The sequence below is a fragment of the Danio rerio genome, chromosome 13, assembly GCF_049306965.1.
Source record: "Danio rerio strain Tuebingen ecotype United States chromosome 13, GRCz12tu, whole genome shotgun sequence".
In the NCBI taxonomy this organism is placed as follows: Eukaryota; Metazoa; Chordata; class Actinopteri; order Cypriniformes; family Danionidae; genus Danio; species Danio rerio.
The window spans coordinates 46,819,421-46,963,599 of NC_133188.1; the positions used below are offsets into that span (position 1 = coordinate 46,819,421).

The 144,179-nt window shown below is 34.9% G+C and overlaps 2 protein-coding genes and 1 long non-coding RNA gene across 7 annotated transcripts; 1 reads left to right on the forward strand and 2 right to left on the reverse strand.

The window, feature by feature from the left end:
• Positions 1-218: 218 nt before the first annotated feature.
• eif3s6ip (eukaryotic translation initiation factor 3, subunit 6 interacting protein) lies at positions 219-15,323 on the reverse strand. The gene is given in 15 exon segments (NM_213128.1): positions 219-487; positions 628-708; positions 1,802-1,991; positions 3,040-3,213; positions 4,536-4,669; positions 6,544-6,714; positions 8,648-8,802; positions 8,882-9,053; positions 9,922-9,995; positions 10,842-10,911; positions 11,063-11,124; positions 13,662-13,741; positions 13,823-14,036; positions 14,980-15,022; positions 15,211-15,323. Coding segments are annotated over 15 exon segments (1,731 nt in total). The 5' UTR covers positions 15,244-15,323; the 3' UTR covers positions 219-409.
• A 7,582-nt stretch (positions 15,324-22,905) lies between these two features.
• On the forward strand, positions 22,906-112,627 carry smoc2 (SPARC related modular calcium binding 2). 3 transcript variants are annotated; one of them, XM_073920286.1, is made up of 13 exons: positions 22,906-23,145; positions 53,100-53,262; positions 64,846-64,952; positions 66,626-66,725; positions 70,996-71,040; positions 75,146-75,229; positions 76,219-76,290; positions 87,613-87,799; positions 93,808-93,890; positions 106,537-106,636; positions 109,726-109,973; positions 110,397-110,434; positions 112,063-112,627. In XM_073920286.1, exons 1-13 carry the CDS (start codon positions 23,074-23,076, stop codon positions 112,084-112,086), a joined length of 1,323 nt encoding a protein of 440 aa, XP_073776387.1. In that variant the 5' UTR covers positions 22,906-23,073; the 3' UTR covers positions 112,087-112,627. The 3 variants fall into 3 exon arrangements, with proteins under 3 accessions (XP_073776387.1, XP_073776388.1, XP_073776389.1); XM_073920287.1 differs by having other exon boundaries at positions 75,179-75,229; XM_073920288.1 differs by lacking the exons at positions 22,906-23,145; positions 53,100-53,262 and adding an exon at positions 63,168-64,025 and having other exon boundaries at positions 64,125-64,952; positions 75,179-75,229.
• On the reverse strand, positions 42,590-87,635 carry LOC141377058 (uncharacterized). Of its 3 annotated transcripts, none has more exons than XR_012388915.1 (8): positions 87,556-87,635; positions 84,694-84,811; positions 77,683-77,823; positions 53,076-53,338; positions 50,470-50,589; positions 47,800-47,836; positions 45,044-45,733; positions 42,590-43,987 (listed from the first exon to the last, which is right to left on the reverse strand). It is a non-coding gene; the product is annotated as an uncharacterized lncRNA (long non-coding RNA). The 3 variants fall into 3 exon arrangements; XR_012388914.1 differs by having other exon boundaries at positions 87,552-87,635; XR_012388916.1 differs by lacking the exons at positions 77,683-77,823; positions 87,556-87,635 and having other exon boundaries at positions 84,694-84,739.
• Positions 112,628-144,179: the final 31,552 nt, after the last annotated feature.

Below are 144,179 nucleotides of genomic sequence, written 5' to 3' on the forward strand. Positions count from 1 at the left end.
GTTAAAAGCAATGAAATGCATCTTGAATAATGCATATACAGCAGTTTCATGGGAAGTAAAAACATGTCTGGACTGAACTCTCTCAAGCCACTGACAGGCCTAAAGTTTGTTAACAGATGCTTACTCTCGTTTATGAAATCTGAGCACGATTCTTTTCCAAACTTTTTCAGGATTACTAGATTTAATTGCAGTCAAAGAGAAACTACTCCACATTACACTTCAGCCACATCTCACTTTATTGACTTAGAAAACAGCTTGAGAGAAAGCTTTGCTCAATTTTGACAAAGAAGAGCAAGCAATATAATATCGTTTCGACTGGTTCAAGACTATGAGTGCTGCCTTGTAATTGGTTGAGAAGTCTGGGCTGGCCTGTAATTGGTGGATCTCAGTTGTTCAGGAGTCACCTTCGTTATGTGGCTCGTGACGTGGAGCTGCTGGAAATAGAGGCGCCTGTGTTCAGAGGCATCTTCTTCAGCGTTCGGTTCAGCTGAAGAAACAAGACGATATAAACGTCCAAGCATTATTTTACATTATTTTTATAAAATTTATAGTTAAACAGTAATAGAACAATATGCTGTATTAAAGTATATGACAAATCATAACTATTAAAAATTCAAGAAGATGTACCTCCTCAAACTTGTGGATCTGTCGGATAAAGAAATCTCCATAGCGACGAGCAACCTTGGTGTCGGCAATATGGATCATATCCTGAGGAAAACAAATCATGTTCTTACTGACTGAACTCACATCTCATCAGTGAAGAAAATCAGAGCACAAGCAGAAACAAAACACACACTTCCGTCCAAAATAATAACATTTGATAATATTTCTGTGTCAGCAGTTTGATATTTACAGGTCATTAGATACAGCAACATGAAACTCAAAAAAAATCGTAACATTTGAAAGTAAGAAATTATGCATTACACTTAATAAATGTTATATATGCATCTATCTTGATTTATTTATTTTTATAAAAAGCAGCATACAAGAGATTTTTTCCATTGATAAAGTAAAAAATACAACAATGTGAACAGAGCTAGAAATAAATATTTTTACAGCATTAATTAATCCATGTTCGTGTTAATAATGTTCATGTTTAGTCGTGCATTAACACAACTCTGGATTTTATTAATGCAGTATTAAATTTTACCATTAAAGGGGACCTTTTATGCAAAAATCACTTTTATAAAGGGTTTCAAAACAGTAGTGTATAAATACAGTCAATGTTCTTTTACATTTTTCTTGATAATTGTATTTCTTATAATGACACTTGATAAAAACAGTCTGCAGAAACACTTTGACATTCTCCCTTTGTACATGTCATTAGAGAGGAAAAGCCCCAAACATTAGTGATGATCTCTCCCTCATTAGCATAGGACGTTAGTCTCGTTTTTGAATCTGCCGCTATGCTGACATGCAAGCATTAGTAGCTCTGTGCTTTTTTTAAAATAGCACAATATTATATGAATTTAAAGCAACAGTCACCAAAACAGTACAATTAGGATTAAAGTCTAAAGTGGCAGTTTCAAATGGATATAAAACATTATTTGTTTGCTAGTTTGAGCTGAAACTTCACATACACACTCTAGGGACATCAACGTTTATTTTACATCTGTAAAAAGGGGCATAATATGTACCCTTTAAATCAAATTAATAAATGCTTGTAAAAACCAGTGCGTTGTTACTAATCACTAATGTTATGAAAGTTTGTTGTGAAGTTATACTGAATGTGGTACTTTTTGTACAAGATTGGCAAGCTAATAGCATTGAGTTTCTCAAATAAAACTGTGAGTCCACAGACCTTGTCGATGTAGAAGTCGACCTCAGATGCGGACTGAAACTCTCCGTCCAGAGCAGAGATGCCGCTGGTCCACACCAGGTTCTTCATCTTGTGCTTGAAGACCAGCAGCTGAATGCGAAACTCCTGCTCTGACATGTCCAGGAATCCGGCCAGTTTGGCCACAGGCATGGTGGTGTAGAGCTTGAGGAAACTGATGGACAGATGGAGAAACAATTCAGAGATGTGCTAATAAACACTGCTGGGGAAATGCTTGTTTCTATGTAAATTCAAAATGCTCTAGAATGACATATTTAAACTTTTAAAAGTTTGACAAGAGTTTTGCATGTAGGAAGTGGGATGTGTAATAAATAGTCAACAATAATAAAACAACTCCTCTATTAGGGCCCCACATTACTGATAAAACTAGACTATTGTGATAGCAATATTATATAATATTTCTCTAGAAAATGCAATTTTTATTAGCTATGTTCTTAAAAAACTTTATTTCATATTAAAATAACCAGCTAGAAAACAAATAACTTCTGATTCAGACTAAAAAAAAACTGTCAAGGTGGAAACATTTAGGCTTTAAATCACTATGAATGAGTGAAAACCTCGGCAGATATCCTGACTCTGATTGGCTGTTGTCTTTACAAGTGTTTATTTTCAGCTCTGGGTTTGGCTTTGGGTCACTCCAGCCAATAGCAGAACAGCAACTACTGAGGCGGGGATAAAGAAAGCAAGGCCCCATCTTTATTGATTAGTAAAATTTAGATAAACAAACAATGCATAATAAAAAAAATATGATTTATTACACATGTCTGCAATACATATACTCAAATACCACAATGATTTTGTCATAACGAGCAATAACGATAATTTTGAGATATATTGTGCAGCCTTAATATCTATCACTAAAAATCAATTGTTTTGCCAACAAAAATAGTAGCGGAAAGAAAAAAGTAGCATAAATTACAGAAGAGAATGTCATTCATTCATCCATAACTGGCCAAAAAATAGTGCAAAAATACTCAAAATTATTACTTTGTTAAATTTAAAAAAATCCCTAAACATAGATTACATTTTTTACCACACAACCAAAAATAGGAAAATATAATTCAATAACATAAGAAAAAACCTAAATTTAACATTCAAGTATTACAATATCCACAGTGTCCTTATGAATATCTGATAATGCCTTGCTGGGAGAAAAACACTGATTAGATTGTTCCTCAGAAGACGTCAGAGAACTGCTGTACCTGCGGATGGTGGAGAGCTGCGCCTGCTGCTGGACCTCCTCTGCAAACACCTTTAGCTGCTGCTGGAATGGCTCTTTGTGGTAATTTGGATGAACGTTTTCATAGTTTGGAACTACCGGCGACAGGAACTTGGGGCAGGCAAAACTGAACAACTCCTCGAACACCTGCAGATCTCTGAGTGACAAAAGAAAAAGAAATCGGAATAATTGCATAATTGCACAAAACACTTGCAAACAATTGCAATGGTTTTAGCAATGTGTCATCTCTCAAAGCAGCAGACCACACAAGAAACAACCACCACTGGCTTTGTTTCCATCAGCCTGTGTTAATACACATTTTGAAGCATCTCATGGTAAACAAGTGATGGAAATGCCAATTTTCATACAGAAATGCCGTAATTCAAAAAAAAAAAAAAAAAAAAAAAAAAAAAAAAAAATTGTATGTTTGCTCTGTTTTAGCCTTGAAAAGTATGAAAACACAATTGTCAAATAAACATACATACTGATGAAAATACAAATAATATACCATTAAAAAATAAAAATAATAATACAGTATTAATAATCAAAACAAAAAAAAAATTACTAAATTAAACAAAAAATAAGTTAAAAAATGAATTAAATTACAATGACACAAACTAATAACCACAAGGAAAGCAGCTAAAATCAAGGATCTTCTTTAAATACATCTGTTTATTTCAGGAATCTTACTTTTTTATTCTTAATAAGATAAGGTAATTTAGGAAGGGAGTTAAATTCTATTCTAAAATGAGCAAAGGATGGGTAATTATTTGCAAATTTCTTTATGCGAATAAAACAGGAGACATTACATTCCATGTAACCAATCAGCTGTCTCCATTATGCTTGCATTGTTTACTGGTTACTAGGTTACCAATAGTACTTTTATTTGTGAACTTTGGAAAGATTTGCTTCACATTAAAATGGAAAGTGAAGTCTTTATGTTTGTTCTTTATGCTTGTGAACACAATTCCAGGAGGAAATTATCCAGGCAAAATCACTTTGGTGATGAACATTTTCTCAGATTTCCCTTAAAGAATCCCTTAAGTCAGGGGTGTCCAAACTCGTTCCTGGAGGGCCAGTGTCCTGCTAAGTTTAGCTCCAACTTGCTGCATCACACCTGCAAGGAAGTTTCTAGTATATCTAATAAGAGCTTGATTAGCTGGTTCAGGTTTGTTTGATCAGGGTTGGAGCTGAACTCTCCAGGACACCGGCCCTCCAGGACTGAGTGTGGACACCCCTGACTTAAAGGATAATGTTATAGTGAAGACTGGAATAATGATGCTAATAAAAAGAGCTTTAAATTAAAGAAATAACATTTTTTAAATATTCACAAAACCATTACTTATTTTAACTTGTAATACAACTTCAAATTATTGCATTCTTCACTGCACTCTACCAAATAAATGCAGGAGAAACATCTATATTCACAGTCACTACTGTGGTGTGTATTGTGTGCGTGCATGTGTGTGTCTCTCTCACCCTTTCTGCATGCGCAGCATCTTGTCGCCGTATTTCTCGCGCAGTTGTGTGTGAATGCTCTCATCGATGCGCATCGGGTACATGGTGAGAGCGATGGCCAGCAGCCCGTGCATCTGTTCATTCTGTTTATTAATCTGAACAGCAGAAACCAGCATTCAGTAAAACACCACAGCACTGAACAACACAATGAAACTTTTTCAATCTTCAGCTACAGCATATGAGGCACAGGATTGTTTGGATGCGTTTAAAGGAATAGTTCACAAAAAAATAAAACATTTAAAATTTTTATTTACTGGCCCTCAAATGATTCCAAACCTTTATAAGTTTATTTATTCTGTTGAACAAAAACATTAAAAGATATTTTGAAGAATGGTGGAAACCTTTAAAACAAATAACATTAAATTTAGTAGTTACAGATTTCCAGCTTTCTTTAGAATATTTACTTGTGTTCAACAGAAGAAATGTCCTTACTATAGACCTTTTTCATGGCTGCTGCATGGAGGGCACCATAGCGACCAGCGTCTTCCTGTAGAATGCTAAAAACTTCCGTTTACAGCATTTACAACTGGTTATTTACACTCCGAAAATGGGTTTCAATAACGTTTGTAATGGATAACAGAGTGTTTTTGTGACACACAACTTAGAAATGTGTCTGTTAAAGCCGTTATAATCTGTCACATGTGGTTCAAGCGCGTCAGAAATACGAGAAAAACGTTCTCCTAGTTCACGTGTCTGCCGTCAGAAATACAGCGTTTATGCTGACAGCCTGTCAGCTGCTAGCTCAGCGGCTCTTTAACATACACACACAAACAGAGAGAGAGAGAAAGAGAGCGAGAGAGAGAGAAAGCAAACCAGAGTACTGGCATGAAACTTAAAAGCTATGAAAGTCGTGCAATTTACAAAAATGACCAATAAAAGTCTGTTATTGATACTCTGCTGGCTGATTTGCTGTTCATTCTAATGGCGAGCCGTTTGTGTTTTATTTCGTGTGTTGTTTTTACCACGGTTTGTGTTTTTTTGTCATTTCGAAATGACACTAGCCTATATTTTCACTTTGTCACAGTTATTAAATCAGTGTGTCAGTGGCACAGTACAGGCTACATGTGTGTGTCAAACATTTTGTTGAATTACATTTGTTTGGGCTGGTTATATATTTGAAATAAAGATAAAATGTTGACTTTAGCGATGACGAGGCTTCATAAAACGCCTCATAGCAGCTGTTTTCCATCCTATTAGATCGCATTTCTTTAAATGATCAGTCCAGGAGATGGTGCTGATGGACAACAGTATTAGTTCAAAGAGGATAAAAGCAGGTAAAATAGATTAAAACTATCGTTTCAAAGCTGTCCAAATGTGACTTTTTACACTCATCAGCTGCCGACCAGAAGTTTTTCGCATTCTCCTTGCGCATACACGCAAAGCATAATGGGTAATTTTGCGTTCCAAGAAAAAGGTCTATAATAATAAAAGAACATTTGACAATTAAAAGCAACTGAATCTAAGCCTCGTCCTAACCCTAACCATGTAGTAAATGCATGTAGGTCATTTATTTTACTCAGTACATTTTACTCAATGCATTTTTACTGTAAAATAAACTGCAACCAAATATTGTTTTTACAGCATCTTTACGGCATTGTAATATATTCATCAGAATGAAAAGCATCTAATGAACGAAAGTTTAGTCTTTAACTGTTTGATCACCCAATGTTCCAAATCTATTTTACCTTCTTTCTTCTGTTGAACACAAAAGAAGATATTTTGTAGAATGCTGGGAAAAAAACAGCCATTGTCTTTCTACAGTATTTGTTTCTACTATGGATGTCAATAGGAGCTTTTTCCAACATTCTTTAAAATATCTTCTTCTGTGTTCAAGCATTTAGAACCTCATGAGTGTGAGGAAATGCAATTCTTATTACTGTAATACATTAGCATATTACGGTGAAAATAAACACAATCAGCACACACAGCATGCTATAACACTAACATCATTCCCTGCCCCCCTACTGACCATCTCATATTTGTATGTGGTTCTCTGGAACATGTTCCTGGTCCTCTGGATGTAGAGAAGGATGTTGGCGAACACACGGATGGCGTCCTGATAGCGTCGCATCATCAGGTACGCAAAACCCACATAGTAGTAAGTGGTGATCTGACACTCGGGCACACGTGAATACATGCTCTGAAAAACACAAACGCATCAGCAATACACTGTTTAGCATGACGATGACACAAAACACAACAATTTGGACCTGTTTCTACCTGGTACTAACATTTTTAGTGATGCTATTAAAGTGGACAGTCTTGGTGCATTATGTTTTAAACTTTTATGGTTTTAAAAGCATAGATACCCCGAAATTGAACATTCTGTCATCATTTACTTGTTACAAACCTGTTTGAGTTGTTTCTTAAGTTTAACCTAAAAGAGGATATTTTGAAAAATGTTGAAAACCTGTAACCATTGACATCCATAGAATTTGTTTTTCCTCCTATAGAAGTCAATGGTTACAGGCTTTTAACATTTTTCTAAATCTCTTCTTTTGTGTACAACAGCAGAAAGAATCAAAAACAGGTTTGTAACAAGCGGAGGGTGAGTAAATGATGGCAGAATTTTTATTTTTGAGTGAAGTGCCCCTTAACAAGCATTCAAATGCATCTGTCAGTGCGACATGTATACTATTAAAAGGGATAGTTCAAATTAAGATTCTGTCATCATTTGATCATCCTCCACTTGTTCAAAACATGATCGAGTTTCCTTTTTTTTTGTTGAATATGAAGATATACTGAATACTGTTGGGGAAAACAGCTATTTATTTCCATAGTATTTTATTTCCCACTATTGATGTCAGTGGCTGTTTCTTCAGAATATCATGTTTTGTGTTGAACAGAAGAAAATAAATTCATAGAAGTTTAGAACTACTTAAATGAGTAAATGGTAAGAAAATTACAATTTATGGATGAACAATTTTTTAAATTTAAAAAATTCATGGTATGCGGTGCTTTTATGGATGAGGAAAAGAAGGCAAATGAAGACAGCATGCATGTTATTCATGATAATGTGTTGATACAATGCAGCAAAGTATGAAAATATCTGTTTTAACACAACATTTCTTATAATCACGTTTTCATTAGTAGGAAATGGTATTAAAAAATTGTCATCATACTGAATTTTCTATATAATTTTTTTGCAACTTACAGCTCATGCAGACTATAAAGTTAACTAAAACATTAAAAGTAAAACCATTTTGGCACTTAAATGTTAACTAAAATTAAATAAAAGTTTATTTATAAATAAATATATATATATATATATATATTCTTATAATCACGGTTTCATTAGTAATGTAAAAATTACTGAAATTACTGAATACACAGTAATTCAGTAATACTGAAATTTTATTTTGCAGGATCTTCCGGTACATTTAGACTTTAAAGTTAACTAAAAGTACAACCATTTTGACACTTAAATGTTACCTGAAATGTAATAAGTACATTTTAAAAAATTTATTCAAAATATATATATTTTTTAAAAACACAAAAGAAAGCTAAAAAAAAATCTGTAAAATTAAATATAAAACACAAAATCAAACTAATTGAACACCAATGAATATAACAATAAAGCATTATAATAAAGCACGAAGCATTACTAGACGAACACTTGAAACATTACTAGTCTTCATTGATTTTTTTATTAGTATTAGTTAAAATATTTTAAAACGTCACTTAATTTTTAATCATGTTTTCATTAGTAGGAAAAAGTTTTTGCAGTAACTTCCAGTTCATGCTGACTTTAATGTTAATTAAACTAATAAAGTTAAAACCAGATGGCTGAAATTTAATATGTACATTTAGAAATAAATATTTTCAAAATAAATAAATTATATATATAATATATATATATATATATATATATATATATATATATATATATATATATATATATATATATATATATAAACCACCATGAAAAACTACAAACAAACAATCTGACCAATTAAAACACAAACGCTACAACTAATTGAAACCAATAAATAAAACTATAGCAGTATTGCAAAGATGCTAAAATAACACTTCTCAAACATTACTAGTCTCCAGCGATTGAGATATTTTCTTACCTTCTTGTTGAGCTCGATGTTCTCCAGGACTTTGATAGCCTGATAGTAATCCCCCAGCAGAGAGTGAAGCCTCAGCAGACCCACCAGACTGAAGTAACCCAACATCTTATAGAGAGAGTGTCGTCCGTATTCTCCAGCCACAGACTCGGGGTCTCCTGTAGACACAAACACAAGCATCACACACTGAGTTCTGCACTGTTCCCGCAGCTCAGGAGTCTGCCTGACACTCTTCACCTCCGCTGGTGTAAACCTCCAGCTGACGATTGATGTTGCTCTTGTCCACCAGAGAGTGAAGGACGTTCAGCACGCTGTGGACATTCCAGATCTTAGGATTATTCCTCAGGAACTCGATCTCCTCTTCTGATTTCTTAGCCGTCTTACAGCGATACTGACTGAATGACTGGAACTGAGAGAGAAAAGGTGATTCAGCGTTTAAGATTTTAATAAAACCGTTCATCTCATTAGATGTGCTACATAAGGGATAAAGTGCATCCAGGCGAGTGTTATCAGATTATTACATGTCTGTCTGGTTGATTGGTCAGTTGTGACATTCCAAGGTATGTTATTTAAAGATAACGACCGCTGATTAACACAGGATCATCCGGGAAACGGATATAAATAGGTAGATAAATAGGTTCACATCCATATACTTACACCCACATTGATGTGTATTTGCTTGTTTGTCACGCTGCTGTTTAGTGCAATCTTGTGAATTAATAATATGTAGGTTATTATATGTAAAAACTAAAAAGGCTGAATAAAGCTGATGGATCATACACCAATCTATGTATGAAGGCTGAATTATATTTATGCAGAGTGATCGCCTGTAAACCACGGTGCATGCCTTGCACATTTATACTTCTGCATTCTGTTTGTGTAGCTCTCCAATAACACTTCCGATACACTAGCTGGCAGGGTTTCAATGTTCCCCTGTGTTGAGTTTCTTCGTGGGTGTTTTGTTTACATCGCTCATTCAGAGGCAGGAACCAGCGGAAGTACAACAACTTTAATCAAAGTAAACAAAACAAAAGTCCCCACCTGGAGCTCCTCAATGGGACTCAACACTTGTTAAACACTCGCTCCAATGGACTCACAGCTCACTTGCTGTGTTATTAGTTTCAGTGGTTGTTATCGGTCAATAACATACCTAGTAATGTTGTGATAGCCCAATCTGAATGAAATATTTCAGACAGCCATACATTAAATACTACAAAAAAACCTGTCCAAATGCCGAAACAAGAGATCTCAATTAAATACAGGCTGGTTGCTCTTACCTGGTAAATAAACTCATCAATGATGTCCCATAACCACTGGTTAGGAAGCTCCAGAGGTGCCGGTCCATCAGCGTCTGAAATAATAAACCATATTAATCGTATATGCACAAATATAACTCATAATCAAACTCAAGGACTGGGTGATATAAACAAAAACTTTACAGTCTTAAACTAGTACTGTTGAAAATTTGGACTCTGGAAGAACTAAACATATTTTAAAGGGTGCCTTTATTAACTCAAGTACAATAATATTGAGATTTCTGTTTTTCTATTTGAATGTGTGTTAAAAAGATTTATTCCTGTGATGCAAAGCTGAAACCAGCCTTTACATTTTACATTTACAAAAAACAACAATCAACAAATCAAGTCCACATCTTCAGATTATCTAAATATAAAAAATAAATGTTGAATATTTGGTAATTAATTATAACTAACATTATTCAGATGGCTTCTGCTAACAGAAAATGAATAGTATTTTATTTAAAAGCATTTTTTCTTGAAGAAATAGTTCACCCAAAATTAAAGGTTAACTCATTTTTTCACCCCTGAGTGTTTCTAAAGCTTTATGACTTTTGTTTCTTAAGCTTTGTTGACCACAAATAAGTATATTTTGAAGAATGCTGGATACTGAAAGCCATTAACATCTATAGTAAGAAAAATCTACAACAGTGGTCAGTGGCTACTGGTCTCTAACTTTCTTCAAAATGTCTTGTGTTCAACAGACAAAAAAAAAAAAAAACAAGTGGATGGTTGGTAAATGAAAGAATTTTTATTTAAGTGAACTATCCATGTAATCATTTTCAATAAATATTCACAATGATGCTTAAATTTAATATCACCACTAAATTAACCCCAAACATTTGAAATATCCCCCCAAAGCATACTTTATTTGATGTGGTTTGTGTGTTAGTGTGACTCACTGAGGATGTAGTTGAAGAGGTTGCAGTAATTATAGTAGGACTCAAACCTCTGGTCGAGAGTTGGGCCTCCCTGCATATGAGAAGCAGGCATTATTAAATATCAAGAAAACAACATGGCTCCTCACATCAGCTGAAACTCAATCTAAGGTTAAGCCTATATTTGCAAAAATAAATATTCACAACTAGAAATCACATTCGGAGATAAATGAGCAAACACTCACGCTGACTTTAGCGTAGATGTGCCTGTAGTACAGCTCCTTATACAGGATCAAGAAAACCGCATCTGTTACATAAAAAATAAAGAAAAAAAGATTAGTGCTGTTCAATGATTAATCAAAAATAAAAATTTGTATTTAAAATATAATTTTGAGCGTATTGTGTACATTTATTATATTTATAAAATATGCATATCCATGTCTACAGATATTTAAAATATTTATATATAATATTTTACATATTATTTAAATGCAAATATTTTATGTATTATTATTTATATAAAGCATAAAATTATTTAAAATATCAATTAAGTATTTTTTAGAACGAATATATTATTTTTATATAGCTTACAATCATATCTGGTATATTACATTTTAAATGTCTATCTATATATAGTGTAAAATTATATTTATATCAAATTTTAAATATTCTTAAAAACAGTATTTATATATAGCTTAAAATCATATCATGTATATACATCAAATTTTAAATGTTAAATAAATGTTGATTATTAATATATAGCGTAAAATCATACATGTACAAAAATGCTAACAATTTTGAGACTAAATTATTTATATATAGCTTACAATCATATCTTATATATTACATTTTTAATATATTTAATATATTAAATTGTCTATATATATATATATATATATATATATATATATATATATATATATATATATATATATATATATATATATAAATATATAAAAGCCAAAATTGCTCACGACATTTTTATATATATATATATATATATATATATATATATATATATATATATATATATATAAATGTCATGAGCGATTTTGGCTTTTAACGATTATGAAAAACCATTAATCGAGATAAACGATTATTCCATCACGTACCGCCCCCTTTCCATTGTACACGTGTGAAAACTCTGCCTCTGCAAAGCTCAGTTCCACATGAAAATGACTAAAAGCATGTGCTGTAATGTAACTTTTGCAGCACGGGATGCGCATCATTCATATTTTTAAATGCGCAAAAGAGCAGGTGCTGTTGTGTGTGTGCGCACCATGCTTTGCCTCTGACAGGTAGCGTGTGTGTGTTTGCGCGAGCGCCGCGCTTAGCCTCGGACAGCAGAGCACACACACATCTAACGCGATCTTAATGCGAGCGCTTTAATGGTCAAAAATACATGCACATTTGTGTCAGAGCGCAGTGTTTAGTGATTATTCACATTAACCCTCATTTGTGTAATAAACAAGTTGAGAATTAAAAGACACGTGAAAGAGAAACCATATCAGAGCCGTACTATTCTTAAAAATACAGCGTGCAGTATTCCTGCTGCTGTCGACCGTTTTTATCATCAATCAATAATAAAATCAAAAATACAGTGAAGATGCTTAAAGCACAGTTTAAACAACAGATTTAATAACTCATTTCTAATAACTGATATCTTTTATCTTTGCTATAATGACAGCACATTATATTTTACTAGATGCTTTTCAAGATACTCAGCTTAAAGTGACATTCAAAGGCTTAATTAGGGTAAATAGACAAGTCATTGTATAACAGTAGTTTCTTCTGCAGACAATCAAACATATATATACTGCTTAAAGGGGCTAATAATATCGAGCTATTAAAATAGGTTTCAAAATATTCAAACCTGCTTTTATTCTAGCTGAAATAAAACAAATAAGCCTTTCTCCAGAAGAAAAAAATATTATAGGAAATACTGTGAAAAAAAAACCCTTTGTTAAAATCATTTGGGAAATATTTATAAATAAAAATTAATTCACAGAAGGGCGAATAATTTTGTCTTCAACTGATAATCGTTTTGAATAATCGTGATTACAATTATGACCAAAATAATCGTGATTATGATTTTTCCCATAATCGAGCAGCCCTTATTAGAAGTAGAGATCTTATTTGTGTAATAGCCTACAGCATGCGAATCTCTTTGCTTGCGGGCTGGTTTCCTCTGCTCGTGCACAAAACTTGCACGCTCCCTCAAATATACTCTGCTCAAGCGCAGATCTTCTTGTGCGCAGTGCGCTCTCAAATAAACGCTGCTGAAGTGCGATTTATGTAATGAGTATATCTCCAACAATTATTTGATTTGCTAGGAATATATATGAATGTCTCCAATAGACAGAGCGGTATTAATGCGCCCTGAAGTAAAGTGAAACGGCTATACGTCGTGTTTGCTGGCCTCAAGCATCACGCACCTGTCTTCCAGACAGCCAGGAAGTCAGTTTGTCAGCACAAGACCTTAAAGAATAAAACAAATGACGCACAGCACTCCTACGGTCGGTTACAGAAAATTTGCGCTGTTATAATTCACTCACCCTTTAATACATTTTGGTGCGATTATTACCAGCTATTAAAAAAATAGAATGTTTTGAATGAGAAGCTGTAATGTATCCGTGGCAGGATGAATTTTGGCGTAGCGCGCCACCATGGAAGAATAAATGTAGCGGAAATCATGTATATATATTTATATTTATAAACACACGATTGTACATGATTAATTGTCCAACAGCACTAAAAAAAATAAAGATCACAGGAACACCTTTCAGCAAACAGATCAATCCACAAACTCCGATTCCTGAATGGAGCAAACAATGATTCCCTCACCGTTTCCAACCAGCGATGCGATGGCTTCTGCTTCCGGCCATGGAGACGTCTTAAAGAAGCGATCTGTAAGCTTGTTCCAGCTATAATTAAAATATGAATATATACATCAAGATTTCCAAACATCAGAATGTAATCAGTGTTATTACTCAACGGTTCCACACCTGTTCTCATAAACATCCTGGATCTCATAGATCTTCTGCTCAATGCTCTCGCTGGACACGCGGTTGGCCTGCAGCTCGTAAACCTTCTGATCGATAAGGTCTGAGATGGTTTTATGGAAATACTGCAGGAAGTTCTTTATGACTTCGGGAATCACGTGGTAAGTCTGCTGGTGCTCATACTGACGTTCATAAGCCAGATCAGCTTTAGGATCACCTGCAAAATATAGTTTATGAGTCAGTGAAGATTTGCGCACACAAAAATAGACAGTGTTTTATTATAGACAGAGCACAGTGAAGCGTCTTATGTTTGTTTTTAAGTAAGAGACTACTTCAAAATGATGACATCTATTAATTGTCAGGACTTATTAGGCATGTGGGATAAAATGCTTATCAATTTCTAAATTTTTTTCTGTCAGAAAATTATGACAAGATATTTTTTTTCACTTGTTGATGTTTGGAAAATATGGCTATTTCACCAAATAATGATTTCTCAACTTAAAATATCGATGTTGTGTTCCATTATATAATAATATTAATAATAATTAACTAAAATGCTCTAAACAGCCCTTTGATTTTAAATTTAGAAGAATCAGCCAGATGTGAAACTGACACTTGTGTGGTTTTGGTAAATCGACTATAATAGTTTAAAAACATAGACAAAGACACTTTTGAGTATTTTTAAAGTACTGTAAAATACTTGCTTACCCAAAACATGTAGAAACCTATTTTTTTCATGGCAAGGTTGACATTTAAATGGAATTGCTCATTTATATATATATATATATATATATATATATATATATATATATATATATATATATATATATATATATATGATGTAATACATTTTTATTTTATAAAAATATAAGCATTTTTTATATTTCTTTATTCTAAATGTTTGGTTAATGTTTTTGGTATATTAAAAAGTTTGATTGTGATGACCATCTGCCAAGCTAATTCAGCTAAAAAACTGAGCCTAAAATGTCACTAAATCTCATAACTACATAGAAAATGAGGAATATAACTGCATAAGGGTCCACTTCTTGAGAAAAAAGAAGTGTAGGCACCAGAAAGGAAAAAAAAAAAAAGTTGTTGGTCTGAGCGAGAACCTCCTTTTTGCAGTAACGTATATAAGACCGTCATGTGTCATAACTCACCGGTGTGATAGTCGTAGTCATTGGGGTAGCTATACGGGTCATACTGTGAACAAAAACACACAGTAAACAAGCATTAGTCAGACGTATTAACCATTTAAATCCAGGACGAGCTTTGTAATTCAATGCACAGAATGAAGCTGTGGACGGATCGAGATGCTCCATTGATAAAGACCAACATGCGTTATACGTTTTAATCTATCACACACGACTTTAAGTATTTAAGACACGTACGTTTACATCTTCTTCTTCTGCCGGGTAAGACATGGTGGATGTTTATCCCTGTTTTTGGAGTTTAATCCGTTAATAAACCTTTCATAAACTCCACAGCAGCCGCAAAGCACGCGCGGAGGAGAGAGAGGAAGTTCACTGCACATACTTCCGGTGACGCAGGGAACGGACAAAGCATTGTGGGCCACTGGCGGAATCGTCCCGAAAGAAAGTGAGTTATACACGAATGTCATAATGTTAACGAATGTAACGAATATAACGAATGTTATAAACGTCTATACTTTAATATTTCTAGAACATTTGGATTGTCAGGCTTTTGTGTACATGATAACGTTTTCATTTGAGCACTTCCACTTTTATTTTGACACATTGCAGTAACGATAATAGTAATGTACAGTAATAGAAATACTTCAAAATGGAAATACTTTGGTCTCCGACCAGTGCTTTAAATCACGTGACACCACAATAATTATTATAATAGTTCTAATAAGTACATTTATTTATTACAATTTTAAGCATATTGCAATTCCCCAGTATATTTCTACCATCAGTTTTTTTTACTATGCATAATTATTGTGTATACCTATATTGAAATTATTATGTATAATTATGTTTACCTTATTTTTTGGCAAATAATATTGCTGTAATTATCTATGTAAATAAACAAACAAGCTGATAAATAAATATACATAGAACATAAAAATGTATTCTATTTATCAGTATATTATTATTATTAGCAGTATTAGTAGAATTCTTATTATTATATAGCCTAATTATCTGTGTAAATAATAAAGTTACATTAAACATAACAAAAGCATTATTATTATTATTATTATTATTATTATTATTATTATTACTACTATTATTACTATATTGCTGAAATACCTCTATGTAAATAAACAAATGAATAAAGTTACATTAAACTTAACAAAAATGTATACTATTTTACAGTATTTTATTATTATTATAATTATTATTTTATAGCTGTAAACAAATAAATAAAGTTACATTAAACATATCAAAACATATATTATTATTATTATACAAGTATATTAATATATTTCGGCAATTCTCTATGTAAATAAACATTTAAACAAAAAAATTTATATGAAACATCAAAAATATATAATATTTAGCAGTACATTATTATTATTATTATTATTGATATTATTATTATTATTATTATTATATTGCTTTAATTCTTTATGTAAGGTAACAAATAAAATAAATACATTTACACATAACATTTAAATTAAACCAAAACGTATACTATTTAGCAGTATATTATTATTATTATTATTGATATTATTATTATTATTATTATTATTATTATTATTATTATTATTATTATATTGCTTTAATTCTTTATGTGAGGTAACAAATAAAATAAATACATTTACACATAACATTTAAATTAAACCAAAACGTATACTATTTAGCAGTATATTATTATTATTATTATTATTATTATTATTATTAGCTGTAATTCTTTATTAAAATAAATAAAATTATATTAACATAACAAAAGCATATTATTTAACAGAATATTATTATATTGCTGAAACTCTCTATGTAAAAACATAGAATTCTCTTGTATAAACAAAGAAATAAATACATTTACATTAAACAACAAAAGTGCATACTATTTAGCAGTATATTATTATTATTATTAATATTAATTATTATATTGCTAAAATTCTCTGTGTAAATAAACAAATAAATAAATACATTTATACATAACATTTACATTAAACAAAAACGTATACTATTTAACAGATTATTACTACTATTAGGCCTATTGTTATTTTGCTGTAATACCTCTATGTAAATAAACAAATAAATCAATTTACATTAAGCATAACAAAAAATGTATAGTAACAGTATATTATCTTTATTATGAATATTATATAGCTGTAATTATCTACGTAAATAAATAAAGTTACACAAAAAACATATATTATTTAACAGTATATTATTATATTGCTGCAATTCTCTATGTAAATAAACAAAAGAATAATTACTTTAAACATAACAAAAACTCATACTATTTAGCAGCATATTACAATTATTATGATTATTATGATGATGATGATGATGATTAGATAGCTGTAATTCTCTTTGTAAATAAACAAATAAATACATTTACACATATCATTTAAATTAAACAAAACAAAAACGTATATATTTAACAGCATAGTAATAATATTACTAATAATAGTTTTTATTATTATTATTATTATTATTATTATTATTATTATTATTATTGCTATTATTATTATTATTATTATTATTATTATTATTATTATTATTAGACATATTTTCCCCAACTGATATAGCGCTGCATTACCACCAGCGTCCTGTGGATGGTGCAGTTGCTCCAGTATTTCAGCGCTCACATCTGCCCGTCAGACGCACTCTTAACACTTTGCAGATGAGTTACTTCATTTTACTGCCTTTCATAATGAGGTATTTCGTCAACTCGTCAACAAGACAAATAATGAAACACAGAGTTATTTCGATCTGGTCTCCAGCAACACACCCAAATCAGTGTCTACTGTAGGCTATAACGAAGATCTAATGATTTCAGCACCGAGTCGAGAGGCAGAAATAGAAAGTGTGCCCTTTGAATTAGCGATAAATAAGCGTGGCTCTCAAATCCCACATGTGTAGTTGTCTCTGCAGTCGTGGGAATGGAGGCTGTTATGAGTTTCAATAACTGCTGCCATATGTCTACTTATTTGGCTTGAAGAGAATAGGAGAAATGCGGTTCAAAGTGTTTGTTTTGAATTACTTTAAGCCACTCTGGCATGTTAGTGCAAACAAGCCAAAGTGTTTCAGATATTAAAAACACACGCACTGTGAGGTACCGGAGGAATTTTTTCCTGATGATGATGACGATGATGATGAGGATGAAGGCGTTACTAATCAAGTTGATCATTTGAAAAGTGTGAATGAAATCGTAGCTACGTAACTAAAATCCGCCAGATTAAATGTTTCTTAATTGTTTATCTGAAGGTATCACATTCGCCTCACAGCAAGAAGGTCGCTGGTTCGAGCCTTGACTGCCAATTCTGTGGATTTTGCATGTTCTTCCTGTGTTGGGGTGGGTTTCCTCCGGGTGCTCCGGTTTCCCCTACAGTCCAAAGGCATGTTGCATAGGTATAGGGGAGTGTGAATGAGTGTGAATATGTGTGTATTGCTGTTTTCCAGTGTTGGGGGCAGCTGGAAGGTTTATCCGCTGTGTAAAATATATGCTGGATAAGTTGGCGGTTCATTCCACTGTGACGACCCCTGATTAATAAATGGACTAAGCTGAAAAGAAAATGAACGAATGAATGAACGAATGAAGTGCACATATTTAGTAGCTTACCAGTCAAAAGTTTGGAATCATTAAGATTTGCAAGTGTTTTGAATGGAACCAAGGCTGCTTTACTTAATCAAATATACAATAAAAACTGTAATACCATGAAAATAATTGTAAAAGATAAATATTTTTTCCATAGAATACTGTTATATCGTTACTTTTTTCCACTGTATTACTGTTTTTATTGTATATTTGATCTTAATTTTTTTATTTCTGGTTCTCGAATCTGATTGTCTGATAGCCGTGCGATATTCCAACCTGATCTGATGAGAAAACGTAAGTATTTTCACGTTTTTGTCAGTTTAGTGGCTAATTCGTATGAATTCGTACATGCGCCAATCGTTTCTTTTATAGAGCAAACTAGGTAAATTTGAGGTGAAAATTCTAGCCTTATTTCACGAGGAAACGTAAGTATTTTATGTTTTGAAGGTTTAGTAGCTAATTCGTACGAATTCGAACGAGTTCAGTCATTTGAAAATGTACAATTTTAAAAAGGAGACGTTGCACCCAACCCCGTCCCTAAACCCAACCTCATCATTAGGTGATAAGCAAATCGTACTAAATTGTATGAACTAAATCGTACAAATTCATACGAATTAGCCACTGAATCAAAAAGTTACGAATTGCTGTGAGATTACGTGGGATATTGCCTTAATAACAGCACTCGCACAACCTCCTTACCCTCCTCACCCTTATTTGAAAAATATTGCTGCTGTTGGACAACATATTGTACTTTTAAGGCTTTTTAGTCGAGAATGTAGTTGTTTAGATTCCAACTATGCCGTTTATTTATAAGGACAGTGCCTATTTTAAATATTTATAATTTTGAACATAGAACGTGTCTGCATCCATCAGCCTGTCATTCTGAGCAAAGCAAAGAGGGTTGACGTTTCACCACAAGATGGTGACAGAAACCACATAAGAAGCCCTTAGAGGAGAAAAACTCTGCATAATTTACAACCACAGCTGAACAAATTAATATTACTAAGGTAAGTGAGGTAAGTCGATCTCTCTTTTGTATGCTGTAGTGCTGCATTTATACCATAGTAATTGTAGTGTATTAAGTGTGAGATGGGACTCATATATCAGGAATCTATGTATTTTGTGTTGGCCACTCTTTGTATATGTGTTACTATTTGGTTGGCCATCTGTTTCTAACGCATCTCCTGTTTTCGTTACTGCAGACTAGTTCAGTAAACAGAAAGAAAGAAGAAATGCCTGCATGTGTTTAGCGTTTTTCCTTATCCCAAACACAACAGTAATCTGCTAGTGTTTGCTTGGGCTTTTTCAGGGTTAATTATTGTGATCTCCTGATTGTATTAGAGAAATACTGGGAAATATCTGTAGACTGATGGCATTCCATGCTGTACAGCCTTATAAATTTTGTCTCCACTTAAGACTTTACGATAGAAAATCATTCAAGTATAGCGCTAAAGTGATGTTTGTGAATGAGCAACGGTTTCTGGTGTTCTGACGTCAGCTGCAGATGTAAATGAACGGCGGAAGAAAATAGTTCCCCTTATCCAAAAGGCTTTTGAGACTCTCCGTGTTTGATTTCCTTTTTTATATACACAATTATGCCGTCGAACTGTTGCATAAACGCAATATCACACGAGTAGCAGTCATATTTCAGCCTCATTAGCCAACTTCAGATTTCAGTGTCACATGATCCGTCAGAAATGTTTATAAAAAGTCTACTTTGATTATCCGCTCTGATATGATCAGTTATTGGCTCTCATTCAACAAAAATGCTTAATATTAAGAACCTGTTGTCTTTTTTCTGCAACTAGATATTTTTGATCGATGGAAAGTTAAAATCACCATTTATTTGAAATAAAATATTTTGTAACATTATAAAACTCACTTAAAACCAATACTGTCAATATTTATTATTGTAATGTGTCCTTAATAAATAAAGGTATTTAAAAAAGAAAAATGTTACCTTGATGGTAATAGATCACTGCTACCACAAAAATATGAAGCAAAATGTTTTTAACATTTCAAAATAATAATAAGAAATTCTTATTGAGCAATACATCAGACTGTTAAAATTCTCAAAGATCACACTACATTGATGACTGAAGATGATTATGGATTAAAGATTCATTCATTTTCCTTCAGCTTAGTCCTTTTTTTTTTTTTTTTACCAAGAGTCGCCACAGCAGAATGAACTGCCAACTTATCAAGCATATATTTTACAAAGCGTTTTAACCCTCCAGCTGCAACCCAGTACTGGGAAGCATCCACAAACTTACACTATGGCCAAATTAATTAAATTCCTCTATAGCTCATGTCTTTGGACTGCGGTGGAAACCTGAGCACCCGGAGGAAACCCACACACTAACACAGGGATCAACATGCAAACTCTGGAGAAACGCCAACTGACCCAGCTGAGGCTCGAACCAGCGATCTTCTTGCTATAAGGTGACAGCGCAAACCATTGAGCCATAATGATTAAAGATAATATAAAACAAACTTTTTAAATTGAATTTATGTCATAATTTTATTGTAGAACAGAGCAGAACAGACCTTCTTCAAAATCAATGTATTGTGCAATTATGGTTACATCCCAGCAGACAGCTTGTTGCCAAAACGACATCAATCATGACATCAAAAAACACATCAAATGCAAATCCATTTGATGTCAAATCCTTGACACTTTTAAAAGTAATGCATTACAGAAATACCTCAAATCCCCCCTTATTTAGATTCTCTGTATTTTTTAGCTCTCTTAAACATATAATATTAACACGATGTTACAACTTTTTTTATTTAAAAGAAAAGACCTATACATATGTAAAATTATAATTTGTACTGATGTAATATATATATATATATATATATATATATATATATATATATATATATATATATATATATATATATATATATATATGTATATATATATATATATATATATATATATATATATATATATATATATATGTGTATATATATATATATATATATATATATATATATATATATATATATATATATATATATATATATAAAGAGAACGTTTAAAAAAATGTAATGTGTAATATTGAGTTATTCCTTAAAAAAGTAACTAGTGGCATTATTTTGTTACTTCCTATGCTAAGTAATGCATTGTTACTTTTGCTATACTTTTTATTACCTGTCTGAGGCTTGATCTCCTTTAGAACTCATTCATTATTGTATTCATTTATTCATTCATTTATTTGTTAATTTATAGTCCCTTTATTTTTCTTTCAGAACTAGTTTATTTATTTATTTATTTATTTATTTTAATAGAGGAGTTCTGCAATTAACAAAGCACTGTATAGTTTACACCTTCATTTATCTTAAAAAAATACATTAAAATATTTTAGGATAATGTTATCTGAGAACGTCCCGACATTTGAAAGTTTAAAGCAATGTGTTTGCTATGTTTGTATTGTTAAGTAAAGTCCATGAAGACAGTAACTTTTTCCTTTTCTTCAATGCATTCAAAATAATGAACACATTCTCTCATTGACAGCGTGATTTATTTAAACTACCTTAATTTTAATTTAGCAATTTATTTTTTTAAAAAGCTCAAGAATTAAACTATAAAGTAACTCAAACATTACTTATTTTTAAGTAATCTGCTACTCGTTACTTAGAAAATTAAGTATTTCGTGTTACTTGTTACTTGGTTTACCCCCAACACTGCGTTAAGCCACCAAAATAACGATACAAAAAGTTTTATAAGCTTCGACTACAAGTTTACACTATATTTTGTATCGCTATAAAGCACCTTGTAAAAGCGACATAAAGGTGACATTTAAAGTAAAATAAAAATAATAATAATAAACACGTCAAAAAACAGTTCCAGGACGTGTTTTTGAGCCAATGTAAGTTTGACGACGTTCTGTCTTGACATCAAATCGATTTGCATTTTTGTCGCTTTTTTACTTCAATGTGCCTCAATTACGCACTAACGTATTATGCCCTAAACCAGTAGGACAGACTATCACTTCTTTCAAAACAGAGAGTGTTGTTGAGAAGAAAGAACAGAGGGAGGGAGACAAAAGTTTTTTTCTCCTTCAGCTACCAGCATCTGTAAGAGTTTCCACCCAAACTCACCTCCCGACTACAGCACGGGCATCCGATAAACACACACACGCCGAGTGAAGGAGAGAGAGAGAGAGAGAGAGAGAGAGAGAGAGAGAGAGAGAGAGAGAGAGAGAGAGAGAGAGAGAGAGAGAGAGAGAGAGAGAGAGAGAGAGAGAGAGAGAGAGAGAGAGAGAGAGAGAGAGAGAGAGAGAGAGAGAGAGAGAGTCTTGAGCACAGGAGAGGGTCTAGAAGAGACAGTCCAAACTGAGCGCTTCACTTCATTACGCGCAGAGAAACCACAGAGCACAGTCTGCGACAGCACAACGGAGAGCACCGCGAAATCTGTAAACGGACAGGATTTAAGGAATTAAGCCCCACTTTGGAGATCTGATCGCCTCTGGAGAGTATTTTGGTGGATTTTCTGCTTCTGGGGAGCTGCGAGGATGCGCGTATCGGTGCTGCTGCTGCTCTGCGCTCTTTACGCAGGAAACGCGCACAAACTCTCCGCGCTCACGGTGGGTCACAACACCTTACTATCACTCTCAGCTAAGATATGAACTGTCTGTGTGTGATCTTAAAGAGATGTTTCAGTGCTGCTGTAAAATGGCCAGATGGAAAGTATAGATTCAATGTTTGAAAATGTGTTTACGCTTTGGTTAATGGTTTATTTTTGGTTGCTGTCAGTTTTTGATGCTTATTAGGGACATACTCAGAAAACAGACCTGCACCATGCAAATTAGAGTTATACATAACAAAAGGGCATTCTTATGCTATATAAAACAACTAATCCTAAACTTTAACACAGATATATGATTAATATGCATTAGGATAAGTATGCACATTGTTCATTTTAACAATAAAACACTAATAGTGATTTTATCATCACAAAGATTTCTAGACTGCATGTTGGTCAAGTGTATTTGGTGCTTTTTATCTAAATGTGGGCATTTGATATTGATTTATTCAAGATTTAGGTTCAGACTCAGAGCATCTTTGTGCTGCTGGTGCGTTTGTTTTGTAAAGCAAGAAGCTCAGATACAACAGTAATGTGAGATGAGAAGCTAATCATGTCAATCCTATTGGTGCTCTGGAAAGTGTTGAGATGTTTGTGCATCAGAGGAAACCAGAGATCCTCAAGTGCTTCTTCAAAACATCTCACAAACTTGGAGCTACAGGTGCTGCATACCCACCTTCTGCTACCTCTAATGTGTGATAGGCTCTCGGTTTTGGCCACTAAGTGCTGGGAACAGGAGGTTTTCTCTCCTTTCTGCGGCTGCTGGCCTCTGCATGGCCCTCTGCCTGTGTACACAGAGTCGGGACTGCTGATTGCGGGAAGCCGCTCCCCATTAACCGAGTGAAAGAGAGCGAGAGCGGCTCATCCCAGTGGGACATGACCACTGGAGAGAGAGACAAACATTCCACATTTACATTTCCCCCCAGAAACCTTATTACAACACAATATTACAGTACAAATCGCTTCATTAAAGCCCCATTCATACAATTAACTTTCAACATCACTCATCATTTTGTAAAATTTAAGATCAGTCCTTGACTTCATCTAGAGAGACAGTGAGAGAAAGTAGGAGAGAGAGAGAGATATTTACTATTAAAGCTTTTTTATTCACAAACAATTAAGTCAACATACAGAATAGCTTACTGTAGATAAAAAAATACGAATGTAATATAAACGTATATACACAAACATTTAAAACATATATATTTTTCTGGTAACACTTTACAATAGCAGTACATGAATAATGATGTGTTAATATGTAAACTAAACATTACTTTATTATGAATTAATGATCGGTAAATGCATGCGCTAATGAACTTTAACTACAACATGAGTCACACGAGTTCATGTGTGAATAACGGCTAGCTTACTTGTGAGTACGTTGTTAATTATTGTATTAATTACCACATTAGTTCATGCTTAATTTAACCATCATGAACTCATGATATGTAAATGTATATTTATATCATGACTTTACTTGGAGGGGCACATCATCATTAACCTGTTCTTAACTACTCCTGAACTCCTTATGCATGTTCGTCTAGTGTGTTGACACTGAATAGAAAAATGTTCTGTCAACATCAACATCAGCAGTTTAATCAGTTCTTGAGCAGTTAAGGATAAGTTAATAGTGATGTGTCCCTCCAAGTAAAGTCATAATTATACATTAACAGCTCATGAGTTCATGTTGGTCACATTTAGCTTAAACTTAAATATTCAATTCAGTTGAATTCATCTTTATTTGTATAGCGCTTGTACATTGTAGATTGTGTCAAAGCAGCTTCACATAGAAGATGTAAATTGAAACAGTGTCAGTTCAGTTTTGTGTCGAAGTTCAGTTTAGCTCAGTCCAGTGTGGTTTAAATTTCACTGCTGAGAGTCCAAACACTGAAGAGCAAATCCATAGATGCACAGCTCTTTGGGTCCCACACCATGCAAACCAGTGGTGGGCAAGAAAAACTCAACAGCGGCTAGGAAAAAACATCACCAATTAAATGTTAATCAATACATTAATTAACAACACATACTATCAAGTAATTAAGGTAGCTGCTATTCACACATGTACTTAGTGCATGCATTAATTCATCATTCATTGATAATAATGTATAGTTTATATATTAACGCATCATTATTCATGTACTGTTATTGTAAAGTGTTACCTTGTTTCTCTTTAAAACATCACATTAAAGCCATTTTCTTTACCAGGTTTACATAAATATTTTTAATACCCCTTAAAAAGAAATAAAAAATAATAGTTTACTAATTTTTAATAATTTCAACACCTATAAAGACCCAGTGCCTCCACTAAGGATTGTTTTTTTTATTCTTTCCTTAACCAAACAGTCATTGTAGCTTTTCCAAAAAAGAAATTTATTATCACTATTTCAATTCACGTTTAAAGCACTATATTTTAGTAAAATTATTAAAGGCTCAATAATTTAGGGCTCAATACTCAATTCCATTTATTTTGTACCACCAAATATGAAAAGCAGCTTCTAAAATACCACAGAAAGAACATTATTTTCTTAACAAAGGATCTGAACATCCTTTAAATCTATTTTATATCTTTAACATACATTGCTATTGTTACAGTATGTGAAGTCCTCCATTGTAAATCCTAAATCCATTTTCAATCCAAGAAGTACCCGATCAATTAAAAGGATAATTCACCTAAAATTTAAAAATCAGCCTACATTTAGAGAAATGATGCCAACCGGACTTTAAGGACAAAGAGATGAAGAGATGATCCCAGCTATTGAGGTCTTCCAGGACAGCACATTCACTTTATACACAAATGCATTTCATTAAACATGTACACATGGACATTACGCATGCAATAAAATTGCAGGTTAACTATGTATATTATAACTTATATTTAATTGTAACTTTAACTTAATCTGATTGTATTGCAAAAACCTTTTTTAAAGCTGCTTTGAAACAGTAATTATTGTAAAAAGCGCTATCCAAATAAACTTGAATTGAATTAATTCATTCTTCAGTTTTCACAAGCCTGACTTTCTTTTTTCGGTGGAACACAAAAGTAATTATTTTGATAAATGTTGGAAACCTGAAACCAATTTCCAACATATACAGTTGAAGTCAGAACTATTAGCCCCTCATTGATTTTTTTTTCTTTTTTAAATATTTCCCAAATGACGTTTAACAGAGCAAGAAAATTTTCACAGTATGTCTGATAATATGTTTTCTTCTCGAGAAAGTTTTATTTGTTTTATTTTGGCTAGAATAAAAGCAGTTTTTAATTTTTAAAAACCCATTTAAAGGTCAAAATTATTAGCCCTATTAAGCTATACAGTTAAAGTCAGAATTATTAACCCCCTTTGAATTTTTTTTCTTTTTAAATATTTCCCAAATGATGTATAACAGAGCATTTGTTTTTATTTTCGACTAGAATAAAAGCTGTTTTAATTAAAAAAAAAAAAATTTAACCAATAACTATTAATATATATACACACATAGTTTGTGTTCAACAGAAAAAGCTGACTCATAAAGGTTTGTATGGAACCACTTGAGGTTGAGTAAATAGTAACTAATTTTTGGCCGAACTATCCCTTTAAATCAGTTCACTTAGTTTCTGGAGAGAGAGAGAGAGAGAGAGAGAGAGAGAGAGACAGAGAGAGAGAGAGAGAGAGAGAGAGAGAGAGAGAGAGACTCATGTATGGTGCACACAGAGCAGCTTTGACGGACCTGGATGAACCAGCATTCATGTAAAGTAGTCTTGCTCCTGCTGAATGCCAGAGAGGGTTTGCACTTTCAATAGTGTGAGGGAGGAAACGGGCCACTTTCTAATCCATAAATGTTGGTAAATGGTCAATATTTGTGTACCTGTCAGGATTTGCAACAAGTGTAGTATATAATCGAATGTGCACTGCAGCTGTTTGGGGCTGAGATATATTTAGTTACATAATTGGTTCCTTACCAAATCCATATTAAATATGCAAAGAATATCTTTGCAAAATGTGATGGAATGCCAAATGTTTGCTGAATGCATTTGCATGAATCACATTAAAGAAAGCAAAAGGAAAAACTAGCCCTACAAACCACAAATTGTTCATTTACTGCCTCTAAGGGAATTTGTAATGCTATTTATTTAGCATTTTTGCTGAAGCACATGCCAAAATAATGTTTTTTAAAGCAAAACAATACTGACTATGAATATAAATGTTTATTGTATTGTGCAATATTTAATGCTATGTTTGTTGCACACGAGGGAATGCATAAATAGAGAAAACGTAAATATTGTAAATTGTTAATTCACAGCATATACTTCTCTGATAATGTGCAAAGAATATATGGTACACTTAAATCTGTTTTTTTTTTTTTTTTTTTGCTGAATGTGTATACAAGAATCACATTAGAGCCATACAAAACTGGCTATGAAAACAAATTAGTGTGTACATTTACATTTTTATTGAACTTTGCTTTAACTTTTCTTTACTTTAAATAATTAATTTAAAGTAAATAAAAATATATAATATAATTTTTATAAACAATAACCTGCGGTCGCCACAGCGGAATGAACCTCCAACTTATCCAGCATATGTTTTACACAGCGGATGCCCTTCCAGCTGCAACCCATCACTGGGAAACATCCATACACACTTCACACACAATTTAGCCTATTCAATTCACCTGTACCGCATGTCTTTGGATTTGTGGGGTGAAACCGGAGCACCCGGAGGAAACCCCATGCGAACTTGGAGAGAACATGCAAACTCCACACAGAAAAGCCAACTGACCCAGCCGAGGCTCCAACCATCTACCTGCTTGCTATGAGGTGAACGTGCTACACACTGTGCCACCATGCAGCCTTATATATTATATTATATTATATTATATTATATTATATTATATTATATTATATTATATTATATTATATTATTTACTTTAACTTAATTTATTCAAGTAAAAGCAAATCTACTTTTTCCCCTATGGTTTAGTTCACCATTGTAACTCAATATGAAATCCCAGGAGTGTTATTTTCTCTCTATGCTGAAACTGACCAGTGTTCGACAGTAATTTCATCCAGACTCCTGGGTGTTTCCCAGTACTGGGTTGTGGCTGGAAGGATGTAAAACATATGCCAGAGTAGTTGGATGTTCATTCTGTGGTGCCCCCTGATAAATTAGGGACAAAGCTGAAGGAAAATGTATAAATAAATGAATAAATGCAACAGATGAATCAAAAACAGGACATAATCTCATTAAAACTGACCCTGAAGAGCACAGAATGCTCAAGCATGGCTGATTCTTCACATAATAATTGTGATGCTCTCTATTACAGTATAGGCATCTCCAAAGTTAAAACAAATCTCCTATGGTTTTAGTTCAGCATAATACCTCAATATGAAATCCCAGGAGTGTTATTTTCTCTCTATGCTGAAACTGACCAGTGTTCGACAGTAATTTCATCCAGACTCCTGGGTGTTTCCCAGTACTGGGTTGTGGCTGGAAGGATGTAAATCATATGCCAGAGTAGTTGGATGTTCATTCTGTGGTGCCCCCTGATAAATTAGGGACTAAGCTGAAGGAAACTGTATAAATGAATGAATAAATGCAACACATGAATCAAAAACAGGACATAATCTCATAAAAACTGACCCTGAAGAGCACAGAATGCTCAAGCATGGCTGATTCTTCACATAATAATCATGATGCTCTCTATTACAGTATAGGCATCTCCAAAGTTAAAACAAATCTCCTATGGTTTTAGTTCAGCATAAAACCTCAATATGAAATCCCAGGAGTGTTATTTTCTCACTCTGCTGAAACTGACCAGCGTTCGGCAGTGATTTCATCCAGTCTTCTCAGGTCTGTGGGTTTGTGGGTTTTTACCTGGCACAGTGTTCATGGTGCTGATGGAGGCTGTTAGCACCAGAACCAGAGATACAGTTGCTGTCAATGTTTCTCTCCTGGCATCTGCTGTTGCTCGGCCTTCTGGGGATGGCAGCTATGTGGCACGGCCATGAATCAGAGCCTGTGATGACGAGCTCTCCTGGGCACCTGATGCAGAAAAAGGAAGATACGCTGTTATATGAGAGAGAGCAAACAGGGGAATTTATTTCACACAAACATCTCTCTCCAGAGTCACCACAGGATTCTGCTTAAGTAAACTAGGCATCCTGAGGTGTCACATTCAGCTGCTCATGAAGAGTTGCCATCTTGACCATGATCCTAAAAAGCTTTAACAAACTGGATTAGATGCAAAATGAGCACTGAATGAGCCCACACTTTCAAACTAAACTTTATTTAGTTTAACATATTCAAATGAAAATATGCTGCATGGAAGAATGTTTCAGATGACTATACTTAACTGTTATCGATAACATCTCGATTATGATTTTAAGATTGAGTATTCTGTACTGAAGAGAGTCACATTTTTTGTTTTTGGTTCATATGCTGCATTATATTTCAGCCAAAAGACCAAAGTTCATTTATAAGGCTCTTTCTTGCCATAGTTTGGATGGCAACATTGCAAAATGTGACCCTAAAACAAAAAAACAGTCAATTTAAAAAAAAGTGTTAATTCTTTTACAAAATCTGAAAGCTGATCAGCTGCAGTATGTAAGATTGACAACCAGTGGTTGAAATAGGTATTGCACTCCTGGTTCAAAACAAACCCAAGCACAGGTTGCCAGATTGAAGACATCAACAGCCTAATAGCCTAATAGCTGATTTAAATTGTGTTCTAAATAAAAGCAACAGCACACAATAGAAGGAATATTTTCTATATTGAAAGGTGTTTTTGTTCTGACCAACCCCTGAAATCTCTATTTTAGAAACAGCTTCTATTTCTTGCAGCTGAACAACAGAAAACTGACAATGATCACCCCAGGTACACCTCATGTGCTTTATTCGGTGTTAAATGCTAATAATGTGAGTTTGAATGCCATTTTCTGTGACATTTACTGCAATACTACACTCTCAAATATAGGTACATGGCGGTACAAATAATGTTCATCAAGTAACAGTTTTGTAACTTTGTAAAAGCTGCACCTTATATGGTACAGAAAAGACCTCCCATGATTAGCTTTTTACTCATCATATCACACATGCTGCTGATGATGAGACAATAAAATGGATTTGATTTGATACTAATCTGTACCCTCTATGGTACAATTGAAATGAAGGTATAATTGTTCTCATAAAAAAGGTACATAAGTGTTGGACAACTTATATTTTATTACAATATAAAAGACAAAGTGATTTAAGAATAATTTCCATATTAAAACAAGAATAATTATTTAAAAGAAACTCATAAACATTCATTATTAAGTTCTATAATAAAAAAACAACTGGCAAAACAAAACTATAGGTATTGCAAATTAAACATTCAAGACATTTTAATAAACATTTGTTAAGCGTTTTCCAATAAATACATTTTCATTGTTGATATCTGCGTTTGCTTGCCACTTGACACATGAGCTGGCAAAATCCTGCATATGCAAAAGTGTTCATGCAGACATTTTAGTATTGTAAAATTAATCAAACATTGTGCATATCTCGGCACAATACTTTTGCATAATTCTATTTCTGTTTTAAAATTAATTAAATTAAATAAACTTTTAAGTTACAAATGCTTTCTGTTGTACATGTTTCTGTAACATTTTAGTGAAAAGTGTGAATTTTTTAGCAAAAAACTGATCTTTTGATTTATTTTAAAGTATTATTTTTGTTCTTTATTGTAAATGGAAAAGGTGCATTTACACAAAATAAACTTTTTAAAATATTGTTTAATAAATGTATTTGATGTTTTATATTTACTGGCGCATTTTGGATATTGAAAAATGCCTTTAAATAGTGATTGAGAGTGCTCTGAAAGCCATACTAGCAGTAGATAGTTCATCCCAGAAAATAAAATAAACCATTTGAAGCTGAACTTTAGAACTAAAATAATACAAACCAACACAAATCAGTGATTCAGCATGCACATTTAATAATGTTAAAGAGATTTAATATGTATTTATTAGATTATAAACCTTATCATTTCATTGTAGTGCAGTAAGTGCACATATATTCTGTCCTTCTGAATGGCTCTATTTAAATTTTTGTCATGTTTTGTCTGGTGCAAACAGCCAAATTGCTAATCAATGCATTTCGTCATGTAGCATGTTGTTAGGACACGTGGTTACAATGTAACTTGCTGACCTATTGTTTACGTTTGTAATATTTATATTATTCGCTATTTAATAACCTCATGTGGAACTCTGAATCTGCGTCTCATTTCAGTAGCTGTTACTGTCCACCTGAGGTCGCATTTCGGTCACGAACACATATTTTGAGAGCCTTTCTGACTGAATGAATGAAATACACTGTTTTCATCAAGGCAACCCGGGGTGCTGAAATATAATTGGCTAAACTGGCATTGGGCGGGTTGAAAAACCAAAACAAAGACATTGTTCTGGCACGGCAAGCACATTTTCAAAGCAGAATATCTGACTTCAGCATTGTTTTTTTCAGATAAACAAGAATGTTCACTTAGAATGTTTCTGAAATATCTGCAAATACATTATGGTATTTTTATGCTTTAGAAGAGTCAAAAACTTACATACAGCACCTTTAAAATGTCCTGCTATTAATATATCAAAAGCAATATTTGATTAGTGATGTGCATTGCTAGAAACTTACTTTAAATGGGGATTATATGGTTTTATATGGGGATTAAACACAGTTGTGTGGCAACAATGTGCAAATATAGCCAGCTTTTAATGGTAAAAATGTATTAATTCTGTTTTTATAATCACATTTAAGAAAAAAAAACTGTGGTCACAGTTCTAAAATTCAATTTCAAATGGTTGATTTTTTTTCAAGATCTAATATGAACTCTTGAATCTGCTTCTGCTTTCAGTAGTATGGCAGTAAATGTCATGTAAAATGGCATTCAAACTCACATTATTAGCATTTAACACTGAATAAAGCTCATGAGGTGTACCTGATTGGATCATTGTCAGTTTTCTGTTGTTCAGCTGCAAGAAAAAGAAGCCATTTCTAAAATATAAATTGGAAAATATTTCTTATATCGTGTGCCATTGCTTTTAGTTAGAGCATGGTTTAAATCAGCCTTTAGGCTCGATAGTCAGGCTCGCTCCTGTTGATGTCATTAATCTTGCGACCTGTGCTTGTTTGTGTTTCGAACCAGGTGTGCAATACACCCCACTGGGTCTCAAACCTACACACTGCACCTAACAGCCTAACAGAAAAATTTATAGTTTTGACCAATAAAATGTATTTTGCACAAAAATATACTTGTGCATTATAAGACTGGTTTTGACGTCTGGGGTCATATATCCAAATGGTAAATGTTCATCACAGTCCATTCTTATTGAAATAACACATTCAGCTGTAAAATGAAGTGAACAGCAGTAAATGCGATCGCACCTTAAATCAATCAATGAAGTGGATTATGAGAAGGAATGCAGAGTTGTCAGGCTCAGAGTGCAGTGATTAACGAACAAACGCTCTGGTCGACGGCCCTCCGCTCATTATTTACAGGTCGAGTTGGGATGCCTCTACATTTAAACGTTAACAAATGGCTGTGGGTAGTTAACCTGGAGGTCGGAGGTCAGCCCATCTCACTCCTCTTACTCAGCCTGGCAGAGCGGAATGTGGGAGGCAGAACAGCGCAAACCCTCATGTGCTTTCTCAAACTCACACGTTTAATAAGCGAGAACACACTGATCTCAGAACTGGCTGATGAGCTGCAAATAATGGCACAGGACAAATGTCACTCAGAAATTCAATTCAAGCGTATTTATATAGTACATTTGACAATAAATATTGTTCCAAAGCAGCTTTACAAACGATGCAGGTTATTATATTACAGTCAAAATCAGCACTGCAAAATATGCTTTATGGTTTTATTTCTAGTTTAAATATTTAAAAAAGTTTTAAATCAAGAAGTGTTTTCTAGACAAGTAAAAAATTATGGCCTGGTTTTTTTGAACTTTTGGCCTATATTTTAACAATCTAGGCGCAAAGCCTAAAACGCATAGGGCAAAAGCTTTAAGGTTGTGCTCGAATCCACTTTTGCTATTTTCAAAACAGAAAAATATGGTTTGCGTCGCGGCGCATGGTCTAACCGGGTTGTGCTTATTCTCTTAAAGAGTTTTGTGTGTGTTTTGAGCATAACGTTCAATATACCAATCAGAGTCTCATCTCCCGTTCCCTTTTAGAGTCAGTTGCGTTGTGCCATGGTGCATTTGCTATTTACATGGCGGATTTTGTAAGTGGAAAAAACTGAATGCTTCACTGGTGAGAAAACAGTTAAACAGACCATCTGCAGCGCAAGGATAAAGAACGAGCCTCCTCCATTCAGCCTCTTTACTTTTTTATTTACTTTACTTTTACTGTTTGCTATTTCCTTTTTTGGATAAGGAAACAGTTTTGTACTCACTCCACTGAATCCGTTGAATGAATTTGTTAAGCTCAAATATTTGTTTCAAAATCTATTTCTAAATTCAGTTCTAATTTCCAGCAAATGAATAAATGAACAATAATAATGAAGTGTGGTCAATAAACTGAGTTATATCCAAACACACATCTTTTTCTTCTCCCCCATATGGTGATGCATACGTCTCTGAAATCCGACAGGATTAAAACAAATATAAATACGCATATAATAAATAACACTACTATCAATAATAGCATTATACAAACGCAAATTGTCAGGAAAAAAAAAACACTTGAGATGAAAAAGACATGGAGGCAGTGCTTTTTATACTTATGTAAAAAATAATATTGTAACATTTTTATCTTTTAATTTCTTTCATATGCAAATATATTTGTGTGTTGCTGTACATCCTGTGTGTATTGAACAATGTGTAAGTTTGGATCTGCATAGGCGCATAACTAACACTTTCAGCTGGTCAGTGGCGCAGTCTATTTCATTTCCCCAAAATAGCAATGCGCCAACAGAGCACCTTAACACACCTTTATTTTAGACCAGCACACCCATAAGTCCACAAAGTGGCGCAAATGGATTTGCTATTTAATCAACGTGACACAAAACGAGAAACTTAGTTGTGCTGGTCTGACAATAGCAACAAATCGCACCATACATGTCTTGCGCCGGGTGTATGATAGGGCCCAATATGTCAAGATAAAGTAAACCTTTCCTTAAAACAAGCAAAATAACCTACCAGTGGGGTAAGCAAAACTTCAGTCTGAAAACAAGACAATATTTTTGTTGTCTAAAAAATGCTTCTTGATTTAAGAATTATATTTGGACTAGAAACAAGACAATAACACTAATAAAGAAAAGCTTTTTTTTTGCAGTGAGAAATGTGTTGTGTATAGTTAACCTGCAGTATTTACAGCAGAGAAAATAAGTATTGAACACATCATGTTTTTTCCTGGGAATAATATTTCGAAAGGAGCTGTTGAAATGTAGTTGAACCAGGTTTTGTTAAAAATCCAAACAATGCAAACATAAAAAAAAATATATATATATATATTTTTTAAATCTGAAAAATGTGTTGTGTGTAATAATGATGAAATGACACAAGGAGAAAGTACTGAACTACTGAAATGTATTTAATGTACAAAAGGCTTTTTTTTTTTTGGTGATTGCAGCTAAAGACGCCTCCCATATTCAAGAATGAAGTCACATGAATTGCTCAGGTGTGAGTTTTTCACAGACTTCAGCAGAGTGAAGTCTTGATGGTTCTGTGGGTCTCGTCTATCAAATCTGATCTTTAATTTGTATTTTATATTGGATTCAAGTCAGGTGATTGGCTGGGCCATTTTACAGCTTGATTTTCTTTCTCTGAAAGCATTTGAGAGTTTCTTGGCTGTGTTTTGGACCATTGTCTTGCTGAGATGTCCATCCTGGTTTCATCTTCATCATCCTGCTAATGTAGATGTTGGACTGATGCAGCTAATACTCATTTACACTGAGGAAGGGTGGCGAAGATCTACTGAGAGATTTCAGCTGCTGTCTGGGCTTTCCATCCCTTTCTACACCTCCCTTTCTTCATGTGTTCATTACCTTTTTCTGGTGTCATTTCATTTAATTACACGTAACTTTTATTTGTAATCTAATTAAATGTGTTTTCCTTGGATACATTGATTTCTTTGGTTGTTACCAACATCAGCTGAAAAGTCAACGGCACCTTTAGAAATAAGTTTTCTGAGAAAAATGTTGACATGCTCAATACATATTTTCCTCGCGATATAGAGTGCTTTAAAATAAAAAAAGTGATATCAAATGCCTAGTAAGTTATACACTACAAAAGCAATGGCTCATTTAGATAAACTGGATTTGTTTTGTGTAGAAATTATAAAACAAAATAGTCTGGTAAGAGATACAACAATAATCCTTGAAAAAAAAAAATTCTTGGCTTCTATATTCAACATTCAGGTTGTGCAAAGAAGCTGTAAATGAAGGATGGATCAAGAACATACAGTAAAATAAAAAAAGTTTCAGGAAAGAAGGTTAAAGTTAAACTGATATTGTAAGTGCAAGATTTAGAGTTTAATAAACAAATACACAGCTTATTTACTGCTGTACAGCTGCTGTATAGGAATATCAGATGCTACATTTACATCAGAGGTGATGCTCAGCTGTGCCAAATTTCTTTGAAAGCCATTAGGAGCAGTTGTGTGTTTCTGCAGAAGTTTCACATGTAGCAGCACATTTTCCACATTTGCTTTCTTGACTGTGACACATTTTATCATGAGGTGAATTACAAGTAAATCATTTGCTTTCGGCTTAGTCCCTTATTTATCATGGGTGGCCACAGCGGAATGAGCCGCCAACTATTCCAGCATATGTTTTACACAGCGGATGCCCTTCCAGCCACAAGCCTGTACAGGGAAACATCCATACACTCTCACATATACACACACATACTTATACACTACGCACAATTTAACTTACCCAATTCACCCATAGTCTATGTCTTTAGACTTGTGTGGGAAATCAGAGCACCCGGAGGAAACCCACGCCAACATTGGGAGAACATGCAAACTCCACACAGAAATGCCAACGGGGCAAGCTGGGACCCGAATCAGTGACCTTCTTGCTGTGAGTGCTAACCACTGAGCCACCATGCCGCCCCTACAAGCAATTCAATTCTGAAAAAAAAAAGAAAATTCTGTCATTTATTCAATTTAATGTTGTTACAAATCTGTAAGATTTTGACAAAAAGAGGAAATGTGGTGTTTAGAGACGTCAGTAGTTAGTTACACGTTCTTAATTGTAGTTTGGTTCTTTGTGGACGTATATGGGACATTCTACCAGAAACGTTTCTGTCCTTGGAATAAAAACATAAATACAGTTAATAAAAAGTATTTAATCCCAAATCATTTCTAAAATGGACTGATAGATTTCTGTGAGTTGCTCTGTAAAGGAGTATGTCATTCAATTGGTTCTCAGATTGTTTTGCTTTATTAAAAACACTTTACAAATGTATAACCCCTGTCATTGTCCTTAGCCCAATTGAACCTACAGTTTTAATAGTTTTTAGCTTAAAGGGGCTAATAATTTTGTCCTCACAATGTTTTTAAAAAAAATTAAAACTGCTTTTAATCTAGCCGAAATAAAACAAATAAGACTTTCTCAAGAAAAAAATAAATAAAATTACGACATACTGTGCAACATTCCTTGTTTTGTTAAACATTATTTGGGAAATATATATATATATAAAAAAAATCCAAAGGGGGCTAATAATTCTGACTTCAACTGTACTTCAGAAATAGCAAGTTTAAGTTGTTATCATTCCCAACAATTGATTAAAAACATCAACTTATAAAGTCTAGAAATAAATACTACTTTACAATTGTCCCCGTGTTTCTGTCAGTCCTTTCACATTTGCATTACATTTTTAAGGCTATGACTCAGAGCAGGTGACATAACTTGTGACATCAAGTATCATTATTTGACGTTCCACATTTTGCCCCAGTGTTTTCATTACAACATCGATACTGTAAAAAGACCCTTATGAAATTGAAAAAAGTCACATAAAACTCTCACCGGAAGTTCATCATTGGCTGTAAAACACTAGCTGTGCATATAGACCATTGTATAGTTTTATGCTTGTTTTTGTATGATTTTTTTTTTTTTTTTGTGGACGACAAGCTTAAAGGTCAGGCCCTGTCACATTTTTTATAAGTGAAAATGAACGTTTCTGGTAGAATGTCTAATATATCTGGTTGATATAAGGGCATTTTCTGATATTTGTTTACTGCATTTTGGAAAAGTCAAGGTTTTAAAAGTGATAACATTTTCTGTTTTACCGTTCCTGTGGTTTATGTACATTTGTTTTATTTACATGTTTTATTTTTATTTTTTTTACAGTGAATTCCTTTAGCTTTTTTTAGGGCAAAAGTATCTCCAGTAGAAAAGGACCCTTTACATTATAAGGCCCAATCTCAATTTACCCCTTAGCCTTTCCCCTTTCACGTGAAGGGGTAGGGGTGTCCCAATTCTCTTTAGCTTGAAGGCATAGGGGTAATGGGTGGGGCTAGATAGCCCTTGAAACTGAGATTTTTCAGAACCACACTCCAACCAAGAGGTAAGAAAATTTCCCAGAATACACCAGCCACAGCTGCAGCATGGCTGCACACGGAGGTTAGGAGATGCAGAAAATAGTATTGTTTGTCATTACTAAGAATTATTACAACAAACAAGCACGATTTAATACACTCATAAATGCGTTCGTGTTTTACCATGAAAAATAAATAAATAAAAACTGCTAAATTTTGCTGTCTATAATCCCTAGTAACAAGTTTTGAATAGTCGTCCTAAAACATTCTGTCACTCGCTGACACTCGAATACTGTCCGAAAAGTCTAGTGGCTGGGAAATAGCTTTTTACAGTGTCTGGTATAATGTTTATGTTGTTTTTTGTGTGTTTACACAGATAAATATGGCCACATTGTAAATGTAGAGTACAGTTTTGATCTTATTGCCACATCATATCATTATGATAACATGATATATGGCCTCAGTGATTTCCTGAAGATAAATACCAAAAAATAACGCAACTGGAATCACTACAGCAGTCGCCATCATCTGATCTCATATGAAGCTAGAGATTGTGATGACATATGATGACGTGTGCAGGTGCTGTAGTGGTGTCCCATTTCTTACGGGCAAATTTTGAAGCCCTTCCCTTTCACACTCAGTTTTAAGGGCCAAGGGGAAGGGGTAGGGTACAAAAATAGAATTTGGATTGGGCTTAAAAACCCGCAATTCAGCAAACATTTAAAAAACAAATCGCTTATAAACCAACATTCAAGCCTGCTGTAGACCTGAACAGTGCAGAGGTTTACTTTATATCCAAAAAAAAAGAAAGATACCTAAAGATGACATTTAAAGGGGTAAAGAAATGTGTTTTTGAATCTAATAAAGAGAGCAGAAGTCAATCATTTATTTTAATAATTTAGCCTGATAGGGTGGCACAGGGTGGTTAGAACTGTAGAAGCTGGTTCGAGTCCAGGCTGGGCCAGTTGGCATTTCTGTGTGGAGTTTGCATGTCTTTACTGCGTTCGCGTGGGTTTCCTCTGGGAGCTCCGATTTCTCCCACAGTCCAAAGACATGCGGTACAGGTGAATTGGGTAGGCTAAATTGTCTGTAGTGCATGAGTGTTGAGAATGGAAGGGCATCCGCTGCCTAAAAACGTGCTGGATAAGTTGGCGGTTCATTACGCTGTGGGGACCCCGGATTAATAAAGGGACTAAGACGAAAATGAACGAATGAATGAAATTGGCCATAGTCTATGATTCTGTGTGTAAGGGTGTATCCCAGTGTTGGGTTGGGACTAAGGGACTAAGCTGAAGGAAAATGAATGAATGAATGAATTTAGCTTTACATGCACTGTTAAAGCTAACAGTGAAAATTACTAAATAAAATAAGTTACTTTGACTTATAATTTTTAAAAAAGGTACTTTGACTTAATGAAAAAGAGTTATGGTAACTCATAGACTGATCATATCAAACATAAATCATACCCAATGAGTTATGAATAAATTCATTACATTTTTTTGTGTTAATTTAACTCTAATGGTAGAAGCAATACCAAAGCAGTTGAGTAGCTAGAGTATATGTGTGTTTAGACAATTCATTCTGTTAACTGAACTCATATGGGTTTTAAAATGTTTGTTACTAATAATACTCTAAATGTTTGACGATATAAACACAAATGATTTAGTGTTTATTACTATATATATATATATATATATATATATATATATATATATATATATATATATATATATATATATATATATATATATATAGTTTTATATACATGCAGGTTTACAGTACTCGAACTATTGAAACCCCTAAAATGGTTGGTCACAATCGGTTTCCTCAAACAGAGGAAATCTTAACTTATCAGTAGGCCCACATGGAACCCCATGTTAACATTAAATATAAGTTAAAAAGGTATTACTTTTTAGTTCATAAAATTAAGGTTTTAGTTCTGATAATCCCAAAATTATTTTGCATACATCTGCAGATTTTTAACAAAATTCTGTGCAGAAAGGCAAAAAATGTCCTCAGATTCTGTCCCACCCTACTTATCGGGTTTTACAGTGTGTTTGCTGTTCCAAAATATTTTAAATGTTACTTAAAATAACATTTATTGTGTTAAATGAGGAAATAAATGTTGTTTTTACCCAGACAATTAAAAATAACCTTTTTTAAAGCAATTCTGTAATACTGTAAAACCGTATTATTTTTATCCAAGGTTATCATACCGTCAGAATCTTATACTGGCCCATGCTTAGTTTTGAATGGGTACTTTTTTGGATGAACTATTCCTGAAAGTGTTGGTTTTTCTGACAGAAACATTTAGTTTGTCATTCCTTTTTTTTCCATTTTTAAGTCTTCCTCTCCCTACTGAAACCCTCGTGTATCAGTCACTTCATAACAGGGGCTGTTCAGATGGTGGTCCGTTATTCATACGCAAAACTATGCACCTGCACAAGAAGAAAAAACATCTTTTTTCCCTCTCATCCTTCACATGACTAGCAGCAGGCTTTCCCCTTTCTTGCAGATTTTTCACAGCAATTAAAGGCTTTTCTCTTTGATTGAGTTAATAGTCTGAATCTAGGCTGTCACTTTCTTCCATTTCCACTATGCTGGAGACTAACGATGCCTAGCCAATCCCAGGAAGCCCCCGTCGGGACCCTTTCACACGTCTGCTGCCCCTCTCTCGCTCTCTGTCGGGCCCCCGTTGACCCTTTGCGGCCAAGGTGTGAGGGGCCTCACTGGGTCTGTGGTTGGGAGGCCCCCGCCGCCCTCTCTGGGGCCCCTCGGCCCCCATGCGGTCCTCTGTGGGACACAATGCACTCTCTGCTGGAGGCTGGCCCCTGGATCACTGCTTTCAATCCCACAATGCTTCACTGCCAAAAGGGGGTAATAGGATTTGTGGTTTGTGCGCTGGTGGGTCTTCTGAAAATATGTCTTTTTTTTCATCTGAATTGATTTTCGTTTGAAGGAGACTGATAAAATGGAGGAAAGCGAAAACAAGAGGGCGGAGCGGCTGTGGAGGAGTGGAGAGGTGTAGACGGAGACAGAGGCTTGTTTTGTCTTCAGTCGGTTACTTAAAGAAGACATTATTAGTCATGTACAAGACATGTTAACGTTACATACATGTAGTTATTAGCCTTCTTGTCAACTCGGGCTCATTGTGGAAACGTAGCCCCGCGGACGTTTCTGCGGACCGCGATTTACGTCCCGGGAGGTACGTATTCGAGCTTTTTTTTGTTTTCGCAGATCCGCGAGAGGAGAGCGCGGCGTTCGCGCCCGCGCCGTTCTCACGCGAAAAGCCGCCGGATCGGGGAAAAAAAAAAAAAGCAAAAGCCCTCGTCTTCGATTTCGACCGCGTTTTCGGATCCCGCCGCGTTCTCGCCCTCATTTTTCGGATTCCGTTTTTCGTCTCACCTGATTTCCAGAACCTGCTGTTCCCCGGACTCGATCCTGGTCGTCGTCCACCGCGGCCGGCTCCTCCTCCTCCTCCTCATCCGGGGCCTCCACTCCGCCAACGCAACGCTGTGAGCTAGGCGGACAAACTGATTGCGTCGGGAAAGCCCTCCACTCGGTGGCGAGCCGTCGGCCGGCGAGCGCGAAGAGGAGGGGCGGAGCGGCGCCACACTGCCCCGCGGCATTCGCTCGAAAAAAACCAAACGCGGCCTTTACGTACCTCCGGCCACGTAAATCGCGGTCTCCAGAAACGTCCGCGGGGCTACGTTTCCAGAATGAGCTTGGGTTGCTTCTTGTATATACCCCCCTCTCCAGTTTCTGTTGAACAGTAAGACGACTCATTTCTTTTACTTTTTTTATTTATTTATTTTTTTTGATTTTTGCCTTTAAAAAGTGGATAGGACAGTATTTCAGACAGAAAGCGAAGTGGGAGAGAGAGGGGTTAGGGATGGGAAATGTCATCGAGCCGGGATTCGAACTCGGGACGCCCTGAAGTACTACAATTCAATTCAATTCAGCTTTATTTGTATAGCGCTTTTACAATGTAGATTTTGTCAGAGCAGCTTCACAAAAATGGTCATAGTAATTGGAACAGAGTACACATATGGTGTACACATATGGCTACAGCACCATATGTCGACGCACTAACCACTAGGCTATTGCGCAGACAGAAGACGCATTTCTAAACATAATAGTTTTAATAACTCATTTTAAATAACTGATTTCTTTTATATTTGTCATGATGACAGTAAAATATTTGACTAGATATTTTTCAAGATTATCATATTCAGCTTAGTGACATTTAAAGGCTTAACTAGGTTAATTTGGCATGTCAGGGTGGATAGGCAAGTCATTGTATAACAGTGGTTTGTTCGACAATCGCAAAAAATCTCATTGCTAAAGAGAGCTAAAAATACTGAGCTTAAAATGGTCATAAAAAATTAAAAACTGCTTTTTTTTCTAGCCGAAATTAAACAAATAAGACTTTCTCCAGAAGAAAAAATATTATAGGAAATACTGTGAAAAATTCCTTGCTCTGTTAAACATCAAATTGACAGGAGGGCGAATCATTTTGACTCACACAAACACTGACAAAGTGTCTAAATCTGGCTGTTAAACGCAGTCTTCAACACTTTACTTTGAGGACATATTCTCATTATTATCTAGTGGCTTACTACCTCTCTATTATTAAGATATTGGATGTTTATTAGTACTTATAAAGTATTTATTCTGCATGATCTTATTCTACATCCCTAATCCTAATACCGACCTTCTAAAACCTACCTAACTACTTCCATAATCAACCTTAATGGCCAGACTTTATTTTAATTGTTTGTTTGTTGAATTTAAGTGACATTGCATCTACATACCAACTAATTCTCATTAGATTATAGTAGACTGTTAGGTTGGTGTCAGGGCTAGTGTAAGTTGACATGTACTTGCTAAGTTCCTTATATGGTTAAATGTCTGTTGAAGGAGCAGAATCAACAGATATTAATTCAGTTCAATTCAATTCAGCTTTATTTGTATAACGCTTTTAAAATGTAGATTGTGTCAAAGCAGCTTCACATAAAAGATCATCATAAATTGGAACAGTGTGGTTCAGTTTTTTAGTGTTTAATTTCATTTTAGCTCAGTTCAGTGTGGTTTGATAATCACTACTGAGGGTCCAAACACTGAAGAGCAAATCCATCCATGTGCAGCTCTACCAATCCTAAACCATGGAAACTAGTGGTGACAGCCGAGAGGGAAAAAAAACTTCACCAATTGGCGAAAATGAAGAAAAAAAACCTTGAGAGAAACCAGGCACGACCATTTAAATTTCTCCGCTGGCCAAACGTCTTGTGCAGAGCTGCAGTCTCAGTGGTGGAGGCTGGAAGCTGGGCCTCAGCGAAGACTCGTCCCTGGAGCGTCCCAAGAATCAGACTTATGCTCTCCACTCCTCCAGGACCACCACAGCAGCTGCTCAGGATACGGCCTGGTCCAGGATATGGAAACCTTGGGATCATCTCGTCCTTGGTCTTGGATCGAATCAGTGACTCTGCATAGTCTGAGGGCCTCGGGATGAATATACCCAGGTGGAAATGGAGAATAAAGAGGATAATTAGCATAGCTGCTGTTCATAGTGTATATAAACAAGATGCAGAAACCTGTGTGGAAACCCGCTTAGTGATGCACTGAGTGTATACTTTACTAAACAGATAGGTCTTTAATCTAGTTTCGAATAGGGAGAGTGTGTCTGAGACTCAGACGTTATTAGGATGGCTATTCCAGAGTTTAGGAGCCATAAATGAGAAGTCTCTACCTCCTTTACTCGACTTTGCTATTCTAGGTATTACCAGAAGCTCTGAGTTTTGAGATCTTAAAGAGCGAGTTGGTATTAAGAAGACAGTCTACTAATACTCAAATGGACCATCAAAATAAAGTGTTACCTCAATAATAAGCAGTAAATTTTTAAAGTTTATTTATTTATAGCCCAAAGAAATAGTAGGCCTACATGCAGTTAACTGATACTAGAACAACCCCAAATAATTCATATTTCACAAATGATTTGTTGTCATAAAGATTTTCAGAAAAACAGATTAACTGACTTGTACTTGAAGAACTAAACTGGTAGAAAAAAAAAACAGTTTTTTGGGGACAACTTAATTGTTTTATGTTCAATCCAGCTAAATTTGTAAAAACTAAAAAGTTGACTTATTTTCCTCATTTTGTCCCAATACAAATCTTTTATGTGGAACCCAGCATTATTTACAGTGTAAATCAAAATGAATATGAAACATTACTCATTCATTTTCCTTTAGCTTAATCCCTTATGCCTCATTCACACTAGCAGCGACTTTGTAGCCGTCTGTTGTTCTGGGTGGCGACCTGCTGCAAATGCAGGTCTGTGTAGATCTAAAGCAGAAGAAAGAAGATCACGTGAGCTCTACTAGGTGCTCCTATTTGCTGTTGCTTAAGAAAGTCACTCTTTATTTGAATAAAGTTGAAGGATTCTCAACTTTGTCGTGTCGCTCGACACGCCCACCTGGTCAGCAATGGTCGATGTCGCTACCGTAGACGGAGACCGCCGGAAGTCGCTCACTCTAATGAATGAGGCTTTATTTATTAGGGGTGGCCACAGCGGAACAAACCGCCAACTATTTCGACATATGTTTTACGCAGCAGATGCCCTTCTAGCTGAAATCCAGTACTGGGAAAAACGTAACTCATACTTAAGGTTAATGTTTTTATTATAACATAATTAATAATTATAACAAAATAATAATAAAGTATAATATATTACATGTGTTGTTTAAAATAAAATTATTCAAATTTAAACAATAACATTTATATTAAAGCTGAAATAATAATAAAAATGTTATTATAAATCATTCAATGTCTTCCAGTTATATTTACAATATAATATAACATAGAGTTTTTCTAAATATTTTAACCTAGGCTCATTGATATGTACCCCTATATTCATCCCAGGAGGTACGTTTTTGTTTTCGCCAATCCACCAGAGGCCACTGTTTACACTTTGTCAGATCTCAGGTTTCTCTCACAAGTGCCACTTGCCCTTGCTGTTTTCATGTAAATCCACCAGAGGCCGCTATATTCACTTTTTCAGATCTCAGATTTATCTCACAAGTGGCATTTGAGCTTGCTGTTCTCACATAAATCCACCGGAGGCCGCTGTCGACTGACTGATGGACCGACCATTACCCCCACCCATCCCTTTCCCTAAACCCAACCGACAGTGTTTTGAAAAGCAATCCAGAAAAAGAAAAGCCCATGTGGCCTCTTGATTTTACCACCTTTCAGATCTTACCACATTCTCACCCTATGGTTTATTTTTTTCCTTGTTTTTGTCTTACCTGCTTTCTGGAAAAGCCTAAACTAAAATCAGTGACAACAATGATTTTTTAAAACTTATTTTAAAAATAATAAAATATTGAAATTGAACAATACCGTTAAAATAATAGCTGTGAAACAGCATGAGTGTTGCTGGGATGGGTCTCTCTGAGCAGCTGTTGATGCAGTTGTGGGTGGCTTCAGATCCCCCTGCTGATGCTCAATGCTCCGGGTGTCTTGGCTTGGCTGTGGCTGAATTGATGGCTGATTATTTGTGTTTTGTGGGGTCTCGTTTGGATCAATCTCAGCTGACGAATTTCCAAATGTGTCTCCATGGTGGTCGTGTTGGTTCTGTCCATGTCTCACCGCCAGCTGTGACCCAGTTGAACTGCGTTGGCTGTGGTGTCCTGGCCTGGGTTGAAGACTGTAAACTCCGTCTTGGCCTGAAAATGCTAGGATGACCATCGTGGATGATTGTGAATCTGTTTCCTGACATCTCTGTCGGGCCTCCTGCAAACTCCTGACAGCAGACGGGGAATGACGGAGCGGAAGGGCCACAGGGTCACAGCTGCACCCAGAAACACAAAGAAAAACGCAAGAGAGAGCCAACAGAAAGACTGCGCGCTTGTCCAGAGGGGAAGAAAGAGATTTTGTGGAGTGTTTGGAGGGGGTTCGGTGTCAGCCATGAGCTCAGACAGCGAGGGTCTGTCAGTCACAAACACAGACCCCCAAACAGCTAACTCCAGACTTATTCTGAGGGAAGAGTGAAAAGCGGCCCGTCCAGGATGATGAAGAGGACTGTTGTCCCTTTATAACGCAGACAGACAAACAGGATGTACAGCAGCCAATCAGAGATGATTCGAAATCACAGTTGATGGAGTAAAATGAATAAACACTATAAAAGAGTATGATTTGATCAAATAAATACTGTATATTACTGTAATACACTCAAAAACTATATTTGAAGAGTTCAGATGCAAAAGCCAACAAACGCCACTTTCGCCAAAAATGAACTAATGATATTGAGTGAATGTTTCAGGCACAATAGTACATGTTCAACAAATAATTTTGCTTAAAATCATCTAAATCGCAGCGTCAGCGCATTCAGAAATAACAGTTTGTTGTCAAAAGCCTCTAAACGCCACTTGCCTTAGACAGCAAAAGCCGATATATCCCGAGAACGAATCACAAGGCGCAAATCGAAGCATATGTTTTTAATGTAGCAGCGCGCTGATACGCCGGCTTTAATGAGGAGACTGTTTTATTCCACTTCAGAAGTAGATTTTAAAAGATGAAGTTTGATGAACTGCATAAGCCTGTCCGACTGTCAGTAAATGAGAAATGAAAACGTCCCTTACCTCAAAACTCTCTAGATTATAAGGAAAAGAAAACACACTGTACAGTCGGATGTGTAGCATGCATTCATAACGTTTTTTGAGCAAAGCTACTTTGAATAAGTCTGATTTACTATACATTAAACGGCAACTGTGTTTCACGAAGGATGAAGTTAGGATATCATTCTTTTTCCCCACATGGATGCTATGAGGATAAACAAGAGACGAAAAAGAGACCAAGACCTTGAGTATAGTGAGAATGAATAAATTACAGCTTCTAAAAGTGTCCGAGTAACAGCGTTTTTTTGCACAGTAGGCCTACATTGCTTTTTATTTGCTTATGTAAGCTATTTTAAATATATATATATATATATATATATATATATATATATATATATATATATATATATATATATATATATATATATATATTTAAAATAGCTTACATAAGCAAATAAAAAGCAATGTAGGCCTACTGTGCAAAAAAACGCTGTTACTCGGACACTTTTATATATACTATATATATATATATATATATATATATATATATATATATATATATATATATATATATATATATATATATAGTATAAAACTATGTATTATTCATATTACTTTAATAAATTACATTACTTTTTATTAATGGACAATGCACAGATATTGATGTTTCACAATGTTCTTACACTACAACTAATTTTGCATTAATTAGCAATGTTTACATTGCTTTACTTGCATTAATTCCAAATCCCAAATATCAGAAATGACAACAGATTGTTAAGATTTAATAAAAGTCAGTCTTAATGTTATTCATTACTGCACTTGACAGATTTCATTCATTCTCTTTCCTTCTACTTTTTTCCTGGTTTATCAGGGGTTACCACAGTGGAATGAACCGCCATTTACATGGCAGATGTATTTTTAATTTCAGGTGGTTTGTGTAGGTGTTTTATGTTCGGTAAAACAATCTCTATCTTGCATCTTAAGTGATTTTTTAACTAATTACACTGTCTTGTCCCAGTAGGTGGATTTATATGTTTTTGCAAAAAAAAAAAAAAAAAAAAAAACACAAGTGGATTTAGCTGGTTTTGACGCCAAATAAAATTTACCTTGTTAAAACCAAGAATCTAAAGTGACATTTATGAAAAAAAAGTATGAAAAAGTTATTTTAATTATTTTTTCATTATTTTGCAACTTAATTTAACATTCAATCAGCTCAAAAAATGCAGTTAACTTAATAAAGTTAATAAAGTTAATTTATTGATTTGTGTTTGAGACAACATGGAGGAATTGTGTGGAACCCAGCATTTTTTACAGTGTATAACTAAAAGGTGAAAGCAATAGCTCACACTAGTTGCTTTCTACACTATGCTTTCTAATTATACACATACTGCAAGTAGTTCAAATGATCTGCTATCCACACAATGCTTTACTATGATTGCATGTCAACAATTGACTCATTTGTAGTTATTTTGTTATTCCTGCGAACAAGTTTTACAAGAAACATCTGAGACAAAGGTCATACCCCAACAAAACACTTACATCTCTGTTTAGTGCCCTTAGCCATAAAAAGCAGCCTCTGCACAACACACACACACACACACACACACACACACACACACACACACACACACACACACACACACACACACACACACACACGCACACACACGCACACACAAGGTTTAAACAACCAATAGCTCAACGCACAAAAACACACACTCACAACCCTCTTACAATATCCATGAACAAGATTATTTTTTAATGTTTTATAGGGACTTCCTATAGACATAATAATTTTTACACTCCACAGACTGTATATTCTGTATGTTGCACTGCACAGGTCGAGCCTTTTCTTTGCATGTGCCATCAAAACTAGTTCTTAATGATCAAAACAAGTGCCTAACCTCAATCTTTACTCTAACCTTGACCCTAAACCCAAGTCAAGACCCTAAAGAGTCCTTTAAAAGTAAGCCAGAAAGTAAAGTATTTTATACTGTAAAAACCGCATATACCCCATACCCTAACCCCAACCCCAGGAAACCTGTTGCAATTTAAGTTGTGGGCCATTGAAGCTGATTTAATCATTTAAGTTGATTTTATATGATTTTTAAGCATGTTGGATTATGAGGACACAAGAATGTCCCTATTAATCACTTCTATATTTGTAATATCAAGGTCATACCCAAACCTCAATCTAAACACTAATCTCTAACCTTGACCCTTAAACCAAGTCAAGAGCCTCAAGAGTCCTTTAAAAGTGAGCCAGAAAGTAAAGTATTTTTTACTGTAAAAACCGCATATACCCCATACCCTAACCCCAACCCCAGGAAACCTGTTGCAATTTAAGTTGTGGGCCATTGATACACTAATCTCTAACCTTGACCCTAAAACCAAGTCAAGAGCCTCAAGAGTCTTTTAAAAGTGAGCCAGAAAGTAAAGTATTTTTCACTGTAAAGACCGCATATACCCCATACCCTAACCCCAACCCCCAACACAAATTGAGTAAGTTAACATAATTGTTTTTACAAATTTAAGTGAATTGAACTTAAACCAATTAAATCAACCCAAAAAATCAAGAACTGTGTTGATTCAGCTCATTTAAAGTAAGTAGTTTGAACAAGCAGCAAAAATCAGTATTTTGAGTGTAAGGAATACAAGGTACACACCAGTGGTGTAGTCTTTGCTATACACACGTATACTCTGCCTATTTTTTTCCACAAACTGTTGGGTGATGCGACTTCTGAGGATCAATAATTGCATATACCCTCAGTATACTCACTTGTTTTGGTAATTAGACTCCCCTAATTCATGTGTATTCGTGTAACTGTATACCAAATGTTTTTTTAACCCGCATCTTAATTTGTTGCAATTGCTGGACTTTTGTTTCATTTGCGCTATTCCCCGCACCTGACGACCGCAGCAGCTCTGAGAACATTTCGTGAGAGTTTTTCGTAGATCACAAATTACTGAATGATATCAATCATTGTCGTTGCTTTAGCCCTCCTATATTTCCGTTCAGCCCCCTAAAATTTTTGCAATTACCTCATGAACTGTACACTACTAAATGATCGCCTCAGAGACCTATAAATTTGATATAAAAATGGCGGCAGACTTTCGATCCTCTGTTTTAAACTCGTTATTCATTTAGTCAGCAAACCACAGCTGTGCAGACCGTGAGCACAAGGTGTGTTTATCGATAGATTATTAGAATATCTGCATATTTTTAGTTCTTTGCTGTAGAAATAATTGTTTCCTCTGCGCTCCCCTCATCAGCATAACTGTTTCCTCCAGCGAAAATAACTCTTAATAGACATGTTGCTATTTATTTCACAATTAACAATGAAAACAAAAAACCCGGTACATGTGCATTAACTATATCATGCATTCATGCGCAGGATTAAACACAGTGTACTCATTTTAACTGCATAGCTGAGTGACATCAGAGTGAAATATCATGTGTTCGATCATATTAAAATGATTTAGTTTTATGACTGCTGGGGTCACTATTAGCTAAGTATAAATCATTAAATTGGAATTAAAATGAATACATTTGTTTAAATATTTTTCTTTTTAAATGGATAGTTCACCAAAAAAAAAAAGAAAATTGTCATCATTTACTCATACATTACTTGTTCCAGACCGATATTTTGACAGCTGGACACCTGTAACCATTGACTTCCATAGTATTTGTTTTCTCTCCTGTGGACGTTAATAGTTACAGGTAAGTAATATAATATATATATATATATATATATATATATATATATATATATATATATATATATATATATATATATATATAATATATATAGACTTTCGTCGTTTCTTTGCCTACTTTAAAAATTTGGATTGGGTGGGTAATAGTACACCTCCTTATTTTTTAGGACTACACCGCTGGTACATACACATGTACATACACACATACAAAATAAGGTAAAATGATTAAATAACCAATAACTACAAAATAAAAAAATAAAAAATAAAAAAAACAATATATATATAAGATCAGTTAAGTCTTAGTCTATTTGCAATCCTCTTCCTATATGCCTGAACCAGATTCTTTGCTTTATATTTATCACAAACACTCTCTCTCACACACATACACTCACACACACACACACACACACACACACACACACACACACACACACACACACACACACACACACACACACACACACACACACACACACACACACACACAGTCACTTTGGTAGAATTCATCAGCTGTAGATTTACGATCAGAGATGACAGCAGAACTGTCTTCCATCGCCAGGGGCAAAGGGTTGCTCCGCAAACCCCCTCCGAAAGCATCTTCCAGGTGCAGAGCTGCTCACACACACACACAGACACACACAATACACTCGCTCACTTACTCACACTCACACACAGATAGAAAGTCATTTGTAGTTTGTCAGCCAGTGCTAATTTCGGAGCGGGTAATGATCTACCCCTCAGCTTTATATGAAGAATCGGTTTGCTTTCAACACTGCTTTTATTCACTGCTGTCCTGCGGCTGATTTATAGGCCACAGGTGAGTGTGTTTGTGCTTGTGTAGCTTTTCAAGTCTTTTTTTGTGTGTATTCTCCTGCTAAATGATTATAACAAACATTAAACACACAATTAAACACACACCTGTGCAGATAATGTCCCGATACACAGACCATTCATGTTCCATCTTGAATCTATGGGTCGGTGTGATGCTGTTTGCAGTGCTGAGTTAGAAGACACAGTTTTCAGTTAGCATATGTATATGTGTGTGTGTGTGTGTGTGTGTGTGTGTGTGTGTGTGTGTGTGTGTGTGTGTGTGTGTGTGTGTGTGTGTGTGTGTGTCTGTGTGTCTCTGTGTGTGTTTGTGCTGGTACCCGTGCAGGTGTGAGAGTGACTGACAGATAAAAGTGCTACAGAGAGGCCGTCAGCACCTCTGCCTTTCTCCCACAATCCCTCATTCACAAACAAGACATGACACGGGACGGCAGACGCAGAGGAGTGTGTGAACACTGTCTATATACTGTACGCATCTCTTTGTGTTTTATGCAGTGGTTCAGGAGATCAAAAAATAGCAAACAAAGCCGTTCACTGCAGACTTCACTAAAACAAGTGTAATAACAAACGTAATTCTTTTTGTTTATTTGCAATTAAAATTATGTTGTTGTGCACAAAATGCAGTTATGCTCTTGAGTATTTATTTAGCCATCAGATAATAAATAATTCATTTCTTTCATTATATAGTAAATCTATTAACACACCAAAAATATTAATTTTTAGGGAATTTTTCAAAATGTATTTTAAAAACAAATATATATAATTTAAATAAACACTATATATATATATATATATATATATATATATATATATATATATATATATATATATATATACACACACACACAACAGTTCTGTCTGGTTCTCAAATCTGATTGGCTGATTGCCGTGCGATATTCTGCAATATCAGAACTCCTACAGCCTCTTTACCCTTTGTGTATTACTCCGCCCACCTACAGCCAGCAAGAAGCAAACACTACAGATCTAAAGTTTAAAAGATGCACACTCAACTGTTTAACTGTCAGCTTATGATTTGAATCCGGAAGAAAGTAGTTCCGCATACAAAAGGGTTTTTGAGACTCCAATTGATATTGTTTTTATATACACAATTATGCCGTTAAACTGTTGTATAAACGCAATATCACACTCGTAGCTGTGCGATATGGCTGTATATCGGCACTGGTGGGGGCACTAAGGCACTCGGCCTGAGGCCTCGCCTTCCACCAGTGCCGATATACAGCCATATTACACTGCTACGAGTGTGATATTGCTCATATAGCTATATATATTTACATATACAAACATACATACATATATAGTCAAAGTCAGAATTATTAGCCCCCTTTAAATTTTTTTCTTCCTTTTAAAATACTTATCAAATGATGTTTAACAGAGCAAGGAAATTTTCACAGCAGTATGTCTGATAATATTTTATCTTCTGGAGGAAGTCTTATTATCTAACTTGCCTAATTACCCTAACCTGCCTACTTAACCTAATTAACCTAGTTAAGCCTTTAAATGCCACTTTAAGCTGTATAGAAGTGTCTTGAAAAACATCTAGTAAAATATTATCTACTGTCATCATGACAAAGATAAAATAAATCTATTATTAGAAATGAGTTATTAAAACTATTATGTTTAGAAATGTGTTGAAAATATCTTCTCTCCGTTAAAAACAGAAATCGGGGAAAAAATAAACAAGCGGCATAATCATTCAGGGGGGCTAATAGTTCTCACACTCAATATACTACAATTACTATGGTATAAATACAGCACTACAACATACAAAACTGAGAGAGATCGATTTAGAATGCCATTTAACTGTTTAATAATGATTTAATCAGCTGTAGTAAAAATTACGCTAAGTTTATCTCCTCTAAGGGCTTATTGTGCGGTCTCTGTTGTCATCTTGTGGATGGACAACATCAACCGTCTTTGCTCTACTCAGTACAGGCTGATGGATGATGACGCACTGAATCTACAAAATTATAAATATATAAAAATAGACACTGTCTTTATAAATAAACTGTATAGTTGCAATCTAAACAATTTCATTCTCGACTAATAAGCCTCAAAAGTACATTAAGTTGTACAACAGCTGCAATATTTGTCAAATTGTAGTGAGTTTATTGATCCGCTTTCACTCTATGAGGGCGGAGTACTACACAACAGTGAAGAGGCTGTACAAGTGCTGTTATTACAGGAATATCATACTGCTATGAGCCAATCAGATTCAAGAACTAGACAGAACTGTGGTATAAAGATCAAACATCTCTCTTTGTCTGTTCTTCCAGTTTCTGCGTGTGGAGCAGGATAAAGAATGCAACACAGACTGCTCTGGAGCTCCTCGAAAGCCTCTGTGCGCATCAGACGGACGGACCTTCAGTTCCCGCTGCGAGTTTCTCCGTGCAAAGTGCCGTGACCCTCAGCTGGCGGTCAGTCGAGGGCAATGCAAAGGTCAGAGTTCAGCAGCCATGAACAGGCCTGATGCCCTGTGAGGGTCTGGGTTCAACACGTCCTCTGAGAAATGATTCTTTGACAGACAGACAGAGCACAGTACAGCTCATTATCATCTTGATGTTTTGAGTAGTGCTTAAATTAAGAATGAATTCAAACTAAGAGCAATTTAAAAATCACAAACTGACCTGAAGTGTGTTGATGATTTGAGGGGACACCAATGATTTACTGACATATTTTTAGCAATTGTTTAGCACTTTATTATTTGTTACTGTCAAAATTTATTCAGACACCTTCAACATTTCTCAATTTTATTCAGTATAGCTTTTGAAAATGGTAACAAATATAACAAGAACTCAGGGTATTTACTTTATTTAGCTGTCCTTACTGTAGTGTCCCAAAAATATCAAAAATTATATTTGGTGTCTCAATAATATTTAGTTTTGGCTGTATGTTATTTAATATATTATAGAAATAAACATAACTTATTAAAGAAATAAAATGGCTAAATATCTTGTATTTGATAAATAACTTTGAATTATTATAAGTGAAGAAAAATTAAGTGGCAGTGGCGCAGTGGGTAGTTCTGTCGTCTCACAGCAAGAAGGTTGCTGGTTCGAGCCATCGGCTGGGTCAGTTGGCGTTTTTGTGTGGAGTTTGCATGTTTTCCCTGCGTTTGCGTGGGTTTCCTCTGGGTGCTCTGGTTTCCCCCACTATGGGTCCAAAGACATGCGGTACAGGTAAATTGGGTGAGCCAAAGTGTCCAGTGTATGAGTGTGTGTGGATGTTTCCCAGAGATGGAAGGACATCTGCTGCTTAAAACATATGCTGGATAAGTTGGTGGTTCATTCCACTGTGGGGACCCCATACTAATAAAGGGACTAAGCCGAAAATGAATGAATTATATATGCATACGGCGCAGCAGGGTGGGTAGCACAATTGCCTCAAAAGGTTGCTGGTTCGAGCCCCGGCTGGGTCAGTTTCTGTGTGGAGTTTGCATATTCTCATCATGCTCCCGTTTCCCCCATAGTCCAAAGAGATGTGGTGCAGGTGAATTGAGTAAGCTAAATTGTCCATAGTGTATGAGTGTGAATGAGTGTTTAGGGATGTTTCCCAGTGATGGGTTGCAGCTGGAAGGGCATTTGCCTCGTAAAACATATGATGGATAAGTTGGCAGTTCACTCCGCTGTGGCGACCCCTGATAAATGAAAGGACTAAGCCGAAAAGAAAACTCCAGTTAAATATATTATATGGATTTATTTTTAAATTAACATTTATTTATAGTCTTAATAAAAGTGTTTGTAATATTAATAATTTTTTATTTGACAATTACTTATTATATGATTTTCAATCAAAATCACCCTCCCTCTTTAACAACAGCTCTTCTCAGATGAGAAGCCATGAGGGCGGGATCAACTTGTCGATTTCACCAATGACAAATCACAACCATCCAGTCTATTCAATCAATTTTGAAGCTGTTTTATTCTAATATACACTCTCCGGCCACTTTATTAGGTACACCTTACTAGTACCGGGTTGGACCCCGTTTTGCCTTCAGAACTGCCTTAATCCTTAAAATTATGGCATAGATTCAACAAGGTACTGAAAATATTCCTCAGAGATTTTAGTCCATTTGACATGATAGCATGCTGAAGGCTTTAGATTTGTCAGCTGCACATCCATGATGTAAATCTCCCGTTCCACCACATCCCAAAGGTGCTCTATTGGATTGAGAACTGGTGACTGTGGAGGCCATATGAGTACAGTGAACTCATTGTCATGTTCAAGAAACCAGTCTGAGATGATTTATGCTTTATGACATGTGAGTTATGCTGCTGGAAATAGCCATCAGAAGTTGGGTACACTGTAAAGGGTCATAAAGGTATGGACATGGCGAACAACAATACTCACTATTGCCATTCTGTTAGCTGGAACTAGTCTGGCTTTTCTCCTCTGACCTCTGGCATCAACAAGGCATTTACTCCCACAGAACTGCGGCTCACTGGATATTTTCTCTTTTTCCGACCATTCTCTGTAAACCCTAGAGATGGTTGTGCATGACAATCCCAGTAAATCAGCAATTTTTGAGATATGCAGACCAGCTCATCTGACACCAACAACCATGCCATGTTCAAAGTCACTTAAATCAGCTTTCGTCACCATTCTGTTGCTCGATATGAACTGCAGCAGATCGTCTTGAACATGTCTACATGGCTAAATGCATTGAGTTGCTGCCATGTGATTGGCTGATTAGAAATTTATGTTAACGAGCAGTTGGACAGGTGTACCTGCAAATAACAACAGGAATTCCACACTTGTGAATCACAAAATATGGAAACTGTTCATTAACGCGTTTGTTTTTACACTGTATCACTGACTAATAATAATAAAAAGAAAAGTAGTTACAAGTAGTTTGTGTAATTAGTTTAACATCTTTTCAAAAAACTTAACGGGACCCTGTCCATGTAAAAATAAAAATACAGTAGTGCATTGATATGTGAAGAAAGGAGTAAAAAGCCGTCAGTGCTCGTAGAGGTCAAAAGTCAATCGACTCACAAACCCTCTCATTGTACTGCAGGAAGACTCTTGTGCCCTGAACTCTTTCACTCCTTTCTGTTTCTTTCTGTCTGCCGTTCACTCCTTCTTTCTCCAATCAGCACAATGTGTCATTATTACTCTCTTTTTTTTATAAGAAAGCGGTACAAAAAGGATGAATTATGCTAAAAAGAGAGCGAAAGAAACGGAAAGATTTGACTGGAAAGCTGCTTATATCATTGTTGTTAATGACCGGTCTCCCCACAAAGAGGGACAGAATTTATTAAGTGTTAAATAAATAAATAACCAATGTTGCTAAGCAGAAAAAACACAAACTTTTCATCTGCTCTGAACTATTTTTACATTTTTTTTCCACTCTGGAAACACTCAGCGCTCAGCGTCATGCCTTTTATATTTAGAAAACTTTTCCAGCATTTATCCATTATTATAAGTCACGCTGCTGAGAAAATGTGACCATGGTTAGAAGATATTTATTATTTAGTAATAATTCAATTCAATTAATGGGAAACATCCATACGCTGTCATTCACACACATACACTACGGCCAATTTAATTTATTAAAGTATGTCATGCTTTTATAAATGTACCAAAAAGGTAACGCTTTAAAAGCACTGAAATGTATATATTTATTACAAAGCTTTGATTAAGATCTGTATCATATAATGTGGTATACAGATGAAGTCTGAGAAAGATAGGAAAATATTAGCCCCCTTTGAAGTTTTTTTTTCTTTTTTAAATATTTCCCAAATTATGTTATAGAGCAAGGAAATTTTCTCAGTATGTCGGATAATATTTTGTCCTCTGGAGAAAGTCTTATTTGTTTTATTTCCGTTAGAATAAAAGCAGTTTTCAATTTTTTAGGAACCATTTTATGGACAAAATTATTAGCCCTTTTAAGCTATATTTGTTTTCAATGGTCTACAGAGCAAACCATCAATATACAATAACTTGCCTAATTACCCTAACCTGCCTAATTAACCTAATTCACTAGCCTTTAAATGTAACTTTAAGCTGTATACCAGTGTCTTGAAAAATATCTAGTCAAATATTATTTACTGTCATGGCAAAGATAAAATAAATCAGTTTTTAGAGATGAGTTATTGAAACTATTATGTTTAGAAATGTGTTGAAGAATTATTCTCTTTGTTAAACAGAAATTGGGGAAAAAATAAACAGGGGGCTAATAATTCTGACTTCAACTGTACAGTATATGTGAATTAACTTGATCCTTCAATAAGAATAACTAAATAATTCATAAACTAAACTAGACTAAACTTATATTCCAGTGTTTTTTCTCATCATGCATGTTATAGAATTTGCTTATGTTTTTTCGTTCTCTCATGCCATCACACACTGAGCATGTTTTAATGATTTAAGCAGTGGAAAAAGTGAGTTTATGTCTCCACTGAAATGAAATTTCGAGATCAGTAGGATATTTTTTGCTCAGTGCCATCATCCACGCACACACATGATTATAGGCAATTTATTTTATTTTTTTTCAGAATATTGTTTAACACAGTGAGGACATTTCCTATATATATATATATATATATATATATATATATATATATATATATATATATATATATATATATATATATATATGCATATATATATATTTTTTTCTCAGTTTTTGTTTATCGGAGAGCAGATTTTTCTAGTAATGCAATATAAAAATTTCATAATGAACAGAATATTAATTAGATATTTTTCAAGACACTTACATTTACAAGCTTACAAGCTTAACTAGGTTATTTAGGGTAATTAGGCAGGTTAGGGAAATTAGGCAAGGCATTAGATAACAGTGGTTTGTTCTTTGGACTATTGGTATAAAAATAGCTTTAAAAAAATGTAAAACTGTTTTCATTCTAGCCAAAGTGAAAACCAATAAGTAAAAAAATATTATTATTTTTTTCTATCTCCAGTAGAAAAAAATATTATCAGACATACTGTAAAAAATTCCTTGCTCTGTTAAACATCATTTGGGAAACAAAAAATAAAGTAAGGCTAACAATTCTGACTTTAACTGTATATAAATAAATCACTGTTGTTTAATGACTTGCCTAATTAACTTAATTAATCTTTAAGTCTTTAAAATATTGTTCAGACAAAAATGAAAATTCTGTCATCATTTACTCACTCTTGTTTCAGATCTGTATAAGTTAGTTAATATAAATAAATAAACAGAAGAGAATATATTTTGAAGAAAGCTGGAAACCTGTAACCATTGACTTCTTTATTTGTTTTTATTTTATGGAGGTCAATGATTACAGGATTTCAGTATTTTTCAAAATATCTTCGTCTGTGTTCAAGAGAAGAAAGAAACTCATAAAGGTTTGGAACCACTTGAGGGTGTAAATAGTAAGTTAATGTTCACTTCTGGGTGAAATATCCCTTTAAGTTTCACCTGAAGCTGAATACTTAAAAAAAAGCAAGTAACACATTATGTTGTGTCATCAAAGACAAAAGAAATTAGTGATTAGTACACTGAAAATGAAAAATTACATTTGCTGTTTGCTCAAACTTACTTAAAATGAGTCGAATCAACACAATTCTTGAGGTGTTTTGTGACAGCTCCAAATGTCATGATCAATCCATTAAAAAAACTAAGGTCATGCTTTATTTTGATGGTTTATTTGTTGAATTTAAGTTGCATTGCATCTACATACCAACTAATTCTCATTCGATTATAATTAGACCAGGGGTGTCCAAAGTCTGTCCTGGAGGGCCGCTGTCCTGCTGACTTTAGCTCCAACTTGCTTCAACACACCTGCCTGGAGATCTTCTAGTATACCTAGTAAGAGCTTGATTAACTGGTTCAGGTGTGCTTGATTAGGGTTGGAGCTAAGGACACCGGCCCTCCAGGACCGAGTGTGGACACCCCTGAATTAGACTGTTGGTTGGGGTTAGGGTTAGTGTGAGTTGACATACTTGCAAAGTTTCTTATAATCAGTTAAATGTCTGTTTAAGGAGCAAGATCAACAGATATTAAGCAGACCACCTACTAATACTCAAATGGACCAGCAAAATAAAGTGTTACCAAAACTAACAAGTTAACTTAATTCTTTCATGTTCCCCCTCAAAAATCGGTTGCATAGAACCCAGTATTTTTTTTTACAGTGTGTCATGTTTAAAAATGTTACAATTTTTAAAAAGAATTAAAATTTCACAGGAGGGCTACTAATTTTGCCTAAAACTTTACACATTACTAAAAATGTGCACATTACACCCTGTTAGACACCATCGGCTCACACAGACTTGACACGAAACAACATCTGATCTGTAATTGTTTAGTGCTAGTGATGACTCCAATGAGACTGTTGGTCCAGTTCCCAACCACACACAAGTATCCACCACTTCCGAAACATCTTGAATTATTCTGTGTCTAAGAGGTCACATGTCGCTGCAAAAGAAACCAAGTCTTATTTCCTTTCGCCATTACCATTCTTTCCTTTCCCCTGAAAAATAAAAAATGAAAAAACACCAGTGCCACATCAGTCAGAGAGAGAGAGAACGCCAGAGGACTTGCCTGTCGGTTTGAATTTAATGCACTCGCTCCCTGTGGACTTTCTGTTTTCTATATTACACTGACACGATGAGCAGAAATAGTGACTGTGTGTATAAAGTGGAATGATGGGAAATGAAGGTTAGGGTTATATATAGAAAAGAGGAATGGCAGAGTTTGTGAACGAATGAATCATCAAGTTTGTAGTACTTTTCAAGATCTCCAAAAAGCAGAGGCATCGTGTACTTATTTTTAAGGGGTAATCCGGTGGTGCTGATGAATCACTTTGGATGAGGTATAGGATAAAAAGCATAAAGAAGAAGGATATATACAAGGAAGAATAAACTATTAAATGACTGAACATATTCACAGATGTGACAATGCAATCTCACGGCAATTCGTAACTTTTTGATTTAGTGGGTAAGTCGTATGAATTCGTACAATCTAATTCGTACAATTTAGTACTTTTTGCTCATCCTTCAATGACAGTTGGGGTTTGGGGTGGTGTTGGGTGCCATGCCTCTCTTTTAAAATCGTACATTTTCGTACGACTAAACCACTAAACTGACAAAACGTAAAATACTTAAATTTCCTCGTGAGATCAGGCTGTATGTGAACACTCCCAGCAGACACATAAGACGTTAATATTAGGTTAGATTTAGGTCACCAGCATCTAAGGACCAGTGGTGTAAAGTAACAAATTACAAATACTCAAACTACTATAATTGAGTAGTTTTTTCTCAGAAAACGTAATTCGTTAAGTTGTTTTAAAAATGTGTACTTTTACTTTCCCTTGAGTACATTTTAGTGTTGTATCTGTACTTTTACTCAACAACTTTCCTTTAACTTGCAGTCACTATTTGTTCTTGTAAATGAGAAATAAAAAATCAGTCCTTCCTGTTCAATCAAATCACATATAGAAGGTAAATCGCATCATAATGAACTACCTCAAGACATGGGCGAGTTATAATTGCAGCAAACTGTTTTGAAGCATTAAAAGGGTCCAAGAAGATGTCCAACATCTTTACATGCATTGTAAACATGCACAACAGTTAAAACTTGACGTTGTGTCGACAATACTACTATGGCATCTTTCAGATGTTGGTTGCCATACCTGACGAATAAATGTCAGTTTTTGACAGTAATATGGCATTGGTTTAAGATGTTGGCTCGTCGTTGGATTTTGGTCACTTTCTAACACAACTTAAAATCAACCAAATATCAACGTCTAATGATCTTACAGCTTGACGCTGTGTGGATGTTACCACTATGACCACTATGACCACTATCACTATTGGTTGTCATACCTAATGAATAAATGTCAGTATTTGACGTCAATATGACGTTGGTTTAAAATGTTGGCTTGTATTGTCTAAATACAACAAACATCAATATCAACGTCATTTGACATCGTTATTGGTTATCAATATAACAATGTCCTTAGATGCTGGTTAGACCTTGAAATTCGGTCACGTGTCATCACAACCTAAATCTAACCTAATATCAACATCTTAAGACATTGTGTGCCTGCTGGGCAATAACTAAATGCACTACATAATATTACGTTTACACACATCCACATCGACAAATGTAAATGCATCAGCTTTTACATTTCTATTCTTGAGTACTTTTGAAAGGTCTACTTTTTACTCATATTTTTAGTAATATTTACAACAGATACTTTAACTCGCACTACATTTTTAGGCAAGTAATGGTATTTTAACTTTAGTATGAATTTTTCAGTACTCTTTCCACCACTGATAATGACAATGTTATTTTGACGTACCCATTAATGACGTGAAATGACATTGATATATTGTTGATTTTAGGTTGTGTTGGAAAGTGACTCCAAAGTTGAGTCAACATCTTCGTTGGGTTCTGACGTCAACCTGATTTTCAATTCCACCCAAAATGGATTCAAATTTCAAACAGGGAAAATAGATCAACAGTGGATGCCATAGCTAAGGCCCTTCACACTACCCTGACCCATCTGGAACACAAAGACAGCTAAGCCAGGCTTATCTTCCTTAATTTTAGCTCTGCATTTAATACAATAATTCCAAAAACACTGGTTTCTAAACTAAACTATCTTGGCTTCCCTCTCTCCATCCGCCTCTGGATTCAAGATTTCCTCAGTAACTGTTCACAGAGAGTCCTGAGGGTGCTAAAAAACAAGACATGGCCCAAGAACTGCTAGTGTCTCTTTACAGATGCACCATTGAAAATGTGCTGTCGTACTGGTGGTGTGCCAGCTGCACTGCCCAGGAAAAAGCTGCTCTCGAAAGGGTTATTAACACTGCACATAAAATCATCAGCTGCGCTCTTCCCTCCTTAGAGAAGTTGTCCAAAGCCAAGTGCTACAGCAAAGCACGCAGCATCCTGAAGGACTCAACGCATCCAGCACAACATGTATTTCAGTTGTTACCTTCAGGAAGGCGGTACAGGACCATAAAAGTCAAAACAACCAGTCTGAAAAATAGTACATATCCCAGGACCATTGCAATAATGAACAGACACTAAATTATGTGCGTTTCTGGCCAATATTTTACTCACTTTTTAACTTACAAGCTGCTAAAAATTACACTATACGCACTTCTAACATTGAATTAGTATTATTTTTTATTATTTTTGTTGCCTTTCTATCTCTTCTTGTTATTATTGTTGTTGTTTTAGACAATTAGAACAGCACTAAAGGGAAGGGCAAATGTAAATTTTGTTGTATTTGTACAATGACAACAAAGATTCTGATGCTGAAAATTGGGCGAGGCAGTGGGGCAGTAGGTAGTGCTGTCGCCTTACAGCAAAAAGGTCGCTGGGTCGCTGGTTCGAACCTCGGCTCAGTCGGCTTTTCTGTGTGGAGTTTGCATGTTCTCCCTGCGGGTTCTTTCCTCCGAGTGCTCCGGTTTCCCCCACAGTCCAAAGACATGCAGTACAGGTGAATTGGTAGGCTAATTTGTCCGTAGTGTATGAGTGTGTGTGTGAATGTCTGTGTGGATGTTTCCCAGAGATGGGTTGCGGCTGGAAGGGCATCCGCTGTGTAAAAACTTGCTGGATAAGTTGGCGGTTCATTCCGCTGTGGCAACCCCGGAATAATAAAGGGACTAAGCCGACAAGAAAATGAATGAATGAAGGAATGCTGAAAATTGGGGTACAACGTCATGTTGACGTCCTGCGCCTGCTCGGCTGTATGTCAGTTTAGACAAACCCATTTTTTATTACAATAATTTTACAGATACATAATTTTGGTCACACTTTTTAATTTTAAGTTACAATTCTCACTATTAATCATAAGTTTTAGCTCATTAAACTGCTACTTGGTGCTTTTTAATTGTTATTATGGTAGTATAGTATTTGGGTTTGGGTCTAAGGATGTAGAATCAGATTATACTTTAACTCTTGTGTATTACTTTAAGAGTTCACACTTAGATATTGTTTGATAATATTAGCAGGTTTGGCATGCTGTCCTGGTAGAGAACCCTTAGCCCGGAGATAATTGAGCCCAGGGCTCCCACCTGGTCGAAAAGCATGTAAGGGGGTACGAGATCAGGTAGTTCTCGGGAGCTCCCCCTGGTAAAGGAGGAAAAATAGGGTGGATGTGAGATGCAGAAAACAAAGATAATGGAGTAATTCTAGACGGGCTATTCATAGTGAGTTTGGAATAATCCGATTAGCTTACTAATAATTACAAAAACTAGACCAGCCATAATCAATCATATTACGAGCTCCTCTCGAAATTGGTTTGTGAAACTTCACTTACCCTTACACTTACCCTTGACTACCCTTTTGTTATGTTAGTGGCTGTTTTTGCCCCATTGACTTTCATTATAACAACATTTTATTTTTTGACGACACCAAACGATACCAAATATTCATGAATTCTTGATTGTTGAGTTGTTTTCCCTGTTAGCAGGGAAAACAAACTTACTGCTTTTTTATATATTTATTATCTTTTTTTGTCCTGTCTCTGTAATTCTGTTGCACTGTAGAAGCTCTGTCACAAAAACAAATTCCTCAGATGTGCGAACATACCTGGCAATAAAGCTATTTCTGATTCTGATTCTGATTATGAAGAGGTAATATTGCAACTGATAGACAGCAACAATTAAAAATTGTATCTTTCTGTTTTTTATATTACACTAACACAATGAGCAGAATGGTGACTGTGTGTTTAAAGTGGAATGATGGGAAATGAAGGTTAGGGTTATATATAGAAAGAAGGAATGGCAGAGTTTGTGAACGAATGTATCATCAAGTTTGTAGTACTTTTCAAGATCTCCATTAGCAGAGGCATCGTGTATTTATTTCTATCGGGGAATCCGGTGGCACTGATGAATAACTTTGGATGAGGTATAGGATAAACAGTATAAAGAAGATGAATATATAAATAGAAGAATTAGCTATTAAATATACTGAACATATTCACAGATAAGAACACTAGGTAATTTTTTTGTCACAGTTTACAAACCTATTTGATTTCTATTAAATAATAATTTTCAGATAAATAATCTGGTCACACTTTATTTTAAGTTACAATTCTCACAATTAATATACTATTAAGTATTATTTTAGCTCAACCATCCACTTATTTGCTGTCTGTTAATAGTTATTAAGGTAGTATAGTAGTTGGGTTTGGGTATAGGAATGTAGAATAAGATCATACTTTAACTCTTGTGTATTGCTTAAATTGACTACCTTTTCATTAGTAAGTGACTGTTTTTGCCCTATTGACTTCCATTATAACCCCATTTTCTGATAGCACAGCCATGACACTAAATAATAATGAATTCTTGATTGTTGGCAGTTTTCCCTGTTGGGAAGAGGTAAAACTTGTCATTTATACTGTTAATCATCAGTTGGCACGATTAACCCTTTAGAAAGACCTGTGCAAAAAAGTTTCTGACATCTATATGGAGTTCTATGGAGTAAAACAGCAAATTAAAGTGTGTGTGCAGGTTTCTTTTGCACTCCAACTAACAGCAAAAATTACAAATTGTAAATCTTCCCAATAGGTAAAACCACCAACAATAAAGAATGCATAATAATATGTTGTCATGGCTTTGCAATCAAAAAATGTCATTATAATGGAAGTCAATGGGGCAAAAACAGCTACTAACATAACAAAAGAGTAATATACATTTTCATTTGAGTGTTTTAAGTTTTTCAAAAATTGTCAAGCATTTTATCAAAATATGTGTCAAAATAAGATTTGTCACCAAAAATCAATCCATTTGCTGAAATATTTAGGTCTCAAAATCACCACAGAGTGCATGAAAACACCGCCAATGCCACACAAGTGTTAAGTACTAACAAGCAGCCAATATCTTAATAGTAATAGCCACTATTTAATAGTAGGAATTGGTAATTAATCAACAGTGTTATCATGATTTATTATATGCAAATGTTACACTGGACATGCTGTGTTTCTCTAATCACCACATTCTGTGTCTACACAACAGTATGACGGACGGTAGCTGTTTAGTAGTTTATCTAACTTGCTGGATTTTCCCGTGTTGTGTCTCTAGATACGCCCAAGTGTGTTGCAGAGAAGAAATACACAGAGCAGCAAGCCAAGAAACTCTTCCCACAGGTTTTTGTGCCTGTCTGCAATCCTGATGGAACCTACAGTGAGGTAAGAGGATGGCTGGAATGGCAGAATGATGGCTGGATGGGTAGAACTGATGAAAGGATGGATGAATAGATATAACTATAGAACTCTGGATGGATGGATTAATTATTGGATATAATATAGAACTATGGATGGATAGAATGTGATGATGATGATGGATGGATGGATGGATGGATGGATGGACAAACTGTATGTCAGTTTAAATGTCAGTTTAAATCAGTTAAAAAAAAGTTTTCGCTTTGGATAAAAGCGTCTGCTAAATGACTAAATGTAATGTAAATGTAATGGATGGATGGATGGATGGATGGATGGATGGATAGATAAATTAATTATTGGATATAATTTCAAATTATGGATGAATAGAACATGATGATGATGGATAGGAAGATGGACAGAGCAATGGATGAATGGATAAAATTATGACAGAGAAAGGAAGGAAGGATGGATTGATGGATGGATTAATTATTGGATATAATATAGATCTATGGATGGATAGAACATGATGATGATGGATGGATGGATAGATGGATGAATGGATAAATGGACAGAGCAATGGATGAATGGACAGAATTATGACAGGAAGGAAGGAAGGCTGGATGGATGAATGGATTAATTATTGGATATAATATAGATCTATGGACGGATAGAACATGATGATGGATGGATGGATGGATGGATGGACAGAGCAATGGATAAATAGATAAAATTATGACAGAGGAAGGAAGGAAGTATGGATGGATGGATGGATGGAGAAAATAATGACTAAATGGATAGAACTATGTCAGATGGATGAAAAAAAATAAATGGTTACGGATACAGGAAGGAAGGAAGGAAGGAAGAATAGAATAAAGATCGATGGGGAAGGATGGATAGAATGATTTATGGTTGTATAGAATGATGCCTTGATGTATACAAAAATACAATAATGATGGATGGGGACAGATGGTAATGATGGATGAAGGGATGACTAGATAGAACTACAGACTAATGGGTGGATGGATGGATGGATGAATGAATGGACGGATGAATAGATGATGTGATATGGGTGGAATGAGGGACTGAATGATGACTGGATAAAACTATATAGCTATGGATGGATGAAATGTGTATCAGCAGAACTATAGAACTATGGATGTATGGATGTATGGATGGATGGTAATATGGATGATGCATGGGTGGACAGAAAAATGGATGGATGGAATAAAGACTAGATAAAAATATAGAACCATGGATGAATGGATGGAATAATGGATGGATGGATGGATGGATGGACAAACACAACAATTGATGGATAAAACGTTGGATGGATGGATGGATAGATAGATAGATGGATGGATGGAAAGTGATGGATAAATGATGGAATGATGAATAGAAGAACAGAACTAAAAATGGATAGCATGATGGATGGATGGATGGATGGGTGAACAGCATGATGCTAGATGGATAAAACACTAAGACAATAGAATGATGGATAGATGTATACAACAACTGATGCTAGATTTATTAACTACTGAAGCAACATGGATGGATAGACGGAATAATAGACCAGTGCATGGAACAATAGATGAATGGATATATTTGAAGAGCTATTAAATTAAGAGCTCTTGAAAGCATTTAAAGGATTTAACTGACAAGTTTCATTTTTTGTCCATATTTTTGCTGAATGTGTATAACAGGTTCAGTGCCACAGCTACACTGGTTACTGCTGGTGTGTGATGCCCAATGGCAGACCAATCAGCGGCTCTGCAGTAGCCAATAAGAAACCCCAGTGCCAAGGTACCACTTTATCTGCCACTGCTGTGTGTTAATGCATTTATTCCACTGTGCTTCAATCACATCTTCTGTCTTTGTTTGCAAAATAATTTTTTGAACTCATAAATAATATTCTGAAGCGTTTCCAGACTGTAATCTCATTACTGATGACATAGGGCTCTATTTTAACCTTCTGAGCACAAAGTATTCTAATGCGCATGGTGCAAAAAACATTAATGGCGTGTCTGAATTCACTATATTAAGGATGGAAAAATACGGTTTTGCTTATTCTCTTAATAAGTTATATGTGTGTTTTTAGCATAACCTGCATTAAACCAATCAGGGTCTCATCTCCCGTTCCCTTTAAGAGTCAGTTGCGTTGCACCATGGTGCATTTGCTGTTCACATGGTGGACTTTGTATCTTGAAAAACTTGAATGCTTACTAGCAAGAAAACAGTTAAACAGACCATCTGCAGCACAAGGATGAAGAACGAACCTCCTCCATTCGGCCTCTTTACTTTATTTTCACTCTTTACTCCTTCACTGTGGTTGAGTAAGGAAACTGTGCTGTACGCACTCCACTGAAGACACTCATTAGCCTACATATTTAATTTTGTTTGTTAAGAGCAAAGATTTGTTTCTAAACTATTTCTAAATTCATTTCTAATTTCTAGCAAACCAATCAATGAACAATAATTTGAGTTACGTCCTATTCTTCTGCCCTATATGGTGATGCATGCCTCTCAAAAACCCGACAGGTGGACAAATCTAAACTTGTTTTTAATAAAACAAATACAAAAATGCAGATACTAAATAATACTGCTATTAATAATAACATACAGATGCAAACTGTCATGAATGAACTGAAAAAAGCAGTGCATTTGCTTTTTAAACAACGTGGTGCAAAACATGAAAATTACAGTTGCGCTCGTCGGAAAACAACAACAAATCACACCATACACGTCTTGCGCCTTATTGCGCTGAGTGTATGATAGGGCCCAGAGTCTCAATCGTCTGGCATAAGATAGAGTTCAGGAATACAAATCATTTGAAAAACTTAGAAATGCAGCACCTAAGCCAGCAATAGAACAGAACAAAGCTAATCCTAATCTACAGAAACATTCCAGCATAACAATACCACATAACTGAAGCCACATGCAGTAAACCAACACACATACACACAAAAGCGAAACTCTATCACTGCAGGCCATGGGTTCCTGGATCATAACATTGTTGGCTTGGCTTTGTACAACAACCACAACTTCACTCGAAAAGGACCAATTAGATTTAATTGCACATGCAACAGCTTAATCAGTTAGGTCTGGGGGAGCATCACAACACAAATGTGCGTTTGGCAGGCGAAGCGGTACAGCTCAAACATTCTTACTCTTTTACTCCAAGATAGTGTCATATGGCTTTTACCCCCTGCAGCCTCCATAACATTACCATGTTCCCCCGTAGAGGCTTAAAACATAATTAAAAGCGTAAGTTACTTTTCAAAAATAAAATCAACCACTGCTGGAAAAGAAGACTCGGATTCTTGAGATATAGTTGCCATTTCGGTCACACTTTACGATAAGATTTCATTAGTTAATGTATTTATTTGTACAGCATTTATTTACCATTTACTAATGCTTTATTAAAATCCAAATTCATTTTTTTTAACATTAGCCAATTGAAATCAGAATTATTCGCCCCCTGTTTATTTTTTCCTCCAATTTCTGTTTAACGGAGAGAAGATTGTTTCAACACATTTCTAAACATAATAGTTTTAGTAACTCATTTCTAATAACTGATTTATTTTATCTTTGCCATGATGACAGTACATAATATTTGACTAGATATTTTTCAAGATACTTCTATACAGCTTAAAGTGACATTTAAAGGCTTAACTAGGTTAATTAGGTTAACTAGGCAAGTTAGCATAATTAGGCAAGTTATTGTATAAAGATAATTTGTTCTGTAGACTATCAGAAAAATAAATAATAATTTACCTTAAAATGGTTGTTAAAAAATTAAAAACCTCTTTTATTCTAGCCAAATTAAAACCAATAAGAAAAAATTCCAGAAGTAAAAATATTATCAGACATACTGTGAAAAATTTCTTGCTCCGTTAAACATAATTTGGGAAATATTTAAAAAAGAAAAAAAAAAAATCAAAGGGGGGCTAATAATTTTGACTTCAACTGTATGTTAATGTGTCTTGTTAACATATGTGGGTCAACATGAACAACAAACAACTTTATTTTCATTAAGTAACTTTATATAAGATTAATAGATACTGTAATTAATTTACTGTTCATTGTTTGTTCATGTTAGTATATTCATTATCTAATAGTTACAAATACAGCCTTATTGTGTCACCGAATTTTCAAATTCACTGTTAACATTCAAAAAAAAAAAAAAATGAAATTACTTTTTTTTTTGTCAAAAATCAGTAAGAATGTCTGTACAGCTACATTTAACACGTTTACTTAACCTAAATCAAAATTTTCCTTATTAAGTTAAAAAGATTAGTTTTGTGAGCAAAACCTTGCAAATTCACCTAAAAGCTTCTACCATCATGTTACTTTGAGTTAATCTCAGACCTACTCTCTTGAAAAAATAAAGGTTGCAGTATTTCTAATGCTAACACTGACAATATAATAGGAACACCAATAATAACATTAATGTCATTATTGTTATTATTAACAACAACAACAAACATCTTTTGATGTATCCTAAAACAACAGCTAACATCATTTGAAATGATTATTCAAATGGGGTGAGGGGGTGGGGCGTCAGCTGCAGCAAGACTTTTAATGTGAATTTTCCAACACAATCTCATGGCAATTCGTAACTTTTTGATTTAGTGGCTAATTCGTATGAATTTGTACGATTTAATTCGTACAATTTAGTACGATTTGCTCATCACTCAATGACGGTTGGGGTTAAGGGTGGGGTTGGGTGGCACGCCTCCTTTTAAAATCTTACATTTTCGTACAACTAAACTCGTATGAATTCGTCTGAATTAGCTACTAAACCTTCCAAACGTAAAATACTTATGTTTCCTCGTGAAATCAGGCTGGAATTTTCACCTCAAATTTACCTAGTTCGCTCTATAAAAGAAACACTTAAAGCATGTGGGCTGTTAATTTGTATTTAACTGTTTAAGTTTTTTCCGAACAAAATGAAAATGAAAATTCAAATGCCTAAAAGATCCAAAAAAAAAAAAATCGAACTTTCAAAACAACTGCCCAAATGATAAATCAAATGCTCAAACGATCAAATAATAAATCAAAATGCTTTCAAATGAGAAATCTAATGTATTTTATATTTAATTTTCATGAACAACTCAGTAAAATCCTGTAATAATTAAAACCAGTTTCTGGTTGCTCCTGATTACACACACTCAGCTGGAAGCTCACGATGGACTGATTACTAGGACTTTAAAGACACCTCATTCACACAGACTCTTTGCTGAGTCCTGTTTTTCCCTGTGAAGCATTACAAAGCATTTTCCCTGTTTTGATCCTTGTCTTGTTTTACCTCCTGTCCTGTTTCTAATTCTGAGTCTAATAAATGTTTTGTTAACATTTGTCTATGTTTTATTTATTTTTAAATATTTTTATTGAACTGCTTGTTTGTTTTGATAATGTATTATTTCTTAGTACCAATTTCCAAGAGTTTTTTGTTCACTCAACTTCAGACATTTTAGGTCAGTGCAACTGATATTCTCAAAAGTTGAGTACGGATTATGTTTGTTTGTTTGTTTGTTTGTTTGTTTGTTTGTTTTTTCACCCAACTTCAGGCATTTCAGTTTTGCAGACAAAAAATATTCAGTCGGCACAACTTCAAAAATTTTGTTACAAAGTAGTTCACCTCTCCAGAAAACTAATTATCTTATGTTATTTTATATTACTTATGTAACAAATTTTCTCAGAGATGGGTTGCAGCTGGAAGGGCATCCGCTGCATAAAACATATGCTGGATAAGTTGGCGGTTCATTCCGCTGTGGCGACCCCAGATTATTAAAGGGACTAAGCCAAAAAGAAAATGAATGAATGAATAACCCAACTAAATGTTTTTTGTATTAATGACAGATAATTTTAGGTCAGTGCAACTGATGTTTGAAAAGTTGAGTGAACAAGAAAATGCAAAAGGAAATATGGGTTGTGTTTTTCTTATGTACTGGCTTGCATTTTTTTTACAGTGTGCAAAGTCCTTTTAGAATGTGTATAATTTTAATTATCAGTTTGTTTAGATTCAATATACAAACTTTTAGTAATCTGTGATTGTTTTGTTCAATTTCAGGGTCTAAGAACAGTAAAGTAAATCCGAAGGAACCAGGAAAATCAGGTAAATGCACTAAATGATTAATTTTTCATTTGTTTTTTTGATATGGTTAAAGGCTTTCATGAGGGACAGTCTGTACTGACAGCTTCGTTTAATGTTTGTGTGTGTGCGTGTGTGTGTGTACAGCAAGTTATGGCTTGCCTGTCTAATATTTTGTGAAGTGCGAGTGCTGAAGTTGCTTCAGGGCTGAAAGTAAATGGTCGTATGCTGGAGTCGTTAAACAGAGAGACGCCATAATAACAGCCTTTGCCTTTCACAGTCGTTAAAACCAAATCGAAGGGCTCACGGTTTTGTCACAGAAGCGCAGTGAACATTAAACACTTCACCTGGACATCATTCTCTTCTTTCCAGATGAAGACTCTGCTCATGCACTGCTAATGACTCTGATTTCCTTCTTTTCTCTAGATCATCTCTTGACTTTTTGGACTTTTCTATCTGTTTCAAGGGGAATGTCTTTTTTTTTTCAGAGTAAATTTGTCTAGAGAAGTTTCTTCCTTACATGTCTTACCTATTCTGAAGAGGTTTTTGATTAAAAAAAAAATAAAGTAAATGAATATACAAATAAATAATAATAATACCGCACAAGCGGTAATTTGCTCTTTGTAATTTGAAATAAAGATGATATAATACATACATAAATACATAAAAATGTTCATACATTAAAAAAAATCTAAATATTAAAAACTTTTAAGAATTTAAGATACTGATGACCATTAATTGTTTCACAATAGGCTTATGAAAAGGGTCCATTACTTGAGATCAAAATGATGTCAAGTAACAAGTGGGAAAATGATTAAAGCAGAATATGTACTTTATAATACTAATAAACAGGCAATATTTTCATAATTGGCAGGTATAAAAAATTAATAGTAATATTTGGTATTTAAACTAATGTTTGTACAAAGAAAAAATATGTAATTTAAAGTATCAGCACCAGTAGATTACATACAATTCAATGCAAACTTTGAAATAAAGCAGATTTCCCAGCAATGCCACTAAATAAATGAATGTGCTTGCCACAAACACGCAGAATTTGCCTTAATCACATATTACACGCAAGTTCAAAAGAAGGAAATTTGATTCCACATAACTTATTTGTGTTGGGCCAACATGAAGGAATTAATTAAACTTATTAGTTTTTACAAATTTAAGTGGAATGAATTTAAAACAATTAAGTTGTCCTCCTAAAAACTAAAGAATTGTGCTGTATCAGCTCATTTTAAATAAGGAGTTCGAGCAAACATAATTTTTGAGAGCTGTTTACATTTATTTCATTCATTTTTTTTATTTTCCTTTCGTTTAGTCCCTTATTTATCAGGGACCGCCACAGCAGAATGAACCGCCAACTATTTCAGTATATGTTTTACGCAGCGGATGCCCTTCCAGCCACAACTTAGTATTGGGAAACAACCATACACTCCAACATTAACACACACTCTCATACACTACAGCCAATTTTAGTTTATTCAATTCACCTATAGTGCATGTCTTTGGACATGGAGGAAATCCACGCGAACATGGGGAGAACATGCAAACTCCACACAGAAACGCCAACTAGTCCAGTCGGGACTCGAACCAGCAAGCTTCTTACTTTGAGGCCACAGTGCCAAGCACTGAGCCACCATGTCATCCTGTTATTTCTCAATCCTACGTCTTCTCCATCTCATTTATGTTCAATCCACTTAAATTACTAAAATCTTAACTAGTTAACTTAATTAATTGTATTGGGAAAACATGAAGGAATTGAGTGGAACCCAGCCTTTTAACTGTGTACTTTTTTCTGTCGGTGCTATCAAATAAAAAGCAAAAGCATAGATGTGTTAAGCTTGACTGAAACTGTAGAGTCATATAAATAACATGGTGTGATCCCGCAATGCTTTATCACTTCATCAGAGTGCTGACAGTGGTTTTCCCCAATCGTTTCCCAAAGATGCTGGTAGAAAAACACATACCGAAAAAAAAAAAGAGAGAGAAGGGGCAGTTTGTCTCCTGCCCTCTAATGAGTTAACCCTGCTGAGGTTAACCACACCTCTCAGCATTTCAGATTCCTGTGGCCAAAGCATCTACAGGGTAAAGTCTAGAGGGGATACAGCTGTGGATAAAGTAAGAAAAATCGGCACACTGCCATTTTAGCTCTCAAAAGGCCTCGTAGGTCCAAACGTTGTCCAATTTAATTGCCTTTCAAGAGCTAAAGTGGCAGTGTGCTGATTATTTTTATTTTTTTTTCATTGCATTTGACTTGATCGAGCACCTGCCTTTAAGATTTTCTTAGATGCACACTGTTTTCCTTGTAGCTGTGGATACTCACATCAGTATAGAAAACTTTTATTGTGATAGTGTACAACAACGATTAATATTTTTAAATTACAGTGATGGTTGGGTTTAGAACTGGGGTAGGGGTGGATGATAATAAAATACAATTTATTTGGTAATTTAATTATTAATATGAATAATACTTTGATTATTGACTGTTTTTACATTAGTCTGATAGTTGGGTTTAGGTTTGGGGTAGGGCTAGACGTTAATAAAGTACAATTTAATGGATAATTTGATAACTAGTATGAATAATACTCTGTATACTGCTTTTACTTTTACATTAGTGTGATGGTGGGGTTTAGGGTTGTGGAAGGGGTAGATGTTAATAAAATACAATTGAATGGGTAATTTAATGAATAATATTAGTTTTACACAGTATAATTACTGCTTCTACATTAGTCTGATGGTTTGGTGTAGGGTTGGTGTAGGGGTAGATGTTAATAAAACAAAATTTAATGGGTAATTTAATAAATAATATAAATAAAAACAGTAAATTTACTGTTTTTACATTACAGTGATGTTTGGGTTTAGCGTTGGGGCAGGGGTAGTGGTTACTAAAATACAATTTAATGGGTAATTTAATAAATAATATAAATAATTCTCATTAACTTCAAGACGCAGAAGTATCCCTTCTAGCAACAACCCATCTAGAGATCTTCCTTTATCCCCATCTGCACACATAAACATCATACAAACACTCTGTTTGTGTGTGTGTGTTTGCATGTATTCTATTACGAATATTACAATTAAATATTACAATTAAATTAAATTAAATATTACAATTAAATTAAATTAAATTAAATTAAATTAAATTAAATTAAATTAAATTAAATTTAATTTAATTTATTAGGGCTTAAATTTAAGAATATATTTTTGTTAAACATTACAATTTGATTTATTTAAGTTAAATTTAATTATTAAATTTAATTAATTAGGGCTTAAATTTAAGAATGCATTGCCATTAAAAATTTTGATTTAATTTAATTATTGAAGGCTGAATATATTGCCATAAATATTATAACTGAATTGAATTGAATTAATATAATTTATTTTAATTTAATTTAATTTAATTTAATTTAATTTAATTTAATTTAATTTAATTTAATTTATTATTGAATTTAATTATTAAAGGCCTAAATTTACGAATAAATTTCAATCAAATAATTAACTTAATTTAATTTAATTTAATGTATGTTTAATTTAATTTAATGCATTGTCACAGAAAAGGGAAAATAAAATCTGTAAGTTTGATATTTATATTTCTGTTTTAAAGCTAATATTTTTATAAAAGGAGAAACATCTAACTATAAGCATAATTCTGTAATAAATAAATAATTTGTAAATAAAACAAACATTAGTGTGTTGTCTAAGTTTCTGCTTTTTTGCTTCAAATTTTATTTCAGCACACATTTGCCATTTATTTGCAAACTCAAAACAATCTTTACTTTACCTCTGCATTATGTTGCTGATTTATTTAATTTTTACTTACTCAATCTTAACTTTTTACAGCCATTTTTACTCCATCCATTTGCAGAAATCAATATTTGACCACACTCTGTATAACGACAAAGATATTGACTGTTTAAACTGTATTTTTCTTTCAGCGAGTCGATTATAACCACTTAACCTCCTTTCCCATCTTCTCTGCCTGATTGTGTTCTTGAGTTTATCCTCTTTCTTCTCTGTTTTGTCTGTCTGTTTGTCTACACCTTTAACCTGTCCTGGCCGGGCAATGTGCAAACGCGTCAAGGCTCATGAGATGTGACTGTTTAGCTGACACTTGTAATTGTAGTTTCCTTGCAAATCTTCTCCATTCTAAACGCAGATCCGTCGACGGTTTTAGTAGTGGAGTCGCAGCCGTCGGTTGACGAGGAAGGTGAGTGTTTTCTCACATTAAAAAACATACCATGGTAATTGATAGTAAATAGTGTTTTTGAACAATACTATAGTAAAATACTTGAATTTATCAGTTGCAGTAATTTGATTGATTCCATTACAGAAGTGTGCTTGTATTTTTCAATTGTCTCAGAGCTTTTGATTCAGTTGCCTATGAGAGAAATGTACAGTGGCCGAGCGAGCAATTTAAGAAAACACATGCTACAAAAAAAAAATAATAATAATAATAAAAAAATGCCAGCAAATTAAGATCCTCATTAATTATAATAATAATAATATAACTAATAATAATATACAGTACAATACACTTTACTATAGTATGGTTCAAAAGCTACAGTTCAAGAATTATTAGACCCCCTGAATTATTCGCCCCATTTTTTCCCCCAATTTCTGTTTAACAGAGAAGATTTTTTTCAACACATTTCTAAACATGATAGTTTTAATAACTCATTTCTAATAACTGATTTCTTTTATCTTTGCCATGATAACAGTGAATAACATTTGACTAGATATTTTTCAAGACACTTCTATACAGATTAAAGTAACATTTAAAGGCTTAACTAGGTTAATTAAGGTTAACTAGGCAGGTTAGGGTAATTAGACAAGTTATTTTATAACGACGGTTTGTTTTGTACACTTTCGAGAAAAAAAAAATTGCTGAAAGTGACCTTAAAATGAGTTTTTAATAAATTAAAAACTGCTTTTATTCTAGCCAAAATAAAACAAATCAGACTTTTCTCAGAAATAAAACTATTATCAGACATACTGTGAAAATTTCCTTGCTCTGTTAAAGATCATTTGGGCAATACTTAAAAAAGAAAAAAAATCATAGGGGGGCTAATAATTCTGACTTCAACTGTATATAATTTGCAATAAACTACTATAGTATTTTTTATAAGGGTTTAAATGCATTTCTCAGTAGGGTTTGGAGCAGAACTAATGTTTTGTACATTTGTGTGTGTGTTTTAGACATCATCTCTCAGTATCCTACACTCTGGTCAGAGCAGGTCCGCAGTCGACAAAACAGGACCAGAACACAATGTGAGTTACCAACAAACATCTGTTAATGCCTTTTAAATGCTAACCCAGCTGCACTGGATTTGGTACAGAAAAACATAATGTGTGAAACATTCTCAGTTTTGGTATTAAAGCAACACATACTGAGATTAGTAGAGCTTACTTCTAGCTAAATACTAAGCGCTAAGCTAAATTCACACCAGAAAATGGCATACCAGTAAACCTTGCGATGTGAAAATAAGGGATATGCCCACTATAATAAGGGATATCCCCTCCTTAAAAAAATTTCTAAATTACTAATTATGTTCTTCTGGAGCTGTTTCATTGTTAATAACATTCAGTAATATGTTTTATTATTATTCACAAACGAAAAAAAATAAATAGTATACATTAGCAGCAATTAAATTAGCAAACAGTTTAGCTTATAAAAATGAATAGCTATTATAAAGAAATAGAATCAAGTTATCAAATCTCATGGATCTTTTCTTCACTGTATAACGTACATATTCTGCTTAAAGAGCAATGAATGAATCTCATTTGGGTTTTCCGTTTGATTACATTAAATATTAGGTGTCACTTTAATAATGCACATATCTGAAGTTATAATGAAAGCATTCGATTGCTTGTCTAACTTTTTATGCTCATTCAGGACAAAATTAGTTGTGTTTAAAAAAACAAAAACAAAACAAGATCGACATTTTTAGATCAGGGCTTAATTTGTGCTGTAACACGCCAGATCTGGCACCTCTGAAATCTTTTCCGGCACCTTATTTTACCGATCCCCATCCTCAACCGCCCTCTCCTCCCCCATCCGATGTTCACTTTCACTTTCTTTTTTGCGACTCCCCAACCCTCTTCACTTTTGTCTGCAACAACCCTCCACTCTTCACTTTCGTCTTTCTCCACGACAACCCTCCGCCATCCAACAACCCCTCTCCATTTTCAGGTAACATGCCGGATCCGTTACCCCGATCTGTTCCAGGACTTTGCAATTCACAAAATTAAGCACTGCTTTAGATGTTATTATCATTAATTATGTGTATTCGACTGTTCAACCATGCACCCAAAACCCAGACTTTTGCTCTGCTTCAAATCCCATGTACAGAATCCATTTGAAAAACAGTGTCGATTTATCACTATGGAGCTTGTCAGCTGACAGTCACGCACTGCTATATGAGTGTTTTGAAGATTGCATAGGAGGGGTGATGGCTGCTGTCATAAAAAGGAAAGGGCCGTTTTTATATTTATTTTAAAGGCTGCGTCCGAAACCGCCTACTACTCAGTAGGTACTGCATTTGAATTTTAAAGTACTAATTTTTCGTTAGAAAAGTATGTTCTATACAGTATGAATGTAAGAAGCATGAATGGAATTCAGACGTACTACATCCGCCATTTTGTCATGGTCACGTGACCTACCTGCGTTAGTTGCGTCACTTCACTCCCATTCATGAATTCTCTCACAGGGCATGGGATGCGCACTTCCTCTGCTTGCATACTGGATTTAGCGTACTGTATAGTATGGAAGAATACGGCTTCAGACGCAAAGTGTTTTTAGGCCTAAATAAAATTAAAGCACAGAACAGACTCACATTTAAGAGCAAGGGTTTCCTCTGGTGGTTCGGCGGTATGGGTATAGGGAGGATCGGCTCTTTAATGTTAATGTGTATTCCCACAGAGAAAGATAAATACAGAAAAATACCTTTACGGGATGATAGCGGGAAAAAACTAAAATAGTGGAGAATCCAGGGAAAAACGGGAGGGTTGACAGGTTTGGTTATTGGTACTATGTACGGCACTATTACTTGTTAGTATTAAAGTCGGTGTGTACTGGAAATTTATTGGACTATTGAGTAAGAGGCAGGGTTTTATGTGTGTGCTCCTCCTCTCATATTTAACTCGCAGCAAACGGTTGGAGAGGCGTGGCTATTTAAATTACCAAAACAAACTGTTTTTTTTCAGTGGAGTAACTTGCACTGATTAATTGCTAGCAAAATCGGCATTATTAATTTTGATTTCATGTGGATTTTAACTGTTTTTTGGATGTTTCTGCTAAGAAAACAAAGATAGATGAATAAAAATTCTGTTGGGAACAGAAACTAGCATAGATCAGATTAAGCTGAGTTCATATTGAGATCTATAACCTGAGCCGAGTCCATTTTGATAAGCTGTTGTTCGGTGTCAGCAAAAGGATTTCCCTTCGAGACACCAACTACAGGCGCTACTTCATAATCACGCCCTTACAAGAGCAAGCTCCTGATTGGTTAATGTGCTAAAGTTCAGATTTTACAACTCAATCGGTTTGCGTTTCGCAAGTCAAATGCACAAAATGCTCAACTCGTGCCACTTCATTCGCGCATATCACATGACTTGCACTGCATTATTCATGTGAATAGCGATGCAGGATGTCTATTCGCACCTCTGCATTGAACTTTTAGGAAACAGAAAGAGAAAGCAAAACACATGAAAACAGATTTGTATCTTTCAGTATGCTGTGTTCATATCAGATGCGGCATGTGCGAATTAATTGCGCTATTCGCTCATAAATAGACACAAACATTTTGAGTTTACTCACTATTCGCGTCTCTGTGCTTGATGCTTCATCCGTATCTGGTGTGAACGCACAGTTATAAATTAAACAAACTTCTAACTGCCCACTATATACTGACTGTAGCTTTGTTCCTAAATAGCTAACATGGATTTTATTGAAGGAGTAGCTGTGCTTTATGTGCTTGAAGGAAGCTGTAAAACAGCGTATATTAATTCGGTGCCGAGTCCACTAGATCCTTTCAGAGATGCAACAAGATCTGTAAGTTAATCAACTCCTTCAGAAACTATACCTGGATGGTGGAAGCTTTCAGAGGTGCTTCTGACTGAGCCGAGCCCAATTTGATGAACTGTTGTTTGGTGTCGGCTGGCGGATTTCCCTTCGGGACAGCAACAACAGGTGCTACATCATAATCACACCCCTACAAGAGATTATGGGTGCTTTCACACCTGCCTTATTTAGTTTGACTGAATCGCACTAGAGTTCGTTTCCCCTTTTGGTATGGTTCTTTTGGGCAGGTGAGAATGCAGCAATCGTACTCGAGTGCGCACCGAAAGCGGACCAAATAAGCGTACCAAGACCTGCTTGAAGAGGTGGTCTCGGTACGCTTTCAAACGAAACCTGGAGCGGTTCGTTTGTGTTGAGAATATGATTCGTACTAAAACAGGTCCAACCGCAAAAAGTACTGCGCCTTTTGGACCAATTAAGCTGCCGTAGGCCGATGTGCTGTGCATTATAGGATATTGAGGAAAAATATTTGTTGACAGCGCTTTACCAACAGATAGAGAGGGAGAGGGGAAAACATTAGCTGATGGATCGTTGGTAATATTTCCGCAAGATGACCATGTCGCAGTTTAGCTAAATTAATTCACACCTCCTCCTGAAGTGACGACTGATGCATTAAAACACTGTTTTCCAGCTTTATTCTCGAAATGTATAGTTTGTCTAAAGCAGGCATACAATCAGTCAGCGCAGTCGTCCCTCCATAATATAAATCGACATTTTGTGTCTGCTGGTTTTGTTTACTTGCGGGAGTTCATTGGCATTTTCCCGCACATGAATTCTGACCAATCAATAAGCAGTTTAGGAAATATGTTCAACAACATCTGGCCAATGAGAGATGTGGATTTTGTCAGATGACCGCATTTTGGTTCATTTCAACTGGTTCAGACCAAAGCCAGCAGTGTGGTGTGAAAACGACCCAAAGACGGCAGAAGATGCAACAATGCATCATTTATTGCCCTTGGTGCAGACCGAATGAAGCGAACTACAGATGTGAAAGCACCCTTAGTCTGCTAAAGTTCAGATTTTCCAACTCAAGTGATCTTTACATTTCGCAAGTCAAACGCACAAAAACACTGTCATTTGTGGCGCCGCAGGATGTCTATTCGCACCTCTGCATTGACAACTTGTAAATCACTCACTTTACAAACTTGATGTTTCATCCACGTCTGACTTGAACACACAATTATAAAACTGTTGCTATAGTTGCTCGACTGCACACTTGAGCAGCTCTCTGTGAAGATCCAGCTCACTGTGGCTCTCAGCAATTGCCTGACATGTTGATTTAATGAAAGAATCAACAGAGATGTCATTAAATCCCATCTGGGAAAAAATGACGACATGACCCTGGTAACAGATCTAATTCTGATGACATTATTAGAGAATTTGTGAGTTTCTTAATAGAGCCATATGTGTTTGTGTGTCGATGTGTGTGCATGAATAGCTGGATTGTAAAGCTCTCTTGATTTACAATCAATAAAATATCAGTGCAGTGCGGTGAACGCTGATGGTTTTGATTATCGCTGATTTGCTGAGGTCTAAAGGCTGATTGTCACTATTCAGAGGAGCTCAGAATAAAGCTATAAGACTGGCAGAGAGAAAGAGAAGATGTCTCTTGGTTAAACAAGGACAAGAAAAAACCCATAGTAACATTTTCTAAAACAACGCTCACAGGAAGCCAAAGACCTGACAACACTAGAAAGAGAATGGAGATAACTATAAAAGGATGTGGGAAAAACAGTACCATGGCAATGCACTAAACCGCCCAAAACTGCAAAGGTATGTATCTAAAACCAGCGGACTAGAAATACCCAGAAAATGCCATAGAAGCCCTAGAAACACTGCAGAAGTCGCTCAAAACACCCTAGCAACTGCATAGCAATACATCAAAGTCACTTAAGCAAAAACAACATAGCAACACCCTGATAATCACCAGAACACCCTTGAAACCACATAAATATTAAAAATCACTAGGTTCAAAAATAGTCGAGCAACACCCTGATAACCACAAGAATACTTAATCAAACACCAACATACACACTAACAGTCACTCCAAGCACCCTAGCAACTGCATAGCAACACATGAATAATCACTAAGGATGGTAGAACAACAATACAATACCCTGGTAACAACCAGAAAATCAAATCACTCAGGATGGTAGAACAGCACAGCAACACCCTGGCAACCACAAGATCTCTCCATCAAACACCAGCATACACTCTACACTCTCAGAAATAAAGGCACGCAAACTGTCACTGAAGTGGTACCTTTTCACATTTGTACTTAAAGGGGCCATATTGGTACCGCAAAATTCTATATTAGTGCCTAAAAATGTTAAGAGGAACACTTTTGTACTTATATGTATTTACATATGTACCCTTAAGGCAGGGGTTTTCAAACTGTGGGGCAGCACCAATTGAGGGGGGGGGGGGGGGGGGCGAGACATTGAGGCGTGCACTCGAGTAAATTATGATGACGATTTTTATGCATTCACTAGAGGGAATATGATTAATGTCAGCTCCACAGCTAACTATCAGGCACCTGTAGAGTTTATGTGTTCCAGTGAAATATACACAAATAAAATGGACCGGGTGCTTTTTAAAACGAATGACGGTGAATGAATGAAAGTCAAACCGGTTAGCGTCTGACAAAAAAAGTGCCCTTCTGAATCAAATCAGCAGGATGCCCTTCTGGATCTTTTACTTACTTTAAAGACATACTGACTATATTTGCATGAACATAAGTTATTTTCCTTAATAAGACAATAAAATTATGAAGGTGTTACGTGAAGTGCTTTTTGAATGTTACGCCACCAGGCTATTCACGATTTACGGTTAGTCGTGTCAGGAATCCAACCACAGATTAGCATGTTGTCCTCAAAGAAAAAGGCTCAGCCATCACACTGAATCAGGTAAGCTGTGTATTTATGTTTCAATGTGATTAATGCTACGCACTTCAAACGAAACAAGTAATATGTGAATGATGTTTGCATATGCATTATAATTTTGCTTGGAGTGAGGGGTGCCTGGGGGGTGGTGGTTAGGGGTGCGAGTGAAATTGGACAAACTTGGGGGGGCGAGTGTCCTAAAAGTTTAAAAGCCCCTGCCTTAAGGTATTAATATGGACCTTTTAGGTACAAATTTGTCCCTTTTATAAAAGGTACCACCCCAGTGATAGTTTGCGTGCCTTTATTTCTGAGAGTGTAGCAGTCACTCCAAGCACCCTAATGCATAGCAACACCTTGACAACTACCCTGGTAACACCAAGGACACTCAAAACCCTTCACAATCATGAAGGAGGTTTCTCCACACCACAACTAGTGTGCAGCATCCATTTGGATGATGCAACGGCAGCCACAGGACAACGGCACCAGTGCGCTGACCACAAACCAGCTATTGGGGGATTGGAGAGACAGTGATAGAGCCGATTAGGTGGATGGGGATGATTGGGAGGCCATGATGGTTAAGGGCTGAGAGGGATTTTGGTCAGAACACCGGGAGTTACACCCCTACTCTACGAGAACTTTTATGGCATTTTAAATGATCACAGAGAGTCAGGACAAGACAGCGCTCACTAAGCAGTATAGAGTCCCCTTCACTATACTGGGGCATTAGGACCCACACAGACGGCAGGTTGAGCGCCTCCTGCTGGCTTCACTAACACCACTTCCAACAGCAACCTAGCTTTCCCATGTGGTCTCCCATCCAGGTATAGACCAGGCTCAGCCCTGCTTAGCTTCAGTGAGTAACCAGTCTTGGGCTGCAGGGTGATATGGCTGCGGCTAGCAACTGCATATCATTGCATTGAAATAATTAAGAACAAAAACAAAATAGCAACACCCTGGTAACCAGCAGAAAACCCTAGCAACACACTAAAAACACCACACTTTAGAAACCTTAAAGAAATATTAAAGCTTTTGCAAACAACCCCGGTCAACTTTAACACTAAAAATGGTGCTTTCTCTCCATTAAAAAAAAAAAAAAAACTTTCATAATCTTGCTTGCATTAGATGAGGTGGCTCAAAGCAGTGCTGGAGAGCTGTGTTGTGGTTCATGAGATGATTGTTTCCTGATGCCAAGAAATCTCACTGCTCAAAGGTTGTGCTCTATATGCATCATTCATGTGTTTTGAGCGGTCGTTGTATGCATATACCCAATAACCTCGTAAGTAGGGCTAATCTTACTCTCTCTGTACTGAAATGAATCAAACCGATGTGTTTTATTTAGTGATTCTCTGCCAAAAATCTTTATTCAAACACAGGCGCAGAGAGACAATGAGTCTGGACAGACTGATATGATGATGGATGGATGGATGGATGGATGGATGGATGGATGGATGGATAGCCAGAATGATATAACGATGAATGGATGGATAGATGGATGGATGGATGGATGGACGGACGGACGGACGGACATATAGATAGATAGATAGATAGATAGATAGATAGATAGATAGATAGATAGATAGATAGATAGATAGATAGATAGATAGATAGATAGATAGATAGATAGATAGATAGATAGATACTATGAATGGATGAATGAAAGGATGGATGGATGGATGGATGGATGGATGGATATACAGACAGACAGACAGACTGATATAACAATGAATGGATGGATGGATAGATAGAAAGATAGATAGACAGAACAGACAGAATGATATAATGATATATAATGATATAATGATGGATGGATAGATGGATGAATAGATAGATAGACAGACAGAATCATATAACGATGGATGGATGGATGGATGGATGGATGGATGGATGGATGGATGGATGGATAGATGGACAAAATTATATAACAATGGATGGATGGATGGATGGATGGATAGAGACAGACAGAATGATATAACGATGGATGGATAGATGGATGGATGGATGGATGGATGGATGGATGGACGGATGGATGGATGGATAGACAGACAGAATGATATAGTATAATAGATGGATAATGGGTGGATACTGTAGATAGACAGATAGACAGACAGACAAAATGATATAACGATGAATGGATGGATGGATGGATGGATGGATAGATAGAAAGATAGATCGACACATAGACAGACAGACAGAATGATATAACGATGGATGGATGGACAGAATGATATGATGATGGATAGATGGATGAATAGATAGACAGACAGACAGACAGAATCATATAACGATGGATAGATGGATGGATGGATGGATGGATGGATAGACAGACAGAATGATATAGTATAATGGATGGATGATGGGTGGATACTGTAGATAGACAGACAGACAGACAGACAGACAAACATTGTGCTCCATATGCATCATTCAAGTATTGAGCAGTTGTTGTTTGCATATTCCTGAGCCTCATAAGTAGGGATAAGCTTACTCTCTCAGGACTGAAATGAAGCATTAACATGCCACCGTTTTCTCAAACCGATGTGTTTTATTCAGCGATTCCCTGCCCAAGGTCTTCATTCAAACACAGGCGCAGAGAGACAATGAGTAAATATTTATGCTGGTCGAGCAGCAGAAGCCCAGTGCAGTCATTAACTTCTTAATGTCATAAACATTCCCGCAGGCCACAGATAAACCACTTTCACTATTTTCTTTTCTTACCTCCTCCAACATGCCGTCCATCCATCTCCCTGTGCCTGTGTCCAATGCCTCAAACTCCAGTCAGACACTTCTAAACCAATGCTCTTGAAAAAACGGCACCATGACGTTATGTTATGAGCTGAAACAGATTCAAAATATTTTTTTGTGATAATTTTTTTTCTTTGCACTCAAAAGGTATAATTTTTACTATGATTGTCAATTAAATCTTTTTATATCAAACATTTAGATTAAGTTGAAAAAAGGATATTTATGCATTTATTGGAAAAACAAATATATACAATTTTTCTATAATAACTTTTTATTAGTTTTAGAATTAACATTGTAGTGCTGGGCAAAAATTAATTGCCATAAATCACATTCAAAATAAGAGTTTGTTTTGACATAATTTAATTGTGTACTGTGTATGTTTATTATGCATATATAAATACACACAGGGGAAGCACGGTGGCGCAGTGGGTAGCACAATCGCCTCACAAGAAGGCTGCTGGTTCAAGTTTCTGTGTGGAGTTTGCATGTTCTCCCCATGTTGGCATGAGTGTCCTCTAGGTGCTCCGGTTTCCCCCACAGTCCAAAGACATGCGCTATACAGTAGGTGAATTGAATAAGCTGAATTGGCTGTAGTGTATGCGAGTGTGTGCAAGAATGTGTAGGTGTTTCCCAGTGTTGGGTTGCGACTAGAAGGGCATCCGCTGCGTAAAACATGTGCTGGATAAGTTGGCGGTTCATTTCTCTGTGGCAACCCCTGATTTATACCCCCTGACATGACATGTTCTACATCAACAGTCTTTTCTGATCCTTCCTTTAACAAACGGCCGATGAATTCTCCAGAATTTCAGAAGCACTCGAACAGCACAAGGCTGGGCTATAATGCTGAGGTATTTAAGCAAAAATAAACTTCAACCACTGACTCTCCACAGTTTCATCTTTGGGTAGAGAAGCACTAACTTTCCCCTCATACATCCAATAATATCCAGCTGAGCACAGCGTTGATTTAACCGGCGTCTGCTACAGTGTTTGTCTAGCCTCTTTTTATCATTGTTTACTGTACTTGTGGGCGGGACCGCAGGTTTCAATTTTCCCAGGTTTGCACGTGCAACAACTGGGCGGGGCTTAAGTTTCATATCTGCGTCACGCCGAAACGGCTAAAGACTTGTTATCAAGACGGTTCATTTGAAGTACTAGGAGTTGACTCTTTGATAAATGAATCAATAGTTTTAAACGCTGTCCACTTTCAGATTCAAACCTTAGCTGGATATTTCACTTCACTTAGAGCTGTGTTACACACTACATGGAAGGTCATTCTCAAAACCCATTGTAGGGGCTCCTGAAACTATTTATAAATTGTCATTTAGAATTAATTACATGTATTTACCTGCGCATTTTTGCACATTATATTTCATGCAATGAATAATAGGGATGTAACAATATTGTAAATACCGTCATACCGCAATAGTAATTTTTTTCAATATTACCGTAGGCGAATGACTCAATAAAACTATATTTCTAAGAAAAGTTTGCTTAGGCGAATGAAGCGAACGGGAGGTAGCGGGAACTACAATTCCCATCATCCTTTGCGGTCTGTTGGGACCACAGATCCAGTAATGCGGAAATGGAGTGTGTTGCTAGTAGCGGGGAAGAAAAAGAGCTGGAAATAATCGAACCTAAAGCGGGTTTTAAATTAGATGTGTGGAAGCATTTCGGTTTCTTTCTAAAAAGATATGAAAAAGGAGAAAAGGTGACAGACAAAGAAAAAAAAAACAATGTGCAGGCACTGCCAGACTGTGGTGAAATATAAGTCGGGGAATACGACTAAAAACAGTCATGGGGACTGCAGAACACAGCACACTTGTTAGATTGATGCAGACATTGACTTGTACCGCAAAGAGACCTCTATCTCACTCATGGCTTGTCCTCTCAAGTGGTGAAAAGACAATGCACAGCGTTACCCAATGCTGTCAACCTTGGCTAAATCATATCTCTCTGTCCCAGAAACCTCAGTCCCAAATGAGAGGGTTTTTTTCTGTTGCAGGGGACATGCCCAGAGATCCCAGCTTTTACCAGATTATAGTTATATGATCATTTTCCTTAAAAAAGCCATCTCTATCTAAGTGAGTGAGTGATTAAATGTTGAACGTGATGAGTTTTTAACAATACTAAATTGAAACTTTATTTTTTTTTATATGGTTTTATAGTTTTTTGCTATTAAAATTGAAAAATTGAAGTTCCTGTTTCGAAACTTACAGATAGATGGCTAATTTTTATGTCATCAATATGTTCATTGTTAAGGTAAATAAACACTTTTGGCAATTTTTTTCGAGTCTTTTCATTATTTTGTTTTTCCTGTAAATTATTTAATAAATACCATACCGTGCCATTCATATCGAGGTATTATCGTACTGTGAAATTCTGATACCGTTACATCCCTAGTGAATAATACATCTACACTATGAAAATGATATGCTCAATTAGTCATGACAACATGTGTTTTAGTTCATTTTAACTTATTAAACTAACTTAATCATGGTCTAACTTAATTTCATAAGTAACGCAAGCTGTTTTAAGTCAGTTTGAGTTCAATAGACTGATAAGGTTAATTTAATTCATCTTAAATTTTAAGGTAACCAGGGTTTTTTTTATATAGTGTATGTAGCCTTCTAAAATCATTGAGATATAGACATCTCAGCAGACAAAGACTGTATTCAGACAAGCACTGGTCCCCTGTGTAAATATGTGCTACTTTTATAGAAATTTTTAAAGGTGCTTTTCATAGCCTGACAGCTCCTGGTCACTGTCTGCTTTCATTGTACAGAAACACAGATGCTTGGCTTCTCTTCACCACAGAGAAAACTGACACTTACTCACTCATAGTGTGTCTCCTGCAGTTTTTCACCTCGTTCCTCTGTCTGACTTTTACCTCAGCGACCTCGTGTGATCAGGAGCAGCTGTCGGCACAGGAAGAAGCAAGACAGCATAAAAACGAAGCGGTTTTTGTGCCTGACTGCGCCAGTGGTGGCCTTTATAAACCCGTCCAGTGCCATCCCTCCACTGGGTACTGCTGGTGTGTCCTGGTGGACACTGGGCGGCCCATACCCGGCACATCCACAAGGTAATGGACATTTCTCTAAAGTTCTGGATGTACTCTGGCAAGTGTTTTATTTTTACATTTTCAACAATTTTAAATAAATAATTAAATGAAGATTTACTTTAGAATATATATATATATATATATATATATATATATATATATATATATATATATATATATATATATATATATATATGTGTGTGTATACAGTTGAAGTCACAATTATTAGCCCCTCTGAATTATTAGCGCCCCTGTTTATTTTTTTTCCCCAATTTGTTTAATGGAGGGAAGATTGTTTCAGCACATTTCTAAGCAAAATAGTTTTAAAAGCTTATTTCTAATAACGGATTTATTTTGTCTTTGACATGATGTCTGTAAATAATATTTTACTTGTTATTTTTCAAGACACTTCTATACAGCTTAAAGTGACATTTATAGGCTTAACTAGGTTAATAAGATAAACTAGGCAGGTTAGGGTAATTAGGCAAGTTATTGTATAACGATGGTTTGTTCTGTAGATTATCGAAAAAAAAATTAGCTTAAAGGGGCTAATAATTTTGTCCCAAAAATGGTTTTTAAAAAATTATTAACTGCTTTTATTCTAGCCTAAGTAGAACAAATAAAACTTTCTCCAGAAGAAAAAATATTATCAGACATACTGTGAAAATTTCCTTGCTCTGTTAAAAATCATTTGTGAAATAATTAAAAAAACTAAATAAAATCAAAAGGGGGATAATAATTCTGACTTCAACTGTATGTATGTATATATATATATATATATATATATATATATATATATATATATATATATATATATATATATATATATATATATATATATATATATATATATATATATATATTTATATATATACATACATACAGTTGAAGTCAGAATTATTATCCCCCTTTTGATTTTATTTAGTTTTTTTAATTATTTCCCAAATGATTTTTAACAGAGCAAGGAAATTTTCACAGTATGTCTGATAATATTTTTTCTTCTGGAGAAAGTTTTATTTGTTCTACTATATAAACCACTATATATATATATAGTGGTTTTGGAAAGTATTCAAACCCCCATAAACACTTATGTTATAATGTTATATTGCAGCCATTTACTAAAATCAGTTTTTTTTTCTCTCATTTATGTACACACAGCACCACATGTTGACGGAAAAACACAAAACTGACAACATTGTTTCAGATTTATCAAAAGAAAAACCTGAAATATGACATGGTCCTAAGTATCCATATCCTTTGCTCAGTATTTAGTAGAAGCGCCATTTTGATCTAATACAGCCATGAGTCTTTTTGGGATACACACCTGGATTTAGGGATCCTCTGCCAGTCCACCTTGCAAATGCTCTCCAGTTCTGTCGGGTTGGATGGTAAGCGTTGGTGGTCCATCCATTTTTAGGTCCCTCCAGAGATGCTCAATTGGGTTTAGGTCAGGGCTCTTTCTGGGCTATTCAAGAACAGTCACAGATGTGTTGTGAAGTCACTCCTTTGTTATTTAAGCTCTGTATATATATTAGGAAAACAATAGTATGATTTTTTTACATATGTAAATTTGTATTAACTTGATTTTTATATGCCAACTGGCAGATATTTCATAAAAACATGATAATAATTTATTTGATGCAACTAAAACACTGCAAAAATAAGAGTTCTTACTTGGTCATTTAGTGTTGTTTTCCATTACAATCATTTACTAAAGTAAAAAAAAAAATCTAACACAATTTAGACTTTATGTACTATATATGAGCATAAGTTATTATGCAAGATAGAGAGTTTATCCTTAAAAAATAAGAAAATATCTGATATTTGTTCTTGATTTAAGTATAAACCTTTATAGAGTGTAAGTCAGAATTATTAGCCCCCTTTTTTTCTTTTTTAAATATTTCCCAAATGGTGTTTAACAGAGCAAGGAAATTTTCACTGTATGTCTGATAATATGTTTTCTTCTGAAGAAAGTCTTATTTGTTTTATTTCAGCTAGAAAAAAAAGCAGTTTTTCATTTTTAACAACCATTTTAAGGTCAAAATTATTAGCCTCTTTAAGCAATGTATTTTCTTGATTGTCTACGGAACAAACCATCATTATATAATAACTTGCCTAATTACCCTAACCTGTTAATCTAAATAACATAGTTAAGCCTTTAAATGTCACTTTAAGCTGTATAGAAGTGTCTTGAAAAATATCTAGTCAAATATTATGTACTGTCATCATGGCAAAGATAAAATAAATCAGTTATTAGAGATGAGCTATTAAAACTATTATGTTTAGAAATGAGTTGTAAGAAATCTTCTCTCCATTAAACAGAAAATGGGGAAAAAATAAACAGGGAGGCTAATAATTCAGGGGTCTAATAATTCTGACTTCATCTGTATCTTCAGAATAAAGTAAAAGTCCTGTGTCCTTAAGTTTTTAATTTTAAATTTATAAGGAAAAACAAAAGTATATTAATTATAGAATCAAATGTAACACAATTTGTACTTTATGTACTATTTATAATATATTAAGATGTAAATCATATTTAAAATGTAATACAATTAAATGGGTTTAACCTTAAAAAATAATAAAATATCTGCCAAAGATATTTGTCCTTGATATAAGTATAAACTTACACTACAAAAGTCTTGTTATCGATCTCAGTTTTAAGAGCAGAAAATAATAACCTGACATGTAGTTGATCATTTGGAAAATCATCTGTTGAACTGCATCCCAATCATCTCAAATACTGCAGAGGACCTATTGGAACCTGCATGGACTCATGATTCTCATAGAAATCAGTCAAGTTTGGTCAAGGAAAAATCATAGTTTGGGGTTGCATTCAGCATAAATTGAATTGAATTCATGGGGGTGTGCGAGAGATCTGCAGAATGGATGGCAACATCAACAGCCTGAGGTATCAAGACATTTGTGCTGCCCATTACATTACAAACCACAGGAGAGGGCAAATTCTTCAGCAGGATAGCACTCCTTACCCTTCAGCCTCCACATCAAAGTTCCTGAAAGCAAAGAAGGTCAAGGTGCTCCAGGATTGGCCTGCCCAGTCACCAGACACGAACATTATTGAGCATGTCTGATGTAAGATGGAGGAGGCTTTGAAGATGAATCCAAAGAATCTTGATGAACTCCGGGAGTCCTGCATGAACGCTTTCTTTGCCATTCCAGATGACTTTATTAATAAGTCATTTGAGTCATTGCAGAGATGTATGGATGCAGTCCTCCAAGCTCATGAAGTCATCCACAATATTCATTCTTTTTCCACTGCACCATGACTTTATATTTTATATTGCATATAATTTCTGTTAAGTATCAAGACTTTTGTCTAAGCAAATTCAGACCTTACTGTCCTAATTAAATAATTAAAAATCAAGGCATGATCATATTTTATTTTGGCAAAATAAGCATAATCTAGGGTTTTTTGTCTTTCATATAAGCCACTTATGATACCAAATGATCAACTAGAAGTCAAGTTATTATTTGTTGTCCCTAAAACTTAGACAGATGAAAGGACTTTTGTCAGGTAGTGTATATATCTTGTCAAAATCTTGTATTCTTATTTAAGTTGATCATTTTCACATATTTTGCAGTCCATTTTTTCAGCTTTAACAACATGTTACTTTAAAAAAAAATAGCTCTGGCGCCTGAAAGAAACAAATCCGTCATTATTTACTTGCCAAAATACAACTTAAGCAGTTTGTCCCTATTGAAAGGAAAAACCCACCACTTGGCTTTTAAAATGGTAAGTGCCAGTCGACCTGCTCTTACAGTACATCTAATATACACCCGGGGCAGGTCTCATTATTCACCTCACTATAGGGTACAAAACTGAGCTCAGGAGTCTCTCGGGGGCCAAATCCCATTCAGCCTCTTTTAACATTTCCAGAGCAGCTTTCTGTCCCGCAGTCAAATGAGAAAAGCATCTCATCATACCATCAAACAATTTTAACCCAATGCTTATCTGTGAAACCAGCTCAAATCTGATTAAGAATCCTGATAGAGCAGCAAAACAACAAAATGGATTGTGTTTGCCAAGGGTCAGCGGCACTCTCTGCATTCAGGGGCACAGTTAATGAGCTTTATTGAGCAATGCTGTGGATTTCTGACCATCGGCGAATGTGGTGTTGAATTAACAAAGCCTTAGGCATTGTGCCAGACGGCGCATTAGAGCATGCACAGAAAGTGCTGCCTTCCCATCAGCCTCCTTTCTCTTGTTCTTTGCAATTTGGGCAAGTCGTCTGGCACTGATTGCAGCTAATTTACCCTCCTAAAGGGCTCATGAATGTTTCTTCACGTTTTCTTTTTGTACGCTCACTTCCTTCCTCAGGTTTGGGCATCTGTGAACGGTCCTTCTGGGCACCGTGTGTTCTCTATGGAAAGATAAAGGGATCAAATAGTCTTTAAAAGTGGCATAGTCATTTAGATGCGCTGAATGATGATATAGGTCAACAAGCAATATTTAATTATCTCTAAATGATGTTAAAATAATAATGAAAATTCTTTATTCACTCTTGACTTGAAGTTTTCGTGAAAACATAACACCCAATAGTGTACATCATGTATATATGTTTACAAAAGTATCTCAGAGTTATTACCTGATAACAGCTAGAACATGCACCAAAACTCTAGCAAACAACACAGCCATTATAGAGCACCATCAGAAGAATCTCATCCAGACTAATGAAATGAAATAAGAAACAAATTAAATTGACATGTATGACAAACGGGCAGACAGACAGACAGACACTATGGATGGATCAATGGAAGGATAGATGGATGGATGGATGGATAGTATAGATTTTTGGACGGACGGATAGATAGATAGATTCTATGGATGAATGGATGGATACTGTAGATTTACGGACAGACTGATGGACGGACGGACAGACAGACAGATACTATGGATGGATACTGTAGATTTATGGACAGACAGACAGACAGACAGACAGACAGACAGACAGACAGACAGACAGACAGACAGACAGACAGGATGGATGGATGGATGGATACTGTAGATTGATGGATGGATACTGTAGATTTTCGGACAGATAAATAAACAGAAACTGTAGATGCATGGATACTGTAGATTGATGGATAGATAATGTAGATTTTCATATGGACTGACGGATAGATACTATGGATGGATGGATGGATGGATCTATGAATGGATACTGCAGATTGATGGACAGACAGACAGACAGACAGACAGACAGACAGACAGACAGACAGACAGACAGACAGACAGACAGACAGACAGACAGACAGACAGACAGACAGACAGATAGATAGATAGATAGATAGATAGATAGATAGATAGATAGATAGATAGATAGATAGATAGATAGATAGATACTATGAATGGATGAATGAAAGGATGGATGGATGGATGGATGGATGGATGGATGGATGGATGGATGGATGCTGTATATTTAAGGATGGATACTGTAGATTTACGGACGGACGGACAGACAGACAGACAGATAGATAAATAGATAGATTGAAAAATGGATGGATGGATGGATGGATGAATGGATGGATAGATAGACAGAAACTGTAGATACATGGATACTGTAGATGATGGATGGATGGATACTTAACCATCAACCATAATAGATGGTTGGATGGAGGGATGGATACTGTGAATGGATGGATGGATCTTACTTTATCTCTTCACTAACTCATTGTTTTTAGACTCTATTTTACTTTAAAAAATCTTAGATATAGTTAATCTAAAAATGAAGCGTCTGCCAGCATTTACTCTTTGAGGTTTTTTTTTTCTTTTTTTTTTCTGTTGAACACACAAGAAGATATTTCTTAAACGTTGAACGCCTGTGACAAATACTTTGGAAGGGAATAGTTACAGGTTCCAAACATTCTTCAAAATATCAGACTATCCCTTTAGCTTTTTTTCCCAGCATTGGTGGAATGTTTGAGCTGTTTGACTCATCTTTGTGTAAACAATAATGCTTTGTATTCACTGTCATTCCCTTTTTTCTATTTTTTTCTCTCTGACTGTGTAGACATGAACAACCAAAATGTGATGGAAACGCCAGAGCTCATCCAAACAAACCCAAGGACCATTACAGGAGCCGACACCTGCAGGGTGAGCTTAACTGTGTACTTCTGGCATGGGGAAATATTGTGCAAGCTTTGCAACAAGAGTGAAACTTTACAGACATTTTATAGAAACAAAGCTACAGTATTAAACAGCTTCACTAGTAAAAGGGATCTCCAGTAAACAAAACATTTATTATGCCTTTTTGAAAAGCTTTTGTAATGTAGCTTGTACAGTCTGAAATAAATACAGTCACTTGCATTTCCTACACAAACACATGTAGGTTTGTAAAATATTTGCACAATGCAGCTATGGTCTTCAAGGGCTGCCAACAATAAATGTTTACTTTGAGCCTCAAACACACTAGTGCCCTGGATTTTTTATTATTATTTTTTTTTACAAAAAAAAAATTACACATTTTTTAAGGAAAGTGGTTGCAAACAATTTATATGAGCTAAATTTAAACAAACAATTTAAGTTGAACATTACAACATTTAATTTGTGTGTTTAAATTTACCCCAAATAAATTGTTTGCAACCACTTACCTTAAAAAAGTGTAAATCCAATGAATAATTTTTTTCATTGAGGTGTGGGACCTGGGAGAGTTTAGTTTGTGCAACTAACATTTTGCGAACATGCTGCTTTTGAACTGTGAAAGTAAATCCATCTTGCATGCACTTCTAAAGGGTAATAAACTTGGGTTTGAATTGATACGATTAAACAAAAACTGAACTCTTTACACATATGAATGCATCATCAGATGCAGAAATTCTGGTTTCCAATACATGCTGTAAGCAGTCGACCAATCACTACAGTCTCGGACATGAACTTGCCAATCAGAGTAGAACAGACTCTTGGGAAGGCAGAGTTTAGAAAGACAAGATCCTTTTCAGACACTGCATGGTAAAAAAAACAACCATATACATTTCTGGAGATCACGAATTATGACGTCGCTGACGGCTTCTGTGTCTTTTCGCGCTACTATCTGACCGCTTACCTCCATGTGGACGGCTTTTCCGCTGTTACCAGTTTACTCAGTAGCTCACCATGTCGGCAGACTTGAGACACAGAGAGGAGTTCCCTGCAACAACAGGGTTCGAGTCTGGTAAAAAAAAGTTTCCAGAAAGCAGGTAAAACTAAAACAAAAGGCAAAAAAATAAACAAGTAAATAACAGGGTGAGAATGTGGTAGGATCTGAAAACATGGTAAAAGTCAGGGGAGGGCTTTTCTTTTTCTGGATTGAAAACACTGTCGGTTGGGTTTAGGGAAATTGGTAATCGGGTCAATTGGTGCTTTTAAACACTGTTAGTTGGGATTAGGGGAGGGAGTGAGCGGGGGTTATCTGTCGGTCAGTCAGATAGTCGACAGCGGCCTCTAGTGGATTTACGCAAGAACAGAAGGTGTGAATGGCACTCGCAAGAGAAATGTGAGATTTGAAAAAAACGTACACAGTGGCCTCAGCGGTTGACAAATGGTTTATGTGTTTCCTTAATTTGTTTTGTAAAGTTAATCAGGTTTCAGCTTTTTTTGTCATAAAAGTTCTTTTTTAGTTATACTTTTTAAAAAAATGTTTAGTTATAAGGTTAACCTTATATTTTTAGTCAATCTGACGTAAGTTTAGATGACTACAACTAAATTAAAAAATGTTAGGAATCAAGAAATTTTTATAGGGTGTTAAAAAAAGAGCAGCAGTCATGATAAAATTTGTGTTTATTTTGACTTCGCCACTGCCTCGCATGGTTCAGGATTGATAGAGCTACGCATCGATGAATTTGCTCTTCAGTGTTTGAACTCTCAGTAATGATTAAATCACACTGAACTGAGCTAAACTGAACTGAACTTAAACACTAAAACCTGAACCACACTGTTCCAGTTACTGAACCACACTGTTCCAGTTACTATGACCATTTATGTGAAGCTGCTTTGACACAATCTACATTGTAAAAGCGCTATACAAATAAAGCTGAATTGAATTGAATTGAATTGAATTGACTTCGGATGGATTTAAAACGATCATATAGAAAATTCTAAAAAAAAAAAAAAAAAAAACATTCAAAATAGAATAAGGGGCACTTTAAGGTCTGTTAGAACCAGAAGTTGCTGAGACTTTTATTTCAGTATGTTGATGTACTTCAAATTTAAGCAAAATATTGTGTAGGGGGTGGGGCTTTTTTTTTGCGCATCATTTCCTCATAGCAATCTAATGGTTAGAGGGGCGTGGCTAAGAATATTAACAACAAACTGATGTCAACAGCCACAGCTATATCACGCTGTAGCCCAAGACCGATTACTCACTGAAGTTAAGCAGGGCTGAGCCTGGTCAGTACTTGGATGGAAGGCCATATGGGAAAACTAGGTTACTGTTGGAAGTGGTGTTGGTGAGACCAGCAGAGGGCGCTCTTTGTGACTCTTTGTGGTCATTTAATCCACTTCTCGTAAAAGTGTCCTATTCAAATTCTCTCTGTAGGCCCTTACCTATCATGGCCTTCCAATCCACCGAACTGGCTCTATCACTGTCTCTCCACTCAAGTGGATGCTGCACACTGGTGGTGGTGTGGAGAGACCGCCCTCATGACCATGAAGGGCTTAGGGTGTATGGCCATAAATATAAATACACACATCACATTACATTACATTACAATAGAGAAGGACCTTAACCTTTTTTAGAATGAACTAGCACAGGTTAATTGTTCACCTATACGACTAACAATGTACGCTAGCAAAATAAACAGTCAATCTCGATTTCAATCAAACAATGAATACGTTCTGTGACTGCAGCACCTACTTGTTTGATTCATTATGCTAATTTGTTTTTTGACATCAACTAATCAGAGCGAAACGCAAACAAAGTCAACTGAACGAAAAGTGTTAGCACTTTTCAATAAGATTGTATAAGTTAATGTTAGCTAACACATTTCACGAATGTTGAACTATGATGCATGAGTGTTATTTCATGTTAATAAATACACTACCTAATGAAGCATTCTTGTAATGTGTGACCCGACAAGTCAATATAAAGAACAAAGATGTCTGTTTTGGCACGTGAGCTCAAGTATGCACAGGTATGTGTGTGTGTGTGTGTGTGTGTGTGTGTGTGTGTGTGTGTGTGTGTGTGTGTGTGTGTGTGTGTGTGCGTCATCTACAGTCTAAAACCGTCTCCAGGTTTCCCACGACCCTTGGGTCTGCATAGACGACAGATGTTAACAGATCATCTCACTGAGGAAAGGGGAGGTTGCAAAGATAGATTACAATAGATAGCACGAGTCTAGGAGGATGACAAGGAGGGATGAGTGTGGGGGAGTGGCTGTGATGAAGAGCAGAGGAAGAAGGAGTGGAGGGCAAAGGTAAAAAAAAAACTGCAAAAAGGAAATGAGGGACTTATTGAAGCTGCCGATTAGACTAAAGTGAGCAGCTGATTAATGTGGATTGGGTGATATATTGATCTTTTACATCCTGTATTTTGTATTTTTAATGGTGATATACAGTTGAAGTCAGAATTATTCGCCCCCCTCTTTATTTTTTCCCCAATTTCTGTTTAACGGAGGGAAGATTTTTTCCAACACATTTCTAATCATAATAGTTTTAATACCTATTCTCTAATAATTGATTTATTTTATCTTTGCCATGATGACAGAAAATAATATTTGACTAGATATTCTTCAAGACACTTCTATACAGCTTAAAGTGACATTTAAAGGCTTAACTAGGTTAATTAGGTTAACTAGGCAAATTAGGGTAATTAGGCAAGTTATTGTATGACGATGGTTTGTTCTGTAGACTATCAAAAAATATATAGCTTAAAGGGGCTAATAATTTGACCCTAAAATGGTTAATAAAAAATTAAAAACTCATTTTATTATAGTCAAAATAAAACAAATAAGACTTTCTCAAGAAGAAAATATATTATCAGACATACTGTGAAAATTTCCTTGCACAGTAAAAAACATTTTTTGGGAAATATTTTAAAAGGAAAAAGAAATTCAAAAGGGGACCTATAAATCTGACTTCAACTGTTTATATACACTGTAAAAAATACTGCAGTCAAAAAAATTATTACTGCTGCTTGTTCAAACTACCTGTTTAAAATGAGTTGAAACAACACAATTCTTGTAATTTCTTTGGTCAATGTATTTAAGTCCACTTAAATTTGTAATTTAAAAAAAAAATTTTTAACTTAAGCATTTTGTGTTGGGACAACATAAAGGAATTGTGCTCGTCCAATTACCTGGTTAGGGAATTTGTAGTTCCCAGCATGCTTTAAGTAAGATTGAATTAAGAGAGGGAAATGTTGACAAGAAAAGTAAGAGACGTTAAAAGATAATACACTGAAAAAAAAGTTGTCTGCAGAACTGTTGCAAACAATTTATTTGTGTTGAATTTAAACAAACAAATTCAATTTAATAACGTTCAACCTAATTTATTTGTTTAATTTCAGCCCATATAAATACAAACACTTAACGTAAAAAAAAAAAGTGAGTAAATCCAAGGAATCATCTGTGAATATTTTTTTTCAGTGTATAAAAGACTTGTTAGAGTTTAATCTTCACTTTAGTTTGAAGATTTAGAAGAGTAAATGCTTTGAGTTTTGAGTCTACCGCCTTGCAGAAGCATCCATGCTTTGAGTATGTAGAAATGCAGGTTGTTGCTTTGCTCAGTGAGCAATAACTGTCCTAAAATGAGATCTGAGATCAGTCTCAATCAACTGTATATGTAACCTATGAAATATGCTTAAAATGACTCTTTTAGTTCATTTAGGATAACTTCAAATAAAAAAAAGACTTTGAAATTATATTATCAGGACTTTGAGTTTAGGTTCAATAAAAATACAAATGTATTTAAACTTTTGAAAATACTTTTGCATTTATAAATTCTCAATTGCATAAACAAGTTTGTTGGATGGAAATCCTGCCCTCAATTATATTCAATTCATCCAATGAGTTTTTTTTTTTTTTTTTTTTTTTTGAGAGTGGGTTCCACACAATACCTTATGTTGTCCCAACCAAATTGATTATTATTATTGATTAACCTAAGTTAATAGTTTTTACAAATGGATAAGTGGACTGAACATAACACATTTAAGTTGTCGCAACAAAACTTGTTGTCAACTCATTTTAACCAAGTAGTTTGAACAAGCAGCAAAGGTCATTTTTTGAGTGTACTATTGTTCAGAAGTTTGTAAATTATTATTATTTATTAAAATAAATAATAGTTTATTCTGAAACATTTGTCAAACGCGATCAGTAATAAGGAAGATATTATTAATGATTTCAATATAACGTTGTTTTTTTTTTTTCAATTTTCTAAGGGTTTCCACAATAATATGATAATGGTGTTTCTTAAGCAGCAAATCAGCTTGAATGATTTCTGTAATATAAAGTGATACTAAAGACTGAAGTAATGATGCTGAAAAATTCTCATTTGGAACTCAAAAATAAATACATTCTTTTTAAAATAGCATTAATATATAACATTTCATACATTTAAATCATAAATAACATTTTAAATACACATTTAAATTCAAATATGGTTATTATATTTCACAGTATTATTGTTTTATTCTAATTTTTAGTTCCGATAAATGCAGCCTTGGTGAGGGCTATAAAAAAACAAAGCGTATGAACCACAAACTTTTGAAGTGTAGTATTAAACTGAACACACATCAAGTTGATAAAAATGAATGTATTAATGTTAATATGAATATTAATCTTAAATAAATGTAATCACAAAATGCATTTTATTAAATACACTGTAAAATGAATAAACATTAAACAGCTTTTTTTTATCGTATGAACTACAAACTTTTGAAGGATACTATTAAAATTAATACCCATCAAGTTAATATTAATGAACATGTTCATTAATATTAATATGAATATTAATCTAACATTTTATTACAAAATAAATTTTATTAAATACACTGTAAAACTAATAAACATCAAAACCATCTTTTAATAGTATGAGCCACAGAATCAATGGTTTCATTAAAATGAACGCACAGGAAGTTAATATTAATGAACGTGTTAATTATTATTAATATTGATAATAATGTTAAATAAATGTAATTACAAAATGTGTTTTATAAAATACACTGTAAAACGAATAAACAACAAAAAGCTTTTTTTAAATCGTATGAACTTTTGAAGGGTACTATTAAAATTAATACTCATCTAGTTAATATTAATGAAGGTATTAATTAATATTTTAATGACTATCAATCCTACATAAAATAAAAAATATTACAAAATGCATATTATTAAATACGTTATACAACGAATAAACATCAACAAGCTTTTTTTCATATGAACCACAAACTTTCGAAGGAGATTATAAAATTAAGACAAAGTTAAAATTAATTAACTTATTAATTAATATCATATAATATAATATGAATATCAACCTTAAATAACATTAAGAATATTACAAAATGCAAATTATTAAATAAAACAAATAAACATCATAAAGCTTTTTTTAATAGAATGAACCACAAACTTGTGAATGACATTGTAAAATTAATACACATGAAGTTAATATTAATGAACTTATTAATTAATATTAATATGAAGATCAGCCTAAAATAAAATTAAGAATGATAAACATTAAGAATGTTAATCAGAAATTAAAGAGCATTATAGTAACAACATTTAGCATTGCTCATTTCAGGAACAGACAGCACTAAATAAGAATTTATACAAAACAAAATGCATGCATGCAGAAATAAATATCTTGACAGGCCTAATATGCACACTTAAACAATTGTACTATTGGGCAACACATTGCGTGGAGGGGGGGATGGAAATCCGGGAGTTTTCCGGGAGATAGACCAAAACGGGAGATGGGTCTGAAATACGGGAGACTCCCGGGAAAAACAGGAGTGTTGGCAGGTATGTTGGGCAATGAAACAATACTGTGCCATTTACCATGATGCTGTTGTAATGCACCATGGTATTTATTTACAGTAAATGATGGAATACTATGGAAATTTTGTGGTACCTTTTAGTTAGTGTAAGTACATGAGAAATGCTTTTGTGCTTTGTCTCAGTCCCAGATAGCAGCGTTTGGAGTAACCCTGGCCAGACTCAGACTAATAGGATTATCTACATACTTTAATTAAGATTAAGTGGTGCAATGGGCTTTTCAAACAGTATGAGGTGTGAGAATGTGTGTGCTTGTCTAATCTGTTGTGGAATCTGTAGGTTCCTCCATTTGGAAATGTATTCGCAAGATTTATAGATTTTTATTTAAATGCTCGGTTGGATTAAAACGCCAATTCTTTTACCTTATTATAATGATTTATGTGCTTTTATTAAACAGGATGGCACAGTAAATGAACACATAACTCATCGAATGCATTGATTTTACTCACTTTTGTTTGTGCTGTTGATTGATGGATGTCCAATTCGATGTCACTTCCTGGATGATGATGTCATCAAGGAAGTCACTCTTGTTATTTACTAACAGAAAGTAAAGGTTGATGTAAACACAGATTAAAATAAGATTACATGCAGATTAATTGCAAAGTTGATTTTGAAGTTGAATAGTAATTTAAATGGTAAAAATGAATTACAGTGAAACGACCACTGGCCACTTTATTAGGTACACCTGTCCAACTGATGGTTAATGCAAATTTCTAATGAGCCAATCACATGGCAGCAACTAAATGCATTTAGGCATGTAGACATGGTCAAGACAATCTGCTGCAGTTCAAACCAAGCATCAGAATGCGGAAGAAAGGTGATTTAAGTAACTTTGAACGTGGCTTGTTTGTTGATGCCAGACGGACTAGTCAGAGTATTCCAGAAACTGCTGATCTACTGGGATTTTCACGCACAACCATCTCTAGGGTTTACAGAGAATGGCCAAAAACAGAGAAAATATCCTGTGAGCGACAGTTCTGTGGGCGCAAATGCTTTGTTGATGCCAGAGGTCAGAAAAGAATGACCAGACTGGTTCAAGCTGATAGACAGACAACAGTAACTCAAATAACCACTTGTTTCAACCGAGGTATACAGAAGAGCATCTCTAAATGCACAACATGTCCAACCTTGAGGCGGATGGGCTACAGCATCAGAAGACCACACGGGTGCCACTCCTGTCCACTAAGAACAGGAAACTGAGGCTATAAATTGCACAGGCTCACCAAAATTGGACATTAGGAAATTGGAAAAACGTTGCCTGGTCTGATGAGTCTCAATTTCTGCTGCCACATGCTTATAGGGTGACAATTTGGCATCAATAACATGAAAGCATGAATCCATACTGCCTTATATCAAAGGTTAAGGCTAATGGTGGTGGTGTAATGGTGTGGATATTTTCTTGGCTCACTTTGTGCCCATTAGTACCAATTGAGCATCGAGTCAACGCCACAGTCTACCTGAGTATTGTTGCTGACCATGTCCATCCCTTTATGACCACAGTGTACCCATCTTCTGATGGCTACTTCCAGCAGGACAACACGCCATGTCATAAAGTGCGAATCATCTGAGACTGGTTTCTTGAACATGAAAATGAGTTCACTGTACTCAAACGGCCTCCACAATCACCAGATCTTAATCCAATAGGGCACCTTTAGGATGTGGTGGGACGGGAGATTCACATCATGGATGTGCAACCCAAAAATCAGCAGCAACTCCTTTAATTAATCAATTAATCCTGACAGCATTTGTTTTTAGGTCATTGTAACCTATTAACCTAAGTTAATCATGTGCTAACTTAATTTTAACGCAAGTAACGCAGGGTTTTATAAGTCAGTTTAACATAATATAAGTTCAATGGACTCATAAGGTTAATTTGATTCAGCTTACAAATTTAAGGCAACCAGGATTTTTTACAGTGTAGAAATTAGTTTCCAACATAAAAGTTATTTGCAACTGAAAAACTATCAATTATATATTTATTTGAATTTGAATTAAGATTTATATAAATGTACTTTTAGATTAAGAAATACCCCTTTTTTTAAAATTTGACATGTTATAAGTTCATTTGCAGAACTAAATGTGTGAAATGTCATTTATGAACAAAGCGGATTCAACTATAAAGCAGCAAATTTGTCAGTAGTATGTGCGTATGTATTAGTTAATTGCACTTTTTGATGCACATCAAATGCCCAAGAAAGTTTAACACACTCCTACACTTTCCTCAAATTCATCTGTCTGTCCAACATAAAGCATGCAAAAGAAAGGGAAAGTCTGTGTGTTTGCAAGGAAGAGTCTTCACATGCTGTGTTGTTTATGGGCAGGCCCAGAGGCAACAGATTCTCCGCTGTAAGAGCTAAAGCATGTGAAAGTCCTTGTGAGCAGGTGTGTGTGTGTGTGAGAAAGTAAACAGATGTCCTCACACAAGAGTGAAAAAATGACATTTAAAAGCGTGAGCAGGTTTACAAGATGAGCGCAGAATGCTGGTGTGTGTTGTGTTGAAGATCTGCGCGAGTTTCTTCTCCAGACACAATAAAATATCCGTCCCAGCTGTTCATATGAGCTTCTGCATTCTTCTCAGTTTTTCAATAAATATATGGCATGAAGTTTAGTGGAGTCTAGATGTTCAATAACAACATCATGAGAAGTACAATGTGTCGTCTTTTGAAAGATTGTTTTCTTTCAAAATAATGGACTTTGGATTGCTTGTGTTATGAATGAGCAATATCACACGAGTAGCATTGCGATATGGCTGTATAACGGCACTGGTGGGAGGCATGGGTTGTGTCATGCCTTAGTGCTGATATACAGCCATATCGCACTGCTACTCGTGTGATATTGCGTTTATACAACAGTTTGACGGCATAATTGTGAATATAAAAACAAAATCAAACTTGGAGTCTCAAAAACCCTTTTGTATGAGGAACTACTTTCTTCCGCGTTGGATTCAAATCATAAGCTGACAGTTAAACAGCTGAGCAAGCATCTTTTAAACTTTAGATCTGTAGTGTCTGCTTTTTGCTGGCTGTATGTCATAGATATATACACTAGATGTCGCCTGGCCTATTGTTGTCTATTGGACGGAATGCGTCAATAGCGCCGCCATCTTGCTACAGGGTAGCGCTCCTTTGAAATGAATGCGGGACCAAGGTACAGTGGAGGACTGTGGCCATCCAAAGCCAGAGATATACACATATATCTATGATCGGGAGTTTTCCTGGATGTTAGTATGTAATTTTTTTTTTTCTAATTACGAAAATTATAATTTTACATCACTTTTCTACATTGATGGATCAGTGATCGCACGGGCATTCCTGACAAAAAGCTTGTGTTTGTGTGTACAGAAATGTACTATCCACCTTCTCTGTTAAATTTGATCTAATCCATGTTCTGAAACACACCTCCTCTCCTGCTTTCACTTCTCATACTGACGGAGGGAGCGATTCGTTTGTGAATGAATCCCCCGAACGACTCTTTCACTAACGTTAGCCGACAATAATACAAGTTTCTGGCAGCGCAGCATCTCGTTGTCATATTTCTTTTGCATTGTTTGTTGATTTTATTCAACAAAACTAGCATAAGCCGAGTGTTTAGTGCGAGTTGGAGTTGCTTTGCCGTATGGTGAATGCATAGAATGTGGACTGTTATCCTCAATAACGTTACCTGATTAGCACAAAAGTTCAGAACATACAAAAACAGAAAAAAACTTAATCTTATCTATGAAATTTTCTGCCTTTGTGCTTTGTTTTCTTTGTTTGCTCATTACTACACCCGTAGACAGCGCTAAAGTCCCGCATCTTCACGTAATAACACTGTCTTGACTAGTGCGGTTGAATAACATTTGTCCTAGGAGCACTGTACCAATGTGACGGCACTATTGACGCATGCTTAGGGTCCCTATGCGATATCTAGTGTATATATCTATGGCTGTATGTGGGCGGAGTAATACACAAAAGGTAAAGAGGCTGTACGGGTGCTGATATTACATAAATATATCACGGCTATCAGACAATCAGATTCGAGAATTAGACAGAACTGTTGTATAAAAGAAAATAGGCGACACGGTGGCTCAGTGGTTAGCACTGTCGCCTGACACCAAGAAAGTTTCTGGTTCGCTGATTCCCAGCTGGGTCAGTTGGCAGTTCTGTGTCAGTTTGCATGTTCTGCCTGTGCTCACAAGGGTTTCCTCCGGGTGCTCCAGTTTTACCCACAATCCAAAGACATGCGCTATTGGAGAATTGAATAAACTGAATTGGCTGTAATGTATGAGCGTGTGTGTGTGTGTGTGTTTGTGTGTGTGTGAATGTTAGAGTGTATGGGTGTTTCCCAGTACTGGGTTGCTGCTGGATGGGCATCCGCTGCGTGAAACATGCTGGAATAGTTTGCGGTTCATTCAGCTGTGGCGACCTCTGATAAATAGGAGTGAATGAATGATATCATATGAATGAATGATATCATAACCCAAAAATCATCATGCAGTGTCAATTTTAGTGGTAAATTCTGAACTGGACATGTTTTTGACTGGTTTTGTGGGTTTTAGTTCCCGCACACTTCAGTCTGAGAGCGTAAAGCACAGGACTTGTGCTTGATTGGCAGCTGTCACAATGTTCCTCAGACAGGATAACGGAGGTCGGATTTTACAACAGGGTGGAGAAGAATCTCTGAAGCAATAACATAGTTTAACTCTCCTGCTCTCCGCAATCTTTAAGTGCTGTTGGTGTAAAAACAGAGAAACGTCTGTCAGCTTTACATATCCCAGCGTTTATTGGGCCACCTATGGCGAAGCATGCATTTACCATGTACCACACACACACAGACACACACACACACAATAATAATAATAATAATAATAATTTTCCTAGAGATGGGTTGCGGCTGGAAGGGCATCCGCTGCGTAAAAATGTACTGGATAAGTTGGTTCATTCTGCTGTGGCGACCTCAGATTAATAAAGGGACTAATCCGAAAGGAAAAGGAATGAATGAATTCATTCATTCATTTTCTTGTCGGCTTAGTCCCTTTATTAATCTGGGGTCGCCACAGCGAAATGAACCGGCAACTTATCCAGCAGGTTTTTACACAGCGGATGCCCTTCCAGCCGCAACCCATCTCTGGGAAACATCCTAACACACATTAACACACACACACTCATACATTACGGACAATTTAGCCTACCCAATTCACCTGTACCGCATGTCTTTGGACTGTGGGGGAAACCGGAGCACCTGGAGGAAAACTATGCGAACGTAGGGAGAACATGCAAACTCCACACAGAAACGCCAACTGAGTCGAGGCTCGAACCAGCGACCTTCTTGCTGTGAGGCGACAGCACAACCTACTGCGCCACTGCTTCGCCCACATGAATAAATGAATAATAATAATATTATTAATAATATTTGTAGTAATAATAATAATAATAATATATTTTTGTGGATTATTTAATTATTACGAATTCAAATTAATCCAATACATTTATTTAAAATGGCACTTGTTTGTGATAGTAAAAAAATACTATAATCCCATTAAATTAACATATAATTCTATTTTTTTTTGTAATTTCATGCAAAGATGATATAATACAACACAGTTTTATAAATGTACATATGTTTTTTTTTTTTTTAATCTAAACTTTCAAGAATTTAAGATGCTGATGAGTGCTGAACAAACCATCCCCTTCTTGTAACAAGAATCCATTTGAAGGATTACTTAAACTAAAATGACTGAAGAACCATGTTAATCCATACTTAAACGCAGCTACTTGAACTCTTTTATTCCTCTTTTTCAGGATGTCCAGGAGAGAAAAAAACTGAATTTCTGACCAGTGTGTTGGACGCATTATCCACAGACATGGTCCATGCAGTAACTGACCCAGCAGCTGGCGGGAGGTAAACAACACACTGACAACTGACTATTGCACATGTAACGGACCAGTTCATGAATTTAACCAACCCTGTGTGGTGTAAAAATATTTTCTTAGATCATAAGATGACCAACTGACTGACTGAACTCACTGATTCAGGCCGCTCTAAAAAGAAAGCTAAAACTAAAGATTCACCCTCCGGGGTCTGGGGGTGTTTTGGAGGGCCTGGAGAAGTTAAGATATGTACTTTTTAGATGTTTATAAACATTTAAATGGCAAAAGTCAAATACCACTGTAAACAGCAAAACAATATGTTAGCAACATTTATGTTTTAGCACTGCTACCTCACAGGAAGAAAGTTGCTGGATTGAGTCTCATCTGGACCAGTTGGCATTTCTGTGTGGAGTTTGCATGTTCTTCCCATGTTGGTGTGGGTTTCCTCTGGGTGCTCTGGTTTCCCTCACAGTACAAAGACATGTGCTGTATAGGTGAATTGAATAAACTAAATTGGCCGTAGTGTATGAGTGTATGGGTATTTCCCAGTACTGGGTTGTGACTGAAAGGGCATCCACTGCATAGAACATATGACAAAACATTCAGCGGTTCATTCCATTGTGGCCACCCCTGAAAAATAAGGGACTAGGCCGAAGAGAAATGAATGAATGAATGAATGACCTTTTCGGAATTAGGTCTTGTAGCTTAGAGTCTTTGGTTCAAAATGATGTGAAAATCATCTTGTTTACTTGCTTACAGAACAGTATATTGATTTCCACTTTCTAAGACACTGAAAAGCTCAATGGCTCATTTGTGAGGAGGCATGAACTAACATTACTGATGCAGTGATTCACACCTGAGAGGACAAAGGCCTACATAATGAAATATTCAGCTGTTTTTTTCCGATGCGTCATGTTGACAGAAGAGAAAGCTCTCCCTGTCTCTTTTACTAATTTCACAAAAACATAGCGCTTTACTCTAAATTACTATAGTATTTTAAATGTGTAACACCTGGTTTTATTGGATTTTTTGTTTTTGCTGTTATTTTCTATAATTTGTTTCTGTTAGTACAGCATATTATTTACAGTAAATAACTGAACTGAACAATTATGCCTCATATCGTTCATTGAGATATAATAGACTTGTGTTTAAGTGGCTTCGATTTAAAAAATTTTAATTGCAAAAATAGCTTAGATGTATTTTTTTATTGCAAATGCCACAAAAATCACCCTGCACAAGTAACTCAAATTTTGATTTTGTAACAACAGTAAACATATTTTGTTATAAGGTCTGGTTTTGTGGTGGCTGTACTTTTAAACCAAAATAATATAATCTTAATTGAAGTGATGAAAGATTTTGAATTCTAACAGTAAACAAAGCTACTGTAAGTTCACACCTGCTTAGTATAAATGCTTGAATATGATTTAGTTAAAAATATCTATTAGAAACTTAAAAGTAATCAAAAGGTAACCAGATATACTTTACTTTCATAAAGGTACATTACTTATTACATATTAAATAGGGTAATTTGTAATCTATAATCTATTACATTTCCAAAGTAACCTCCCCAACACTGATTATGAATATGTACAAATAAAAATAAATCCTTTACAGTTTTCAAATCTGTGTTTGCCTTATCAATACGACCAAAAATGTATTTTAAGCTCATTTCATGGCGCACTTTTCTTTGTACGTTTACTGACCCCAGGGGGTTAAAGTAAAACTTTTTTTGGTAATAGGCTCGTTTTACAACTCTAGAGTTAAACAGAAACAAATATGTTAAAACTAACATATTAATGTCTAGTAGTTACATACGGTTTCAATACAATGCAGTTGACAAGCCAAACATGAAAGCGCAATTAGCAGCGATCGCCGGTTTTCCCAATCTAATCGGAGCAATCGACTGCACGCACATTGCTATAAAGGCGCCATCTGAAGATGAATTTCCATACGAGAATTAGAAACATTTCCATTCAATAAATGTGCAAATAATATGTGATGATCAAATGCGCTTAACATAATTCACACACTTATTAATGATTCATACTTGTCTTCCTCGGGATGTAGAGTAGGCAACAGAGTAGAGTTGAAGAGTTCATGATTGAAGCTGTTAAAACATGTTGCCATTCGCTTTACAAGCTTTCACACTGCTATACACTACAAAATTTTACACCTTTAGACCGGACCATTTCTTTTTTAATTCACTCTCAGTGCGATGTTCAGACCCAACTGTGTTAACCGCGTCAGCTAAACTTTCCCACTGTATTTTTTTTCTTTTGTTATTTATTCCAAAGGACAAACTTGCAAATAACACCATTTTTCTCTGGTCTACCTCTGAAAGGAGCACCTCCAATTCACATTCTGTTCAAAGTTTCTCTTTTTGCTAGCTTTTGCCATTGCTTTTTCGTTTGGTTTTGCCAAAGTGGAGTCATTACCATATTCATATGGGGGAGGAGGCAGGGAGGGGTTTTGCGGCTCATGCACGTGCGCTCAGTTTTACGTTAATTCCGATGTACAAAGAGAATATGCGTGGGATTCGGTGTACGCAGTGTTTTATACATCTGAATTTTTTGCGTACACACATTTACAGCTTTGAGTGTACGCAATGTTTTAGTATGATTTTAACGCAAGTCTTCGTACATGAGGACCCTGATCTCTGGGTTCGACGGAAGCACTTTTAGCTTAGCTTAGCATGGATTATTGAACCAGATTAGACTATTAGCATCTCACTCAAAAAAAAAAAAAAAAAAAAAGAGTTTTGATTTGTATTTAAAGCTTGACTCTTCTGTAGTTTTATCATTTAATAAGACTGAAGGAATATAAAAAGTTGATATTTTCTAGGCCAACATATCTAGGAACTATATTCTCTTAAAATTTTGGAACGAGATGTTAATGGTCTAGTCTTATCCAATGATTTATGCTAAGCTAAGGTAAAAGTGCTCTCGTCAGATCCAGAAATCAGCTCAATTGATTAAAAAAATTGTAAAACTCAACTGTAACTCTAAGGGAGTTGTAAAATGAGTATATTTACAAAACAAAGTGTTCTTTTAATGCATGACAAGTTTGACTAAAATCCTGTGCATTGAAAACATGATCAAACTATTGTGAATTCTTCCCCAGGATGTTGGAGCCAGACCCCAGCCACACTCTGGAAGAGCGAGTTGTTCACTGGTATTTCAGCCAGCTTGACAAGAATTCCAGTGGGGATATCGGAAAGAAAGAAATCAAACCATTCAAGCGTTTACTCCGCAAGAAATCCAAGCCCAAGAAGTGCGTAAAGAAGTTTGTGGAGTACTGCGACATCAGCAACGATAAAGCCCTGTCTCTGCAGGAACTGATGGGCTGTCTGGGTGTCACTAAGGAAGAGGGTGAGTCTCACTGTTTCCTGAGATGTACGAGCAAGAAATCAAGGCATTTACACACTAGACTTAAAGTGATCACCAAAAACTGAAAATTCTGTTCTCATTTACTCACCTTTTACTTGTTAAAGGAAATCTTAGCTCTTTACATATCCATTACTGATACAACCGTAAGTGGATTCAACCAAAATAGACTAATGTTGAAGAGGGTGCAAGTGTTTCATCAATTTTTTTTTTTGACTAAAAATACAGAGAAAGATACTGATTGTATTAACTGTAGTGTTCTTGGTTTAGTCTTGTTCGAAGACTGTGTGGTCGTTTTAATAACCATGAACACTTGCGTTTGTTTAATAACTTTCTCAGAAACAAGCTGTATTGCTGTCATGTAATGAAGAACAGGCTTGTAAAACGTTCTCATTGCTTTTTCCTCAGGGGCAAAAACAGGTGATGGCACAACATCTAGTAAACTGGTGAGTTAATGTCAGTGGCTGTTAACATTCACAACATGCATTCCAGCTTTCTCTTTTACTGAGCAGTAGACTGAAATTACTAATATAGAAGAATACTGTTGCATTTATAATTAGGGTGACCAGATTTTTCAGAGTGGAATGAAACAGTTAGAATCAATGTTTTTGCATCAAAACTAGCCCAAAATTAGATCGGCTGTCAGTAAAAAAAAATAGCCAAATGGCCAGTCAAAACTTGCCCAATGGTTAGATAAAATTAGCCCAAAACTAGCACAAATGGCCTTCACTTGTCCACATGGGCAGTTAAAACTAGCCCAAATGACCAGCAAAACTGGCTCAAAACTAGCTTACAATTACCAGTCAAACCTAACCCAATGTCTAGTCAAAACTGGCCTGATGGACAGTTAAAACCATATCCAAAAAACTTGACCAAATCTAGCCAGAAAGTCAGTTAAAACTAGATCAAATGGAGAGTTAAAACTTGCCCAATGGCTGGTCAAATCTACCCCAAATAGACAGTTATAATTGGCTCATAACTAACCTACAATTACCAGTCAAAACTATTCCAATGGCCAGCCAAAACCAGCCCAAAACTAAACCAAAGGGTTGGTGAAAATTTGCCTAAACACCAGATAAATCTAATCCAATGGCCAGTCAAAACTAGCACAAAATTAGCCCAATGGCCAGTCAAAATTTGCTCAAAACTAGCCAAAATGGCTAGTCAAACTTGTCAAATAACCAGATAAAACTAGGCCAAAACTAGTCCAAAAGGTTAGTCAAAACAAGCCCAATGGTCAGCTAAAACTAGCCCAAAACTAGCCCAAATGGCCAGTCAAAAGTAGCCCAATGGCCAGTTAAAACTAGCCTAAAATTAGCCCAATAGCCAGATAAAACTAGCCCAAATGGCCGGTCAAAATCAGCCCAAAACTAGCCCAATGGCCAGTACACATTTTACAATACTTTGTGAAATATCCACGGTTTCTTTTTTGAAAATAGCTGTTTTAGTCATTTTAAATATTCTGTTATTATAAAAACCCATCTTGAAACTCCTAGAAACAAAAAAGGTCACATACACAGTCTCTCCTCTAGAGCTCCTACACGTCACAGAAGCATGATTACACTGTTATATCACCTTGGAGACAGCGGCATGGTGGCTCAGTGGTTAGCACTGTCACAGCAAGAAGGTCGGTGCCTGGAATGGCACCCGATGCATAAACATATGCTGAAATAGTTGACGGTTCATTCTGCTGTGGCAACCTCTCATAAATCAGAGACTAAGTAGTAGTAAAATGAATAAACCCTGGAGCAGTTCATTGGTAGAATATATATATGGTAGAGTAAAATATTTCAATGCAACCATATAAATCTAATTAATGCAATATGTCAAACCTTTAACAAGAGGACAACCAGTAGCAAGTGATTAAAAGGAATGCTGCTTGGAATGGATATATATATATTTTTTTTTTAATTAGGAAACCTTAAGTACAAAACAAAACAAAACATAATTGTTTTATATAATAAGCAGGAACACTAAAACAAGAGATGAAATCACATCTGATCACCTTATTTATAACTGATGACAAACATTTGCTCATTCTCAGATTTAATTTTCATCATCTGACTATTTACAGAACCTGTCAAAGAAACAAGGCTAAAGTGGGAGCTATAATTGTTCCCGCTCCTGTCCCGCAGATCCCGACCCCACCAAAACGACGACGGAAACCATAGTCTTTGCACTTTGTACTTTAAAAACATTGTAAATTCACTTTTGTAGAAAAATAAGGTATTTAAACAGACTGCTGAATATGTGAATGATGTAGTTAGCATTTGTATGTCTTTACAACAACATCAAAAAGAATAATAATTTAACACATACAATGTATGTGTCCTTTTGTGAGTCTAAAATAAGTAAACTTTTCTAAGTTGTACGAGTTGTATTACATGTTGCATTTGTCAAGGCCATCTTTTATTGTTAAGTATTTTTTATTTGTCATTTCTTCTGCTAATTTCTGGATAGTTTGTAATGCGTCTAAACTGTTTTTTAGAAACCTCGACTTATGTTAGTTTTTATACCAACTACTGCCTGTGCTTGGAATTATTACAGATTATAGTCCTGTACCACACATGGAACGGGAAACAGATCATTTTGTTGAAAGTTCTTCATGATGATTAGAAATAAAGAAGTCTTTTATAATATTTTGCAGTCTTGTTATTGACCAAGTTATGGTGTGTTCACATTTGGCAGGTTTGTTTCATTTACACTACACTATCTGATAAAAGTCTTGTCGCCTATTCAAGTTTTAAGAACAACAAATAATAAGTCTGGCGACACAGTGGTGCAGTAGGTAGTGCTGTAGCCTCACAGCAAGAAGGTCGCTGCTTCTAGCCTTGGCTGGGCCAGTTAGCGTTTCTGTGTGGAGTTTGCATGTTCTCCCTGCGTTTGAGTGGGTTATCTCCACGTGTTCCGGTTTCCCCGACAGTCTAAACACATGCGGTACAGGTGAATTGGGTAGGCTAAACTGTCTGTAGCGTGTGTGTGTGAATAAGTGTTTATGGGTGTTTCCCAGAGATGGGTTGCAGCTGGAAGGGTATCCGCTGCGCAAAAAATATGCTGGGTAAGTTGGCGGTTCATTTCTGCTGTGGCACAAAAGCTTTGTACGTACGCAGATTTCAGTTTGGATTTACTAATGATGAAATAAACGTGAGAATGTGCGTTGGTCCACGCCAACTTCATGCCTGGCGTGCGTGCATTTCTTGTCTGTGTTTGTTTTATTTCCATTGGCGACTCCCAGAGGCAATTATGTTAAATTGCACACTACAAAGTATGTTTGAGCCGGGCAATGGCAGCTGTATGGGACGGGATCATCTGCATGTCTGGTATATAAGGTTTCCATACCAGGCAGTTGACAAGCCAAACATGAAAGCGCAATTTGCAGCGATCGCCGGTTTTCCCAATCTAATCCGAGCGATTAACTGTACGCACATTGCTATAAAGGCGCCATCTGAAGATGAATTTGCATACGTGTATCAGAAACATTTCCATTCAATAAATGTGCAAATAATATGTGATGCTCAAATGCGCTTAACATAATACACACACTTATTAATGATTCCTACTTGTCTTCCTCGAGATGAAGAGTAGGCAAAATCTGATATGTAGCGGGGGGAAAAAAGAAGAATGAGTTCATCAGATGCTGGATTCGAACTGAGTTCATGATTGAATGTGTCAAAACATGTTGCCATGCGCTTTACAAGCTACGCCACTCATGCTGCTGTTTGCTGCTCTCTTTAGTTATGTTGCTTCTGTCAATCATACGGTGATGGGCGGGAATCACTCAACTAGCTCATTCTAACGAGGTGTGCTATTTGCACTTAGCCTTAATGGACACTACAAAATTTTACACCTTTAGATCGGACCATTTCTTTTTTAATTCTCTCACAGTGCGATGTTCAGACCCAACTGTGTTAACTGCGTCAGCTAAACTCTCCCACTATTTTATTTTATTTTGTTATTGATTCCGGAGGACAAACCAGCAAATAGCACCGTTTTTCTCCGGTCTACCTCTGATAGTAGCACCTCTAATTCACATTCTGTTCAAAGTTTCTCTTTTTGCTTGCGTTTGCCATTGCTTTTTCATTTGGTTTTGCCAAAGTGGAGTCATTACCATATTTATTAGGGGGAGGAGGCAGGGACGGGGTTTGCGCTTGTGCACGTGTGTTCAGTTTCCAGCTGGATGTACAAAGAGACTATGCGTGGGATTCCACGTACGTTTCATACATCTGAATTTTTTTAAACATCTGAATTTTTTCATACATCTGCATTTTTTCCTGCGTACGCACATTTACAGCTTTGTGCATACGCAATGTTTTAGTATGAATTCAATGCAAGTCTTCGTACATGAGGCCCCTGGAATGGCAAAAAAAGCTTTCTTGCAGGACTCCCAGAGCTCATCAAGATTCTTTGGATTCATCTTCAATGCCTCCTCTTTCATCTTACCACAGACATGCTCAATAATGTTCATGTCTGGTGACAGGGCTGGCCAATCCTGGAGCACCTTGACCCTCTTTGCTTTTAGGAACTTTGATGTGGAGGATAAACTATGAGAAAGAGCGCTATCCAACCATGATTTTTCCTTCACCAAAATTGACTGATTTCTATGAGAAACTTGAGTCCAGTAGGTCTTCTGCAGTATTTGTGATGATTGGGGCGCAGTTCGACAGATGATTAATCTGAAAAATGGACCTTCTGACACTTTTCCAAATGATCAACTAGAAGTCAAGTTATTATTTGTTGCTCTTACAACTGGGATAGACGACAAAACTTTTGTCAGGTAGTGTATTAAGCCCTGTTCACACCTGGTGTTAAGATGCGTAGTCGTCGATCCGATCACAAGTGGACATTGCTAAGTGCTGGTGCAAATAGGATGTGAAACTTATTGAGCTTGTTCACATTCAACCACTTTGAGATGTGGTTAAAAACATATTCCAGCATGATTGCTCAAACAGTGCAAAACAAAATTGTGGTTTAATTCAGACCTCTAAACTATCCAAAAACGTGAATATTAAAAGGACAGGAAGCTCAAGCAGATTTGGATATAATCTTAAAAATGACAGTGTGAAGTCAACCAAGACTACGGCCCAATCCCAATTCTACCCCTTAGCCCAGGGGTGTCAAACTCAATTCCTGGAGGGCCGAAGCCCTGCAAAGTTTAGTTCCAACCCTGCTCCAACATACTTACCTGTAGGTTTCAAACAAGCCTGAAGGACTCAATTAGTTTGATCAGGTGTGTTTAAATAGGGTTGGAACTAAACTGTGCAGAACTGCGGCCCTTTTGGAACTGAGTTTGACTCCTGTGCCTTAGCCCTTCCCCTTACGTTTTGTGCGTTCACATGAAGGGGTATGGCTAAGGAGAAAGGTTACCTCTCGAAACGAAGATTTTTCAGGACCACACTCGAAAGGGGTAAGAAAATTTCCCAGAATACACCAGCCACAGCTGCACCCGGTAAGTAAGGAGATCCACAAATGAGTATTTTTTGTCATTATTACGAATTTTTACAACAAACAAGCATGTTTACCGTCATAAAAAAAGCTAAAACAAAAAAAATTCGCTATCTATAACCCCTAATAATAACTCCTGTATAGTAGTCCTTAGGGATGTAACGGTATTGTAAATACCGTCATACCGCAATATTAATTTTTTTCGATATTACCGAAGTCGCATGCCTCGGTAAAACTATAGGTCTTCTGAGAAAATTTGCTCAGGCGAATGAAGCGAACGGGAGATAGCGAAAACTACAATTGCCATCAGCCTATGCTTGACCATCATCCCTTGCGGTCTGTTGTCGCTACAGATCCAGTAATGCGGAAATGGAGTGTGCTGCTAGAAGCGGGGATGAAAAGAGCTGGAAAACTCTAAGGCCCTGTTTACACGAATGCGTTTTAGTTTGAAAACGCATAAGTTTTGCTACGGTTACGCCAACCGTCCACACTACGCCGGAGTTCTCGAGCGCCGAAAACTGCTGCTCCGTCTCAGTGTGGATGATGGAAAACGGAGACATCTGAAAACCGAAGCGGGGCTGCAGACATTCGCCTCTCTGATTGGGGCTTTTCCTGAATATTAAGTAGCCTAACACGCACAGTTCAGTCCTGCATTATCTCCGTGTTCAGACTTCGCAAGTTTGATCAAGGCTGCATCTCTTCTTCTCAGTTTGATATGGAAAAGCAGATTATACCGAGGACACGGGTAAATCTTCAAAGGGAACAGTGTACTTTATAACTTCATTCACATCACCCTGGCTTGTTTCACTTTCTCAACAATAAAATGTAAACATGATTTAAGGAACTGCCTATTTTCATTTTAATATTAGCAACTTAGACAGCAGACATGTTGAGGCGTCGTGCTGCATATATGAGCGTCATCTTCACTGTGTGGATATTTATAACAAAACGGAGCCGATAACAACTGCCTCCTTTCAATTTCAGTGAAAATACGAAACACAGCCTCTCTTTTGCCAAAACACGTTACCTGAGAACAAGTAATAGATTCCAATGCCCAAAGTCAGGGAATATGTCGTTAGATAAAGACAACAAGATAAATGAAATATCCCGTTTAATAAATATAGTGAGATTAGATCCAGCGGGAGATGCTTGATGAGAAGTCCGACTAGCAGAGCTCTGATCTGGGTAGATGGGCTGAGTGTGATTAAATGTTGAATGTGATAAGTTTTCAACAATACTAAATTGAAACTTTATTTTTTTTACATGGTTTAATAATTTTTTGTTATTAAAATTGAAGTTCCTGTTTCAAAGCTTACAGATAGATGGCTAATTTGTATGTCATTGACACTTTTGGCACTTTTTTGGAGTATTTTCATAAGTTTTGTTTTTTCCTGTAAATGATTCAATAAATACCGTACCGTGACATTCATACCGAGGTATTACCGTACCGTGAAATTCTGATACCGTTACATCCCTAGTAGTCCTACAACATTCTGTCACTTGATGACCTGAACGATGACACTCGAATGCCCTGTCAGAAAAGTCTAGTGGCTGGGGATGGGTTTTTACAGTGTCTAGTATAATGTTAATGTTGTTTTTGTGTGTTTACATAGATGAATATGACCACGGTGTAAATACACAGTACGGTTACTAGCTTATTGCCACATTAGATTGTTATGGTAACATGATACCATTGCCTTCGGTGGTTTCCTGAATTTAAATACCAAAAAATAACGCAACTGGAATATTTACAGCAGTCACCAGAGATCACGATGAAGCCCTTCCCCTTCACACTCTGTTTCAAGGCCCAAGGGGAAGGGGAACAAACATAGAATTGGGATTTGGCCTAAAAAAACATTCATTTCTTCTTATTTTGTCTGTTTTTTTTTTTTGTTTTTTTTGTTTTTTCGACTGCATGGGCCAAAAAAACCAGGATAACTAAATTAGAAGTGTGAACACAGCATATATCTTCAAACACTGGACTGCCATGCATAAACAATATTCATGTAATACATATTCTAACCATTTTAATTTGAGATGCACTATTATTTCGATCATTGTCCTGGGATGAAGTTGTACTTTCCATCAGTGACCTCAAACTGACCTCATTTCTTTAGCTCCGGGTGTCGTTTATGGTAAGCAGATCTGGCTCTGTGAGATTAGATGGTGGGTACTGGTTTAACCCTGCAGGGAACGTAAAGAAAGGAATCAGTTCAGTTCAGGATTTTAAAACGGCCCAGCCATGAACAGATAAGACTAGCAGTCTGAACGTGCAAGGTTTTTTAAATAGCCTTCAACATAAATACTTGTATTACTGTAATTAAATATGCTAAAATAAGTGGTAAGTCTGTCAGCTTCACATCTACCAGTGGTGCATCTCAATGACAAATAAATAAATTGCAATGTTTGCAGAAGTGAAAATTTTCTATTCTCTATGAGGCTGGATTTACTACATCAAAAAAACACTAACATTGATATATATACTGTAAAACCCGACAGTCAGCTTTATCAAATGAAATGAGTGTAGTTAACTTAAAATTAACTGAAAGTTAATTCTACTCATTTAAAAAAAAGAGCTTTGAACTCAGTGACGAAGGTAATGAGTTTTTTAACTTAAATGGTTTGTAGCAATCGGTTTAGTTATACAAGTTAGGATAATTAGGCAAGTCCATGTATAAGGATGGTTTGCTCAGTAGACATTGGAAAATAAATATTGCTTAAGGGCTAATAATGTTGACCTTAAAATTGCTTTGAAAATATAAAAAAAAAAAACTGCTTTTATTCTAGGTCAAATAAAACAAATAAGAGTTTCTCAGTAAAAACAAAAAACATAATAAAAAACACTGTGAGAAATTACTTGCTCTGTTGAACATCATTTGGGAAATATTTGAAAAAGAAATTCACAGGAGGGCTAATAATTTTGACTTCAAATGTTTATACATCATTAACAGATATATGTTTTTGAATAAAAGGTTAAATTGAGGTTTAATTTATAGACTACTGATAAAGTGAGTTTAAATTGCTAAATTTAACCATTATCTTTTAACACAATTATAAAATATTCTATTATTATTAAAATATCCCATTGCTATAATTTAATGTATACTATATACTATACATATACAGTTGAAGTCAGAATTATTAGCCCACCTTTGAAGTTTTTGTTCTTTTTTAAATATTTCCCAAATGATGTTCAACAGAGCAAGGAAATTTTTCCAGTGTGTCTGATAATATTTTATCTTCTGGAGTAAGTCTTATTTGTTTTATTTCGGCTAGATTAAAAGCAGCTTTAAAAATTTTTGAAAACCATTTTAAGGTAAATGTCACTTTAAGCCATATAGAAATGTCTTGAAAAATATCTAGTAAAATATTATTCACTGTCATAAAGGCAAACATAAAATAAATTGATTATTAGAAATGAATTATTAAACTATTATGTTTAGAAATGTGTTGAAAAAAATCTCTCTGTTAAACAGAAATTGGGGAAAAAATAAACAGGGGGGCTAATAATTCAGGGGGGTTGGGGGGGTTTGTTCTGACTTTATCAGTATATAAAGAAAATCCATAACATGGAAAATCCTAAAACATCAAGTATTAAACAACATATTAAAACATATTTAAATAAATAAAATGAAAAATGTGTGATCACTCACCACAATCTTTTTTTTAACATTTACACCAACTGGACAATGATATACAGTACTAAGAATAAGCAGAATCCAAACATTTTTATGAATATTATATATTGCAAACAAACACACACAGAATTCAGGTGAAAAATAAAACTAAATGAAAATGGAGTTTATTTTACCAAGTTGTTAGTCAAATCTGGTGTTGTGTCCAAGTGCTCGTGTGTTTTTCATTACAGCAGCACCTGTGCTAGACTCAAATCACCCATCCTGCAGATAATCTTACAACAACAAACTACAAAGTCTAAACAAATCACTACAGCTGCCATAGCAAGTTCACTTTCCTGTTCAAACATGACTTCATAAAGACGAAAACCATCTATCTATCTATCTATCTATCTATCTATCTATCTATCTATCTATCTATCTATCTATCTATCTATCTATCTATCTATCTATCTATCTATCTATCTATCTATCTATCTATCTATCTATCTATCTATCTATCTATCTATCTATCTATCTATCTATCTATCAGTCTGTCTGTAATTAGTGCGAGATGTAGGTGGGCTCTGTGTGTGTGTGTGTGTGTGTGCGTGTGTGTGTGTGTGTGTGTATGTATGAATGAGCAGGTTTAAGGTCAGATGACCCCTGCAAACACACCTGTGGTTGTTGTAAAGGCCCACGGTGTGTTGTGACATATGCTGTGTCTCTTTCAACATGACCAGCATCCCTCAATCCCACACACTCATCAGCATGACTCTCTCCTGCGCAGATATCAGGTTACTGTCAGGTGCGTCACACACTCTCTCACAGACTCACACTCCCAGTGAACAGTTCCTAGGTCATTTCATGCTGCTGCAAATCACATCTTACAGTTTTTCTCAGTCGCTTTGGTGCATTTCTCACTACACTATTTACATTTGCACAACAGGTAATGCATTTCTCAAAACAATTAGTCATTTGTGCACATCCTAGTAGCAGTTTATCATTCCTTCCAATAAATTCCAAATGCTTTTGGACAAGCATCAATTGCTTTCATACAACTCTCTGCTATTTATAACATTATCATTTGCTTATGTCATGTCAGTCAAAATTAACTAAACTTGTAAATGCTTATTCCATATAAAACTAATAGTCCTCATTTCATTACTTGAGTCATTACATACAAAAATGATGAACTAGTTGTAAAAAATCTGTCTAGCAAATTTTATTAAAAATATTTTAATCTTTATTTTCCTGAAAATGTCTTAAAAATTGAACAATTTCATGAATGATTTACAGACCTGGGTATGTTGTAGGCTCAGTTCCAATATGTTCTGCAATATTGTGTACAGTTGTGCACAGCTCTACCCAAAGAAAGTTTGTGCTTGTTGTGAATTAGGGTATGTTTATTCTTTTGCACAATGCTGTGAGTAAATTAGAATTGTAAAGAGCATGTGCAGTAAAAATGTGAAACATACATATTCAGTGTCTTGTACTTAGATACCGCACTAAATGCAGTGATGTCTAACTTTACTGTAGCTTTCAAATGGCTGTGTAAATAGTATATACAGTAGTTCTGTCTTGAACATTTTCAGGAAGTGTCACCAACATCTGACTTTTTTGCATTGAAAAAAATGTCCAGAGTAAACTGTCATAATGAAAACATGACTAAGCCATTTGACTATCTTGTTCATAAACAATGGTGTCAGGACTTTTTATTTTGATGATACTGACACTTTGATTGACATGAATACTTGCTTTTGAGGAATGAACTATCCATTTTGAGCATGTGACGCGCTTTTGCAGGTTATCAGCTAGGTTTTGCAGTTTGTACTAATTGTTTTGAGAAATGCATTAACTGTTGTGCAGAAATGCACTAGTGTTGTGAGAAACACACCAAAGCGTTTGAGAAAAATTGTAAATCAAAAAGTCAAAATGATTAACTCTGCTGTGAATTTTTTTTTAAATTTTCAAATATTTCCCATGTGCTGTTTAACAGACAAAGGACTTTTCGCAATATTTGCTAAAATAAGTTTTCTTCAGGAAAAAGCCATATTAAAGTCAATATTATTATTTATATTTTAGATTTCTTTTTCTCCGATAGTCTACAGAACAAACTTTTGTGTTTAGAAATGTGTTGAAAAAAAATCTTCTTTCCGTTAAACAGAAAATTTTAAGGAAAATATGCAGGGAGGCCAATATAAATTAAATTTGTAATGTTTTATAAATATAAGTTATATATAACATAATTTAATTCACGAAGAAAAAATTAAAGACAAGGCAATCAGTGTTAAAAAATTCTAAAAATCAGTCAATACTCAAGTCATTTAAAAACAATTGCATATGATAGAAGCAATTACAAGATTGTATTATTTTTTTAAGTTATGCAATAATTTAAACATACAACAGCTTAAAACATTTTAAATGTTAAATAAAATAAAAAAATAATAGGAAATTTTTTTAAGAAAAAGAATAAACACATTTCAGAAAATAAATAAATAATTAAATATAAAAATACATTTTAAGAAATAAGTAAAATAAAGAATAAACACATAAAAAATAAATAAATAAACAATTTTAGAAAATAAATACATTTATAAAGGCCTTTTAGTAAATAACTAAATTAAAGAATACATCAAAAATAAAATTTGGAAAATAAATCAATATAAAATACATTTTACTTAAAAAAAAGAATAAATACATTTAAAAAATAAATAAACAATTTTAGAAAATAAATAAATTAATAAATATAAAAATACAGTTTATTATATAAGTAAAATAATGAATAAATACATAAGAAATAAAACATTTTTGAAAAAAAATATTGCATTTTAATAAATAACTAAAGTAAAGAATAAACACATTTTAGAAAATAAATAAATAATAAATTGAAAAATAAATAAAAAAAATTTAGAAAATATTGGTTTCCCCCAATAACCTTTTTACTAAGCAATATTAAGTATAGTGCTCAGTTTTACTAAATACCCCCCATTTTGAACATGGATTCAAACAGATCTATGCATTAAAATAATATTTTAATCACCAAACATATTTAGACATGGAAATATAATACAATTAAATTCAAGCAAAATATTGCAAAAAATTACAATTAACAAAATTTCAACTCAATTCAACTCAATGTTTCAAATTTTTGTTTTGTTTCTCATCATTCTTCCTCTTTTTTAAATTTGTATTTAATATTTTCTAGAACAGAAATTTGGTTGTACTAGTTTTTGGAAGCTATCGTAACTCATTTTTTTTTTAGATAAGCTCTAGATTTGGCTTCAGTGCTGACTAATCTAAATTTTATGTACAACCATAATAATAATAAAAAAATAATAGCTAATAAGATAATATAAGATAGCTTCCTATAAAAAACATTAATTTAAAAGATCAATTTGTGAGGGGTGTACTCCTATACGTATATGCTGAGCACTGTAACAGCACCCTTTATTAGTGTGTGAAAAGCATCCTAAAAACATTTTTCCACTTTAAAGGAGCTTTTGTTGAACAGAATATTGAATATTCTTCACAGAACCACTGATGCCCATAAAGAACCATTCTCTCTCTTTTTTTTTGAGTGATTTCCAATTCCTTATGGTTTTTGACAGCTACAGAATCACCCCTCCTAACCATCTTGTTTTATTCCCACCCATCTCTGTCTGTGTGTGTGTGTGTGTGTCAGTACAACTCAGGCCTGCTGCCCAGCTCTTGTCCAGCGGTTCCTTTGTGAGCGTGTTGGATCGGGTCAGTTCTCCCGACACACACGGCGGGCCTTTGTGTCTGCCCCGCTGCTCCTCATTCCCACACTTTCCACATTCTTCTTTTTCATTTAAAGCTTTTTTTTTCTCCCCCTCTCTCTTCTCACCAACTTGAAGCCATGCTAAGACTTTGATAGGACTAGGAGTGGCTGATGTGGAGATGAAGGACGAGTGTTTTGTTGTTTGAGCGCATGGCAGCTTTCAAAGGTCGTCACCAAAAATCTGCTGCAAAAACACCAAATGATCTAAATTAATTTAAAATCTGTTATTTATTCAATTTTAATCTAACAAAAAAGCTCTGTCATATCGTTGAAGCCCTCCTGAATTATTAGCCCCCCAACCCCCCCCCCCCCCCCCCCCCCCCCCGCCCCTGTTTATTTTTTCCCCAATTTCTGTTTAATGGAGAGATTTTTTCAACACTTTTCTAAACATAATAGTTTTAATAACTCATTTCTAATAACTGATTTATTTGATCTTTGCCATGAAAACAGTACGTAATATTTAATTAGATAATATTCAAGATACTAGTATTCAGCTTAATGTACCATTTAAAGGCTTAACTTAGGTTATTAGGCAAGTGATTGTATAATGATGGTTTGCTCTGTGGACAATAAAAAAAAAAATACTTAAGGGTGCTAATAATATTGACCATAAATGTTTTTTTTTTTTATTCATAACTGCTTTTATTCTAGCTGAAATAACACAAATAAGACTTTCTCCAGAATAAAAAATATTATCAGACATACTGTGAAAATTTCCTTGCTCTGTTAAACATCATGTTAAAAATATTTAAAAAAGAAAAAACTATTTACAGGAGGGTGCACACACACAGACACACACACAGCCATAGAAGGCCCTTTGAGAGAGAAAGTGTGGAGATTACTGCTGTCTGTGCTGCCTCTAATGCTGTACGATTACTGCAGTTTGCTGCAAATCATTCTTCAGCTCACCTTATTTACCATCGGAAGAAAGAAAGCGAGATCTGAGGAGCTTGAGAATGAAGCGGTTTGAAAAGCAGCAGAGAAAAGCAGCTTCTCTAAAGCCTGTGAATTAGAGAATATCATGTAAAGAAATTCTGTTGCTATGTGGTTACCATATAGTTGCTTGCCGACGCAATAATAAAAAAGTCCCAATATAGATTTTTCACAGCAATGCCATTAAAGAACCATTTTTTGGTTACTCTAAGAAGCAAAAAGGGAAAAAAAGGTAAATTGAGATTTTTTTAATATTCTCAAGAAGACTTTTAAAATTTGAATCTTTTGTGAATTTATCCGCTTGTTAAGTCGTGACGTATGAAATACTGTTTCCGGGTTCAGGCCACTGCTCATTTGAATTGAGAAATTATTTGTTTATGATCACTTTTTAGTCATATCACACATTAAAGTGAATTTTATGTAAAATTCTGATGTACACAACAGTCTTTAGACTTGCTGCATCACAGGCACCAATATTTTAACAATTAATAAACAATAAATCACTTTCTGGCTACATGGATATACAGTATATATATATATATATATATATATATATATATATATATATATATATATATATATATATATATATATATATATATATATATATATATATGTGTGTGTGGATTGTGATCTTTGAAAGTATTACAGCACTTTGTAAAAGTTTATTATTTCCATTTGTTGAGTCACTTCACGTGACATCACACTTAACAAGTGAATAAAGGTTTAAAATAGTATTTGTGATGATTGGGATGCAGTTCGACAGATAATTCATCTGAAAAATCGACCTTCTGCCACTTTTCTAAATGATCAACTAGAAGTTAAGTTATTATTTTTTTGCTGTTACAACTGGGATTGACAACAAGAAATATGTCAGGTAGTGTATAAATATGCAGGGAGGCCAATATAAATTAAACTATAATGTTATATAAATATAAGTTATATATAATATCATTTAAGTCACGAAAAATATTTAAAGACAAGGCAATCAGTGTTAAAAAAATGTAAAACATACACAGCAACTCAAGTCATTTAAAAACAATTGCATATGATAGAAGCAATTACGAGATTGTATTATTTTTTTTTAACTTATGCAATAGTTCAAACATACAACAGCTTAAAACTTTTAAATGTTAAATAAAATAAATAAATATTAGGAAATAATTTTGAAAATGAATGAACACGTTTCAGAAAATAAATAAATAAATAAATATAAAAATACATTTTAATAAATAACTAAAATAAAGAATAAACACATAAAAATAAGTAAATAAACAATTTTAGAAAATATATACATTTGTAAATGCCTTTTAGTAAATAACTAAATTAAAGAATACATCAAAAATAAATTTTAGAAAATAAATAAATATAAAATACATTTTACTAAAAAAAAGAATAAATACATTTAAAAAAAGAAATAAACATCTTTAGAAAATAAATAAATATAAAAATACAGTTTATTATATAAGTAAATTAAAGAATAAATGCATAAGAAATATATATTTTTAGAAAACAAATAAATATATTGCATTTTAATAAATAACCAAAATAAAGAATAAACACATTTTAGAAAATAAATAAATAATAAATTGAAAAATAAATACAATTTTTTTGAAAATATTGGTTTCCCCCAATAACCTTTTTACTAAGCAGTATTAAGTATTGTTAAGCAGGGGTGCCCGAACTCGGTCCTGGAGGGCCGGTGTCCTGGCTCCAACTTGCCTCAACACACCTGCATGGATGTTTCTAGAAAGCCTTGCAAGAGCTTGATTAGCTAGAGCAGATGTGTCTGATTGGGATTGGAACTAAACTTTGCAGGACACCGGCCCTTCAGGTTTGAGTGTGGGCAACCCTGGTATAAAGCAAGTTGCTCCAAGTTGCTTATATAATGATTCTTTGAGAATTTTATTAAGGAGACCTAGATGGTATAGTGCAAGTGAAATGTTTGTAAGTGAGGGAGTGATCACCGTTACGAAATGTTATGTATGAATTTTTCTCCTGAATTAAAGCGTCCAACAACAAGATTATTATTATGGGTGTATCAGACATAGAGGTCAGTAGTACACACTACCAATCAAAGCTGTGGAGACATTGGTATTTCTGTATTTTGTGAATCATTCTCTTTATTTTTTTATGGAATATGTTTTGGTTTTGTTTTAATTGGACTATGAGCCGTAATAAAGTTTGAATGAAAATAAACCTTTGAAATAAAAATCCTCCTCAATAATTCACACGGACTGAAGGAGCTCTGTTTATAGACAACAGTCACTCCTGTGGCCGTATCTGTTGATAAAGTGTGGCGGTGCTCTAATTAAAAGAGAAAGACTTTGAGTCGGTTTGCTTTCCCAGAGGAAGAACAAAGTGTTTCTTGGTGGTCCTGAGGCACAGCGACTGATCCCGAGTGCATGGCGGTAAAAACACACCTACCTGTAGTTTACTGCAGCTGTGTGAAGAGATGTGTGGGAAGAGATTTCTTTGGGTCGACCTTCACGCTGAGAGCCATTTCGGTTCTCCGTCACTTCTCCAAAACACCTTTTGATGTGAGGAAAAAGAGAGCTTTTATGAATGTTGAATAATACTGTGATGTGTGCTTTTTTTTTTACAGATCCTTCTACAAAGATTTATTACTAATTTAACTAAGGAAGCCATTTTTGACCATAGCAATGTAATAATAATATAATTGTAGTACCCTTAATAATCCTAAAAATGTAGTAGCCTAAATGTTCCTAAAATATTCCTAAAATCCAAAATCTTTTTGAACTACAATACATCTTTTGGAAAATTAAAAAAGATTTCCATTGAACGTTTAAGCTTTAAAAAAAATAAACACAAACATATAAATAAATTAATTAAATTGAAACAAGTTATTTATATATTTGTTATTATTTTTCAGGTAACTTTTTATGTCAGCAACAAAAAAATTTAACTATGTGGTTTTAGTCAACTACAATAACACTTATTTAATATCGTTATTTATCATTAAAAACGTATACAGTGCATCCGGAAAATATTCATAGCGCTTCACTTTTTCCACATTTTAAAAATATTTTACAGCCTTATTCCAAAAATAATGTTGGTTTGTTTTGTAGACAATTGAAAAAAAAAAAAAAAAAACTTAAGGCGGCTAATAATATTGACCATAAAATGTTTTTTTTTTTTTTTAACTGCTTTTATTCTAGCTGAAATAAAACTCCAGAAGAAAAAATATTATCAGATTTACTATGAAAATTTACTTGCTCTGTTAAACATCATTTGGGAAATATTTAAAAAAAAAGAAAGAAAAAACTAATTCAGAGGGGCGCTAATAATTCTGACTTCAGGTCTATGTACATGTGATTTTTTTTCTGTTTTTTTATTTTTAATAAATTTGCAACATTTTCAAAAACCTTTTTTTCCCACATTGTGATTATGGGGTATTATGTGTAGAATTTTAAGGAAATAAATTAATTTAAACCATTTTGGAATAAGGCTGTAACAAAAAATGTGGAAAATGTGACTCGCTAGAAATACTTTCTAGATGCACTGTATATATTGTAATGTTTTTTTAAAGCTCTTTGACTAAGGAAGCCATTCTGACCATATTAATGTAATAATAATACCAATATAATTGTAGTACCCTAAATGTTTGCAAAATCTAAAATCTTTTTTAACTGTAATAAATATTTTGAAATTAAAAAGTTTCCACATTTAAGCTTTAAAAATAAAATAAAATAAAATAAAACAAAATAAAATAAAATAAAATAAAATAAAATAAAATAAAATTGCAACCAGTTAAGTTATTTATATATTTATAATTATTTTTCAAGTAACTTTTTCATTTCAGCAACAAAACCTATTTTATTTTCAAAAAGCAAAATGATCAGTCAATGGGGTAAATTATTTTACTTATCTCATGGGCAGATTATTTAGCTTGCTTAAAGAAAAAATTTACTTAATTTCACTTTATTGACATTATAGTTCTAAAAATAACACAATGATTTTGTACTTCTCTAAAAAATGTTTTTTGATTTAAGAATTTGGTGATTTTTAGACTAGAATCACGACCAAAACTCTAAGTAAAGCATTTTTTCCTATGTTCAAATGTAAAAATTGACCTGAAAAAAATTTCTTTATATAATGACTACATGGCCAATCTAGTAGTTACAGTAGTTCTGGAGTTAAGATAAACTGCACATAACCTGAGGGCTTTGACTCCTTCAGCGGACATTAAAGTTGATCCTGGGGTCAGAGGGAAAACTATTTGGGCCAATCAAGATATGTCACACCGCGACTGATAAGAGCCTTTGGACCAAAGAAAGTGTTGATGGATTTCAAGACGGATCTGCAGCCACTTCAACCTGAGGATATTTGTGCATCTTCTCCGCCATCTTTAATCTGATATCAAATCAGCAGACAGTAATTACACCATCAACACTATCTGATAGCAATGAGATTAAATTCAGACCGAGCCCTAAAAAAACAGCTGGACTATTCACACAAAGAGAGCTGAAGAGTCCCATTTCACAGGCTTCTTATCAAGAAAACACTCCCCCAAAACAATACGCTATCTTCCCAAAATACAAAGCTCCCTAAAACTAAAAAGAAAGCAATTCTGTGAGAGAAAAATAAATACAAAATGGGAAAACAGCAATGAGATTTTGTTTTCATCAGCATAATTCCAAAGACATCTGTGAAAATGTTGTCTGTCTGCAAGGTCACGACTGCGGCTTAATTTATCTCCTATTTGTTTGCAATGTAATGCTTGAAATTTAGCACAAGCACAGGCAAGCCACGGCATTCCCAGCCTTAAATTATGAGCAGAGATATGTCTTCTTCTCTCTGCACTTGTTACCATAATAACTATGTGTCCTTTTGATTGTATTAAGACATTGCGGATCATATAGAGTTCAGTGGAGATGATATATGAAGCGGGACTAATGCTGATCATGATGTTGTTATTAAAGGGGTTTCATACTTTGTCCGCTGGTTTGGAGCAAGGGGAATGCATACGCATTGCCCATGCATCTCTTTGAGTTACTCAAATGATCGGTTAGACATTTCTATATATGTTAAATATACCATCTTCACTGACAAAAATGATTTAAGTCAATAACCTGAGCTGAGAAATACTGTGTCATCTGCCTGGAGCTGCAAGATATCATCGTAATGCTGATAGATGGAGCCAAGGAAAGTGGTTGCAAACAATTTACAGTATATGGGCTGAATTTTAACAAACAAATTAGGTTGAACATTATTAAACTTAATTTATTTGTGTAATTTTAGCTCCTATAAATTGTTTGCAACCACTTACTTCTGAATTTATTTAGTAAACTAATAAAAAAAATTTGTCAGCGTATTTTGGTACATCCTCAAATAAATTAAATTATATCACACATCATATAACTACAATGATTTAAAGGCATTGGATTAACATGGATATTCCAGTGCGGCTATATAAATTAATTATAAGATGTTTTTACATAAAAAAAATAAATAAAAGAAATCATTTTGAGTCTACATTAAGTAACAAAATGCATACATATGACTATTATTCTTCTACTATTACTGTTTATTAACATTTTTAACTGCTTTTTTTATTGTTTATTTTTGACATTTTATGGTGTATTATTTTAGTTTTATTTGTAGTAATGCTGTATATGTAAACTGTATTTAATGCTGTATATAAATACTTTTTGTCTATGATCATATCTAGATATCTGCAAATTTTTTAAGGTGCCTCTATTGACCCCGTGAGTACTAAAGCTTGTTATTGTGTTGTTCATGCAAGCACACACACACACACACACACACACACACACACACACACACACACACACACACACACACACACACACACACACACACACACACACACACACACACACATATATATATATATATATATATATATATATATATATATATATATATATATGTCTGATCATTTTTTTCTTCAAGAGAAATCATCTTTGTTTTATTTCGGATAGAATAAAAGCAGTTTAAAAAATTTTTAAAAACCATTTTAAGGTTAATATTATTAGCCCTTTAAGCTATTTTTTTCGATAGTCTACAGAACAAAAAAATCAATATTCAATAACTTGCCTAATTACCCTAACCAGTGTTGCGTTTCCAAAAACCATCAATAGCCAACTAAGGTCGCAAGTTCCGTCGTTACAAACATTGTTGATTTGGCCTTTTCCAAATTTACCGTTCCAACAAATATTCGCAAACTGCATCACAAACTTGTATGCTTGCAACATTTATTTAAATGTTAGAATTATTTTTTTAAAGCAGCATTAAAGTCATCTCTCTTAGGTGTAATTTGCTTTTAAGGTATTTTCCAGTTCAGTTTCAGAGACCTCATGTTTACAATTGCGCTTCCTTAGTAGTGCATTTTGAAAACATTGATGTCATTTTGAACACAGCTGTGGCTCATGACAAAAGCTATAGGTGACCTATTATTTGAAAGCCGAATTTACAATACGTCTCCAAAGCTTGTGAAAACAAAAAACACAGATTACGTTAATGCTTTTAATTTATAGTAGGTTATTTATTGAGTATGTGTCTGGGCCTGGGCCTGTTGACATGAGCCTGTTGGTTAGTCCATTTCTGCAGTGGTTTTGCATGTGTCAAATAGTAAAAATAGACCTTAAAAATAAATAAACAATATCCTACTTAATAATAATAATCATCATCATCATTATCATCATTAATATTATTATTAAAGTGGGCTTTTTTTCTAATAAATCATAAATATTAAATTAAATTTCTTAATAAATAACCTCATTATTTATTTATTTATATGATTTATATATGAGATTAGAATACATGTTTTTGTAAGTGATTTTATGTTTTAGAATAGAATATGTAATGTTCTCAATAACATTGGTAAAGGAGACACAGGATCTATATGTGCTGATTACAGATCTTTTAATTAATATGGAAAGCTAGTGCATGTTTTTACCAAAACTAATATTGGATTTTTTTAAATTTTTTTATTTACGTGTCAAACTATATAATTTGCACAAAAAAATCATGTGGTTCTTCGCCAAAGAAGAACCGTTTTTACCACCTCATTTAGAGCATTATGGGCGTTTTACATTATAACTAACTTGATTCAAACGATGGATCTGCGAAAGATTACAACTACAGGTTTTGGGAAACACTCGTCACTACATCGTTCTTTTCCCAAACGATGCATCGTACTGTAATAGTTCAGCTGCTAGTTATGTTGTTGTTTAAGAAACGCACCCCTGCCTAGTTAACCTAATTAACCTAGTTAAGCCTTTAAATGTCACTTTGAGCTGTATAGAAGTGTCTTGAAAAATATCAAGTTAAATTTTATTTACTGTCATCATGGCAAAGATAAAATAAATCAGTTATTAGTAATGAGTTATTAAAACTATTATGTTTAAAAATGTGTTGAAAAATGTTTTCTCTCCGTTAAACACAAATTGGGGAAAAAATAAACAGGGGGGCGAATAATTCGGACTTCAACTATATATATATATATATATATATATATATATATATATATATATATATATATATATATATATATATATATATATATATATATATATATACATACAGTTGAAGTCAGAATTATTAGCCCCCTTTTGATTTTTTTCTTCTTTTTTAATATTTCCCAAATGGTTTTTAACAGAGCAAGGAAATTTTCACAGTATGTCTGATAATATTTTTTCTTCTGGAGAAAGTCTTATATTTTGTATTTCGGCTAGAATAAAAGCAGTTTTTAATTATTTAAAAAACATTTTTGGGACCAAATTATTAGCCCCTTTAAGCAATTTTTTTTTTCAATAGTCTACAGAACAAACCATCGTTATACAATAACTTGCCTAATTACCCTAACCTGCCTAGTTCACCTTATTAACCTAGTTAAGCCTTTAAATGTCACTTTAAGCTGTATAAATGTGTCCTGAAAAATATCAAGTAAAATATTATTTACTGTCATCATGGCAAAGATAAAATAAATCAGTTATTAAAAATAATTTTTTAAAATTATTATAATTAGAAATGTGCTCAAACAATCTTCCCTCCATTAAACAGAAATTGGGAAAACAAATTAACAGGGGTGATAATAATTCAGAGGGGCTAATAATTCTGACTTTATCTGTATATATATATATATATATATATATATATATATATATATATATATATATATATATATATATATATACACATTTGATACATTTTTTTACTCACTCTATATCTGTTCCAGTTTGTTCTGTTGAATATAAAAGAAGAAGAGTTGAAAAAAGTTGTAAAAAAACATTGACTGTCATACTATAGATATTTTTTCATAACTAAATGCTTGTCAATGGCTCATGGTTTCTAACTTTCTTCAGATTATCTCATTTTGTGTTCAACAGAAGGAAGAAACTTGTTGAGGTTTAGAAAAATTGGAGTGTGAGTGAATAATTGGGAATTGTTTATTTTTTGAGTGAACTATCCCTTTAAGTATGTACAATAAGATTGTGTTTCAAACCTTCGACATGCTATTAAGGGTCGTAAAAACTGAACAAACATAGCTTTATAGTTTCTGGCACTGTATGCATCCAAAAGATGACAACCAGATGATTTGTTGGGTAATTACAAGCAGAACGCTCCACTTACAGTAGGTACTTTCTCACAGCATATAATCAAATCCTTTTGACCTATAATGACATTTGTTAGATTATACTGGCCCCATTTTTAGTATTGTGGCAATGACAGATTAAAGCTGATTTGCTGTCCATTTCTATTTATATTAATAAAAGTATTTAACTGTATTTAAAAGCTGCGTTTGGCTCAAAAACAAAAAGGTCAAAAACAACTGAGAGATACTGAAAAATAAGTGGGTAACACTTTAGAATAATGGTCTATAAGTTAATGTTAGTTAATGTATTTACTAACATTAAGTTTGAATAATCTTGTAAAGCATTTAATAATCATAGTTAAACATTAACAAATGTGCTATTAAAATCCAAAGTTGAGCTTGTTAACATTACTAGCATTTGCATTACTAATTGTTTATTATACAGTAATAAATACAGTAATTATTGTATTACCAATCGTTTATACATGTTAGTAAGAACATTAACTAACATTAACTAAGGGACTATTATTATGAAGTGTTACAAATAAGTGTTTAGTGAAGCACTCATGAATGCTTAACGTTATTTACCCTGTTTGAGTTTCTTCCTTCAATCGGATCACTTTTTTGGGTCTGTGGTGCACCTGTCTGACAGAGAGGGAGGGTCTTGGCTGTCGGCTGAACATTCCAGAAGAGAAGTCACCCCGTTAATCCTCAAAGCATCAGCCCGGGACGCCCTACACCCCTTTACACCACCCCTCGGGCCATTTTTCTGTCCTCTCCTTCTTTCTTCCCTCCATCTATCCATCTATCCATCCATTGACCCGCAGCCCTCTTCACTCAGACCTGGCTCAAACAGGCCAGCATTGCACCAAAGGTAGAGGCTGTGTGAACCAGATTAAGGGAGCCCCTTTCACCCCTCCTAGGAAAAAAAAAAAGTCCTAGAGGTTTTAATCCTCACAAAAATTCTTCAGTGAAAGCAAATATTGTTCATTCAATGTCCGATGAGGACCTAAAAGAAAACACAGCAATGTAATAATAAAGAGAGAAAGAGAAAGTCTACTTATACAGGCAGCTATTGGGTTTTAAAGCAACAGTTCACAAAAAAGTAAATTCAGTTTTTTAAAATCTAATATAGTTTAAGGAAAATGGACGAATTTAAAGAATTAAAGAACAGGTGCATGGTTCATAGGAAATACATGCCTCAGCCTACATTTTAGCATGTAAAATAAGTTGCTTCGGTTACATTTTGTTGCACATTTTAGATGACAAATCCACTAGAAGGCGCTGTTTACATTTTTTTTTTACATTTTTACATTTTTGCCATTTGTCTGAAATAAGTTCCTTATGATATGTTTTGTTGTATATTTCAGATACATGTCCTTCTTGTACACATCCATGAGAAGCTGGCACTTGTACAGATCACCCAGTGAACCACCTACCTAAACCATTCGCGAAACCCATGCAATAGTGTTTTCAAATGCAAACATGTGAGAAAAGTGCATTGCAGCAATGTAGTTTCACCTTGATTTTACATTGCTTTCATCTCTTTTGTGGAATGCTTTGCCAGACTCTAGCCTGGCACTCGGCATCACAGGTCCAACACTGTACAAGGTGAGCTATGGATCAAATTGACACATCAGAAGTTAGATAGGTAAGTTAAATGTATTAAATAACATATTGTAGACAGTTGTGTGGTATTTATTTGGTGTTCAGCAAAGAACTTTAAAAAAAAAAATTATTAGTCATTAGTGAAAAAAGGAAGTCATTGCCGTTGTACTGCCCCCTAGGATTAATTTATCCTAGAAACTGCAGACAAGCATACATTAAGGAACGATTTTTGCGGTTTCATAAAAATGTAGACTGAATCACATATTTCCAATGAGATTGTTGCATCAATTCCAACGAAATCCTGCCAAAGTTAACTTTGTTTGGAAAAAGTTTGAGGAAGTTGAAACCACTCAATGGGACTTTTTGTTCCAGCTTTTAGATGCCTTTGAAATGCCATTGGTCCATGGTAATGATGTAATAGATGGGTGTGGCTCTGAAGCTGCATTTACACCAGATGCGGATGAAGCGTCAAGCATGAGTGATTTACATGTTAAGTTAATGCAAAGACGTGAATAAACATCCTGTGGCGCATGAATCAAGATTCGCGAACTTGATTCACACGAATGAAGCTGAACGTGGAAAATCTGAACTTCAGCAAACATTTGCACCGTGTTAACCAATGATGAGTTTTCTCTTTTAGGGGCTTGATTATGATGTAGCACCTATTGTTGGTGTCCCAGAAGAAAATCCTGATACCGACACCGGACAACCATTCATCAAACTGGGATTGGCACATTCAGAAGCACCGCTGAAAGCTTCCATCATCCAACTATAGTTTCTGGAGGAGTTTATGAACTCACAGAGCTGGGTGCACCTCTGAATGGATCTAGTGAACTAGCAAGGAAGCTAGAATCACCGGGCAGACAGAAGCCCTACCAATGATGTGAATCCGCATCTATTGTGAAGTGAATTTGATGTGCGAATGAAGCAAGTAAACTCAAAGTGTTCACGTATCTGTTCACGTGCGACATAAAGGCTCCACCTTCTTCGATGAGAAAATTTTGTCCAGTTAATTTGCTCTATTACGTTATGTACGGAAAGACCAATCTCATGGCAATTCGTAACTTACTGATTTAGTGGCTGAAATTGAATTTGTACGATACAATTTAATATGATTTGCTAATTCTCCAAAGATGGTTAGATTTAGGGTGAGTCAGGGGTGCAGTAGGTAGTGATGTCGCCTCACAGCAAGAAGGTCGCTAGGTCGCTGGTTCGAACCTTGGCTCAGTTGGCGTTTCTGTGTGGAGTTTGCATGTTCTCCCTGCCTTCGCGTGGGTTTCCTCTGGGTGCTCCGGTTTCCCCCACAGTCCAAAGACATGTGGAACAGGTGAATTGGGTAGGCTAAATTGTCCGTAATTTATGATGTATCCCAGAGATGGGTTGCGGCTGGAAGGGCATCCACTGTATAAAAACTTGCTGGATAAGTTGGCGGTTCATTCCGCTGTGACGACCCCGGATTAATAATGGGACTAAGCTGACAAGAAAATGAATAAATGAAAAAATGAATGGTTAGATTGAAGGTGAGCCACTAGACTGACATAACGATAAATAGCTGTTTCATCATGAGATAGAAACCAGTGGCTCAGTGGTTAGCACTGTCACCTCACAGCAGGAATGTCACTGGTTCGAGTTCCAGCTGGACTATGTTGGCATCTCAGTGTGGAGTTTGCATGTTCTCTCCATGTTGGAGTGGGTTTGATCATGACATGAAAAATGACATGAGACTGAAAAAAGGTGAGTTTTAATATATATGACAATCTCAAATAGAGCTGGACGCAGGCCATAAAAGTTAGACTCGATAGAGTTCGGCCCAGCCCGACAAGTACATTTTGATTGACAGCATTTTAAAAACCGAACTCGTTAACAGCACATTATTCAAATGTGCACATGCACACAGCTCTTTTGCCTTTTTTTCAAGAGTCGTTTATATGTTTTTTAACATAATTTATTAATAACAAATTCAGGCCACTTAGAATTTGGAACAAAAAAATAAATAAGTCTTAGTATCGTAACATCTCAGCACTCTAAATAGTCATAGGTACATATACAATAAAAATAAGACTTTCTTAACAAATTAAATTAAAATATATCATAAATTATGACGAGTATTTGTCAATAACAGAATTAAGATAAAGGCTCTGCGGGACTTGTTTTGCCACTTTTCTGCCTTAAGACGACGGTGAAGCTGAATAATAAAAGATTAATGCCAACATTAACCTATATACTCTGTCTACATTATGCATTTATGATTTAATTAATATTTAGTTATGATTTGAATCCTTTAGTCACCAAGATTAGGCTTTGTAAACGTGTTTTTGTGGAGGAACATTATTAAATCCACTGTAGATAGCCTTAGCGTGGTCCTGCACTCACTGATGGTGCATCCAGCAACACTGAACACCCTTTCACTGCTGCTGCTACTAGCCGGGATGCATAGTACTGATCTGGCTAATTTAGCAAGTTTTGGGTAGGATTGTTTGTTCATCGGTGACACAGTGGCAGTGCTGTCGCCTCACTGCAAGAAGGTTGCTGGTTCAAGCCTCAGCTGGCTCAGTTGGCGTTTCTGTATAGAGTTTGCATGTTTCCCCTGCATTTGCGTTGGTTTCCTCCGGGTGCTCCAGTTTCCCCCACAGCCCTAAAACATGCGGTACAGATCAATTGTGTAGGCTATATTGGCTGTAGTGTATAAGTGTGAATGGGTGTGTGTGGATGTTTTCCAAAGATGGGTTGCAGCTAGAAGGGCATCCGTAGCGTAAAAACGTGCTGGATAAGTTGGCAGTTGATTCCGCTGTGGCAACCCTGGATTTATAAAGGGACTAAGCCGAAAAGAAAATGAATGTTTATTCATCTTCCACCAGCCAAGAACAACCATTTCATTAACCGAAGTTTCAATGAAATGAGTGACCTCGTAATCTTCCCTGTCAGCTTGCTGTACATTTTCATCTTCAGCTTCAATCTCAAATCTTTTTCACAGGTTGTTTTTAATCTAAATCTCTAAAAGAGATTCTGGTTTTAGTCTCGACCAAAACAATGTCTATGATTCTTTGCTTCAAAATCAAAGTTTGTAATGCTGCAATGCATCTCATAGTTGGTTAGGTTGGCTCACTATAAAATCTATGGGGGGAGAAAAAAAATGAAAGAATTGGACAGGTAATAATGCACCATATGGTCACACTGGCTCTGTTTCAAAACCTAATGAATGTCCTACATAGGTAACATCAACAAATATACCAGTACCTTAAACAAAAAGCAAATAGCCAAAAATTAAGCAAGTCTTTCATTGATATATTTATAGGCTGAAACACACTCATTTCTGCTCCTCACTTGTTCAGACATGCTTTGTAAATCTCTGCAAGCTTCATCCACCCTTAACGGTCCACAATAAAGTGATTACCAGTGAGTAACTCTGGTTTTGGCAGGGGTTTGTTTGTTTCGGACTGACCTTTACAATCAAATACCCCTTGCTATCTCAAATCAGCACAGATGAATGAAACTGATATCACATCAATGTTGAATGAAAGACATCAAGCCTAGTAATAAGAGTCTCCACCTGATCAACACGGTTACATAAAAGCCAGTGAAGTGTGTGGGATGAGCTGCGGTTTTCGTTTTCTAAAGACCATTGTTTCATCTCACAGATACAATCAGGAACACTTCAGGAACCTCAGGAATTTGCTTGGAGGCCACAAAATAAATCCTATGGAAGTGTTGTTATCTTATAAATGTGTTTGTAGGCTAAAGGTTAGCATGCAATAATAAGAAATTGCATGATTTGAGTACAAGAATATTCATGTACACTGTTGGACTTTGATGCACTTTTTTGCAGTTATTTACTGCAAAATCAGCCAGTAAAATACCACATACATTCTTTACAGTTAACTACTGTGATGTGTACTGCATTGTGGGTTATTTTAAAACTTTTACAGTAACTTACCGCATATAAGAAATTTTCGGTATTCTACTGTAATCAGAGTAATCAAGTACTGTAGTTGAAGACAAAAGACAGTAAAATTTATTAAATTCAGTAGTAAATATGAAAAATAAAGGTTTTGTACTGCTAGTGTAAAATATAATAAATGAATTACAGTAAAAGGACTGTAAAAATGTTGTTCTATAAAATTAAAATGTAGTAAATGGCATTTTGCCATAAAAAGAAACTGCCGTAAGGTTATTGTAGTGTAAAATGAAATTGTGGTAGGATCCTGCTGCTGTAAAACACATTTACAGGTTTAGTCACTGTAAAAGGGAAGTTGCGGTAATAGTGCTGCTAGTAAGTTACCGCAAAAATACAATTACTTGTCTAACAGTCTATTTAAATTCAGAAATAATAACACAAACAATCATATAGTAACAAGACAGGTAACATCTGTGCTAAAGAAAATGTGGTTCAGAAAATTTCTAGCAAACAGGTAACCTCAGCAGAGGAGGCTGGGTATTGGGTAATCATGGTGTTTGCTCACCTATTAGGTCTCTCATCAGATTTGCGAGAGTCTTTCACCAGGAGAGAGAAAGAGAGATCAATGAAAAACATTCTTCACTATGAGATAAAACATGAAAGTGTTACAAATAGTTTACAAAAAATAAAAAATTAAATAAAAAAATCGTGAAATTATTTATTATAAAATCCAAACTTTAAGAACACAAAATGAGATGATCTGCAAAGCATGAAAGGATTAGTTCACTTAAAAATTAGAATTCTGTCAACAATTACTAACACTCATGTCCTTCCAAACCTCCTTTGTTGACTACTGTAATATAAACTGCATTGTGGTAATTTTAAAGTTTTTACAGTAACTGCATATTTGGAATTTGCGGTATTCTACTGTAATCAAAATATCAAGTACTGCTAATTTAGTTGTTGAAGGCAAAAATGAGAATTTGTTATTTGTTTGGAATGATTAAATTCAGCATTAAATAATACAAATAAAGGTTTTGTATGCTATAGTAAAATGTAAATAAATGACAGTAAAATTAATGTAAAAATTGTCATACTGTAAAATTAAAACGTGGTAAAGGGCATTTTAGCATTAAAAAAAAGTTGCGGTAAGGCTGTTTAACTTTAAAATGAAATTGGGGTAAGGTCCTGATACTGTAAAACACATTTACAGGCTTAGTTACTGTAAAAGGGAAGTTGCTGTAACAGTGCTGCCAGTAAGTTACCGCAAAAATACAATAAAATTTCTAACAAGCTATTTGAATGCAGAAGTAATATTACAAACAGTCATACCAAGACAGATAACATTGGTGCAAAAGGAAACGTGGTTCAGAAAATCCCTAGCAAACAGGTAACCTCAGCATAGGGAGGCTGGGTATTGGGTTATCAGTGTGATTGTGCACCTGTTAGGTCTCTCATCAGATGTGTGTTCTCATCAGATTTGTCTTTCCCCGGGAGAAATAAATGAACAATCAGTGAAATTGCTTCTTCCACTGTAACATAAAATTAGAAATAGTTTGCACAAAAAATGAATAAATAAATTATAAATATATACATGTCCAAACTTTAGGAACACAAAATGACATGATCTGCAAAACATGAAAGGGTTAGTTCACCCAAAAATTTGAATTCTGTCAACAATTTCTAACACATGTTATTCCAAACCTCCTTTGTTAATCTTCTGAAACAAAAATTAAGATTTTTTTTTTAATCAAGTCTGGAAAGTCTCTTATCCTCCATAGACAGCAGTTGACCCAACTAGTTCAAAGTCCAGAAATTAACCCAGAAACATCAACAAAAAGGTCAATGTATGGTTCAATCAGAATATTATGAAGCTACAAAAATACATTTGTGCATGCAAAAAATGTGTCAAAAGATGCACATATGTCGTAGATAATATTCTGATCTAACCACTTTATATGGTTTAGATGTTTTTTTCTGGACCTTATTTTTCTGGACAAGTCCAAACGGTTAATGTCTATGGAGGATGGGAAAGCTCTCAGATTTCATTTTAAAAAGATCCAAATTTGTATTCCGAATGTCTCAAAAACAAATGTCTCACAGGGTTAAAACAGCACGAGGGTAAGCAATTAATAACATAATTTTTGGGTGAACTAACAATTTAATCTGCTTGAAAATCAGCTGTTAACTGTACTGAATGTAACACCACTGTATGTCCTGCAAAACAAATTAAATGATCACATGAAATATGATATTTACACTTACGCAAGCAGTTTTTCGAACTTCAATCCAGCTATGTAAATTATTTCACATGATTAGTGAAAGTTTACATTGTGAATTTTGTCAGAATACGGGTGACTGACTATGAAAATGGCAGAGAGGGAGAAAAATGTGCTTGTGGAAAAGTGTTGCTCTTAATTATTAAAGCTAACATTTGCACAGCAAACATACACGATGTCCGTCCACAAACTCTCCCTTGTGAGGTGCTTTTTGTTTTGTTTAGCCCTTCACTTAGACTTGCCTTGCGATATATATGTATATATACAGATTGCAGTATTTGAACAACTTTAGCCATTAACCATGAAGTACTGCATACAGAAAAAACTCAACTCAGTTGCTTACTGCCATAAGAAAAAGCCAAATTATGAGGACAGATGCATGTGTTCTAAATACCAGTTGAACATGTGTTATGATGTCAGTTTGATTAAAGAACTGTGTTAAAGAGCTATTTCAATCATTTTCTGACATGTTCCAAACTTTAATGAGGTTTTTTTTTTGTTGAACATAAAAGAAGATACTTAGGGCCTACTCACACTATGCCATCCGTACCGTGCCCAGGCCCGTTTCCCGGATCGTTTGAGAAGTGTGAGTGCGCTGAATCGGGCTCAAGCACGGTTCACTTGGCCGGCCCTGGCCCGGTTGGAAGAGGTGTGCCTGAGCGCTGTACACTTGGGCTTTGGCGCGGTACGCTTGTGTGTGAGCGCGAAACGCGCCAAAACCCGAAACCGAAAGCGAGACGTGACTTTTAAGGGACTATTTGATATGGATTTATTAATCATTCTTACTGTTCAGTGAACGCAAACTTCCGTAGTTTATTAAAGACGCAAACTCCTCACAGCACGACAGCTGCGCGCCCTCAGCAGACCTCATTCCTGCAGCACGAGAGCTTTAAGATTATTTATGAGCGCCAAAAGTGGCGGATCTGTTCGGTAAAATATCTGACTGCATGTCCCCGCATCCCTAAGGACTGTTTGGCGAAATATTTGACCGCATGTCAATGCATAACAAACGACTGAAAGGATATAACTAGAGAAATCTCCACTGTGCTGCTGAGTGAGAGCGTATGGCAAGCCGTTTTAGCATTTAAACCTTGTTCTGACTATCCATAAATATATTTAGAGATATAATTATATATTTTGACAAGTCATTATTATAATTCGACTTGTCAGAATGACAATTAGAGATATCTGCAATTACAATTGTTCTAGTACGAAATCAGATTGGAGATATCTGCAAATATATTATGACTAGTCATATTCCTCCATTGACTTCCATTGAAAAATATTTGCAGATATCTCTAACTGAGTTTTGACTCGTCAAAAATCCAATTCAAGATATCTACAACTGTAATTCGACTATTAGTAAATTAATTAGAGATATCTTCAAATATATTTGTAAATATCTCTAAATATTACGAATTAAAGACATCTCCAAATGTATGACTAGTAAAAACTCAGTTAGAGATATCTCTAATTACAGTTGTGACTAGTCAAAACTCATTTAGAGATATCTGCAAATATTTTTCAATGGAGGAATATGACTAGTAATAATATAGTTGCAGATATCTCCAATATGATTTCGTACTAGTACAATTGCAATTGCAGATATCTCTAATTGTTATTCTGACTAGTCGAATTATAATTATGACTAGTCAAAATATAATTAGAGATATCTCTAAATATATTTATGGAGTCGGAACAAAGATTTAAATGCTAAAAAGGCTTGCCATAGAGAGCGCTTCTGAACAGCGCAGCAGCGATGACGTAAGCGTGCCGAGGCCTGATATGGTGTGAGCGCGGGCCGTCGGGGGAGACGGGAGGGGGGACAAGCGTGCTTTGGCCCGGTTCGAGGCAACTGTACCTAGTGTGAGTACGGCCTTAGAAGAATGCTGGAAACGGGTTATTTTCAAGTAAACTATCTACCATTTTTCAATATTCTTAAAAATATATATTTATGTTTAAACAAGTTTGGAACAAGTGACCAGTATAAACCATTTTTAATAGTATATATATATATATATATATATATATATATATATATATATATATATATATATATATATATATATATATATATATATATATATATATATATATATATATATTTTAATAAATGCTTTCCATCCAGTGACACTGTGGCTCAGTGGTTAGTACTGTCGCCTCACAGCAAGAAGGTTGCTGTTTTGAGTCCTGGCTGGGTCAGTTGTCATTTCTGTGTGGAGTTTGCATGTTCTTGTGTTGGTGTGGGTTTCCTTCGGGTGCTCCGTTTTCCCCCACAGTCCAAAGACATGTGCTAGGTGAATCGGGTGAGCTAAATTGGTCGCAGTGTATGTGTGTGAATGAGTGTGTATGGATGTTTTACAGTACTGGGTTGTGGCTTGAAGGGCATCCGTTATGTAAAAACATTGATAAGTTGGCGGTTCATTCTGCTGTGTTGATGGCTGATGAATAAAGACACTAAATCGAAGGAGAGTGAATGAATGAATGCTTTCCATCTACTTGTAAGCAATAAAAGACAGACAAGCTAAATGACAAGTCCAGACTCAAAAATAATGGTCAGCTGAGGGTTCACACCATAGACTGTAAAATATATGGACGTAACATCCGTGACGTCACCCATAGTTTTCTGAAAAGCGCAAATGAAGCTACAAGTACTGTGTTATAAAGAGTTTATCACAAAGTTATGTGCATTTAATTAAAATGTTTATTTACTTTAATGAGAGGGAAACAATTAAGCCTACGTTTTTTTTTTGGATGGAGTGTCTTTTTTTGATAAAAAATGTGACTGAACAGACATGTCAGATGTCATGTTACATTACTCTGTATATACGTCCCCAAGATGTAAATTTTTCTGGACCAATTTTTCTTACTGCATTCAATGGAAGAGAGCATGGTTATTGCCTGAAAAACTCAGCATATCCAACAAAATAAGAGAGATACATTTTAAGATCTTGCATAATGTATATCCTACAAATTCCCAAATTGCTAATTATTTTGATATATCTAATTTGTGTACTTTCTGCAATATGAAGAAACTTTATTTTATTTATTCTATAGTTTCACTCACGTTAAACATATTTGAAATGATATTATTTTTTATTTATATTCCTTATTTAAACATGATTTAAATTTGTCTATAAAAGATATATTTCTGTATATCTCGGGTAATTATTATCAAGCACGTTTTTATGCAGCGAATGCCCTTCCAGCCACAACCCATCTCTGGGAAACATCCACACACACTCATTCACACACACACTCATACACTACAGACAAATTAGCCTACCCAATTCACCTGTACCGCATGTCTTAGGACTGTGGGGGAAACCGGAGCACCCGGAGGAAACCCACACGAACGCAGGGAGAACATGCAAACTCCACACAGAAACGCCAACTGAGCCGAGGCTCGAACCAGCGACCCAGCGACTTTTTTGCTGTGAGGCGACAGCACTACCTACTGCGACATTACGTCGCCTGATAAATTTCAGATTTTGCTCTATTTTAGTAACATTTTAATACTGGTCCTATTTAAAATATGTTCTGCACAGCAGCTTAAGGTTTATTCTGCAAAAGCATATGTTTTTCTGGGTGGTGCCAACAATTCAGTTCAGTTTACAATGTATATACTCAACAATGTTTTTGCTGCTTATTCCAACAACCTGCTTAAAAAAATTGTTCAATCCACTTCAATTTGTGAAAAACAATTAAGATAACTGAATCAATTTGTGTTGGAAAAACATGAAGGAAAAACATATATAAAGATGTTGTTTTAGTTAATTTAACTCTACAGTTTAACAAAGTAAGTTATTTTGATGGTCCTTATTTTTGATGGTGCCTTTTGCATATTTTGTCAACTATAATTTGCATTGCCAATTACTTCTCATTTGAGTATTTGTAGACTGTCTGCTTAATATCTGCTGATACTGCTTCTTCAACAAATTAACTGATTATAAAAAACTTAGCAAGTACATGTCAACTTACACTAACCCTAACCCCAGCCTAACAGTCTGCTTTTAATCTGTTGAGAATTAGCTGGC

What these genes read in the sequence shown, in the direction of transcription:
- smoc2 (XM_073920286.1), top strand. Translation starts at nt 23,074, where the DNA reads ATGCGCGTATCGGTGCTGCTGCTGCTCTGCGCTCTTTACGCAGGAAAC. An exon ending in ACAAACTCTCCGCGCTCACG is followed by an intron (nt 23,146 to 53,099) that starts GTGGGTCACAAC and finishes CTGTTCTTCCAG; the next exon opens with TTTCTGCGTGTGGAGCAGGA. An exon ending in GAAGGAACCAGGAAAATCAG is followed by an intron (nt 71,041 to 75,145) that starts GTAAATGCACTA and finishes TTGTAATTGTAG; the next exon opens with TTTCCTTGCAAATCTTCTCC.